This window comes from Oncorhynchus nerka, linkage group LG6, assembly GCF_034236695.1.
Source record: "Oncorhynchus nerka isolate Pitt River linkage group LG6, Oner_Uvic_2.0, whole genome shotgun sequence".
NCBI lineage: Eukaryota > Metazoa > Chordata > Actinopteri > Salmoniformes > Salmonidae > Oncorhynchus > Oncorhynchus nerka.
Window position 1 is genome coordinate 1,548,459 of NC_088401.1, and position 144,179 is coordinate 1,692,637.

At 42.2% G+C, this 144,179-nt stretch overlaps 2 protein-coding genes across 4 annotated transcripts; one reads left to right on the top strand and one right to left on the bottom strand.

Moving 5' to 3' along the window:
* Positions 1-37,787: 37,787 nt before the first annotated feature.
* myd88 (MYD88 innate immune signal transduction adaptor) lies at positions 37,788-50,972 on the top strand. The gene is made up of 5 exons (XM_029655986.2): positions 37,788-38,268; positions 38,962-39,084; positions 41,892-42,072; positions 42,449-42,540; positions 50,727-50,972. The coding sequence occupies exons 1-5, from the start codon at positions 37,968-37,970 to the stop codon at positions 50,879-50,881; spliced, it is 852 nt and encodes a 283-aa protein (XP_029511846.1). The 5' UTR covers positions 37,788-37,967; the 3' UTR covers positions 50,882-50,972.
* An 11,652-nt stretch (positions 50,973-62,624) lies between these two features.
* On the bottom strand, positions 62,625-105,124 carry LOC115131009 (LIM domain and actin-binding protein 1-like). Of its 3 annotated transcripts, none has more exons than XM_065019209.1 (10): positions 105,016-105,124; positions 103,839-104,021; positions 103,136-103,271; positions 102,463-103,032; positions 93,111-93,192; positions 76,885-77,027; positions 74,516-74,563; positions 67,213-67,343; positions 66,848-67,032; positions 62,625-62,791 (listed from the first exon to the last, which is right to left on the bottom strand). In XM_065019209.1, exons 2-9 carry the CDS (start codon positions 103,973-103,975, stop codon positions 66,861-66,863), a joined length of 1,419 nt encoding a protein of 472 aa, XP_064875281.1. In that variant the 5' UTR covers positions 103,976-104,021; positions 105,016-105,124; the 3' UTR covers positions 62,625-62,791; positions 66,848-66,860. The 3 variants fall into 3 exon arrangements, with proteins under 3 accessions (XP_064875281.1, XP_064875279.1, XP_064875280.1); XM_065019207.1 differs by having other exon boundaries at positions 102,463-103,035; positions 103,839-104,019; positions 105,016-105,116; XM_065019208.1 differs by having other exon boundaries at positions 102,463-103,035; positions 103,839-104,051; positions 105,016-105,116.
* Between the last annotated feature and the right edge of the window lie 39,055 nt (positions 105,125-144,179).

A 144,179-nucleotide genomic window follows, 5' to 3' on the forward strand; every position in this document is an offset into this window, starting at 1 on the left:
CCATAACAGGCTATATCAGGCAGAATCACCATAACAGGCTATATCAGGCAGCATCTCCACAACAGGCTATATCAGGCAGCATCTCCATAACAGGCTATATCAGGCAGCATCTCCATAACAGGCTATATCAGGCAGCATCACCATAACAGGCTATATCAGGCAGCATCTCCATAACAGGCTATATCAGGCAGCATCTCCATAACAGGCTATATCAGGCAGCATCTCCATAACAGGCTATATCAGGCAGCATCTCCATAACAGGCTATATCAGGCAGCATCACAACAGGCTATATCAGGCAGCATCTCCATAACAGGCTATATCAGGCAGCATCACAACAGGCTATATCAGGCAGCATCACCATAACAGGCTATATCAGGCAGCATCTCCACAACAGGCTATATCAGGCAGCATCACCATAACAGGCTATATCAGGCAGCATCACCATAACAGGCTATATCAGGCAGCATCACCATAACAGGCTATATCAGGCAGAATCACCATAACAGGCTATATCAGGCAGAATCACCATAACAGGCTATATCAGGCAGCATCTCCACAACAGGCTATATCAGGCAGCAACTCCATAACAGGCTATATCAGGCAGCATCACCATAACAGGCTATATCAGGCAGCATCACCATAACAGGCTATATCAGGCAGCATCTCCATAACAGGCTATATCAGGCAGCATCACCATAACAGGCTATATCAGGCAGAATCACCATAACAGGCTATATCAGGCAGCATCACCATAACAGGCTATATCAGGCAGCATCACCATAACAGGCTATATCAGGCAGAATCACCATAACAGGCTATATCAGGCAGAATCACCATAACAGGCTATATCAGGCAGCATCTCCACAACAGGCTATATCAGGCAGCATCTCCATAACAGGCTATATCAGGCAGCATCTCCATAACAGGCTATATCAGGCAGCATCACCATAACAGGCTATATCAGGCAGCATCTCCATAACAGGCTATATCAGGCAGCATCTCCATAACAGGCTATATCAGGCAGCATCTCCATAACAGGCTATATCAGGCAGCATCTCCATAACAGGCTATATCAGGCAGCATCACAACAGGCTATATCAGGCAGCATCTCCATAACAGGCTATATCAGGCAGCATCACAACAGGCTATATCAGGCAGCATCACCATAACAGGCTATATCAGGCAGCATCTCCACAACAGGCTATATCAGGCAGCATCACCATAACAGGCTATATCAGGCAGCATCACCATAACAGGCTATATCAGGCAGCATCACCATAACAGGCTATATCAGGCAGAATCACCATAACAGGCTATATCAGGCAGAATCACCATAACAGGCTATATCAGGCAGCATCTCCACAACAGGCTATATCAGGCAGCAACTCCATAACAGGCTATATCAGGCAGCATCACCATAACAGGCTATATCAGGCAGCATCACCATAACAGGCTATATCAGGCAGCATCTCCATAACAGGCTATATCAGGCAGCATCACCATAACAGGCATCAGAACCATAACAGGCTATATCAGGCAGAATCACCATAACAGGCTATATCAGGCAGAATCACCATAACAGGCTAATCATCTCCATAACAGGCTATATCAGGCAGAATCACCACAACAGGCTATATCAGGCAGCATCACCACAACAGGCTATATCAGGCAGCATCTCCACAACAGGCTATATCAGGCAGCAGAATCAGGCAGAATCTAACAGGCTATATCAGGCAGCATCTCCACAACAGGCTATATCAGGCAGGCAATCACCATAACAGGCTATATCAGGCAGCATCACCATAACAGGCTATATCAGGCAGCATCACCATAACAGGCTATATCAGGCAGCATCACCATAACAGGCTATATCAGGCAGAATCTCCATAACAGGCTATATCAGGCAGCATCACCATAACAGGCTATATCAGCATCTCCATAACAGGAATCAGGCAGCATAACAGGCTATATCAGGCAGAATCACCATAACAGGCTATATCAGGCAGAATCACCATAACAGGCTATATCAGGCAGCATCTCCATAACAGGCTATATCAGGCAGCATCACCACAACAGGCTATATCAGGCAGAATCACCACAACAGGCTATATCAGGCAGCATCTCCACAACAGGCTATATCAGGCAGAATCACCATAACAGGCTATATCAGGCAGAATCACCATAACAGGCTATATCAGGCAGCATCTCCACAACAGGCTATATCAGGCAGCATCTCCATAACAGGCTATATCAGGCAGAATCACCACAACAGGCTATGCAGCATCTCCACAACAGTTTAATATCGACCAGCATCTCCATAACAGGTTTATATCAGGCAGAATCACCATGTCACTGACTGGCAAACTGATTTAACACGACCTGACTGGTCTCACACTGTTTAATATACGACCTGACTGGAACACGTTTAATATACGACCTGACTGGAACACGTTTAATATAACGACCTGACTGGAACACGTTTAATATAACGACCTGACTGGAACACGTTTAATATAACGACCTGACTGGAACACGTTTAATATAACGACCTGACTGGAACACGTTTAATATAACGACCTGACTGGAACACGTTTAATATAACGACCTGACTGGAACACGTTTAATATAACGACCTGACTGGAACACGTTTAATATAACGACCTGACTGGAACACGTTTAATATAACGACCTGACTGGAACACGTTTAATATACGACCTGACTGGAACACGTTTAATATACGACCTGACTGTGGAACACGTTTAATATAACGACCTGACTGGGATACGACCTGACTGGTTTAATATAACGACCTGACTGGAACACGTTTAATATAACGACCTGACTGGAACACGTTTTTACGACCTGATGGAAACACGTTTAATATACGACCTGACTGTGGAACCTATACGACCTGACTGGGAACCACTGGAACACGTTTAATATACGACCTTGGAACACGTTTAATATACGACCTGACTGGAACCTGACTGGAACACGTTTAATATAACGACCTGACTGGAACACGTTTAATATAACGACCTGACTGGAACTGGAACACGTTTAATATAACGACCTGGCTTATACGACCTGACTGGAACACGTTTAATATAACGACCTGACTGGAACACGTTTAATATACGACCTGACTGGAACACGTTTAATATACGACCTGACTGGAACACGTTTAATATACGACCTGACTGGAACACGTTTAATATACGACCTGACTGGAACACGTTTAATATACGACCTGACTGGAACACGACCTGACTGGAACACGTTTAATAACCTGACTGGAACACGTTTAATATAACGACCTGACTGGAACACGTTTAATATAACGACCTGACTGGAACACGTTTAATATAACGACCTGACTGGAACACGTTTAATATACGACCTGACTGGACCTGACTGGAACACGTTTAATATAACGACCTGACTGGAACACGTTTAATATACGACCTGACTGGAACGTTTAATACGACCTGACTTTAACCTGATGGAACACGACCTGACTGGAACACGTTTAATATAACGACCTGACTGGAACACGTTTAATATACGACCTGACTGGAACACGTTTAATATAACGACCTGACTGGAACACGTTTAATAATACCTACGTTTAATATACGACCTGACTGGAACACGTTTAATATACGACCTGACTGGAACACGTTTAATATACGACTGACTGGAACCTGACTGGAACACGTTTAATATAATGACCTGACTGGAACACGTTTAATATAACGACCTGACTGGAACGTTTAATACGTTTAATATACGACCTGACTGGAACACGTTTAATATACGACCTGACTGGAACACGTTTAATATAACGACCTGACTGGAACACGTTTAATATACGACCTGACTGGAACACGTTTAATATACGACCTGACTGGACGACCTGACTGGAACACGTTTAATATAATATAACGACCTGACTGGAACACGTTTAATATAACGACCTGACTGGAACACGTTTAATATACGACCTGACTGGAACACGTTTAATATACGACCTGACTGGAACACACGACCTGACTGGAACACGTTTAATATACGACCTGACTGGAAACGATAACGACCTGACTGGAACACGTTTAATATACGACCTGACTGGAACACGTTTAATATAACGACCTGACTGGAACACGTTTAATATAACGACCTGACTGGAACACGTTTAATATACGACCTGACTGGAACACGTTTAATATACGACCTGACTGGAACACGTTTAATATACGACCTGACTGGAACACGTTTAATATACGACCTGACTGGAACACGTTTAATATACGACCTGACTGGAACACGTTTAATATACGACCTGACTGGAACACGTTTAATATACGACCTGACAGCTGTGCTGTGTTGTAGAGAGACAGACGACACAATACTAGATGCTGTGTTGTAGAGAGAGACAGACGGCCCAATGCCAGAGTCTAGATGCTGTGTTGTAGAGAGACAGACGGCCCAATGCCAGAGTCTAGATGCTGTGTTGTAGAGAGACAGACGACACAATGCCAGAGTCTAGATGCTGTGTTGTAGAGCGAGACAGACGGCCCAATGCCAGAGTCTAGATGCTGTGTTGTAGAGAGACAGACGACACAATGCCAGAGTCTAGATGCTGTGTTGTAGAGAGACAGACGGCCCAATACCAGATGCTGTGTTGTACACAGAGCACATTATTGGCTTTGCTGGCGTTCTCCTGTAATAAAGATATTATTGTACTGTAAATACATATTTTATAGCACTTTTTTATCAAATGACATTTACAGATTCCCTGTAGAGATTGTCTGACCCAGACAGTGGCTCATGACAAGCAGCAGGATGTATGGACTGTACTATGTTTCTGTACTATATACACTGCTCAAAACAATAAAGGGAACACTAAAATAACACATCCTAGATCTGAATGAATGAAATATTCTTATTAAATAATTTGTTTCTTTACATAGTTGAATGTGCTGACAACAAAATCACACAAAAATGATCAATGGAAATCAAATGTATCAACCCATGGAGGTCTGGATTTGGAGTCACACTCACAATTAAAGTGGAAAACCACACTACAGGCTGATCCAACTTTGATGTAATGTCCTTAAAACAAGTCAAAATGAGGTTCAGTAGTGTGTGTGGCCTCCACGTGCCTGTATGACCTCCCTACAACGCCTGGGCATGCTCCTGATGAGGTGGCGGATGGTCTCCTGAGGGATCTCCTCCCAGACCTGGACTAAAGCATCCGCCAACTCCTAGACAGTCTGTGGATGGAGCAAGACATGATGTCCCAGATGTGCTCAATTGGATTCAGGTCTGGGGAACGGGCGGGCCAGTCCATAGCATCAATGCCTTCCTCTTGCAGGAACTGCTGACACACTCCAGCCACATGAGGTCTAGCATTGTCTTGCATTAGGAGGAACCCAGGGCCAACCGCACCAGCATATGGTCTCACAAGGGGTCTGAGGATCTCATCTCGGTACCTAATGGCAGTCAGGCTACCTCTGGCGAGCACATGGAGGGCTGTGCGGACCCCCCAAAGAAATGCCACCCCACACCATGACTGACACACCGCCAAACCGGTCATGCGGGAGGATGTTGCAGGCAGCAGAACGTTCTCCACGGCGTCTCCAGACTCTGTCATGTCTGTCACGTGCTCAGTGTGAACCTGCTTTCATCTGTGAAGAGCACAGGGCGCCAGTGGCGAATTTGCCAATCTTGGTGTTCTCTGGCAAATGCCAAACGTCCTGCACGGTGTTGGGCTGTAAGCACAACCCCCCACCTGTGGACGTCGGACCCTCATACCACCCTCATGGAGTCTGTTTCTGACCGTTTGAGCAAACACATGCACATTTGTGGACTGCTGGAGGTCATTTTGCAGGGCTCTGGCAGTGCTCCTCCTGCTCCTCCTTGCACAAAGGCGGAGGTAGCGGTCCTGCTGCTGGGTTGTTGCCCTCCTACGGCCTCCACGTCTCCTGATGTACTGGCCTGTCTCCTGGTAGCGCCTCCATGCTCTGGACACTACGCTGACAGACACAGCAAACCTTCTTGCCACATCTCGCATTGATGTTCCATCCTGGATGAGCTGCACTACCTGAGCCACTTGTGTGGGTTGTAGACTCCGTCTCATGCTACCACTAGAGTGAAAGCACCGCCAGGATTCAAAAGTGACCAAAACATCAGCCAGGAAGCATAGGAACTGAGAAGTGGTCTGTGGTCCCCACCTGCAGAACCACTCCTTTATTGGGGGTGTCTTGCTAATTGCCTATAATTTCCACCTGTTGTCTATTCCATTTGCACAACAGCATGTGACATGTATTGTCAATCAGTGTTGCTTCCTAAGTGGACAGTTTGATTTCACAGAAGTTTGATTGACTTGGAGTTACATTGTGTTGTTTGAGCAGTATATATATATATATATATATGTACTGTATATGTGGACTGTACTGTATGTCTGTACTATATATGGACTGTACTGTATGTCTGTACTATATATGTGGACTGTACTATATATGTGGACTGTACTGTATGTCTGTACTATATATGTGGACTGTACTATATATGTGGACTGTACTGTATGTCTGTACTATATATATGGACTTTACTGTATGTCTGTACTGTATATATGGACTGTACTGTATGTCTGTACTATATATGTGGACTGTACTATATATGTGGACTGTACTGTATGTGTGGACTGTACTGTATGTCTGTACTATATATATGGACTGTACTGTATGTCTGTACTATATATGTGGACTGTACTGTATGTCTGTACTATATATATGGACTGTACTGTATATGTGGACTGTACTATATGTCTGTACTATATATGTGGACTGTACTGTATATGTGGACTGTACTGTATGTCTGTACTATATATATGGACTGTACTGTATGTCTGTACTATATATATGGACTGTACTATATATGTGGACTGTACTATATGTCTGTACTATATATGTGGACTGTACTGTATATATGGACTGTACTGTATGTCTGTACTATATATATGGACTGTACTATATATGTGGACTGTACTATATATGTGGACTGTACTGTATGTCTGTACTATATATATGGACTGTACTGTATATATGGACTGTACTGTATGTCTGTACTATATATGTGGACTGTACTGTATGTCTGTACTGTATATATGGACTGTACTATATATGTGGACTGTACTATATGTCTGTACTATATATGTGGACTGTACTGTATATGTGGACTGTACTGTATGTCTGTACTATATATATGGACTGTACTGTATATGTGGACTGTACTGTATGTCTGTACTATATATATGGACTGTACTGTATGTCTGTACTATATATATGGACTGTACTGTATATATGGACTGTACTATATGTGGACTGTACTGTATATATGGACTGTACTGTATGTCTGTACTATATATATGGACTGTACTGTATATATGGACTGTACTATATGTCTGAACTATATATATGGACTGTACTGTATATATGGACTGTACTGTATATGTGGACTGTACTGTATATATGGACTGTACTATATATGTGGACTGTACTATATGTCTGTACTATATATGTGGACTGTACTGTATATGTGGACTGTACTGTATGTCTGTACTGTATATATGGACTGTACTATATGTCTGTACTATATATATGGACTGTACTGTATGACTGTACTATATATATGGACTGTACTGTATATATGGACTGTACTGTATATGTGGACTGTACTGTATATATGGACTGTACTGTATGTCTGTACTATATATATGGACTGTACTGTATATATGGACTGTACTGTATATGTGGACTGTACTGTATATATGGACTGTACTGTATGTCTGTACTATATATATGGACTGTACTGTATATATGGACTGTACTATATGTCTGAACTATATATATGGACTGTACTGTATATATGGACTGTACTGTATATGTGGACTGTACTGTATATATGGACTGTACTATATATGTGGACTGTACTGTATGTCTGTACTATATATGTGGACTGTACTGTATGTCTGTACTATATATATGGACTGTACTGTATATGTGGACTGTACTGTATATATGGACTGTACTGTATATGTGGACTGTACTGTATATATGGACTGTACTGTATGTCTGTACTATATATATGGACTGTACTGTATATATGGACTGTACTGTATATATGTGGACTGTACTGTATGTCTGTACTATATATATGGATACTGTATATATGGACTGTACTGTATGTCTGTGGACTATATATGTGGACTGTACTGTATGTCTGTACTATATATGTGGACTGTACTGTATATATGGACTGTACTGTATGTCTGTACTATATATATGGACTGTACTGTATGTCTGTACTATATATATGGACTGTACTGTATGTCTGTACTATATATATGGACTGTACTGTATATGTGGACTGTACTGTATATGTGGACTGTACTGTATGTCTGTACTATATATATGGACTGTACTGTATGTCTGTACTATATATGGACTGTACTGTATATGTGGACTGTACTGTATATATGGACTGTACTGTATGTCTGTACTATATATGTGGACTGTACTGTATGTCTGTACTATATATGTGGACTGTACTGCATGTCTGTACTATATATATGGACTGTACTGTATGTCTGTACTATATATATGGACTGTACTGTATATGTGGACTGTACTGTATATATGGACTGTACTGTATGTCTGTACTATATATATGGACTGTACTGTATGTCTGTACTATATATGGACTGACTGTACTGTGTGGATGTACTGTACTATATATGTGGACTGTACTGTATGTCTGTACTATATATGACTGTACTGTATGTCTGTACTATATATGTGGACTGTACTGTATGTCTGTACTATATATGTGGACTGTATGTCTGTACTATATATGTGGACTGTACTATATATGTGACTGTACTGTACTATATGTGGACTCTACTGTATGTCTGTACTATATATGTGGACTGTACTGTATATGTCTGTACTGTATGTCTGTATATATGTGGACTGTACTGTATGTCTGTACTATATATATGTGGACTGTACTGTATGTCTGTACTGTATATGTGGACTGTACTGTATGGACTGTACTATATAGGTGGACTGTACTGTATGTCTGTACTATATATGTGGACTGTACTGTATATGTGGACTTTACTGTATGTCTTTACTGTATATGTGGACTGTACTGTATGACTGTACTATATATGTGGACTGTACTGTATGTCTGTACTGTATATATGGACTGTACTATATATATGGACTGTACTGTATATATGGACTGTACTGTATATATGGACTGTACTGTATATATGGACTGTACTATATATATGGACTGTACTGTATATATGGACTGTACTGTATATATGGACTGTAATGTATATATGGACTGTACTGTATATATGGACTGTACTGTATATATGGACTGTACTGTATGTCTGTACTATATATGGACTGTACTGTATATGTGGACTGTACTGTATATATGGACTGTACTGTATGTCTGTACTATATATGTGGACTGTACTGTATGTCTGTACTATATATGTGGACTGTACTGCATGTCTGTACTATATATATGGACTGTACTGTATGTCTGTACTATATATATGGACTGTACTGTATATGTGGACTGTACTGTATATATGGACTGTACTGTATGCCTGTACTATATATGTGGACTGTACTGTATGTCTGTACTATATATGTGGACTGTACTGTATGTCTGTACTATATATGTGGACTGTACTATATATGTGGACTGTACTGTATGTCTGTACTATATATGTGGACTGTACTGTATATGTGGACTGTACTGTATGTCTGTACTATATATGTGGACTGTACTATATATGTGGACTGTACTGTATGTCTGTACTATATATATGTGGACTGTACTGTATGTCTGTACTGTATATGTGGACTGTACTGTATGGACTGTACTATATAGGTGGACTGTACTGTATGTCTGTACTATATATGTGGACTGTACTGTATATGTGGACTTTACTGTATGTCTTTACTGTATATGTGGACTGTACTGTATGACTGTACTATATATGTGGACTGTACTGTATGTCTGTACTGTATATATGGACTGTACTATATATATGGATATATATGGACTGTACTGTATATATGGACTGTACTGTATATATGGACTGTACTATATATATGGACTGTACTGTATATATGGACTGTACTGTATATATGGACTGTAATGTATATATGGACTGTACTGTATATATGGACTGTACTGTATATATATATGGACTGTACTGTATATATGGACTGTACTGTATATATGGACTGTACTGTATGACTGTACTATATATGTGGACTGTACTGTATGTCTGTACTGTATATATGGACTGTACTGTATGTCTGTACTATATAATGTATGTCTGTACTATATATATGGACTGTACTATATGTCTGTACTATATATATGGACTGTACTGTGTCTGTACTGTATATGTGGACTGTACTGTATATATGTCTGTACTATATACTGTATGTCTGTACTATATATATGGACTGTACTATATGTCTGTACTATATATATGGACTGTACTGTATGTCTGTACTATATAATGTATGTCTGTACTATATATATGGACTGTACTGTATGTCTGTACTATATATGTGGACTGTACTGTACTGTATGTGGACTGTACTGTATATATGTCTGTACTGTATGTCTGTACTATATATATGGACTGTACTATATGTCTGTACTATATATATGGACTGTACTGTATGTCTGTACTGTATATATGGACTGTACTGTATGACTGTACTATATATGTGGACTGTACTGTATGTCTGTACTGTATATATGGACTGTACTGTATGTCTGTACTATATAATGTATGTAGGACTGTACTATATATATGGACTGTACTATATGTCTGTACTATATATATGGACTGTACTGTATGTCTGTACTATATATGTGGACTGTACTGTATGTCTGTACTGTATATGTGGACTGTACTGTATGACTGTACTATATATGTGGACTGTACTGTATGACTGTACTGTATATGTGGACTGTACTATATATATGGACTGTACTGTATATATGGACTGTACTGTATATATGGACTGTACTGTATGACTGTACTATATATGTGGACTGTACTGTATGACTGTACTATATATGTGGACTGTACTGTATGTCTGTACTGTATATATGGACTGTACTGTATGTCTGTACTATATACTATATGTCTGTACTATATATATGGACTGTACTGTATGTCTGTACTATATATATGGCTTATACTGTATGTCTGTACTGTATATGTGGACTGTACTGTATGTCTGTACTATATATATGTCTGTACTGTATATGTGGACTGTACTGTATGTCTGTACTATATATATGTCTGTACTATATATGTGGACTGTACTGTATATGTGGACTGTACTGTATATATGGACTGTACTGTATGTCTGTACTATATATGTGGACTGTACTGTATGTCTGTACTATATATGTGGACTGTACTGTATGTCTGTACTATATATATGGACTGTACTGTATGTCTGTACTATATATATGGACTGTACTGTATATGTGGACTGTACTGTATATATGGACTGTACTGTATGTCTGTACTATATATATGGACTGTACTGTATGTCTGTACTATATATGTGGACTGTACTGTATGTCTGTACTATATATATGTGGACTGTACTGTATGTCTGTACTATATATGTGGACTGTACTGTATATGTGGACTGTACTGTATGTCTGTACTATATATGGACTGTGGACTGTACTGTATATGTGGACTGTACTGTATGTCTGTACTATATATGTGGACTGTACTGTATGTCTGTACTATATATGTGGACTGTACTGTATGTCTGTACTATATATATGTGGACTGTACTGTATGTCTGTACTATATGTGGACTGTACTGTATGTCTGTACTGTATATGTGGACTGTACTGTATGTCTGTACTATATATGTGGACTGTACTGTATATGTGGACTTTACTGTATGTCTGTACTGTATATATGGACTGTACTGTATGACTGTACTATATATATGGACTGTACTGTATGTCTGTACTATATATATGGACTGTACTATATATATGGACTGTACTGTATATATGGACTGTACTGTATATGTGGACTGTACTGTATATATGGACTGTACTATATATGTGGACTGTACTGTATGTCTGTACTATATATATGGACTGTACTGTATGTCTGTACTATATATATGGACTGTACTGTACTATATATATGGACTGTACTGTATATATGGACTGTACTGTATATATGGACTGTACTATATATATGGACTGTACTGTATGTCTGTACTATATATGTGGACTGTACTGTATGTCTGTACTATATATGTGGACTGTACTGTATGTCTGTACTATATATGTGGACTGTACTGTATGTCTGTACTATATATGTGGACTGTACTGTATATATGGACTGTACTGTATGTCTGTACTATATATATGGACTGTACTGTATGTCTGTACTATATATATGGACTGTACTGTATGTCTGTACTATATATATGGACTGTACTGTATATGTGGACTGTACTGTATATGTGGACTGTACTGTATATGTGGACTGTACTGTATATATGGACTGTACTGTATGTCTGTACTATATATGGACTGTACTGTATATGTGGACTGTACTGTATATATGGACTGTACTGTATGTCTGTACTATATATGTGGACTGTACTGTATGTCTGTACTATATATGTGGACTGTACTGCATATGTGGACTGTACTGTATATATGGACTGTACTGTATGTCTGTACTATATATATGGACTGTACTGTATGCCTGTACTATATATGTGGACTGTACTGTATGTCTGTACTATATATGTGGACTGTACTATATATGTGGACTGTACTGTATGTCTGTACTATATATGTGGACTCTACTGTATGTCTGTACTATATATGTGGACTGTACTGTATATGTGGACTGTACTGTATGTCTGTACTATATATGTGGACTGTACTGTATGTCTGTACTATATATATGTGGACTGTACTGTATGTCTGTACTGTATATGTGGACTGTACTGTATGGACTGTACTATATAGGTGGACTGTACTGTATGTCTGTACTATATATGTGGACTGTACTGTATATGTGGACTTTACTGTATGTCTTTACTGTATATGTGGACTGTACTGTATGACTGTACTATATATGTGGACTGTACTGTATGTCTGTACTGTATATATGGACTGTACTATATATATGGACTGTACTGTATATATGGACTGTACTGTATATATGGACTGTACTGTATATATGGACTGTACTATATATATGGACTGTACTGTATATATGGACTGTACTGTATATATGGACTGTAATGTATATATGGACTGTACTGTATATATGGACTGTACTGTATATATGGACTGTACTGTATGGCTGTACTATATATGGACTGTACTGTATATGTGGACTGTACTGTATATATGGACTGTACTGTATGTCTGTACTATATATGTGGACTGTACTGTATGTCTGTACTATATATGTGGACTGTACTGCATGTCTGTACTATATATATGGACTGTACTGTATGTCTGTACTATATATATGGACTGTACTGTATATGTGGACTGTACTGTATGTCTGTACTATATATATGGACTGTACTGTATGCCTGTACTATATATGTGGACTGTACTGTATGTCTGTACTATATATGTGGACTGTACTGTATGTCTGTACTATATATGTGGACTGTACTATATATGTGGACTGTACTGTATGTCTGTACTATATATGTGGACTGTACTGTATATGTGGACTGTACTGTATGTCTGTACTATATATGTGGACTGTACTGTATATGTGGACTGTACTGTATGTCTGTACTATATATGTGGACTGTACTGTATGTCTGTACTGTATATGTGGACTGTACTGTATGGACTGTACTATATAGGTGGACTGTACTGTATGTCTGTACTATATATGTGGACTGTACTGTATATGTGGACTTTACTGTATGTCTTTACTGTATATGTGGACTGTACTGTATGACTGTACTATATATGTGGACTGTACTGTATGTCTGTACTGTATATATGGACTGTACTATATATATGGACTGTACTGTATATATGGACTGTACTGTATATATGGACTGTACTGTATATATGGACTGTACTGTATATATGGACTGTACTGTATATGTGGACTGTACTGTATGTCTGTACTATATATGTGGACTGTACTGTATGTCTGTACTGTATATGTGGACTGTACTGTATGGACTGTACTATATAGGTGGACTGTACTGTATGTCTGTACTATATATGTGGACTGTACTGTATATGTGGACTTTACTGTATGTCTTTACTGTATATGTGGACTGTACTGTATGACTGTACTATATATGTGGACTGTACTGTATGTCTGTACTGTATATATGGACTGTACTATATATATGGACTGTACTGTATATATGGACTGTACTGTATATATGGACTGTACTGTATATATGGACTGTACTGTATATATGGACTGTACTGTATATATGGACTGTAATGTATATATGGACTGTACTGTATATATGGACTGTACTGTATATATGGACTGTACTGTATATATGGACTGTACTGTATATATGGACTGTACTGTATGACTGTACTATATATGTGGACTGTACTGTATGTCTGTACTGTATATATGGACTGTACTGTATGTCTGTACTATATAATGTATGTCTGTACTATATATATGGACTGTACTATATGTCTGTACTATATATATGGACTGTACTGTGTCTGTACTGTATATGTGGACTGTACTGTATATATGTCTGTACTATATACTGTATGTCTGTACTATATATATGGACTGTACTATATGTCTGTACTATATATATGGACTGTACTGTATGTCTGTACTATATATGTGGACTGTACTGTATGTCTGTACTATATATGTGGACTGTACTGTATGTCTGTACTATATATATGTGTACTGTATGTCTGTACTATATATATGAGGACTGTACTGTATATGTGGACTGTACTGTATGTCTGTACTGTATATGTGGACTGTACTGTATGTCTGTACTATATATGTGGACTGTACTGTATGTCTGTACTGTATATGTGGACTGTACTGTATGACTGTACTATATATGTGGACTGTACTGTATGACTGTACTGTATATGTGGACTGTACTATATATATGGACTGTACTGTATATATGGACTGTACTGTATATATGGACTGTACTGTATGACTGTACTATATATGTGGACTGTACTGTATGACTGTACTATATATGTGGACTGTACTGTATGTCTGTACTGTATATATGGACTGTACTGTATGTCTGTACTATATACTATATGTCTGTACTATATATATGGACTGTACTATATATGTGGACTGTACTGTATGTCTGTACTATATATATGGCTTATACTGTATGTCTGTACTGTATATGTGGACTGTACTGTATGTCTGTACTATATATATGTCTGTACTGTATATGTGGACTGTACTGTATGTCTGTACTATATATATGTCTGTACTATATATGTGGACTGTACTGTATGTCTGTACTATATATGTGGACTGTACTGTATATGTGGACTGTACTGTATATATGGACTGTACTGTATGTCTGTACTATATATGTGGACTGTACTGTATGTCTGTACTATATATGTGGACTGTACTGTATGTCTGTACTATATATATGGACTGTACTGTATGTCTGTACTATATATATGGACTGTACTGTATATGTGGACTGTACTGTATATATGGACTGTACTGTATGTCTGTACTATATATATGGACTGTACTGTATGTCTGTACTATATATGTGGACTGTACTGTATGTCTGTACTATATATGTGGACTGTACTGTATGTCTGTACTATATATGTGGACTGTACTGTATATGTGGACTGTACTGTATGTCTGTACTATATATGTGGACTGTACTGTATATGTGGACTGTACTGTATGTCTGTACTATATATGTGGACTGTACTGTATGTCTGTACTATATATGTGGACTGTACTGTATGTCTGTACTATATATGTGGACTGTACTGTATGTCTGTACTATATATGTGGACTGTACTGTATGTCTGTACTGTATATGTGGACTGTACTGTATGTCTGTACTATATATGTGGACTGTACTGTATATGTGGACTTTACTGTATGTCTTTACTGTATATGTGGACTGTACTGTATGTCTGTACTGTATATGTGGACTGTACTGTATGTCTGTACTATATATGTGGACTGTACTGTATATGTGGACTTTACTGTATGTCTGTACTGTATATATGGACTGTACTGTATGACTGTACTATATATATGGACTGTACTGTATGTCTGTACTATATATATGGACTGTACTGTATATATGGACTGTACTATATGTCTGAACTATATATATGGACTGTACTGTATATGTGGACTGTACTGTATATATGGACTGTACTATATATGTGGACTGTACTGTATGTCTGTACTATATATGTGGACTGTACTGTATGTCTGTACTATATATATGGACTGTACTGTATGTCTGTACTATATATATGGACTGTACTGTATATGTGGACTGTACTGTATATATGGACTGTACTGTATGTCTGTACTATATATATGGACTGTACTGTATGTCTGTACTATATATGTGGACTGTACTGTATGTCTGTACTATATATGTGGACTGTACTGTATGTCTGTACTATATATGTGGACTGTACTGTATATATGGACTGTACTGTATGTCTGTACTATATATATGGACTGTACTGTATGTCTGTACTATATATATGGACTGTACTGTATGTCTGTACTATATATATGGACTGTACTGTATATGTGGACTGTACTGTATATGTGGACTGTACTGTATGTCTGTACTATATATATGGACTGTACTGTATGTCTGTACTATATATGGACTGTACTGTATATGTGGACTGTACTGTATATATGGACTGTACTGTATGTCTGTACTATATATGGACTGTACTGTATATGTGGACTGTACTGTATATATGGACTGTACTGTATGTCTGTACTATATATGTGGACTGTACTGTATGTCTGTACTATATATGTGGACTGTACTGCATATGTGGACTGTACTGTATATATGGACTGTACTGTATGTCTGTACTATATATATGGACTGTACTGTATGCCTGTACTATATATGTGGACTGTACTGTATGTCTGTACTATATATGTGGACTGTACTATATATGTGGACTGTACTGTATGTCTGTACTATATATGTGGACTCTACTGTATGTCTGTACTATATATGTGGACTGTACTGTATATGTGGACTGTACTGTATGTCTGTACTATATATGTGGACTGTACTGTATGTCTGTACTATATATATGTGGACTGTACTGTATGTCTGTACTGTATATGTGGACTGTACTGTATGGACTGTACTATATAGGTGGACTGTACTGTATGTCTGTACTATATATGTGGACTGTACTGTATATGTGGACTTTACTGTATGTCTTTACTGTATATGTGGACTGTACTGTATGACTGTACTATATATGTGGACTGTACTGTATGTCTGTACTATATATGTGGACTGTACTGTATATGTGGACTTTACTGTATGTCTTTACTGTATATGTGGACTGTACTGTATGTCTGTACTGTATATGTGGACTGTACTGTATGTCTGTACTATATATGTGGACTGTACTGTATATGTGGACTTTACTGTATGTCTGTACTATATATATGGACTGTACTGTATATGTGGACTGTACTGTATATATGGACTGTACTGTATGTCTGTACTATATATATGGACTGTACTGTATGTCTGTACTATATATGTGGACTGTACTGTATGTCTGTACTATATATGTGGACTGTACTGTATGTCTGTACTATATATGTGGACTGTACTGTATATGTGGACTGTACTGTATGTCTGTACTATATATGTGGACTGTACTGTATATGTGGACTGTACTGTATGTCTGTACTATATATGTGGACTGTACTGTATGTCTGTACTATATGTGGACTGGACTGTATGTCTGTACTATATATATGTGGACTGTACTGTATGTCTGTACTATATATGTGGACTGTACTGTATGTCTGTACTGTATATGTGGACTGTACTGTATGTCTGTACTATATATGTGGACTGTACTGTATATGTGGACTTTACTGTATGTCTTTACTGTATATGTGGACTGTACTGTATGTCTGTACTGTATATGTGGACTGTACTGTATGTCTGTACTATATATGTGGACTGTACTGTATATGTGGACTTTACTGTATGTCTGTACTGTATATATGGACTGTACTGTATGACTGTACTATATATGTGGACTGTACTGTATGTCTGTACTGTATATATGGACTGTACTATATATATGGACTGTACTGTATATATGGACTGTACTGTATATATGGACTGTACTGTATATATGGACTGTACTATATATATGGACTGTACTGTATATATGGACTGTACTGTATGACTGTACTATATATGTGGACTGTACTGTATGTCTGTACTGTATATATGGACTGTACTGTATGTCTGTACTATATAATGTATGTCTGTACTATATATATGGACTGTACTATATATATGGACTGTACTGTATGTCTGTACTATATATATGTCTGTACTATATATGTGGACTGTACTGTATGTCTGTACTATATATGTGGACTGTACTGTATGTCTGTACTATATATATGGACTGTACTATATATGTGGACTGTACTGTATGTCTGTACTGTATATGTGGACTGTACTGTATGGACTGTACTATATAGGTGGACTGTACTGTATGTCTGTACTATATATGTGGACTGTACTGTATATGTGGACTTTACTGTATGTCTTTACTGTATATGTGGACTGTACTGTATGACTGTACTATATATGTGGACTGTACTGTATGTCTGTACTGTATATATGGACTGTACTATATATATGGACTGTACTGTATATATGGACTGTACTGTATATATGGACTGTACTGTATATATGGACTGTACTATATATATGGACTGTACTGTATATATGGACTGTACTGTATATATGGACTGTAATGTATATATGGACTGTACTGTATATATGGACTGTACTGTATATATGGACTGTACTGTATGGCTGTACTATATATGGACTGTACTGTATATGTGGACTGTACTGTATATATGGACTGTACTGTATGTCTGTACTATATATGTGGACTGTACTGTATGTCTGTACTATATATGTGGACTGTACTGCATGTCTGTACTATATATATGGACTGTACTGTATGTCTGTACTATATATATGGACTGTACTGTATATGTGGACTGTACTGTATGTCTGTACTATATATATGGACTGTACTGTATGCCTGTACTATATATGTGGACTGTACTGTATGTCTGTACTATATATGTGGACTGTACTGTATGTCTGTACTATATATGTGGACTGTACTATATATGTGGACTGTACTGTATGTCTGTACTATATATGTGGACTGTACTGTATATGTGGACTGTACTGTATGTCTGTACTATATATGTGGACTGTACTGTATATGTGGACTGTACTGTATGTCTGTACTATATATGTGGACTGTACTGTATGTCTGTACTGTATATGTGGACTGTACTGTATGGACTGTACTATATAGGTGGACTGTACTGTATGTCTGTACTATATATGTGGACTGTACTGTATATGTGGACTTTACTGTATGTCTTTACTGTATATGTGGACTGTACTGTATGACTGTACTATATATGTGGACTGTACTGTATGTCTGTACTGTATATATGGACTGTACTATATATATGGACTGTACTGTATATATGGACTGTACTGTATATATGGACTGTACTGTATATATGGACTGTACTGTATATATGGACTGTACTGTATATATGGACTGTAATGTATATATGGACTGTACTGTATATATGGACTGTACTGTATATATGGACTGTACTGTATATATGGACTGTACTGTATATATGGACTGTACTGTATGACTGTACTATATATGTGGACTGTACTGTATGTCTGTACTGTATATATGGACTGTACTGTATGTCTGTACTATATAATGTATGTCTGTACTATATATATGGACTGTACTATATGTCTGTACTATATATATGGACTGTACTGTGTCTGTACTGTATATGTGGACTGTACTGTATATATGTCTGTACTATATACTGTATGTCTGTACTATATATATGGACTGTACTATATATATGTCTGTACTATATATATGGACTGTACTGTATGTCTGTACTATATATGTGGACTGTACTGTATGTCTGTACTATATATGTGGACTGTACTGTATGTCTGTACTATATATATGTGTACTGTATGTCTGTACTATATATATGTGGACTGTACTGTATATGTGGACTGTACTGTATGTCTGTACTGTATATGTGGACTGTACTGTATGTCTGTACTATATATGTGGACTGTACTGTATGTCTGTACTGTATATGTGGACTGTACTGTATGACTGTACTATATATGTGGACTGTACTGTATGACTGTACTGTATATGTGGACTGTACTATATATATGGACTGTACTGTATATATGGACTGTACTGTATATATGGACTGTACTGTATGACTGTACTATATATGTGGACTGTACTGTATGACTGTACTATATATGTGGACTGTACTGTATGTCTGTACTGTATATATGGACTGTACTGTATGTCTGTACTATATACTATATGTCTGTACTATATATATGGACTGTACTATATATGTGGACTGTACTGTATGTCTGTACTATATATATGGCTTATACTGTATGTCTGTACTGTATATGTGGACTGTACTGTATGTCTGTACTATATATATGTCTGTACTGTATATGTGGACTGTACTGTATGTCTGTACTATATATATGTCTGTACTATATATGTGGACTGTACTGTATATGTGGACTGTACTGTATATATGGACTGTACTGTATGTCTGTACTATATATGTGGACTGTACTGTATGTCTGTACTATATATGTGGACTGTACTGTATGTCTGTACTATATATATGGACTGTACTGTATGTCTGTACTATATATATGGACTGTACTGTATATGTGGACTGTACTGTATATATGGACTGTACTGTATGTCTGTACTATATATATGGACTGTACTGTATGTCTGTACTATATATGTGGACTGTACTGTATGTCTGTACTATATATGTGGACTGTACTGTATGTCTGTACTATATATGTGGACTGTACTGTATATGTGGACTGTACTGTATGTCTGTACTATATATGTGGACTGTACTGTATATGTGGACTGTACTGTATGTCTGTACTATATATGTGGACTGTACTGTATGTCTGTACTATATATGTGGACTGTACTGTATGTCTGTACTATATATATGTGGACTGTACTGTATGTCTGTACTATATATGTGGACTGTACTGTATGTCTGTACTGTATATGTGGACTGTACTGTATGTCTGTACTATATATGTGGACTGTACTGTATATGTGGACTTTACTGTATGTCTTTACTGTATATGTGGACTGTACTGTATGTCTGTACTGTATATGTGGACTGTACTGTATGTCTGTACTATATATGTGGACTGTACTGTATATGTGGACTTTACTGTATGTCTGTACTGTATATATGGACTGTACTGTATGACTGTACTATATATATGGACTGTACTGTATGTCTGTACTATATATATGGACTGTACTGTATATATGGACTGTACTATATGTCTGAACTATATATATGGACTGTACTGTATATGTGGACTGTACTGTATATATGGACTGTACTATATATGTGGACTGTACTGTATGTCTGTACTATATATGTGGACTGTACTGTATGTCTGTACTATATATATGGACTGTACTGTATGTCTGTACTATATATATGGACTGTACTGTATATGTGGACTGTACTGTATATATGGACTGTACTGTATGTCTGTACTATATATATGGACTGTACTGTATGTCTGTACTATATATGTGGACTGTACTGTATGTCTGTACTATATATGTGGACTGTACTGTATGTCTGTACTATATATGTGGACTGTACTGTATGTCTGTACTATATATGTGGACTGTACTGTATATATGGACTGTACTGTATGTCTGTACTATATATATGGACTGTACTGTATGTCTGTACTATATATATGGACTGTACTGTATGTCTGTACTATATATATGGACTGTACTGTATATGTGGACTGTACTGTATATGTGGACTGTACTGTATGTCTGTACTATATATATGGACTGTACTGTATGTCTGTACTATATATGGACTGTACTGTATATGTGGACTGTACTGTATATATGGACTGTACTGTATGTCTGTACTATATATGGACTGTACTGTATATGTGGACTGTACTGTATATATGGACTGTACTGTATGTCTGTACTATATATGTGGACTGTACTGTATGTCTGTACTATATATGTGGACTGTACTGCATATGTGGACTGTACTGTATATATGGACTGTACTGTATGTCTGTACTATATATATGGACTGTACTGTATGCCTGTACTATATATGTGGACTGTACTGTATGTCTGTACTATATATGTGGACTGTACTATATATGTGGACTGTACTGTATGTCTGTACTATATATGTGGACTCTACTGTATGTCTGTACTATATATGTGGACTGTACTGTATATGTGGACTGTACTGTATGTCTGTACTATATATGTGGACTGTACTGTATGTCTGTACTATATATATGTGGACTGTACTGTATGTCTGTACTGTATATGTGGACTGTACTGTATGGACTGTACTATATAGGTGGACTGTACTGTATGTCTGTACTATATATGTGGACTGTACTGTATATGTGGACTTTACTGTATGTCTTTACTGTATATGTGGACTGTACTGTATGACTGTACTATATATGTGGACTGTACTGTATGTCTGTACTATATATGTGGACTGTACTGTATATGTGGACTTTACTGTATGTCTTTACTGTATATGTGGACTGTACTGTATGTCTGTACTGTATATGTGGACTGTACTGTATGTCTGTACTATATATGTGGACTGTACTGTATATGTGGACTTTACTGTATGTCTGTACTATATATATGGACTGTACTGTATATGTGGACTGTACTGTATATATGGACTGTACTGTATGTCTGTACTATATATATGGACTGTACTGTATGTCTGTACTATATATGTGGACTGTACTGTATGTCTGTACTATATATGTGGACTGTACTGTATGTCTGTACTATATATGTGGACTGTACTGTATATGTGGACTGTACTGTATGTCTGTACTATATATGTGGACTGTACTGTATATGTGGACTGTACTGTATGTCTGTACTATATATGTGGACTGTACTGTATGTCTGTACTATATATGTGGACTGTACTGTATGTCTGTACTATATATGTGGACTGTACTGTATGTCTGTACTGTATATGTGGACTGTACTGTATGTCTGTACTATATATGTGGACTGTACTGTATATGTGGACTTTACTGTATGTCTTTACTGTATATGTGGACTGTACTGTATGTCTGTACTGTATATGTGGACTGTACTGTATGTCTGTACTATATATGTGGACTGTACTGTATATGTGGACTTTACTGTATGTCTGTACTGTATATATGGACTGTACTGTATGACTGTACTATATATGTGGACTGTACTGTATGTCTGTACTGTATATATGGACTGTACTATATATATGGACTGTACTGTATATATGGACTGTACTGTATATATGGACTGTACTGTATATATGGACTGTACTATATATATGGACTGTACTGTATATATGGACTGTACTGTATGACTGTACTATATATGTGGACTGTACTGTATGTCTGTACTGTATATATGGACTGTACTGTATGTCTGTACTATATAATGTATGTCTGTACTATATATATGGACTGTACTATATATATGGACTGTACTGTATGTCTGTACTATATATATGTCTGTACTATATATGTGGACTGTACTGTATGTCTGTACTATATATGTGGACTGTACTGTATGTCTGTACTATATATGTGGACTGTACTGTATGTCTGTACTATATATATGGCTGACGGTTACTTTTGATTTTGACCCCCCTTTGTTCAGGGACACATTATTCCATTTCTGTTAGTCACATGTCTGTGGAACTTGTTCAGTTTATGTCTCAGTGGTTGAATCTTGTTATGGTCATACAAATATTTACAAATGTTAAGTTTGCTGAAAATTAACACAGTTGACAGTGAGAGGACGTTTATTTTTTTTGCTGAGTTTATGTATACTGAACAAAAAATAAACACAACATGCAACCATTTCTGAGTTACAGTCAATTTAAATATTCATGAGGCCCTAATCTATGGATTTCACATGGGTGAGCCTGGGTGGGCATAGGCCCATACACTGGGGAGCCAGGCCCATCCACTGGGGAGCCTGGGCCCATCCACTGGGGAGCCAGGCCCATCCACTGGGGAGCCAGGCCCATCCACTGGGGAGCCTGGGCCCATCCACTGGGGAGCCAGGCCCATCCACTGGGGAGCCAGGCCCATCCACTGGGGACCAGGCCCATCCACTGGGGAGCCAGGTCCATCCACTGGGGAGCCAGGCCCATCCACTGGGGAGCCAGGCCCATACACTGGGGAGCCTGGGCCCATCCACTGGGGAGCCTGGGCCCATCCACTGGGGAGCCAGGCCCATCCACTGGGGAGCCAGGCCCATCCACTGGGGAGCCTGGGCCCATCCACTGGGGAGCCTGGGCCCATCCACTGGGGAGCCTGGGCCCATCCACTGGGGAGCCTGGGCCCATCCACTGGGGAGACAGGCCCATCCACTGGGGAGCCAGGCCCATCCACTGGGGAGCCAGGTCCATCCACTGGGGAGCCAGGCCCATCCACTGGGGAGCCAGGTCCATACACTGGGGAGCCAGGCCCATCCACTGGGGAGCCAGGTCCATCCACTGGGGAGCCAGGCCCATCCACTGGGGAGCCAGGCCCATCCACTGGGGAGCCAGGCCCATCCACTGGGGAGCCAGGCCCATCCACTGGGGAGCCTGGGCCCATCCACTGGGGAGCCTGGGCCCATCCACTGGGGAGCCTGGGCCCATCCACTGGGGAGCCTGGGCCCATCCACTGGGGAGCCAGGTCCATCCACTGGGGAGCCAGGTCCATCCACTGGGGAGCCAGGCCCATCCACTGGGGAGCCAGGCCCATCCACTGGGGAGCCTGGGCCCATCCACTGGGGAGCCAGGTCCATCCACTGGGGAGACAGGCCCATCCACTGGGGACCAGGCCCATCCACTGGGGAGCCAGGCCCATCCACTGGGGAGCCTGGGCCCATCCACTGGGGAGCCAGGCCCATCCACTGGGGAGCCAGGCCCATCCACTGGGGAGCCTGGGCCCATCCACTGGGGAGCCAGGCCCATCCACTGGGGAGCCAGGCCCATCCACTGGGGAGCCAGGACCCAGCCAGTCACAATATATTTTTCCCCACAAAAGGGCTTTATTATAGGCAGAAAGTGTTCTCTGTTTCAACAGCTGTCTGGGTGGCTGGTATCAGACGATCCCGCAGGAAGTGGCTGTTCCACTGGATGTCTTAAGGTGAACGCACCAATTTGTAAGTCGCTCTGGATAAGAGCGTCTACTAAATGACTTAAATGTAAATGTACTGTATATGTGGACTGTACTGTATGTCTGTACTATATGTGGACTGTACTGTATGTCTGTACTATATGTGGACTGTACTGTATGTCTGTACTATATATATGGACTGTACTATATATGTGGACTGTACTGTATGTCTGTACTATATATGTGGACTGTACTATATATGTGGACTGTACTGTATATGTGGACTGTACTATATATGTGGACTGTACTGTATATATGGACTGTACTGTATGTCTGTACTATATATATGGACTGTACTGTATGTCTGTACTATATGTGGACTGTACTATATATGTGGACTGTACTATATATGTGGACTGTACTGTATATTACATTTACATTTACATTTAAGTCATTTAGCAGACGCTCTTATCCAGAGTATATGTGGACTGTACTGTATATGTGGACTGTACTATATATATGGACTGTACTGTATATGTGGACTGTACTGTATATGTGGACTGTACTATATATGTGGACTGTACTGTATATGTGGACTGTACTGTATATGTGGACTGTACTATATATATGGACTGTACTGTATATGTGGACTGTACTGTATATGTGGACTGTACTATATATATGGACTGTACTATATATGTGGACTGTACTATATATGTGGACTGTACTGTATATGTGGACTGTACTGTTTATATGGACTGTACTGTATGTCTGTACTATATATATGGACTGTACTGTATGTCTGTACTATATATGTGGACTGTACTGTATATGTGGACTGTACTGTATATGTGGACTGTACTGTATATGTGGACTGTACTATATATGTGGACTGTACTGTATATATGGACTGTACTGTATGTCTGTACTATATATGTGGACTGTACTGTATGTCTGTACTATATATATGGACTGTACTATATGTCTGTACTATATATGGACTGTACTGTATGTCTGTACTATATATATGGACTGTACTATATGTCTGTACTATATATGTGGACTGTACTGTATGTCTGTACTATATATGTGGACTGTACTATATATGTGGACTGTACTGTATGTCTGTACTATATATGTGGACTGTACTGTATGTCTGTACTATATATATGGACTGTACTATATGTCTGTACTATATATATGGACTGTACTGTATGTCTGTACTGTATATATGGACTGTACTATATATGTGGACTGTACTGTATGTCTGTACTATATATGTGGACTGTACTGTATGTCTGTACTATATATGTGGACTGTACTGTATGTCTGTACTGTATATGTGGACTGTACTGTATGTCTGTACTATATATGTGGACTGTACTGTATGTCTGTACTATATATATGGACTGTACTGTATATGTGGACTGTACTGTATATGTGGACTGTACTGTATGTGGACTGTACTATATATATGGACTGTACTGTACTATATATGTGGACTGTACTGTATATGTGTACTGTATATACTGTATGTCTGTACTGTATATGTGGACTGTACTGTATGTCTGTACTATATATGTGGACTGTACTATATATGTGGACTGTACTGTATGTCTGTACTGTATATGTGGACTGTACTGTATATGTGGACTGTACTGTATATGTGGACTGTACTGTATATGTGGACTGTACTATATATGTCTGTACTGTATATGTGGACTGTACTGTATATGTGGACTGTACTGTATGTCTGTACTATATATATGGACTGTACTGTATGTCTGTACTGGACTGTATGTCTGTACTATATATATGGACTGTACTGTATGTCTGGATATATATGGACTGTACTGTATGTCTGTACTATATATATGGACTGTACTGTATATGTGGACTGTACTGTATGTCTGTACTATATATGTGGACTGTACTGTATATATGGACTGTACTGTATGTCTGTACTATATATATGGACTGTACTGTACTGTCTGTACTGTATATGTGGACTGTACTGTACTATATATGTGGACTGTACTGTATGTCTGTACTATATATATGGACTGTACTGTATATGTGGACTGTACTGTATGTCTGTACTATATATATGGACTGTACTGTATATGTGGACTGTACTGTATGTCTGTACTATATATGTGGTCTATATATGTGGACTGTACTGTATGTCTGTACTATATATGTGGACTGTACTGTATGTCTGTACTATATATGTGGACTGTACTGTATGTCTGTACTATATATGTGGACTGTACTGTATGTCTGTACTATATATATGGACTGTACTGTATATGTGGACTGTACTGTATGTCTGTACTGTATATGTGGACTGTACTGTATATGTGGACTGTACTGTATATGTGGACTGTACTGTATATGTGGACTGTACTGTATGTCTGTACTGTATATGTGGACTGTACTGTATGTCTGTACTATATATGTGGACTGTACTGTATGTTTGTACTGTATATGTGGACTGTACTGTATGTCTGTACTATATATATGGACTGTACTGTATGACTGTACTATATATATGAACTGTACTGTATGTCTGTACTGTATATGTGGACTGTACTGTATGTCTGTACTATATATGTGGACTGTACTGTATGTCTGTACTGTATATGTGGACTGTACTGTATGTCTGTACTATATATATGGACTGTACTGTATGACTGTACTATATATATGAACTGTACTGTATGTCTGTACTGTATATATGGACTGTACTATATATGTGGACTGTACTGTATGTCTGTACTATATATGTGGACTGTACTGTATGTCTGTACTATATATGTGGACTGTACTGTATGTCTGTACTATATATGTGGACTGTACTGTATGTCTGTACTATATATGTGGACTGTACTGTATGTCTGTACTGTATATGTGGACTGTACTGTATGTCTGTACTATATATGTGGACTGTACTGTATGTCTGTACTATATATATGGACTGTACTGTATATGTGGACTGTACTGTATATGTGGACTGTACTGTATGTCTGTACTGTATATGTGGACTGTACTGTATGTCTGTACTATATATGTGGACTGTACTGTATATGTGGACTGTACTGTATGTCTTTACTGTATATGTGGACTGTACTGTATATGTGGATGTGGACTGTACTGTATATGTGGACTGTACTGTATATGTGGACTGTACTGTATATGTGGACTGTACTGTATGTCTGTACTATATATATGGACTGTACTGTATGTCTGTACTATATATGTGGACTGTACTGTATGTCTGTACTATATATGTGGACTGTACTATATATATGGACTGTACTGTATGTCTGTACTATATATATGGACTGTACTGTATGTCTGTACTGTATATGTGGACTGTACTGTATGTCTGTACTATATATGTGGACTGTACTGTATATGTGGACTGTACTGTATGTCTTTACTGTATATGTGGACTGTACTGTATATGTGGACTGTACTGTATATGTGGACTGTACTGTATGTGTGGACTGTACTGTATATGTGGACTGTACTGTATGTCTGTACTATATATATGGACTGTACTGTATATGTGGACTGTACTGTATGTCTGTACTATATATATGGACTGTACTGTATGTCTGTACTATATATATGGACTGTACTGTATGTCTGTACTATATATATGGACTGTACTGTATGTCTGTACTGTATATATGGACTGTACTGTATATGTGGACTGTACTGTATGTCTGTACTATATATGTGGACTGTACTATATATATGGACTGTACTGTATGTCTGTACTATATATATGGACTGTACTGTATGTCTGTACTGTATATGTGGACTGTACTGTATGTCTGTACTATATATGTGGACTGTACTGTATGTCTGTACTATATATATGGACTGTACTGTATATGTGGACTGTACTGTATGTCTGTACTATATATATGGACTGTACTATATATGTGGACTGTACTGTATGTCTGTACTATATATGTGGTCTGTACTGTATATGTGGACTGTACTGTATGTCTGTACTATATATGTGGACTGTACTGTATGTCTGTACTATATATGTGGACTGTACTGTATGTCTGTACTATATATATGGACTGTACTATATATGTGGACTGTACTGTATGTCTGTACTATATATGTGGACTGTACTGTATGTCTGTACTATATATGTGGACTGTACTGTATGTCTGTACTATATATATGGACTGTACTGTATATGTGGACTGTACTGTATGTCTGTACTGTATATGTGGACTGTACTGTATATGTGGACTGTACTGTATATGTGGACTGTACTGTATATGTGGACTGTACTGTATGTCTGTACTGTATATGTGGACTGTACTGTATGTCTGTACTATATATGTGGACTGTACTGTATGTTTGTACTGTATATGTGGACTGTACTGTATGTCTGTACTATATATATGGACTGTACTGTATGACTGTACTATATATATGAACTGTACTGTATGTCTGTACTGTATATGTGGACTGTACTGTATGTCTGTACTATATATGTGGACTGTACTGTATGTCTGTACTGTATATGTGGACTGTACTGTATGTCTGTACTATATATATGGACTGTACTGTATGACTGTACTATATATATGAACTGTACTGTATGTCTGTACTGTATATATGGACTGTACTATATATGTGGACTGTACTGTATGTCTGTACTATATATGTGGACTGTATATATGTACTGTACTGTATGTCTGTACTATATATGTGGACTGTACTGTATGTCTGTACTATATATGTGGACTGTACTGTATGTCTGTACTATATATGTGGACTGTACTGTATGTCTGTACTGTATATGTGGACTGTAGTGTATGTCTGTACTATATATGTGGACTGTACTGTATGTCTGTACTATATATATGGACTGTACTGTATATGTGGACTGTACTGTATATGTGGACTGTACTGTATGTCTGTACTGTATATGTGGACTGTACTGTATGTCTGTACTATATATGTGGACTGTACTGTATATGTGGACTGTACTGTATGTCTTTACTGTATATGTGGACTGTACTGTATATGTGGATGTGGACTGTACTGTATATGTGGACTGTACTGTATATGTGGACTGTACTGTATATGTGGACTGTACTGTATGTCTGTACTATATATATGGACTGTACTGTATGTCTGTACTATATATATGGACTGTACTGTATGTCTGTACTATATATATGGACTGTACTGTATGTCTGTACTATATATGTGGACTGTACTGTATGTCTGTACTATATATGTGGACTGTACTATATATATGGACTGTACTGTATGTCTGTACTATATATATGGACTGTACTGTATGTCTGTACTGTATATGTGGACTGTACTGTATGTCTGTACTATATATGTGGACTGTACTGTATATGTGGACTGTACTGTATGTCTTTACTGTATATGTGGACTGTACTGTATATGTGGACTGTACTGTATATGTGGACTGTACTGTATGTGTGGACTGTACTGTATATGTGGACTGTACTGTATATGTGGACTGTATATGTGGACTGTACTGTATATGTGGACTGTACTGTATGTCTGTACTATATATATGGACTGTACTGTATATGTGGACTGTACTGTATGTCTGTACTATATATATGGACTGTACTGTATGTCTGTACTATATATATGGACTGTACTGTATGTCTGTACTATATATATGGACTGTACTGTATGTCTGTACTGTATATATGGACTGTACTGTATATGTGGACTGTACTGTATGTCTGTACTATATATGTGGACTGTACTATATATATGGACTGTACTGTATGTCTGTACTATATATATGGACTGTACTGTATGTCTGTACTGTATATGTGGACTGTACTGTATGTCTGTATATATATATGTGGATGGACTGTACTGTATGTCTGTACTATATATATGGACTGTACTGTATATGTGGACTGTACTGTATGTCTGTACTATATATATGGACTGTACTATATATGTGGACTGTACTGTATGTCTGTACTATATATGTGGACTGTACTGTATATGTGGACTGTACTGTATGTCTGTACTATATATGTGGACTGTACTGTATGTCTGTACTATATATGTGGACTGTACTGTATGTCTGTACTATATATATGGACTGTACTATATATGTGGACTGTACTGTATGTCTGTACTATATATGTGGACTGTACTGTATGTCTGTACTATATATATGGACTGTACTGTATATGTGGACTGTACTGTATGTCTGTACTGTATATGTGGACTGTACTGTATATGTGGACTGTACTGTATATGTGGACTGTACTGTATATGTGGACTGTACTGTATGTCTGTACTGTATATGTGGACTGTACTGTATGTCTGTACTATATATGTGGACTGTACTGTATGTCTGTACTGTATATGTGGACTGTACTGTATGTCTGTACTATATATGTGGACTGTACTGTATGTCTGTACTATATATGTGGACTGTACTGTATGTCTGTACTATATATGTGGACTGTACTGTATGTCTGTACTATATATGTGGACTGTACTGTATGACTGTACTATATATATGAACTGTACTGTATGTCTGTACTGTATATATGGACTGTACTATATATGTGGACTGTACTGTATGTCTGTACTGTATATGTGGACTGTACTGTATGTCTGTACTATATATGTGGACTGTACTGTATGTCTGTACTATATATGTGGACTGTACTGTATGTCTGTACTGTATATGTGGACTGTACTGTATGTCTGTACTATATATGTGGACTGTACTGTATGTCTGTACTATATATATGGACTGTACTGTATATGTATGTCTGTACTGTATATGTGGACTGTACTGTATGTCTGTACTGTATATGTGGACTGTACTGTATGTCTGTACTGTATGACTGCAGGCTTTTGATTGGGGCTTCTTTAGAATGAATTCCCTTGATGAAGAAGCCTGGAATTAAACGTGTCCTGTTATTGATCTTTTGTACATTTTACATATAAGTTAATAAATCAAATGTCTAAAACCAAATGTCTCTGTCTTACTTTGTTGCTTTTTTTTTTTTTTTTTTCACATTTACCATTTTGCTTTGTCACTTGACTCCAGTCTACATTTTTATAAAATAATTGGTGTTTTTCACTATTTTAAACCTCTAATAGCCTTTGTTTCTTGACTATGGTGGTGTTGTCGTGTCTTTACTATCATTAAATGAAGACTTTTATTTTTCATCAAAGATTCTCTGTAATTAGTATTACGTGATCAAACTGATTCATCACGTAACTGTAATTAACTAGGAAGTCGGGGCACCAAGGAAAATATAATTTCCTAATATAACTTTTCACATATTTTATATCTGATCAATTAGTCTTCGAATCAATTAATTATTTACTTTACCTGACGTTAGTCTCATTCCAAACGTCGTAAATGGTTGGTTTACTTTACCTCACATTAGTCTCATTCCAAACGTCGTAAATTGTTGGTTATCTGCACGAACCCAGTCTTCACTATGAGTCATCCATACATCAAATGTCTTAAATAATTTATTTACTAACTAAGTAATTCACAGAAATACATAAACAAACAGTAGATAGTTACAAGGAAATGATAACGGCGTTTCCCTAGTGGGATAAACCGGCATCGCGGCTTGGTGTACAGAAGGGAAGTGGGGGTCGACTGAGATGAGACAACACAATGCTAATTGTGTTGAAATAATAATCCTTTGCACATGAAAGCTCACTCATTCGGGAACAATTGCAATCAATATATATTTACGCTCATGTGTCATGGTAAAGATAATGTTATAATGGGAAAGATAATGTTATAATGGGAAAGATAACGTTATAATGGGAAAGATAACGTTATAATGGGAAAGATAATGTTATAATGGGAAAGATAATGTTATAATGGGAAAGATAACGTTATGATGGGAAAGATAATGGTATAATGGGAAAGATAATGTTATAATGGGAAAGATAATGTTATAATGGGAAAGATAATGTTATGATGGGAAAGATAATGTTATAATGGGAAAGATAACGTTATAATGGGAAAGATAATGTTATAATGGGAAAGATAACGTTATGATGGGAAAGATAATGTTATAATGGGAAAGATAATGTTATGGTGGGAAAGATAATGTTATGGTGGGAAAGATGTTATGATGGTAAAGATAATGTTATAATGGGAAAGATAACGTTATAATGGGAAAGATAATGTTATGGTGGGAAAGATAATGTTATAATGGGAAAGATAACGCTATGATGGGAAAGATAATGTTATAATGGGAACGATAATGGTATAATGGGAAAGATAATGCTATGGTGGGAAAGATAATGTTATGATGGTAAAGATAATGTTATAATGGGAAAGATAATGTTATGATGGTAAAGATCACGTTATGATGGTAAAGATAATGTTATAATGGGAAAGATAATGTTATAATGGGAAAGATAATATTATGATGGTAAAGATAATGTTATAATGGTAAAGATAATGTTATGATGGTAAAGATCACGTTATGATGGGAAAGATAATGTTATGATGGTAAAGATCACGTTATGATGGGAAAGATAATGTTATAATGGGAAAGATAACGTCCTGAAATGGCGCTGCCCTGGCCTTAGTTATCTTTGTTTTCTTTATTATTTTGGTTAGGCCAGGGTGTGACATGGGTGATGTAGGGTTTTTGTCTCTCTAGGGTGTTTTTTCACTGTCTAGTTTTTTTTGTTGTAGATTTATGGGGTTGTGTTCATTCTAGGTGTTTATGTAAGTCTATGGTTGCCTGGATTGGTTCTCAATCAGAGGCAGGTGTCTATCGTTGTCTCTGATTGGGAACCATATTTAGGTGGGTACTTTGGTGGGTGATTGTTTCCTTTGTCAGTGTTCGTGCCACACGGGACTGTTTCGTTGCCAGTTCACTTTATTATTTTTGTATTTCTTATTAAAAACCATGGACCACCTACCACGCTGCATATTGGTCCGATCCTTGTTTCACCTCTTCAGAGGAGGAAATCTGCCGTGACAATAATATAGATTTCTACATTTATTTTGCAATGTTTGCGTGTGGTGTGGTCAGCCTGTTAGAGAGTTGAGTTGATACTAGAAGGGGAAACTGGAAACACTAAGGCCTTTTCTGAGGGTCAACTTCCCAAAATGCATTGCCTTTTGGATAACTGGAAACACTAAGGCCTTGTCTGAGGGTCAACTTCCCAAAATGCATTGCCTTTTAGATAACTGGAAACACTAAGGCCTTGTCTGAAGGTCAACTTCCCAAAATGCATTGCCTTTTAGATAACTGGAAACACTAAGGCCTTGTCTGAAGGTCAACTTCCCAAAATGCATTGCCTTTTAGATAACTGGAAACACTAAGGCCTTTTCTGAGGGTCAACTTCCCAAAATGCATTGCCTTTTAGATAACTGGAAACACTAAGGCCTTGTCTGAAGGTCAACTTCCCAAAATGCATTGCCTTTTAGATAACTGGAAACACTAAGGCCTTGTCTGAGGGTCAACTTCCCAAAATGCATTGCCTTTTAGATAACTGGAAACACTAAGGCCTTGTCTGAAGGTCAACTTCCCAAAATGCATTGCCTTTTAGATAACTGGAAACACTAAGGCCTTGTCTGAGGGTCAACTTCCCAAAATGCATTGCCTTTTAGATAACTGGAAACACTAAGGCCTTGTCTGAAGGTCAACTTCCCAAAATGCATTGCCTTTTAGATAACTGGTTATTTATTGCCATGCTTTTTGTTTCTACATGTTCATTTTGGTTTTGAGAAGGTACCGATGAATGTGTTGACCATGTACCGATGAATGTGTTGACCATATACTGATGAATGTGTTGACCATATACTGATGAATGTGTTGACCATATACTGCTGAATGTGTTGACCATTTACTGATGAATGTGTTGACCATATACTGATGAATGTGTTGACCATATACTGATGAATGTGTTGACCATATACTGATATGTGACCATATACTGATGAATGTGTTGACCATATACTGCTGAATGTGTTGACCATATACTGATATGTGACCATATACTGATGAATGTGTTGACCATATACTGCTGAATGTGTTGACCATATACTGATATGTGACCATATACTGATGAATGTGTTGACCATATACTGATGAATGTGTTGACCATTTACTGATGAATGTGTTGACCATATACTGATGAATGTGTTGACCATATACTGATGAATGTGTTGACCATATACCGATGAATGTGTTGACCATATACTGATGAATGTGTTGACCATATACCGATGAATGTGTTGACCATATACCGATGAATGTGTTGACCATATACTGCTGAATGTGTTGACCATATACTGATGAATGTGTTGACCATATACCGATGAATGTGTTGACCATGTACTGATGAATGTGTTGACCATTTACTGATGAATGTGTTGACCATATACTGATATGTGACCATATACTGATATGTGACCATATACTGATTAATATGTTGACCATATACTGATGAATGTGTTGACCATATACTGCTGAATGTGTTGACCATATACTGATATGTGACCATATACTGATGAATGTGTTGACCATATACTGATATGTGACCATATACTGATGAATGTGTTGACCATATACTGATTAATGTGTTGACCATATACTGATGAATGTGTTGACCATATACTGATGAATGTGTTGACCATATACTGATGAATGTGTTGACCATATACTGATTAATGTGTTGACCATATACTGATGAATGTGTTGACCATATACTGATGAATGTGTTGACCATATACCGATGAATGTGTTGACCATATACCGATGAATGTGTTGACCATATACTGATGAATGTGTTGACCATATACTGATATGTGACCATATACTGCTGAATGTGTTGACCATATACTGATGAATGTGTTGACCATATACTGATATGTGACCATATACTGATGAATGTGTTGACCATATACTGCTGAATGTGTTGACCATATACTGATGAATGTGTTGACCATATACTGATGAATGTGTTGACCATATACTGATGAATGTGTTGACCATATACTGATGAATGTGTTGACCATATACTGATTAATGTGTTGACCATATACTGATGAATGTGTTGACCATATACTGATTAATGTGTTGACCATATACTGATGAATGTGTTGACCATATACTGATGAATGTGTTGACCATATACTGATATGTGACCATATACTGCTGAATGTATCATGTGGTAATATAGACATGTCTGAATGATCAGCCTTCACGCCAAGATACTCACAAGACTATTTTGTATTTGGTGTTTTGTTATGTCTGATACGTCAAGAAGAACTGCAAAACCAATCGAGGTAAGTAGCTGTATTTGGTGTTCTCTCTCTACAAAAGCAGCCATATCATTAACATGGTTCATAAGTAACATGTTCTAAGGTGTCTTGATGTTTCCTATCAGGCAGGAAGGAAGTGAAGGATAACAGCTGGCCCACTGCCAGCTCTGTATTACAGGGCTGTTTATCAGAATAGGGAAGCGAAACCTTTCTACTGAAATACAGTTTAAACTCCCCATGCTCAGACTAAATGCAACAGGGAAACACTTCTAATAAAGACCAGAGGGGATTATCCCACTGCTGTCACCAATGTAGCGACTGAGGGAACGGGGAATAGCTGTAACAAGGCCTGTGGTGTGAGCACATTACCTGTGCTGTAATGTCCAGACATTTATATATATCACCAGCCCCCATTAATTATATTGTATAACTTGTGTATAACTATATCATACGCAACAATAGTTCCATAATTCAGGGAAAAATATATTTTTTCTAATCTGGGTAAATAAACCATGTCTCTTCCGTGTGTGACGCAAGCAGGTCTTGATAAAGCGTTTCCTCATTCGCTGTCAATGGGAAGTTCGTTTTGCGTGGCCCGGTACCCCCGGAACAGATTTAGTTGATTTTAGAACATTCCATTGGTCCATAAGTGAAATCTCCACTCACCCCGGGGCACCGGGCCAGCCAGTCCCTCCCCTGGTTCATCCCCCTGGTCAGGCCTCTACAGAAGCCTCAGTCATTTCTAGTACATGCAATCAATAACTTTCACAACCACCGAAGCCCTCGGAAACGGAACAATTCTTCTAGTTTGGACACATCTGTTTCTTTCGGATTAAATGACAAATCAAATGTCTTAATTTGACTCGTATAAGGAGCGGTTTCGGTTTGTATAAATTTACGCCTTCATAAGAACCAGAAACGACAACTTCCTTGAATATGTCAGCTAGTTTAGACCTGTGGAATATTCCACTGAGAGCGCTGAATATCAACGTGAGAAAAAGATTGGGACTGTTTTTAAATCCGAGAAACACCGTGGCATCAGACTGGATGTCTGTCGCAGAAAACATGGGTTTCTCTTATTTAGAGATCAAGAATTACGAGGACTGCCAGGACCCAACACGGAAGATTCTAGAGGACTGGCAAGCACGTTGTCCCGGAGCCAAAGTTGGAAAGTTAGTTTCAATTCTGGATAACGTGGACAGAAAGGACGTTGTGGAGGACCTCCGAGTTCTCATTGGTAAACCAACTGCTTTTTATTCCTAAATAATATGACATGTAATCATCTATAAAGGATGACTGAAACCTGTTTGTCTGTCTGTGTGTCTGTCTGTTTGTCTGTCTGTGTGTGTTCTGAAATGTGTTATTACGGCCATGTTATACATTAATTACAAAATAACCTTTAGTTGAAGTGTCATGAATTATGATGACGTAATATTGAAATAATTGCTGAGTAACTTGACCTGTGTGTGTGTGCGTGTGCGTGTGTGTATTTCTGGGTGTATGCACGTCTCTGTGTGGGTATGTCTGGGTGTCTGCACGTCTCTGTCTGGGTATGTCTGGGTGTATGCATGTCTATGTCTGGGTGTATGCATGTCTATGTCTGGGTGTATGCACGTCTCTGTCTGGGTATGTCTGGGTGTATGCATGTCTCTGTCTGGGTATGTCTGGGTGTATGCACGTCTCTGTGTGTGTATTTCTGGGTATGTCTGGGTGTATGCACGTCTCTGTGTGTGTATTTCTCGGTATGTCTGGGTGTATGCATGTCTCTGTGTGTGTATTTCTGGGTATGTCTGGGTGTATGCACGTCTCTGTCTGGGTATGTCTGGGTGTATGCACGTCTCTGTGTGTGTATTTCTGGGTATGTCTGGGTGTATGCACGTCTCTGTGTGTGTATGTCTGGGTATGTCTGGGTGTGTCTCTGTGTGTGCAGAGGAGGACTGTAGGAGGTACATAGAGAGACAGAATGAGCCCCCAGTCCAGGTTCCTGAGGTGGACAGCTGTGTTCCCAGAACCCCGGAGAGACAAGGCATCACCCTTGAGGATGACCCAGAAGGTACTGGTGGTCTGTAGTACATTACCCAGAAGGTACTGGTGGTCTGTAGTACATTACCCAGAAGGTACTGGTGGTCTGTAGTACATTACCCAGAAGGTACTGGTGGTCTGTAGTACATTACCCAGAAGGTACTGGTGGTCTGTAGTACATTACCCAGAAGGTACTGGTGGTCTGTAGTACATTACCATCCAATCATAAACACTAGTGGTCTGTAGTACATTACTATTGGTCTGTAGTACATTACCATCCAATCATAAACACTATTGGTCTGTAGTACATTACCATCCAATCATAAACAATCATAAACACTAGTGGTACATTACCATCCAATCATAAACACTATTGGTCTGTAGTACATTACCATCCAATCATAAACACTAGTGGTCTGTAGTACATTACTATTGGTCTGTAGTACATTACTATCCAATCATAAACACTAGTGGTCTGTAGTACATTACTATTGGTCTGTAGTACATTACCATCCAATCATAAACACTATTGGTCTGTAGTACATTACTATTGGTCTGTAGTACATTACTATCCAATCATAAACACTAGTGGTCTGTAGTACATTACTATTGGTCTGTAGTACATTACCATCCAATCATAAACACTATTGGTCTGTAGTACATTACTATTGGTCTGTAGTACATTACCATCCAATCATAAACACTATTGGTCTGTAGTACATTACCATCCAATCATAAACACTAGTGGTCTGTAGTACATTACTATTGGTCTGTAGTACATTACCATCCAATCATAAACACTAGTGGTCTGTAGTACATTACTATCCAATCATAAACACTAGTGGTCTGTAGTACATTACTATTGGTCTGTAGTACATTACCATCCAGTCATAAACACTATTGGTCTGTAGTACATTACCATCCAATCATAAACACTAGTGGTCTGTAGTTGAGATTACTTTATTTGTCAAATGTACACAAGGTCTAATCAAAATCAACTTCCACTTTCTGCCAACCCCGTCTGAATGACAGATATACTGTACAGAGGTTGGAGACACACTGGGCGCCCGTAGAGCTGTAGTTGTGTGGAGATTTAGTGCCTTGCTCAATGGCAGGCGATGGCATTTAGGATTTGATACCATCAATCCTATGGTTGCTAGCTCACTGCCCGACAGATATTTCCTGTCAGACCCGGGATTTGAACTGGCAATCCTCTGGTTGCTGGCCTTCCTCTTTTACTTCTAGGCTACCTGCCACTCCACACAACTAAATGATAAAAACACTAGTATCACATTCACTGGTCAGTAGCATGGTGACTATATCAACTCTGCTTATCACAACATGACTAAGTAGATAGACTATAGTCATATGGAATATTCTTCACTGAACATGCAAACAGCCTTCTGTATACAATGGCGGCAGCTTGTCTCTGGCCATCATGCACCAACGTTAATATTTATGACAGTTTTTTACCTGTTGAGTCCCCTCTCTCCTCTGTCTCCTGATGTTGAGTCCCCTCTCTCCTCTGTCTCCTGATGTTGAGTCCCCTCTCTCCTCTGTCTCCTGATGTTGAGTCCTCTCTCTCCTCTGTCTCCTGATGTTGAGTCCTCTCTCTCCTCTGTCTCCTGATGTTGAGTCCCCTCTCTCCTCTGTCTCCTGATGTTGAGTCCCCTCTCTCCTCTGTCTCCTGATGTTGAGTCCTCTCTCTCCTCTGTCTCCTGATGTTGAGTCCTCCTCTCTCCTCTGTCTCCTGATGTTGAGTCCCCTCTCTCCTCTGTCTCCTGATGTTGAGTCCCTCTCTCCTCTGTCTCCTGATGTTGAGTCCTCTCTCTCCTCTGTCTCCTGATGTTGAGTCCCCTCTCTCCTCTGTCTCCTGATGTTGAGTCCCCTCTCTCCTCTGTCTCCTGATGTTGAGTCCTCTCTCTCCTCTGTCTCCTGATGTTGAGTCCCCTCTCTCCTCTGTCTCCTGATGTTGAGTCCTCTCTCTCCTCTGTCTCCTGATGTTGAGTCCTCTCTCTCCTCTGTCTCCTGATGTTGAGTCCCCTCTCTCCTCTGTCTCCTGATGTTGAGTCCCTCTCTCCTCTGTCTCCTGATGTTGAGTCCTCTCTCTCCTCTGTCTCCTGATGTTGAGTCCCTCTCTCCTCTGTCTCCTGATGTTGAGTCCTCTCTCTCCTCTGTCTCCTGATGTTGAGTCCCTCTCTCCTCTGTCTCCTGATGTTGAGTCCCCTCTCTCCTCTGTCTCCTGATGTTGAGTCCCCTCTCTCCTCTGTCTCCTGATGTTGAGTCCCCTCTCTCCTCTGTCTCCTGATGTTGAGCCCTCTCTCACCTCTCTCTCTCCTCTCTCTGCTCTTTCTCCTGATGTTGAGTCCTATCTCCTCTGTCTCCTGATGTTGAGCCCTCTCTCCTCTGTCTCCTGATGTTGAGTCCTCTCTCTCTCTCCCTCCCCTCTCTCCTCTCCTCTCTCTCCCTCCCCTCTCTCCTCTCCTCTCTCTCGCTCCTCTCTCTCCTCTCTTTCTCCTCTCTCTCCCCTCTTTCTCCTCTCTCTCCCCTCTCCTCTCTCTCCCCTCTCCTCTCTCTCACTGTCTCTCTCTCCTCTCCTCTCCTCTCCTCTCTCTCGCTCCTCTCTCTCCTCTCTTTCTCCTCTCTCTTCTCTCCTCTCCTCTCTCTCGCTCCTCTCTCTCCTCTCTTTCTCTCTCTCTCCTCTCCTCTCTCTCGCTCCTCTCTCTCCTCTCTTTCTCCTCTCTCTCCTCTCCTCTCCTCTCTCTCCCCTCTCCTCTCTCTCTCCTCTCCTCTCCTCTCTCTCTCCTCTCCTCTCTCTCTCCTGTCCTCTCTCTCCAGGGGGTATACCGGAGCTGTTTGATGCCTTCATCTGCTACTGTCAGAGTGACTTTGACTTTGTCCATGAGATGATCCAACAGTTGGAGCAGACGGACCACAAGCTGAAGCTGTGTGTGTTTGACCGGGATGTCCTGCCTGGATCGTGTGTCTGGACCATCACCAGCGAACTCATCGAGAAGAGGCAGGTTCAGGCCTCCTTTAGGCAACGCCAGAGTGGCGTCGTCCAGATCCACGGCCACTTATTGGCTGTGTTCTGTTTCTGTTTAATGGCTGATGCTCGTGTTTTCAGAAATTTTAATTCGCTCAAGAGACGGGTTTTTGCTATGCAAGAGCATGTTACAGCGAAGAGAGTGGTGGTTATGGCTGGGTAATACTGTTGATCTGTAGGTGGTCATGGCTGGGTAATACTGTTGATCTGTAGGTGGTCATGGCTGGGTAATACTGTTCATCTGTAGGTGGTCATGGCTGGGTAATACTGTTCATCTGTAGGTGGTCATGGCTGGGTAATACTGTTCATCTGTAGGTGGTTATGGCTGGGTAATACTGTTGATCTGTAGGTGTAAAAGGATGGTGGTGGTGATATCTGATGAGTACCTGGACAGTGATGCCTGTGACTTCCAGACAAAGTTTGCCCTCAGTCTCTGTCCTGGTAAGTCTATCACTCAGTACATATTAATGTCATGGTAGGTTGAAGTGTCATATTAATGTCATGGTAGGTTGTAGTGTCATATTAATGTCCTGGTAAGTCTATCACTCAGTAACATTTTTTAAAACCTTTATTTAACCAGGCAAGTCAGTTAAGAACACATTCTTATTTTCAATGACGGCCTACCAGGGAACAGTTAACTGCCTTTTCAGGGGCAGAATTTTACTTTGTCGGCTCAGTGATTTGAACTACCTTCTGGTTACTAGTCCAACGCTCTAACCGCTAGGCTACCTGCCGCCCCTACACTCTAACCACTAGGCTACGCTGCCACCTCTACACTCTAACCACTTGGCTACGCTGCCACCTCTACACTCTAACCACTAGGCTACGCTGCCTCCTCTACACTCTAACCACTAGGCTACCTGCCGCCCCTACACTCTAACCACTAGGCTACCTGCCGCCCCTACACTCTAACCACTAGGCTACGCTGCCTCCTTTACACTCTAACCACTAGGCTACGCTGCCTCCTCTACACTCTAACCACTAGGCTACGCTGCCACCTCTACACTCTAACCACTTGGCTACGCTGCCACCTCTACACTCTAACCACTTGGCTACGCTGCCACCTCTACACTCTAACCACTTGGCTACGCTGCCACCTCTACACTCTAACCACTTGGCTACGCTGCCACCTCTACACTCTAACCACTAGGCTACCTGCCGCCTCTACACTCTAACCACTAGGCTACCCTGCCTCCTCTACACTCTAACCACTAGGCTACCCTGCCTCCTCTACACTCTAACCACTAGGCTACCCTGCCCCCTCTACACTCTAACCACTTGGCTACGCTGCCACCTCTACACTCTAACCACTAGGCTACCTGCCGCCTCTACACTCTAACCACTAGGCTACCCTGCCTCCTCTACACTCTAACCACTAACCAACTCTAACCACTAGGCTACCCTGCCTCCTCTACACTCTAACCACTAGGCTACCCTGCCCTCTAGGCACTTTAACCACTTGGCTACGCTGCCACCTCTACACTCTAACCACTAGGCTACCTGCCGCCTCTACACTCTAACCACTAGTCTACCTGCCACCTCTACACTCTAACCACTAGGCTACCTGCCGCCTCTACACTCTAACCACTAGGCTACCTGCCTCCTCTACACTCTAACCACTAGTCTACCTGCCTCCTCTACACTCTAACCACCAACCACTGCCTGCCGCTGCCACCTACACTCTAACCACTAGGCTACCTGCCTCCTCTACACTCTAACCACTAGCTACCTGCCACCTCTACACTCTAACCACTAGGCTACCTGCCTCCTCTACACTCTAACCACTAGGCTACCTGCCTCCTCTACACTCTAACCACTAGGCTACCTGCCTCCTCTACACTCTAACCACTAGACTACCTGCCTCCTCTACACTCTAACCACTAGGCTACCTGCCTCCTCTACACTCTAACCACTAGGCTACCTGCCGCCCTCTACACTCTAACCACTAGGCTACGCTGCCGCCTCTACACTCTAACCACTAGGCTACCTGCCTCCTCTACACTCTAACCTGCCTCCTCTACACTCTAACCACTAGGGCCGCCTCTACACTCTAACCACTAGGCTACCTGCCTCCTCTACACTCTAACCACTAGGCTACGCTGCCACCTCTACACTCTAACCACTAGGCTACGCTGCTCTAACCACTCTACCTGCCTCCTCTACACTCTAACCTTGGCTACGCTGCCACCTCTACACTCTAACCACTTGGCTACGCTGCCACCTCTACACTCTAACCACTTAGCTACGCTGCCACCTCTACACTCTAACCACTTGGCTACGCTGCCACCTCTACACTCTAACCACTAGGCTACCTGCCGCCTCTACACTCTAACCACTAGGCTACCTGCCGCCTCTACACTCTAACCACTAGGCTACCTGCCGCCTCTACACTCTAACCACTAGTCTACCTGCCTCCTCTACACTCTAACCACTAGGCTACCTGCCTCCTCCACTCTAACCACTCTACTCCTCTACACTCTAACCACTAGTCTACCTGCCTCCTCTACACTCTAACCACTAGACTACCTGCCTCCTCACTCTAACCACTAGGCTAACCACTCTAACCACTAACCTACCTGCCTCCTCTACACTCTAACCACTAGGCTACCTGCCGCCTCTACACTCTAACCACTAGGCTACCTGCCACCTCTACACTCTAACCACTAGGCTACCTGCCGCCTCTACACTCTAACCACTAGTCTACCTGCCGCCTCTACACTCTAACCACTAGGCTAGGCTACCTGCCTCCTCTACACTCTAACCACTAGGCTACCTGCCTCCTCTACACTCTAACCACTAGGCTACCTGCCTCCTCTACACTCTAACCACTAGGCTACCTACCTCTACACTCTAACCACTAGGCTACCTGCCTCTACACTCTAACCACTAGGCTACCTGCCTCCTCTACACTCTAACCACTAGGCTACGCTACCTGCCTCCTCTACACTCTAACCACTAGGCTACCTGCCTGCCACCTCTACACTCTAACCACTAGGCTAACCACTAGGCTGCCACCTCTACACTCTAACCACTAGGCTACGCCGCCTCTACACTCTAACCACTAACCTACCTGCCCTCTACACTCTAACCACTAGGCTACCTGCCTCCTCTACACTCTAACCACTAGGCTACCTGCCTCCTCTACACTCTAACCACTAACCACTACACTCTCTACCTGCCGCCTCTACACTCTAACCACTAACCTACCTGCCTCCTCTACACTCTAACCACTAGGCTACCTGCCACCTCTACACTCTAACCACTAGACTACCTGCCGCCTCTACACTCTAACCACTAGTCTACCTGCCTCCTCTACACTCTAACCACTAGGCTACCTGCCTCCTCTACACTCTAACCACTAGGCTACCTGCCTCCTCTACACTCTAACCACTAGGCTACCTGCCTCCTCTACACTCTAACCACTAGGCTACCTGCCTCCTCTACACTCTAACCACTAGGCTACCTGCCTGCCTACCTCTAACCACTAGGCACTCTCTAACCACTAGGCTACCTGCCTCCTCTACACTCTAACCACTAGGCTACCTGCCGCTCTACACTCTAACCACTAGGCTACCTGCCTCCTCTACACTCTAACCACTAGGCTACCTGCCTCCTCTACACTCTAACCACTAGGCTACCTGCCTCCTCTACACTCTAACCACTAGGCTACGCTGCCTCCTCTACACTCTAACCACTAGGCTACTCCTCTACACTCTAACCACTAGACTACCTGCCTCCTCTACACTCTAACCACTAGGCTACTCCTCTACACTCTAACCACCTACCCTGCCTCCTCTACACTCTAACCACTAGGCTACCTGCCTCCTCTACACTCTAACCACTAGGCTACCTGCCTCCTCTACCTCTAACCACTAGTCTACCTGCCTCCTCTACACTCTAACCTAACTACCTGCCGCCTCTACACTCTAACCACTAGGCTACCTGCCGCCTCTACACTCTAACCACTAGGCTACCTGCCTCCTCTACACTCTAACCACTAGGCTACCTGCCTCCTCTACACTCTAACCACTAGACTACCTGCCTCCTCTACACTCTAACCACTAGACTACCTGCCGCCTCTACACTCTAACCACTAACCTACCTGCCTCCTCTACACTCTAACCACTAGGCTACCCTGCCTCCTCTACACTCTAACCACTAGACTACCTGCCTCCTCTACACTCTAACCACTAGGCTACCTACCTCTACACTCTAACCACTAGGCTACCTGCCTCCTCTACACTCTAACCACTAGACTACCTGCCTCCTCTACACTCTAACCACTAGGCTACCTACCTCTACACTCTAACCACTAACCTACCTGCCTCCTCTACACTCTAACCACTAGACTACCTGCCGCCTCTACACTCTAACCACTAGGCTACCTGCCACCTCTACACTCTAACCACTAGACTACCTGCCGCCTCTACACTCTAACCACTAGGCTACCTGCCGCCTCTACACTCTAACCACTAACCTACCTGCCTCCTCTACACTCTAACCACTAGGCTACCCTGCCTCCTCTACACTCTAACCACTAACCTACCTGCCTCCTCTACACTCTAACCACTAGGCTACCCTGCCACCTCTACACTCTAACCACTAGGCTACCCTGCCTCCTCTACACTCTAACCACTAACCTACCTGCCTCCTCTACACTCTAACCACTAGGCTACCCTGCCACCTCTACACTCTAACCACTAGACTACCTGCCGCCTCTACACTCTAACCACTAGACTACCTGCCTCCTCTACACTCTAACCACTAGGCTACCTGCCTCCTCTACACTCTAACCACTAGGCTAACCACTACTCTAACCACTGCTACCTGCCACCTCTACACTCTAACCACTAGTCTACCCTGCCGCCTCTACACTCTAACCACTAGTCTCCTGCTGACTCCTCTACACTCTAACCACTAGGCTACCCTGCCTCCTCTACCTCTAACCACTAGGCTAACCACTCTAACCACTAGGCTACCTGCCGCCTCTACACTCTAACCACTAGGCTACCTGCCTCCTCTACACTCTAACCACTAGACTACCTGCCGCCTCTACACTCTAACCACTAGGCTACCTGCCGCCTCTACACTCTAACCACTAACCTACCTGCCTCCTCTACCCTCTAACCACTAGGCTACCCTGCCTCCTCTACACTCTAACCACTAGGCTACCCTGCCTCCTCTACACTCTAACCACTAGGCTACCTACCTCTACACTCTAACCACTAGGCTACCTGCCTCCTCTACACTCTAACCACTAGACTACCTGCCTCCTCTACACTCTAACCACTAGGCTACCTACCTCTACACTCTAACCACTAACCTACCTGCCTCCTCTACACTCTAACCACTAGACTACCTGCCGCCTCTACACTCTAACCACTAGGCTACCTGCCACCTCTACACTCTAACCACTAGACTCTAACCACTAGGCTACCTACCTCTACACTCCGCCTCCTCTACCTCTCTAGACTACCTGCCTCCTCTACACTCTAACCACTGGGCTACCCTGCCTCTACACTCCGCCACCACTCTACACTTCTAACCACTAGACTACCTGCCACCTCTACACTCTAACCACTAGGCTACCTGCCGCCTCTACACTCTAACCACTAACCTACCTGCCTCCTCTACACTCTAACCACTAGGCTACCCTGCCTCCTCTACACTCTAACCACTAACCTACCTGCCTCCTCTACACTCTAACCACTAGGCTACCCTGCCACCTCTACACTCTAACCACTAGGCTACCCTGCCTCCTCTACACTCTAACCACTAACCTACCTGCCTCCTCTACACTCTAACCACTAGGCTACCCTGCCACCTCTACACTCTAACCACTAGACTACCTGCCGCCTCTACACTCTAACCACTAGACTACCTGCCTCCTCTACACTCTAACCACTAGGCTACCTGCCTCCTCTACACTCTAACCACTAGGCTACCTGCCTCCTCTACACTCTAACCACTAGGCTACCTGCCACCTCTACACTCTAACCACTAGGCTACCCTGCCGCCTCTACACTCTAACCACTAGGCTACCTACCTCTACTCCACTCTAACCACTAGGCTACCTGACTCCTCTACACTCTAACCACTAGGCTACCCTGCCTCCTCTACACTCTAACCACTAGGCTACCTGCCTCCTCTACACTCTAACCACTAGGCTACCTGCCGCCTCTACACTCTAACCACTAGGCTACCTGCCTCCTCTACACTCTAACCACTAGACTACCTGCCGCCTCTACACTCTAACCACTAGGCTACCTGCCGCCTCTACACTCTAACCACTAACCTACCTGCCTCCTCTACACTCTAACCACTAGGCTACCCTGCCTCCTCTACACTCTAACCACTAGACTACCTGCCGCCTCTACACTCTAACCACTAGGCTACGCTGCCGCCTCTACACTCTAACCACTAGGCTACCTGCCTCCTCTACACTCTAACCACTGCCTGCCTCTCTACACTCTAACCACTAGGCTACCTGCCTCCTCTACACTCTAACCACTGCTACCTGCCTCCTCTACACTCTAACCACTAGGCTACCCTGCCACCTCTACACTCTAACCACTAGGCTAACCTGCTACCTGCCTCCTCTACACTCTAACCACTAGGCTACCTGCCTCCTCTACACTCTAACCACTAGACTACCTGCCGCCTCTACACTCTAACCACTAGGCTACCTGCCGCCTCTACACTCTAACCACTAACCTACCTGCCTCCTCTACACTCTAACCACTAGGCTACCCTGCCTCCTCTACACTCTAACCACTAGACTACCTGCCGCCTCTACACTCTAACCACTAGGCTACGCTGCCTCCTCTACACTCTAACCACTAGGCTACCTGCCTCCTCTACACTCTAACCACTAGGCTACCTGCCTCCTCTACACTCTAACCACTAGACTACCTGCCTCCTCTACACTCTAACCACTAGGCTACCTGCCTCCTCTACACTCTAACCACTAGGCTACCCTGCCTCCTCTACACTCTAACCACTAGGCTACCTGCCTCCTCTACACTCTAACCACTAGTCTACCTGCCTCCTCTACACTCTAACCACTAGGCTACCTGCCACCTCTACACTCTAACCACTAGACTACCTGCCACCTCTACACTCTAACCACTAGTCTACCTGCCTCCTCTACACTCTAACCACTAGGCTACCTGCCTCCTCTACACTCTAACCACTAGGCTACCCTGCCGCCCTACACTCTAACCACTAGGCTACCTACCTCCACTCCACTCTAACCACTAGGCTACCTGCCTCCTCTACACTCTAACCACTAGGCTACCTGCCGCCTCTACACTCTAACCACTAGGCTACCTGCCACCCTACACTCTAACCACTAGGCTACCTACCTCCACTCCACTCTAACCACTAGGCTACCTGCCTCCTCTACACTCTAACCACTAGGCTACCTGCCTCCTCTACACTCTAACCACTAGGCTACCTGCCTCCTCTACACTCTAACCACTAGGCTACCTGCCTCCTCTACACTCTAACCACTAGGCTACCAGCCTCCTCTACACTCTAACCACTAGGCTACCTGCCGCCTCTACACTCTAACCACTAGGCTACCTCCCACCTCTACACTCTAACCACTAGGCTACCTGCCGCCTCTACACTCTAACCACTAGTCTACCTGCCTCCTCTACACTCTAACCACTAGTCTACCTGCCTCCTCTACACTCTAACCACTAGGCTACCCTGCCTCCTCTACACTCTACACTTGTAGGTTGTAGTGTCATATTAATGTCATGGTAGGTTGTAGTCATATTAATGTCATGGTAGGTTGTAGTCATATTAATGTCATGGTAGGTTGTAGTGTCATATTAATGTCATGGTAGGTTGTAGTCATATTAATGTCATGGTAGGTTGTAGTGTCATATTAATGTCATGGTAGGTTGTAGTCATATTAATGTCATGGTAGGTTGTAGTCATATTAATGTCATGGTAGGTTGTAGTGTTATATTAATGTCATGGTAGGTTGCAGTGTCATATTAATGTCATGTTAGGTTGTAGTGTCATATTAATGTCATGGTAGGTTGTAGTGATATTAATGTCATGGTAGGTTGTAGTCATATTAATGTCATGGTAGGTTGTAGTCATATTAATGTCATGGTAGGTTGCAGTGTCATATTAATGTCATGGTAGGTTGCAGTGTCATATTAATGTCATGGTAGGTTGCAGTGTCATATTAATGTCATGGTAGGTTGCAGTGTCATATTAATGGCATGGTAGGTTGTAGTCATATTAATGTCATGGTAGGTTGTAGTCATATTAATGTCATGGTAGGTTGTAGTGTTATATTAATGTCATGGTAGGTTGCAGTGTCATATTAATGTCATGTTAGGTTGTAGTGTCATATTAATGTCATGGTAGGTTGTAGTCATATTAATGTCATGGTAGGTTGTAGTCATATTAATGTCATGGTAGGTTGTAGTCATATTAATGTCATGGTAGGTTGTAGTCATATTAATGTCATGGTAGGTTGTAGTGTCATATTAATGTCATGGTAGGTTGTAGTCATATTAATGTCATGGTAGGTTGTAGTCATATTAATGTCATGGTAGGTTGTAGTCATATTAACTGCAGCTATCTCCTCCCTGAAACCTTCCCAGGTGCGCGGAGCAAGCGACTGATCCCTGTGAAGTATAGGTCTATGAAAAAACCTTTCCCCAGTATCCTGAGGTTCCTGACGGTGTGTGACTACACACGACCCTGTACACAGTCCTGGTTCTGGGTCCGGCTGGCCAAGGCCCTCTCCCTGCCCTGAATGGATCGTACAGACTTACAGCAACCAATCAGCACAAGGGGCCTGCCCCTCTCCAGCGGGAACAGGAAGAGTACATGTCAGCTCGGTGGTACTGTTACTTTACTGGGGACCGTTGATCGCCAGTTGACATATTTTATAGTGATTCATATTTTATAGTGATTCATTTCTTAGTTAGAACAGTTTGTGTATTGTACAGTTTGTGTATTGTAGCAGTTTTCTGAACCCACAGATGGAGTTGCTCTCCACCTTTTGTCCTCATCACTGAGAGCCTGATGGCTCCTTCACTCATTACTGATATATTGATTTGGGTTTAATATGAGATTTCGTTCCATCGAAAACGTTTTATATGTTTTTAATATGAGATTTTATTCTGAGCCCTATCGCTCATATGGACCAAATATCAACCTGAATGAATAAATGCTGTTTTTTTTATATTCCATTTTTTCACCTGTTAAGAATATTGTATAGATCAGATGTCTGCATGGTTGGCAACACATTTTACAATTATTTAGCTGTTTGTTTATCTGATGGGCCGGCTCTTTAGTTTCCACATCCTCCTTCCTCCTGTCATGGCGGCCATGTTGTCTCCTCAGATGAGAGATATCAGCATGTGACTTCCTCCTGTCATGGCGGCCATGTTGTCTCCTCAGATGAGAGATATCAGCATGTGACTTCCTCCAGATGAGAGATATCAGCATGTGACTTCCTCCTGTCATGGCGGCCATGTTGTCTCCTCAGATGAGAGATATCAGCATGTGACTTCCTCCTGTCATGGCGGCCATGTTGTCTCCTCAGATGAGAGATATCAGCCTGTGTCTTCCTCCTGTCTTGACACCCTGTTTCAGTACAGAGCGGAGAGACTGACACCTGGCACATTCACCACACTTTATAAAGCTGTATAAATCCACCAATACCAAAATCTACCAAAACTGTAAAAAGAAATGGGAGAAGGACAGAAAGTGATAAGGGACTTTGTCAGTGATGTAGCTGGCCATTTCCAAATGGACTCGTAGTGGGTTACTCATGCGCCCTTCTCTGGTAACTACTGGATGTATATTTTGTGTTTCTTCATTTCATCTGCACTGTTTTTCTATTAAAAAACATCTTTATTAAGCTTCCTAATGTCTACCAGCGTACTTCCTATATGGCATGACAATTACTTTCAGTAGTGCCTGGTCCGGCAGTACCACAGTAGGGCCTGGTCCGGCAGTACCACAGTAGGGCCTGATCCAGCAGTACCACAGGAGGGCCTGGTCCGGCAGTACCACAGTAGGGCCTGATCCAGCAGTACCACAGTAGGGCCTGATCCAGCAGTACCACAGTAGGGCCTGATCCAGCAGTACCACAGTAGGGCCTGATCCAGCAGTACCACAGTAGGGCCTGATCCAGCAGTACCACAGTAGGGCCTGATCCAGCAGTACCACAGTAGGGCCTGATCCAGCAGTACCACAGGAGGGCCTGGTCCAGCAGTACCACAGGAGGGCCTGATCCAGCAGTACCACAGTAGGGCCTGATCCGGCAGTACCACAGTAGGGCCTGGTCCGGCAGTACCACAGTAGGGCCTGGTCCGGCAGTACCACAGGAGGGCCTGATCCAGCAGTACCACAGTAGGGCCTGATCCAGCAGTACCACAGTAGGGCCTGATCCAGCAGTACCACAGGAGGGCCTGGTCCAGCAGTACCACAGGAGGGCCTGGTCCAGCAGTACCACAGGAGGGCCTGATCCAGCAGTACCACAGTAGGGCCTGATCCGGCAGTACCACAGTAGGGCCTGGTCCGGCAGTACCACAGTAGGGCCTGGTCCGGCAGTACCACAGGAGGGTCTGATCCGGCAGTACCACAGTAGGGCCTGGTCCGGCAGTACCACAGGAGGGCCTGATCCAGCAGTACCACAGTAGGGCCTGATCCAGCAGTACCACAGGAGGACCTGGTCCAGCAGTACCACAGGAGGGCCTGGTCCAGCAGTACCACAGGAGGGCCTGATCCAGCAGTACCACAGTAGGGCCTGATCCGGCAGTACCACAGTAGGGCCTGGTCCGGCAGTACCACAGTAGGGCCTGGTCCGGCAGTACCACAGGAGGGTCTGATCCGGCAGTACCACAGTAGGGCCTGGTCCGGCAGTACCACAGGAGGGCCTGATCCAGCAGTACCACAGTAGGGCCTGATCCAGCAGTACCACAGTAGGGCCTGGTCCGGCAGTACCACAGGAGGGCCTGATCCGGCAGTACCACAGTAGGACCTGGTCCGGCAGTACCACAGTAGGGCCTGGTCCGGCAGTACCACAGTAGGGTTGAGGGGTACACCACCTCAGACATCAGCTTCATCAATAAGTGTATCGACGACGTCATGCCCACAGTGATTGTACGTACATATCCCAACCAGAAGCCATGGATTACAGGCAAAAACTGCAGTGAGCTAAAGGCTAGAGTTGCCGCTTTCAAGGAGCAGGAGACTAATTCGGACGCTTATAAGAAATACCGCTACGCCCTCAGATGAACCATCAAACAAGCAAAGCGTCAATACAGGATTAAGATTGAAGCCTACTACACCGGCTCTGACGCTCGTCAGATGTGGCAGGGCTTGAAATCTATTACAGACTACAAAGGGAAACCCAGACGTGATCTGCCCAGTGACATGAGCCTACCAGACGAGTTAAATGCCTTTTATGCTCACTTCGAGGCAAGCAACACTGAAGCATGCAGAAGAGCACCAGCTGTTCTGGATGACTGTGTGATAATGTTCTCGGTAGCTGATGTGAACAAAACCTTTAAACAGGTCAACATTCACAAAGCCGCTGGGCCAGACGGATTACCAGGACATGTACTCAAAGCATGCGCGGACCAACTGTCAATTGTCTTCACTGACATTTTCAACCTCTCCCTGACCGAGTCTGGAATACCTACATGTTTCAAGCAGACCACCATAGTCCCTGTGCCCAGGGAAGCGAAGGTAACCTGCCTAAATCATTACCGCCCAGTGGCGCTCACGTCAGTAGCCATTAAATGCTTTGAAAGGCTGGTCATGGCTCACATCAACAGCATCCTTCCGGACACCCTAGACCCACTCCAATTCACATACCGCCCCAACAGATCCACAGATGACGCAATCTCAATCGCACTCCACACTGCCCTTTCTCACCTGGACAAAAGGAACACCTATGTGAGAATGCTGTTCATTGACTACAGCTCAGCTTTCAACACTATAGTGCCCATGAAGCTCATCACAAAGCTAATGACTCTGGGACTAAAGACCTCCCTCTGCAACTGCATCCTGGACATCCTGACGGGCCGCCCCCCAGGTAGTAAGAGTAGGCAACAACACATCTGCCACACTGATCCTTAACACTGGGGCCCCTCAGGGGTGTACTTAGTCCCCTCCTGTATTCCCTGTTCACCCACGACTGCGTGGCCAAACACAACTGCAACACCGTCATTAGGTTTGCTGACGACACAACAGTGGCAGGCCTGATCACCGACAACGATGAGACGGCCTATAGGGAGGAGGTCAGAGATCTGGCAATGTGGTGCCAGGACAACAAACTCTCCCTCAATGTGAGCAAGACATAGGAGCTGATCGGCGGGGCTGTAGTGGAGCAGGTTGAGAGTTTCAAGTTCCTTGTTGTCCACATCACCAACAAACTATCATGGTCCAAATACACCAATATAGTCATGAAGAAGGCACAACAAAACCCTTTCCCCCTCAGGAGACTGAAAAGATTTGGCATTGTTCCCCAGATCCTCAAATGGTTCTACAGCTGCACCATATGCTGAGCACTTGTTGGCTGCTTTTCCTTCATTCTGCGGTTCAACTCATCCCAAACCATCTCAATTCGGTTGAGATCGGGTGATTGTGGAGACCAGGTCATCTGATGCAGCACTCCATCACTGTCATTCTTGGTCAAGTAGCCCTTACACAGCCTGGAGGTGTGTTGGGTCACTGTCCTGTTGAAAAAACAAATGATACTCCCACTAAGTGTGAACCAGATGTGATGGTGTATTGTTGCAGAATGCTGTGGTAGCCATGCTGGTTAAGTGCCTTGAATTCTAAATAAATCACTGACAGTGTCACCAGCAAAGCACCATCACACCTCCTCCATGTGTCATGGTAGGAACTACGTGCGGAGATCATCCGTTCACCTACCTACATTATTTCTCACAAAGACATGGCGGTTGGAACCAAAAATCTCAAATTTAGACTCCTCAAACCAGATGGGATGGCGTATCATTGCAGAATGCTGTGGTAGCCTTGCTGGTTAAATGTGCCTTGAACTCTAAATAAATCACTGACAGTGTCACCGGGAAAGAACCCCCACACCATCACACCTCCTCCATGCTTCACGGTGGGAACAACACAGGCGGATATCATCCGTTCACCTACTCTGCGTCTCAAAAAGACACAGCAGTTGGAACCAAAAATCTCAAATTTCGACCCATCAGACCAAAGGACAAATTTCAACTGGTCTAAAGTCCATTGCTCGTGTTTCTTGGCCCAAGTCTCTTCTTTTTATTGGTGTCCGTTAGTAGTGGTTTCTTTGCAGCAATTCAACAATGAGGGCCTGATTCACTCAGTTTCCTCTGAACAGTTGATGTTGAGATGTGCCTGTTACTTGAACTCTGTGAAGCATTTATTTGGGCTGGTAACTCTAATGAACTTATCCTCTGCAGCAGAGGTAACTCTGAGTCTTCCTTTCCTGTGGCGGTCCTCATGAGAGTCAGTTTCATCATAGCGCTTGATGGTTTTTGCGACCGCACTTGAAAAAACTTTAAAAGTTCTCGAAATTTTCCACATTGACTGACCTTCATGTCTTAATGTAACGATTGACTGTTGTTTCACTTTGCTTATTTTAGCTGTTCTTGCCATAATATGGACTTGGTATTTTACCAAATAGGGATATCTTCTGTATACCACTCCTACCTTGTCACAACAAAACTGATTGGCTCAAACGCAGTAAGAAGCAAATAAATTCCACAAATGAACTTTTAACAAGGCACACCTGTTTTGATGTACAGTTGAAGTCGGAAATGTACATACACTTAGGTTGGAGTCATTAAAACTCATTTTTCAACCACTCCACAAATGTCTTGTTAACAAACTATAGTTTTGGCAAGTTGGTTAGGACATCTACTTTGTGCATGACACAAGTCATTTTTCCAACAATTGTTTACAGACTTAATATTTCACTGTATCACAATTCCAGTGGGTCAGACGTTTATATACACTAAACTGACTGTGCCTTTAAACACCTTGGAAAATTCCAGAAAATGATGTCATGGCTTTAGAAGCTTCTGATAGGCTATTGACATCATTTGAGTCAATTGGAGGTGTACCTGTGGATGTATTTCAAGGCCTACCTTCAAACTCTGTGCCTCCTTTGCTTTAACATCATGGGAAAATCAAAAGAAATCATCCAAAACCTCAGAAAGAACATTGTAGACCTCCGCAAGTCTGGTTCATCCTTGGGAGCAATTTCAAAACGCCTGAAGGTACCACATTCATCTGTACAAACAATAGTACGCAAGTATAAACATCATGGGACCACGCAGCCGTCATACCGCTCAGGAAGGAGACGGGTTCTGTCTCCTAGAAATTAACGTACTTTGGTGCGAAAAATGCAAATCAATCCCAGAACAACCGCAAAGGACCTTGTGAAGATGCTGGAGGAAACATGTGCAAAACTATCTATATCCACAGTAAAATGAGTCCTATATCAACATAACCTGAAAGGCCGCTCAGCAAGGAAGAAGCCACTGCTCCAAAACCGTCATAAAAAAAACTGACTACGGTTTGCAACTGCACATGGGGACAAAGATCATACTTTTTGGAGAAATGTCCTCTGGTCTGATGAAACAAAAATAGAACTGTTTGGCCATAATGACCATCGTTCTGTCTGTAGGAAAAAGGGGGAGGCTTGCAAGCCGGAGAACACCATCCCAACCGTGAGGTACGGGGGTGGCAGCATCATGTTGTTGGGGTGCTTTGCTGCAGGAGGGACTGATGCACTTCACAAAATAGATGGCATCGTGAGACAGGAAAACTATGCGGATATATTGAAGCAACATCTCAAGACATCAATCAGGAAGTTAAAGCTTGGTCGCAAATGGGTCTTCCAAATGGACAATGACCCCAAGCATACTTCCAAAGTTGTGTCAAAATGGCATAAGGACAACAAAGTCAAGGTATTGGAGTGGCCATCACAAAGCCCCGACCTCAATCTTATAGAAAATTTGTGGGCAGAACTGAAAAATCATTTGCGAGCAAGGAGGCCTACAAACCTGACTCAGTTACACCAGCTCTTTCAGTAGGAATGGGCCAATATTCACCCAACTTATTGTGGGAAGTTTGTGGAAGGCTACCCAAAACTTTTGACCCAACTTAAACAATTTAAAGGCAATGTTACCAAATACTAATTGAGTGTATGTAAACTTCTGACCCACTGGGAATGTAATGAAATAATTAAAAGCTGAAATAAATAATTCTCTCTACTATTATTTTGACATTTCACATTCTTAAAATAAAGTGGTGATCCTAACTGACCTAAGACAGGGAATTTTTACTAGAATTAAATGTCAGGAATTGTGAAAACCTGAGTTTAAATGTGTTTGGCTAAGGTGTATGTAAACTTCAGACTTCAACTGTATATTTAGGTTGCTCAAGTTTCATACAGTTTTTCACCACATAGAGGAGAGGGTTTGAATTACACCTTGAAATATGATGAACAGTTGTCTTGATTATCTTCTTAGTGTCTGTATGTCAACATCTAGGGTGGGGTCAGACTAAGGAGAATGTGGACATCGGAAGATGCATGTTTCATGTCCGTAGTTGTGGGAAGCTTTATCTCTGGTAAAAGCATTAAAAACCAACGTTAATTTCCACAGGTTATGATTATTCGTATTTAGCTAAGGTGTACATCCGACTTCAACTGTATTTTAATGTGTTTAACAATGTTTTGGTTACTACATGATTCCATGTTCAATACTATTGGGCCATTATCATGTCAATCAAGGCTTGAATAGAAATGTAGTTCACACCCTGGATTTTGATGCTAACACAGTCACTACAGTCCCATTAGTTTTCATTGCAGTCTTATTTGAGTGCTGCGGTTGTGCAAATTTGTACAGAATGGGGTTAGTCAACAGTACACGTTTCTAATTTTGACAGAAAGTGGTTTCATTTCAAGCTAAAGTGTACTGTTAGCTAGCTAGCTAACGATACGTGTATGATGTTATTATTCATATCCCAGAACCGTTTGCTTTGCTAGTTAGAGCCTAATGTTAGCTAGCTACCATTGAAGCTAGTTGGTTAGCTCCCAGCAGATTCAAGCAGGGTAACTCACCCCATTCCGTACAAATGTGCGCAACCGCGACATTCAAACGAGGCTACAAAGAAAACTAATAGGACTGTAGCGACTGTGTTGACTTCAAAATCGGGGGTGTGAACAACGTTTCTATTCAAGCGTTGATCGAGATGGTAATGGCTCTATACTATTGGAGAAAAGTTGAAAAAACTGACCCTCCGTTACATCGTGTCATGTCGTAACGTACAGCACGCATAAAGCTACTATTTCTGTCTTACAATCTCTCTCCACCAGGTGTAGCACTTCTCTCATCGTTTAAAAACAAGAAATGGACAGTGACGGGGGTAAGGGGGGATACCTAGTCATTTTTTGCATCGTCACTGTAAGTGATCGTCACTCTCAAAGCAGCTGTTTTACTTCTAAGATCACTTTAGCACCGCACTAAAAACACGATTCAAATTCGACACAAACCTTCAAATAGGTATATAATAACACGTTATATAAACTCTTTATAGTGTTTTATTTACATTTTAGAGGCGATAAGGTGATAAGTTGGACAGATCGAGTGGAAAAAAAGCAATTTTCCCACACGACATCTGTCCTTCTCACTATCACGTATTAGTTTCGCTTCCCCACCCTACATTTTTTAAAAGACCCGACGGGGCTCATTGCTTTGTTGAATTATGCAGAAACGGGCAGCGTTTAGGTCATGTCATTTATTTTGTTAGAAAGGGGAGAAATTGGCTATTACAATGATGTTGACATTACAGTTGATCTGGCAGTAGAAATTTGGCAGAAATTTTACAAACTGACTTGTTTGAAAGGTGGCATCCTATGACGGTGCCAAGTTGAACGTCACTGAGCTCTTCAGTAAGGCCATCCTACTGCCACTGTTTGTCTATGGAGATTGCATGGGTGTGTGCTCGGTTTTATTCAGCAATGGGTGTGGCTGAAATAACTGAATACACTAATTTGAAGGGGTGTACTATGTTGTAGATATACTACAGGAACAATAAAGATAATAGATTGTTATTCAGATCTCAAACTTCATCGTTTGAGAGACATTTTTGAAGAAAAATAATATGAATTAAATTATGAAATTATGCATTATTTACATCACAAAAAAAAAAAAATTGATATCGGTGAACATTTCTAAATAAAAAGAGAAATAAAAGTTACAACATCAGCATGATTGTTTACATAAATATAAACAACAAACATTTCACACGCTTCCAAATCCAAAATCAATAAAGAATGAAAAAAACTGTCACTGAAATTATGGGCAGAAAGACAAATTCAACTTTCATCCAATCAGACGGCTGATTCATCACAAAACCATTTGATGTTGCCAATTATTTTAATGATTACTTCATTGGCAAAGTGGTCAAACTTACCCAGGAAATTCCAACAATGAACAGTGAGCCATCATATTCATGCATAAAAACAACAAGTAATAAAAGAAAACCAGTGCAAGTTTGTATTTTGTAAAGTTTGTGTGGGAGAGGTGGAAAAATGATTGTTAACGATCAATAACGGAAAACCTCCTGGCATTGACAACTTAGATGGAAAGCTACTGGGGATGGTAGCTAACTCTATAGCCACTCCTGTCTGTCATATTTTTAATCTGAGATGAGAGGAACGTCTTTGTCCTCAGGCCTGGAGGGAAGCCAAAGTGATTGGTTACTGGTTCTAACAGCAGGCCTATAAGCTCTTAGCAAACTATTGGAACAAATGGTCTTACAGCAAATACAATGCTATTTCTCTGTAAAGAAATGAACAGCAGACATTCAGCATGCTTATAGAGAAGGGAACTCAACGTGTACTACACTGACACTAATGACTGATGATTGGTTTAAATAAGTTGATAAGAAGATTGTGGGAGCTGTACTGTTAGATTTCAGTACAGCCATTTGACATTATTGACTAAAACCTGTTGTTGAGAAAATGTATGTGTTATAGCTTTTCAACCTCTGCCATATTGTGGTCTCAGAGCTATCTATTTAATAGAACTCAGGTGGTTTTCTTTAATGGAAGCTTCTCTAATGTCAAACATAAAAAGTGTGGTGTACCGCAGGGCAGCTTTCTAGGACCTCTACTCTTTTAAATGTTTACCAATGACCTGCCACTGGCATTAAACAAAGCATGTGTGTCCACGTATGCTAATGATTCAACCATATACACATCAGCAACCACAGCTAATGAAGTCACTGAAACCCTTAACAAAGAGTTGCAGTCTGTTTTGGAATGGGTGGCCAGTAATAAACTGGTCCTGAACATCTCTAAAACTAAGAGCCTTGTATTTGGTACAAATCATTCCTTAAGTTCTAGAACTCAGCTGAATCTGGTAATGAATGGTGTGGCTGTTGAACAAGTTGAGGAGACTAAATTACTTGGTGTTACCTTAGATTGTAAACTGTCATGGTCAAAACATATAGATTCAATGGTTGTAAAGATGAGGAGAGGTCTGTCTGTAGTAAAGAGATGGGGAGAGGTCTGTCTGTAATATAGAGATGGGGAGAGGTCTGTCTGTAATAAAGAGATGGGGAGAGGTCTGTCTGTAGTAAAGAGATGGGGAGAGGTCTGTCCGTAATAAAGAGATGGGGAGAGGTCTGTCTGTAATATAGAGATGGGGAGAGGTCTGTCTGTAATAAAGAGATGGGGAGAGGTCTGTCTGTAATATAGAGATGGGGAGAGGTCTGTCTGTAATAAAGAGATGGGGAGAGGTCTGTCTGTAATATAGAGATGGGGAGAGGTCTGTCTGTAATAAAGAGATGGGGAGAGGTCTGTCTGTAATAAAGAGATGGGGAGAGGTCTGTCTGTAATAAAGAGATGGGGAGAGGTCTGTCTGTAATAAAGAGATGGGGAGAGGTCTGTCTGTAATAAAGAGATGGGAAGAGGTCTGTCTGTAATAAAGAGATGGGGAGAGGTCTGTCTGTAATAAAGAGATGGGGAGAGGTCTGTCTGTAGTAAAGAGATGGGGAGAGGTCTGTCTGTAATAAAGAGATGGGGAGAGGTCTGTCTGTAATAAAGAGATGGGGAGAGGTCTGTCTGTAATAAAGAGATGGGGAGAGGTCTGTCTGTAAATAGAGATGGGGAGAGGTCTGTCTGTAATAAAGAGATGGGGAGAGGTCTGTCTGTAATAAAGAGATGGGGAGAGGTCTGTCTGTAATAAAGAGATGGGGAGAGGTCTGTCTGTAATAAAGAGATGGGGAGAGGTCTGTCTGTAATAAAGAGATGGGGAGAGGTCTGTCTGTAATAAAGAGATGGGGAGAGGTCTGTCTGTAATAAAGAGATGGGGAGAGGTCTGTCTGTAATAAAGAGATGGGGAGAGGTCTGTCTGTAATAAAGAGATGGGGAGAGGTCTGTCCGTAAGAGATGGGGAGAGGTAAAGAGAGTCTGCTCTGTCTTTTTGTAATAAAGACATGCTCTGCGCTCCACAAAGCAAGTCCTGCCAGTCTCTCTGGCTCAGAGTGAGGAGAGACTGACTGATGGCAGGCTCTAGTTTTGTCTAATCTTGATTATTGTCCAGTCGTGTGGTCCAGTGTTGCTAAGAAAGACCTCAGAGTTACTGCTGCCAGCTGCAGCTGGCCCAGAACAGAGCGGCACGTTTTGCTCTTCATTGTAATCAGAGGGCTGATGTACATACTATGCTGCCAGTCTCTCTTGGCTAACAGTTGAGGAGAGACTGACTGTAATCAGAGGGCTGATATTAACACTGCTGCCAGTCTCTCTTGGCTCAGAGTTGAGGAGAGACTGACTGTAATCAGAGGGCTGATATTAACACTGCTGCCAGTCTCTCTTGGCTAAGAGTTGAGGATAGTTTGGTACAACGCCTCTCCTCTAATGGACCCAGATAGTTTGGTACAACTCCTCTCCTCTAATGGACCCAGATAGTTTGGTACAACTCCTCTCCTCTAATGGACCCAGATAGTTTGGTACAACTCCTCTCCTCTAATGGACCCAGATAGTTTGGTACAACGCCTCTCCTCTAATGGACCCAGATAGTTTGGTACAACTCCTCTCCTCTAATGGACCCAGATAGTTTGGTACAACTCCTCTCCTCTAATGGACCCAGATAGTTTGGTACAACTCCTCTCCTCTAATGGACCCAGATAGTTTGGTACAACGCCTCTCCTCTAATGGACCCAGATAGTTTGGTACAACTCCTCTCCTCTAATGGACCCAGATAGTTGTGTATGTATTGATATGGAGGCCACGTGTGATGTTTTAATGTATGTAGTTCTGTCCTTGAACTGTTCTTGTCTATTGATGTTCTGTATTATGTAATGTTTTGTGTGGACTCCAGGAAGAGTAGCTGCTGCTTTTGCAACAGTTAATGGGGGATCCTACTAAGATACCAACATTTCCAATATTTTGCTGATATGGAAAAGATGAAATCAGAATCATTTTTGCTAAAATAGAAAAAATGAAATCAGAATCAGGAGAGACCTTGTCTCAGAAATAAAACATATAATTTCTCTGTAATTGCGGCCATAAAGTGGACTCTGGTGCTGATTACTGTCAAGCGACTCAGTGTATACAGTGTGTACATGGAGTACATAACCCAGGTGACTCCAACGATGCTGTGATTCAGTGTTGTCATGGTCACCGCGTCAGCTGAGAACACACAAAACATCACACTTTTACCACTTATCCTCTACAGTTACTACCTTACATTCATTAAATGATAAACACCTTGTACTGTGTCTGTGTGGACACTAAACTGTCTGTGTGGACACTAAACTGTCTGTGTGGACACTAAACTGTCTGTGTGGACACTAAACTGTCTGTGTGGACACTAAACTGTCTGTGTGGACACTAAACTGTCTGTGTGGTCACTAAACTGTCTGTGTGGACACTAAACTGTCTGTGTGGACACTAAACTGTCTGTGTGGACACTAAACTGTCTGTGTGGTCACTAAACTGTCTGTGTGGTCACTAAACTGTCTGTGTGGACACTAAACTGTCTGTGTGGTCACTAAACTGTCTGTGTGGTCACTAAACTGTCTGTGTGGACACTAAACTGTCTGTGTGGACACTAAACTGTCTGTGTGGACACTAAACTGTCTGTGTGGACACTAAACTGTCTGTGTGGACACTAAACTGTCTGTGTGGTCACTAAACTGTCTGTGTGGACACTAAACTGTCTAAACTGTCTGTGGTCACTAAACTGTCTGTGTGGTCACTAAACTGTCTGTGTGGACACTAAACTGTCTGTGTGGACACTAAACTGTCTGTGTGGACACTAAACTGTCTGTGTGGACACTAAACTGTCTGTGTGGACACTAAACTGTCTGTGTGGTCACTAAACTGTCTGTGTGGTCACTAAACTGTCTGTGTGGACACTAAACTGTCTGTGTGGTCACTAAACTGTCTGTGTGGTCACTAAACTGTCTGTGTGGACACTAAACTGTCTGTGTGGACACTAAACTGTCTGTGTGGACACTAAACTGTCTGTGTGGACACTAAACTGTCTGTGTGGACACTAAACTGTCTGTGTGGTCACTAAACTGTCTGTGTGGTCACTAAACTGTCTGTGTGGACACTAAACTGTCTGTGTGGACACTAAACTGTCTGTGTGGACACTAAACTGTCTGTGTGGTCACTAAACTGTCTGTGTGGACACTAAACTGTCTGTGTGGACACTAAACTGTCTGTGTGGTCACTAAACTGTCTGTGTGGACACTAAACTGTCTGTGTGGTCACTAAACTGTCTGTGTGGACACTAAACTGTCTGTGTGGTCACTAAACTGTCTGTGTGGTCACTAAACTGTCTGTGTGGACACTAAACTGTCTGTGTGGACACTAAACTGTCTGTGTGGTCACTAAACTGTCTGTGTGGACACTAAACTGTCTGTGTGGTCACTAAACTGTCTGTGTGGACACTAAACTGTCTGTGTGGTCACTAAACTGTCTGTGTGGTCACTAAACTGTCTGTGTGGACACTAAACTGTCTGTGTGGACACTAAACTGTCTGTGTGGTCACTAAACTGTCTGTGTGGACACTAAACTGTCTGTGTGGTCACTAAACTGTCTGTGGACACTAAACTGGTCACTAAACTGTCTCACTAAACTGTCTGTGTGGTCACTAAACTGTCTGTGTGGACACTAAACTGTCTGTGTGGTCACTAAACTGTCTGTGTGGACACTAAACTGTCTGTGTGGTCACTAAACTGTCTGTGTGGTCACTAAACTGTCTGTGTGGTCACTAAACTGTCTGTGTGGACACTAAACTGTCTGTGTGGTCACTAAACTGTCTGTGTGGACACTAAACTGTCTGTGTGGTCACTAAACTGTCTGTGTGGTCACTAAACTGTCTGTGTGGTCACTAAACTGTCTGTGTGGTCACTAAACTGTCTGTGTGGTCACTAAACTGTCTGTGTGGTCACTAAACTGTCTGTGTGGTCACTAAACTGTCTGTGTGGACACTAAACTGTCTGTGTGGTCACTAAACTGTCTGTGTGGACACTAAACTGTCTGTGTGGACACTAAACTGTCTGTGTGGTCACTAAACTGTCTGTGTGGTCACTAAACTGTCTGTGTGGACACTAAACTGTCTGTGTGGTCACTAAACTGTCTGTGTGGTCACTAAACTGTCTGTGTGGACACTAAACTGTCTGTGTGGTCACTAAACTGTCTGTGTGGACACTAAAAACTGTCTGTGTGGACACTAAACTGTCTGTGTGGTCACTAAACTGTCTGTGTGGACACTAAACTGTCTGTGTGGTCACTAAACTGTCTGTGTGGACACTAAACTGTCTGCGTGGTCACTAAACTGTCTGTGTGGACACTAAACTGTCTGTGTGGTCACTAAACTGTCTGTGTGGACACTAAACTGTCTGCGTGGTCACTAAACTGGTCACTAAACTGTCTGTGTGGTCACTAAACTGTCTGTGTGGTCACTAAACTGTCTGTGTGGACACTACACTGTCTGTGTGGTCACTAAACTGTCTGTGTGGTCACTAAACTGTCTGTGTGGACACTAAACTGTCTGTGTGGACACTAAACTGTCTGCGTGGTCACTAAACTGTCTGTGTGGTCACTAAACTGTCTGTGTGGTCACTAAACTGTCTGTGTGGACACTAAACTGTCTGTGTGGTCACTAAACTGTCTGTGTGGTCACTAAACTGTCTGTGTGGACACTAAACTGTCTGTGTGGTCACTAAACTGTCTGTGTGGACACTAAACTGTCTGTGTGGACACTAAACTGTCTGTGTGGTCACTAAACTGTCTAAACTGTCTGTGTGGTCACTAAACTGTCTGTGTGGTCACTACACTGTCTGTGTGGTCACTAAACTGTCTGTGTGGACACTAAACTGTCTGTGTGGTCACTAAACTGTCTGTGTGGTCACTAAACTGTCTGTGTGGTCACTAAACTGTCTGCGTGGTCACTAAACTGTCTGCGTGGTCACTAAACTGTCTGCGTGGTCACTAAACTGTCTGCGTGGACACTAAACTGTCTGTGTGGTCACTAAACTGTCTGTGTGGACACTAAACTGTCTGTGTGGACACTAAACTGTCTGTGTGGACACTAAACTGTCTGTGTGGACACTAAACTGTCTGTGTGGTCACTAAACTGTCTGTGTGGTCACTAAACTGTCTGTGTGGACACTAAACTGTCTGTGTGGTCACTAAACTGTCTGTGTGGACACTAAACTGTCTGCGTGGACACTAAACTGTCTGTGTGGTCACTAAACTGTCTGTGTGGTCACTAAACTGTCTGTGTGGACACTAAACTGTCTGTGTGGACACTAAACTGTCTGTGTGGTCACTAAACTGTCTGTGTGGACACTAAACTGTCTGTGTGGTCACTAAACTGTCTCTGTGGTCACAACTCTCTGTGTGGTCACTAAACTGTCTGTGTGGTCACTAAACTGTCTGTGTGGTCACTAAACTGCCTCTGTGGTCACTAAACTGTCTGCGTGGACACTAAACTGTCTGTGTGGACACTAAACTGTCTGTGTGGTCACTAAACTGTCTGTGTCATCACTAAACTGTCTGTGTGGTCACTAAACTGTCTCTGTGGTCACAACTCTCTGTGTGGTCACTAAACTGTCTGTGTGGTCACTAAACTGTCTCTGTGGTCACAACTCTCTGTGTGGTCACTACACTGTCTGTGTGGTCACTAAACTGTCTGTGTGGTCACTACACTGTCTGTGTGGTCACTAAACTGTCTGTGTGGTCACTAAACTGTCTGTGTGGTCACTAAACTGTCTGCGTCGTCACTAAACTGTCTGTGTGGTCACTAAACTGTCTCTGTGGTCACAACTCTCTGTGTGGTCACTACACTGTCTGTGTGGACACTAAACTGTCTGTGTGGTCACTAAACTGTCTGTGTGGACACTAAACTGTCTGTGTGGACACTACACTGTCTGTGTGGACACTAAACTGTCTGTGTGGTCACTAAACTGTCTGTGTGGACACTAAACTGTCTGTGTGGTCACTACACTGTCTGTGTGGACACTAAACTGTCTGTGTGGACACTAAACTGTCTCTGTGGACACTAAACTGTCTGTGTGGTCACTAAACTGGCTGTGTGGACACTAAACTGGCTGTGTGGACACTAAACTGTCTGTGTGGTCACTACACTGTCTGTGTGGACACTAAACTGTCTGTGTGGTCACTAAACTGTCTGTGTGGACACTAAACTGTCTGTGTGGACACTAAACTCACCAATCAGGGAGCTCTATATGACATCAGCGCTGTTAGACCCCGGCGTCTCATTGGTTCTCTGCAGCCAGCGGTCTTTGTGTTGGGTGTGGCCAAAGCCCTCGTCATAGTTCCCTTTCCTCCTGAACAGCTGCTGGTAGTGGAATACACAGTAGAACTCTCCGTACAGAGGAGCATAGCTGTGCATGCTACACACACACACACACACACAAACACACACACACACACACACACACACACACACACACACACACACACACACACTGTGGGTGATGAATTCATATTCACTGAGGGTTGGGTGAATAATCAAGGTGTGTATGATATATGTTTGATTAGTTTCCACTGTTGATCTGATCTCATTGTCTCACCTGAGCTTCTTCTGACAGTGTTTACAGCAGAAACAGTTCTTGTGAAATATGAATTTATCAGCGGCCATTTTCTCCATAGGGTAGACTGGCTTCAGACAGGATGAGCACACGTCCTGTTTACATGGCAGGAACTGGAAGGACAGGTATGGGTGTTATAACACTAATATGAGTAGGGGAGCAAAATTCCGGTAACCTTACTAAAATTCCCAGGTTTTTGTGAAATACTGGTTGGAAGATTCCCGGAATCGTAAGGGAATAAGCAGAGAAATCTGTAATCCTCCAAGCAGGATTTCTGGAAACCAATATAATTTGGGGAAAGTTAGTGTCATTTTACAACTCTAGATATGAGCTATTACATGGCAAACAGCTGTCATGCCAAGTTGAACTAGAGAGACGCTAATTGTTTAATGATGAAGTCAAAGACTGAAAACAATATTTTCTTAGACTAGAGATCTGACTCCAACATGATAGAGATCTGACTCCAACATGATAGAGATCTGACTCCAACATGATAGAGATCTGACTCCAACATTATAGAGATCTGACTCCAACATGATAGAGATCTGACTCCAACATTATAGAGATCTGACTCCAACATGATAGAGATCTGACTCCAACATGATAGAGATCTGACTCCAACATGATAGAGATCTGACTCCAACATTATAGAGATCTGACTCCAACATGATAGAGATCTGACTCCAACATTATAGAGATCTGACTCCAACATGATAGAGATCTGACTCCTGTTGCAACATGATAGAGATCTGACTCCAACATGATAGAGATCTGACTCCAACATGATAGAGATCTGACTCCAACATTATAGGGATCTGACTCCAACATGATAGAGATCTGACTCCTGTTCCAACATGATAGAGATCTGACTCCAACATTATAGAGATCTGACTCCAACATGATAGAGATCTGACTCCAACATGATAGAGATCTGACTCCAACATCATAGAGATCTGACTCCAACATGATAGAGATCTGACTCCAACATCATAGAGATCTGACTCCAACATGATAGAGATCTGACTCCTGTTCCAACATGATAGAGATCTGACTCCAACATGATAGAGATCTGACTCCAACATGATAGAGATCTGACTCCAACATGATAGAGATCTGACTCCAACATGATAGAGATCTGACTCCAACATGATAGAGATCTGACTCCAACATGATAGAGATCTGACTCCAACATGATAGAGATCTGACTCCAACATGATAGAGATCTGACTCCAACATGATAGAGATCTGACTCCAACATGATAGAGATCTGACTCCAACATGATAGAGATCTGACTCCAACATGATAGAGATCTGACTCCAACATGATAGAGATCTGACTCCAACATGATAGAGATCTGACTCCTGTTCCAACATGATAGAGATCTGACTCCAACATCATAGAGATCTGACTCCAACATTATAGAGATCTGACTCCAACATGATAGAGATCTGACTCCTGTTGCAACATGATAGAGATCTGACTCCAACATGATAGAGATCTGACTCCAACATGATAGAGATCTGACTCCAACATTATAGAGATCTGACTCCAACATGATAGAGATCTGACTCCAACATGATAGAGATCTGACTCCAACATCATAGAGATCTGACTCCAACATGATAGAGATCTGACTCCAACATTATAGAGATCTGACTCCAACATTATAGAGATCTGACTCCAACATGATAGAGATCTGACTCCAACATGATAGAGATCTGACTCCAACATGATAGAGATCTGACTCCAACATGATAGAGATCTGACTCCAACATTATAGAGATCTGACTCCAACATTATAGAGATCTGACTCCAACATGATAGAGATCTGACTCCAACATTATAGAGATCTGACTCCAACATGATAGAGATCTGACTCCAACATGATAGAGATCTGACTCCAACATTATAGAGATCTGACTCCAACATGATAGAGATCTGACTCCAACATTATAGAGATCTGACTCCAACATTATAGAGATCTGACTCCAACATGATAGAGATCTGACTCCAACATGATAGAGATCTGACTCCTGTTGCAACATTATAGAGATCTGACTCCAACATGATAGAGATCTGACTCCAACATGATAGAGATCTGACTCCAACATCATAGAGATCTGACTCCAACATGATAGAGATCTGACTCCAACATCATAGAGATCTGACTCCAACATGATAGAGATCTGACTCCAACATCATAGAGATCTGACTCCAACATGATAGAGATCTGACTCCTGTTCCAACATGATAGAGATCTGACTCCAACATCATAGAGATCTGACTCCAACATGATAGAGATCTGACTCCAACATGATAGAGATCTGACTCCAACATCATAGAGATCTGACTCCAACATGATAGAGATCTGACTCCAACATCATAGAGATCTGACTCCAACATCATAGAGATCTGACTCCAACATGATAGAGATCTGACTCCAACATGATAGAGATCTGACTCCAACATGATAGAGATCTGACTCCAACATGATAGAGATCTGACTCCAACATTATAGAGATCTGACTCCAACATTATAGAGATCTGACTCCAACATGATAGAGATCTGACTCCAACATGATAGAGATCTGACTCCAACATGATAGAGATCTGACTCCAACATCATAGAGATCTGACTCCAACATGATAGAGATCTGACTCCAACATTATAGAGATCTGACTCCAACATCATAGAGATCTGACTCCAACATGATAGAGATCTGACTCCAACATGATAGAGATCTGACTCCAACATTATAGAGATCTGACTCCAACATGATAGAGATCTGACTCCAACATGATAGAGATCTGACTCCAACATGATAGAGATCTGACTCCAACATGATAGAGATCTGACTCCAACATGATAGAGATCTGACTCCAACATCATAGAGATCTGACTCCAACATGATAGAGATCTGACTCCAACATCATAGAGATCTGACTCCAACATGATAGAGATCTGACTCCAACATGATAGAGATCTGACTCCAACATGATAGAGATCTGACTCCAACATGATAGAGATCTGACTCCAACATGATAGAGATCTGACTCCAACATTATAGAGATCTGACTCCAACATTATAGAGATCTGACTCCAACATGATAGAGATCTGACTCCAACATGATAGAGATCTGACTCCAACATGATAGAGATCTGACTCCAACATGATAGAGATCTGACTCCAACATCATAGAGATCTGACTCCAACATGATAGAGATCTGACTCCAACATTATAGAGATCTGACTCCAACATCATAGAGATCTGACTCCAACATGATAGAGATCTCTCCAACATGATAGAGATCTGACTCCAACATTATAGAGATCTGACTCCAACATGATAGAGATCTGACTCCAACATGATAGAGATCTGACTCCAACATGATAGAGATCTGACTCCAACATGATAGAGATCTGACTCCAACATGATAGAGATCTGACTCCAACATCATAGAGATCTGACTCCAACATGATAGAGATCTGACTCCAACATCATAGAGATCTGACTCCAACATCATAGAGATCTGACTCCAACATGATAGAGATCTGACTCCAACATGATAGAGATCTGACTCCAACATGATAGAGATCTGACTCCAACATGATAGAGATCTGACTCCAACATGATAGAGATCTGACTCCAACATTATAGAGATCTGACTCCAACATGATAGAGATCTGACTCCAACATGATAGAGATCTGACTCCAACATGATAGAGAGATCCAACATGATAGAGATCTGACTCCAACATGATAGAGATCTGACTCCAACATCATAGAGATCTGACTCCAACATGATAGAGATCTGACTCCAACATTATAGAGATCTGACTCCAACATCATAGAGATCTGACTCCAACATGATAGAGATCTGACTCCAACATGATAGAGATCTGACTCCTGTTTCTCTAGTACTGCCTGTTGAACAGCTTTGACCTGTTTCTCTAGTACTGCCTGTTGAACAGCTTTGACCTGTTTCTCTAGTACTGCCTGTTGAACAGCTTTGACCTGTTTCTCTAGTACTGCCTGTTGAACAGCTTTGACCTGTTTCTCTGGTACTGCCTGTTGAACAGCTTTGACCTGTTTCTCTAACTACTGCGTGTTGAAGGGCCCTGGCCTTCATGCTGGCTTGTTGGTGGGTGTAGATGGCAGCCTGGAGGTTTGAGATTCTGTCTTCCTCATCCAGCATTTCCACTATGATCTCTTCCTTCTGTTTCTCGAGGTGGACAGGTGTCTTCTGGGACGCTACATTTAAGGTCATGTGTTTAATCCTGAGGCTTCAGCATCCCGCCTTAGCATCTCCCTCAAAGAGGTCTAATGGGTTTGCACTCAAAAATATGTCGCATAAATCTTACTTCATTATTTAATGTTTTAAATGTTTTAGTGCATCTGGGATAGGGTACACAGATGTTTCGGCATTACTGCCTTCTTCAGTGTGTAGGTACAATTTTCTTTGAATTCAAAACAGCACTGATTCTTCACCAGCTCAGGAGAGTGTCTCAAGCTTTGATTCTTCACCGGCCCAGGTGAGTGTCTAGGTGCGTTGATGTCGCGTTCTGGAAAACCATTCCTCTCTGCAGGTATGGTACTTTGGCCTGCTGGTCCTTGGCAAAGTGGATTCTCCTTTTGTTGGACAGAGCTCTGGTTGGCTGAGAACATGCTCTTCAGTTTCTTCACATCAACTGGGACTCCGGATCATTCTGCTCCATAGGGTCCTCTGGTTGTTGTTGAAGATAATGTGTCTTTGGCTCTGTGTAGACACCCGTTACAATGTCAGTCTGGTTCTGGAGTTCCTCCTCCTCCTCTCTGGCTGGACTTGCAGGTTCTTGAAATACTCCAGATCACCCTTCTCAATGCAGCTTCTAAATAACTGTGACATTCCCCTTGACCTCTTGTCTGTAATAGGCTGGGGGGTTCTGACTGGTGGTCAAGACAAGGCTGACGGTTGTCTTCACATCGCCTCTCCTTACATGACTAGTCTCTGTTTTATTCTTGTCACCTCCTGCAGCTACGTCTAGGACGTTTTGTCTCCATCCTCTGTTCCTGCGGGTGGGAGGTACCTCTCCACCTCTCCTCTACAAGGAGTTAACGGTGACCTCAGCCCGTTCCTGACCATCCTCCTGTATAACTACTCCTTTCCTCAGAGAGCTGTCCTGACTGAGGATGTCCTCAGTGAGTTGGAGAATATTAGTTGTTCTGTGCTCTTTATCTTTAAAACCAGATGTACCCGATAGACAGGTATTGTCCCCATGGTGACCTCCACATTCCCCTGCTACCTGAGGCTTAAGGGTTGCCCGGGGCAACAGCTGGAGGATACAGTTCTTAACCCTGCCCTCAGCCACCTCATCCTGTTCTATCTCTGGCGTTGGGACGGAGGTCAGCCCATACCTAGCCTTCTGACCCCTTCTTGTCTCACTAGCCTCGATGATGGATCCGTGGGAGTGGAGGACGTTGAAGTGATGGAGAGAGTTCATTGTGTTGTTGATGCTCTCTGCCACTGTCTCTATCTCCACTCTGTTCTGGTGCTTGATCAGGTTGAACAGCATGGAGTTAAACAGCTGAGCTCTGTTCCTAACAGTAGCCTCTAACACCAACGTCTCCTCCTGGACCCATCTGTCTGGAGCTAAGTCTCCTTGAGGTGAAGGGTTATTCTGGGGCTTTGGTTCATACAGATGTGATAGACATCCTGTTATGTTCATTTCTCTGAAAGGACTGCTTTCAAATAGAGTGCACTGACACTTTTGACTTGTTAGACTAGTTTCAATGTCAACGTCTGCTGTTGAAGCGCACTGTGACTCTCTCAAAGACCCCATCATGGACCTCACTAAGTGTGTGCATTGTTACATCATGGACCTCACTAAGTGTGTGCATTGTTACATCATGGACCTCACTAAGTGTGTGCATTGTTACATCATGGACCTCACTAAGTGTGTGCATTGTTACATCATGGACCTCACTAAGTGTGTGCATTGTTACATCATGGACCTCACTAAGTGTGTGCATTGTTACATCATGGACCTCACTAAGTGTGTGCATTGTTACATCATGGACCTCACTAAGTGTGTGCATTGTTACATCATGGACCTCACTAAGTGTGTGCATTGTTACATCATGGACCTCACTAAGTGTGTGCATTGTTACATCCGGCATCCAGAGCTTCTCCTCCGGATTGAGAACTCACATCAAGATTTGTAAAACAAAAAGTGCTTTTAATCACTCTCTGACTCTCTGTCTTACTGCTTCTCTTCTCAAACACTTGTTTTCTCTTAGGAATTGCTCCTCACTTGTCCTCCGACACGATGGCCTTGTTCAGCTGCTGGCTCTCAAACACCCTCTTAGCAGATTGGACGTCCAATGTGACCAACTCCTCCTCCTCACACTCAGTAAGTTCCTCATGAGCAGCATCAGTCCTCTCCACCTTGTCCGTGGCCCCGTTAACCCTCTCCTCTTGAATGTTCTGGCTATCCAATGGCTGCTGAAACAAAGCTGATGTTCTCTTCACATTTCCCCAAACCCCAGCCCCAACTCCAACCCCAGCTCCAACCAAGTCACTAAGATACTTCTTTGCAAACAGCTTCTACAAACCAAGTCATATTATGTTAGCTAAACTCCAGACATTCTGTTAGTTGAACTCCAAACATTCTGTTAGCTGAACTCCAAACATTCTGTTAGTTGAACTCCAAACATTCTGTTAGCTGAACTCCAAACATTCTGTTAGTTGAAGTCCAAACATTCTGTTAGTTGAAGTCCAAACATTCTGTTAGTTGAATTCCAAACATTCTGTTAGGTGAACTCCAAACATTCTGTTAGTTGAACTCCAAACATTCTGTTAGCTGAACTCCAAACATTCTGTTAGCTGAACTCCAAACATTCTGTTAGGTGAACTCCAAACATTCTGTTAGGTGAACTCCAAACATTCTGTTAGGTGAACTCCAAACATTCTGTTCGCTGAACTCCAAACATTCTGTTAGGTGAACTCCAAACATTCTGTTAGGTGAACTCCAAACATTCTGTTAGGTGAACTCCAAACATTCTGTTCGCTGAACTCCAAAACAATCGGTGCCGTAAGTCACATTCCTCAGTGAAAGCAGGCTTATTCATATTTTTCAGTGTTTGTATGGTTATGGTTTGACAAAATTCCATTATATTACAACAAAATCAACAGCAAAACAACATTACCTTCAAGCCAAACAAACAATCCTTCTAAAATACACCTTGCACCTTGTCATGCCAACTCTGAGACGTTTAAGAAGACAACAGGACTCCTCTGCCTACCTTGGAGGGTTTCACTCCTCTCTTGGTTGGAGAGGATGGATCTTGAGCCTGCAGGGAAACATCATAATATTAGTTCAATATGACAAACTAATATAATTATTATTATTTGTAGGGATAATCACTATAATTACATTACAGTTATAGTACTGTATATTTTTCGACTGGCTTCTCAGTGATCTGACTTCATGTTTCCTGTGTGTTGTGGAGACCAGAGGCCTTGATGTCTTCTGTGTGTTGTGGAGACCAGAGGCCTTCATGTTGTCTGTGTGTTGTGGACACCAGAGGCCTTCATGTTTTCTGTGTGTTGTGGACACCAGAGGCCTTCATGTTTCCTGTGTGTTGTGGACACCAGAGGCCTTCATGTTGTCTGTGTGTTGTGGAGACCAGAGGCCTTGATGTCTTCTGTGTGTTGTGGACACCAGAGGCATTGATGTCTTCTGTGTGTTGTGGACACCAGAGGCCTTGATGTTTTCTGTGTGTTGTGGACACCAGAGGCCTTGATGTCTTCTGTGTGTTGTGGACACCAGAGGCCTTGATGTCTTCTGTGTGTTGTGGATACAAGAGGCCTTCATGTTTTCTGTGTGTTGTGGACACCAGAGGCCTTCATGTTTTCTGTGTGTTGTGGACACCAGAGGCCTTCATGTTTTCTGTGTGTTGTGGACACCAGAGGCCTTCATGTCTTCTGTGTGTTGTGGAGACCAGAGGCCTTCATGTCTTCTGTGTGTTGTGGACACCAGAGGCCTTCATGTCTTCTGTGTGTTGTGGAGACCAGAGGCATTGATGTTTTCTGTGTGTTGTGGAGACCAGAGGCCTTGATGTCTTCTGTGTGTTGTGGAGACCAGATGCCTTGATGTCTTCTGTGTGTTGTGGACACCAGAGGCCTTGATGTCTTCTGACACCAAAGTACATCACTGTCTAAGACAGATGTATATACTGTATATAGATCCTACAGAAGACAGATGTATATACTGTATATAGATCCTACAGAAGACAGATGTATATACTGTATATAGATCCTACAGAAGACAGACATGGAGCTATAGCAGGACTCTCCAACCATGTTCCTGGAGATTCACCCTCCTGTAGGTTTTAACTCCAACCCTGTTCCTGGAGAGTTATACTCCTGTAGGTTTTAACTCCAACCCTGTTCCTGGAGATCTATCCTCCTGTAGGTTTTAACTCCAACCATGTTCCTGGAGATTCACCCTCCTGTAGGTTTTAACTCCAACTATGTTCCTGGAGATCTATCCTCCTGTAGGTTTTAACTCCAACCATGTTCCTGGAGATTCACCCTCCTGTAGGTTTTAACTCCAACCATGTTCCTGGAGATTCACCCTCCTGTAGGTTTTAACTCCAACTATGTTCCTGGAGATCTATCCTCCTGTAGGTTTTAACTCCAACCATGTTCCTGGAGATTCACCCTCCTGTAGGTTTTAACTCCAACTATGTTCCTGGAGATCTATCCTCCTGTAGGTTTTAACTCCAACCATGTTCCTGGAGATTCACCCTCCTGTAGGTTTTAACTCCAACCATGTTCCTGGAGATCTATCCTCCTGTAGGTTTTAACTCCAACCATGTTCCTGGAGATCTATCCTCCTGTAGGTTTTAACTCCAAACATGTTCCTGGAGATTCACCCTCCTGTAGGTTTAAACTCCAACCATGTTCCTGGAGATCTATCCTCCTGTAGGTTTTAACTCCAACCATGTTCCTGGAGATTCACCCTCCTGTAGGTTTTAACTCCAACTATGTTCCTGGATATCTATCCTCCTGTAGGTTTTAACTCCAACTATGTTCCTGGAGATTCACCCTCCTGTAGGTTTTAACTCCAACCATGTTCCTGGACAGTTATACTCCTGTAGGTTTTAACTCCAACCCTGTTCCTGGACAGTTATACTCCTGTAGGTTTTAACTCCAACCCTGTTCCTGGACAGTTACCCTCCTGTAGGTTTTAACTCCAACTATGTTCCTGGAGATCCCACTCCACCTCACCTACAGGACGATAGATCTCCAGGAACATGGTTGGAGTTAAAACCTACAGGATGATAGATCTCCAGGAACATGGTTGGAGTTAAAACCTACAGGACGATAGATCTCCAGGAACATGGTTGGAGTTAAAACCTACAGGACGATAGATCTCCAGGAACATGGTTGGAGTTAAAACTTACAGGAAGGTAGATCTCCAGGAACATGGTTGGAGTTAAAACCTACAGGACGATAGATCTCCAGGAACATGGTTGGAGAGTCCTGACGTATAGATCCTTGAGATAAGATGGACATAGTTCTATAGCTCATAGATAAAATACTGTAACACCTCTAACCCCAGGGCCAATGAGACACATCTCAGAGGAGCGAGGGAAGGAGTACTGACCGTTGACTCTGCAGCTGCTACCTTGGACAGATAGAGAGCAGATATGGCTCTGACAGAGACAGAAGCGGACGGTTTCTCCCTCTCTGGGCTGAAGGAGGAGGAACCGGCGTCACTGAGGTCTGAGATCGACTTCCTCTTGTCATCTACGGAAATATCAGAGGGACAAACAGTTTTCTTTTTGCACACACTTTCCCATTGATATCTTACAAGACATTCTTAGCTGTGATGCACAGCAAATTTATACCATTTCACAGTTTTACCCCACTTCATTGTGATGATAGCGTATCTTAATGTACTGTGTGTAACCCTAAGCTATTACGTCTCCGTCCACTCACAGCGTTTCTAAACCCAGAGGAGCAACATGGTGAGACTTCCGGGAACGCTTGTGAAGCAGACCAAGCAGATCAGGCAGCGGTTTGTGGTTTGTGAAGTCAATGAGAGAAGTGAAGAATTCTTCCTTTGGCTGTTTATTTTCTCCAAATCTAAAGGCCATGATTGGATGTCTTCAGTAGTTGAACGTGTTATTACATTAGCTTTATATCGACGGACTGCCTTTGATTTGATGGCCTTCACGACCGTTAGACACGATGACCTGTTTCTACGCACGAGGTTAGCTAGCCAACGCGGCAATGACATCACCTACAAGTGTGATCGGGGATTTCTATTGGACAAGCAGTTTCTGCCTATCTTCATACTGTGGTGTCTTTACTTCTGCCAAACGTGTCTCATGTGGTTGAGAGGATCAAGTCTGTATCAGTTATTCAAACAATCGTCTTTATTCAACATCGATGAATTATTGCAATGATAAAACCGTCGACCGCACACTCTAAGTTGTGTTGCTGAGAGCTTAGCTGATAATGAAAAAACAGAGATCTTATATTGGCCCTAAATGCTCAGTCGGTCATTTATACCCTTCCCATAAGCCACCTTGGTCCATCTCCTGCTTATCTGCACGGGATGTTGATTTACCACCAACCCGGCTTAGTTTCCCAGATGCCAGGAAGATGAGACAATGAGGCATTGTTGACTGAACTCTTCCAGGCTCTCTCTGTCTCGGGTCACACACATCACATCTTGTCTATAGAATGCCAGCTTTTAGATATTTATCACCAAGTCCATTGTCAGCTCAAGCTATCCTTAGCAAAACTCATTCCTTAACCAGACGCCCAGACTAACTGCAGGGTGCTAAAGTGTACACCATAAAACTCAGCCTTAGCAGGCCAGTCTTACTCTTAGTTAAATATATAACAGTTTACTATTAATATCAAACAAATCAGGTAATTATGTAATAATCCCCTGACACAGCGCAGGCCCTTTATAGAGCCAACAACCTGCTCCACCTACTCATTCACTGCTGCAGGTCCTTTATAGAGCCAACAGCCTGCTCCACCTACTCATTCACTGCTGCAGGTCCTTTATAGAGCCAACAGCCTGCTCCACCTACTCATTCACTGCTGCAGGTCCTTTATAGAGCCAACAGCCTGCTCCACCTACTCATTCACTGCTGCAGGTCCTTTATAGAGCCAACAGCCTGCTCCACCTACTCATTCACTGCTGCAGGTCCTTTATAGAGCCAACAGCCTGCTCCACCTACTCATTCACTGCTGCAGGTCCTTTATAGAGCCAACAGCCTGCTCCACCTACTCATTCACTGCTGCAGGCCCTTTATAGAGCCAACAACCTGCTCCACCTACTCATTCACTGCTGCAGGTCCTTTATAGAGCCAACAGCCTGCTCCACCTACTCATTCACTGCTGCAGGCCCTTTATAGAGCCAACAGCCTGCTCCACCTACTCATTCACTGCTGCAGGTCCTTTATAGAGCCAACAGCCTGCTCTACCTACTCATTCACTGCTACAGGCCCTTTATAGAGCCAACAGCCTGCTCCACCTACTCATTCACTGCTGCAGGCCCTTTATAGAGCCAACAGCCTGCTCCACCTACTCATTCACTGCTGCAGGTCCTTTATAGAGCCAACAGCCTGCTCCACCTACTCATTCACTGCTGCAGGCCCTTTATAGAGCCAACAACCTGCTCCACCTACTCATTCACTGCTGCAGGTCCTTTATAGAGCCAACAGCCTGCTCCACCTACTCATTCACTGCTGCAGGCCCTTTATAGAGCCAACAACCTGCTCCACCTACTCATTCACTGCTGCAGGCCCTTTATAGAGCCAACAGCCTGCTCCACCTACTCATTCACTGCTGCAGGTCCTTTATAGAGCCAACAGCCTGCTCCACCTACTCATTCACTGCTGCAGGTCCTTTATAGAGCCAACAGCCTGCTCCACCTACTCATTCACTGCTGCAGGCCCTTTATAGAGCCAACAACCTGCTCCACCTACTCATTCACTGCTGCAGGCCCTTTATAGAGCCAACAGCCTGCTCCACCTACTCATTCACTGCTGCAGGTCCTTTATAGAGCCAACAGCCTGCTCCACCTACTCATTCACTGCTGCAGGTCCTTTATAGAGCCAACAGCCTGCTCCACCTACTCATTCACTGCTGCAGGCCCTTTATAGAGCCAACAACCTGCTCCACCTACTCATTCACTGCTGCAGGTCCTTTATAGAGCCAACAGCCTGCTCCACCTACTCATTCACTGCTGCAGGCCCTTTATAGAGCCAACAACCTGCTCCACCTACTCATTCACTGCTGCAGGTCCTTTATAGAGCCAACAGCCTGCTCCACCTACTCATTCACTGCTGCAGGCCCTTTATAGAGCCAACAACCTGCTCCACCTACTCATTCACTGCTGCAGGTCCTTTATAGAGCCAACAGCCTGCTCCACCTACTCATTCACTGCTGCAGGCCCTTTATAGAGCCAACAGCCTGCTCCACCTACTCATTCACTGCTACAGCCCCTTTATAGAACCAACAGCCTGCTCCACCTACTCAGTCACTGCTACAGGCCCTTTATAGAGCCAACAGCCTGCTCCACCTACTCATTCACTGCTGCAGCCCCTTTATAGAACCAACAGCCTGCTCCACCTACTCATTCACTGCTACAGGCCCTTTATAGAACCAACAGCCTGCTCCACCTACTCATTCACTGGTACAGGCCCTTTATAGAGCCAACAGCCTGCTCCACCTACTCATTCACTGCTGCAGGCCCTTTATAGAGCCAACAACCTGCTCCACCTACTCAGTCACTGCTGCAGCTGTCTGGCCTGCCTTAGCTCCCCAGTCCCCAATCATGTGGTACACAAGTTAACAAACTTGAATAATGCCACATAGCATGTAGAACTGTTAATTACTGTTCACAAAACAATGTTCCTACAGGCTAGAACACTTTCCAATGCAAGACAAAACCGGTAGCTTCCAGCTTTAATTGTAGTCTAACTTTCTGTGTTAGCTTACAGCTGACTTCAGTACTGTAGTACTTTATTTGTGATAACCAAACCATAGCACAAAATATGCTGATTTCAAAGCTGACTGTCACTAAAAACTTTATTAATTCACTCTGTCTCACTCGTCACCAAAAAGGTCATTCACTTCTTCATCATTCTTTGCCTCCCGTCTGGTTTCCACTAGGTACTACAGCCACAAAGTCAGATTCCACAGCCACAGAGTCAGATTCCACAGCCACAAAGTCAGATTCCACAGCCACAGAGTCAGATCCACAGCCACAAAGTCAGATTCCACAGCCACAGAGTCAGATTCCACAGCCACAGAGTCAGATTCCACAGCCACAGAGTCAGATTCCACAGCCACAAAGTCAGATTCTACAGCCACAGAGTCAGATCCCACAGCCACAGAGTCAGATTCCACAGCCACAGAGTCAGATTCCACAGCCACAGAGTCAGATTCCACAGCCACAGAGTCAGATTCCACAGCCACAAAGTCAGATTCCACAGCCACAGAGTCAGATTCCACAGCCACAGAGTCAGATTCCACAGCCACAGAGTCAGATTCCATAGCCACAGAGTCAGATCCCATAGCCACAGAGTCAGATTCCATAGCCACAGAGTCAGATCCCATAGCCACAGACAGATTCAACAGCCACAGAGTCAGATCCCATAGCCACAGAGTCAGATCCCATAGCCACAGAGTCAGATCCCATAGCCACAGCCACAGAGTCAGATTCTACAGCCACAGAGTCAGATTCCATAGCCACAGAGTCAGATCCCATAGCCACAGAGTCAGATCCCATAGCCACAGAGTCAGATCCCATAGCCACAGAGTCAGATTCCACAGCCACAGAGTCAGATTCCATAGCCACAGAGTCAGATCCCATAGCCACAGAGTCAGATCCCATAGCCACAGAGTCAGATCCCATAGCCACAGAGTCAGATCCCATAGCCACAGAGTCAGATCCCATAGCCACAGAGTCAGATCCCATAGACACAGAGTCAGATTCCATAGCCACAGAGTCAGATCCCATAGCCACAGAGTCAGATCCCATAGCCACAGAGTCAGATCCCATAGCCACAGCCACAGACAGATTCAACAGCCACATTCTGCCTCAAGAATGAAGTCATTCATTTCTTAAAGACACAGCACACACTTTTCGAAAGAAGAGGTTGCTTCTTCTATGTTGTAGAGTCTATAGAAGAATCAGGGCCTTCTGATTCACACAGTAGAGTCTATAGAAGAATCAGGGCCTTCTGATTCACACAGTAGAGCCTATAGAAGAATCAGGGCCTTCTGATTCACACAGTAGAGTCTATAGAAGAATCAGGGCCTTCTGATTCACACAGTAGAGTCTATAGAAGAATCAGGGCCTTCTGATTCACACAGTAGAGCCTATAGAAGAATCAGGGCCTTGTGATTCACACAGTAGAGCCTATAGAAGAATCAGGGCCTTGTGATTCACACAGTAGAGTCTATAGAAGAATCAGGGCCTTGTGATTCACACAGTAGAGTCTATAGAAGAATCAGGGCCTTGTGATTCACACAGTAGAGTCTATAGAAGAATCAGGGCCTTGTGATTCACACAGTAGAGTCTATAGAAGAATCAGGGCCTTCTGATTCACACAGTAGAGCCTATAGAAGAATCAGGGCCTTGTGATTCACACAGTAGAGTCTATAGAAGAATCAGGGCCTTCTGATTCACACAGTAGAGCCAGAAGAATCAGGGCCTTCTGATTCACAGTAGAGCCTATAGAAGAATCAGGGCCTTCAGATTCACACAGTAGAGTCTATAGAAGAATCAGGGCCTTCTGATTCACACAGTAGAGCCTATAGAAGAATCAGGGCCTTCTGATTCACACAGTCAGAGTCTATAGAAGAATCAGATTCACACAGTAGAGTCTATAGAAGAATCAGGGCCTTCTGATTCACACAGTAGAGTCTATAGAAGAATCAGGGCCTTCTGATTCACACAGTAGAGTCTATAGAAGAATCAGGGCCTTCTGATTCCACAGTAGAGCCTATAGAAGAATCAGCCTTCTGATTCAGACAGAGAGTCAGGGCCTTCTGATTCAGCCAGTAGAGTCTATAGAAGAATCAGGGCCTTCTGATTCCACAGTAGAGTCTATAGAAGAATCAGGGCCTTCTGATTCCACAGTAGAGTCTATAGAAGAATCAGGGCCTTCTGATTCACACAGTAGAGTCTATAGAAGAATCAGGGCCTTCTGATTCACACAGTAGAGTCTATAGAAGAATCAGGGCCTTCTGATTCACACAGTAGAGTCTATAGAAGAATCAGGGCCTTCTGATTCACACAGTAGAGCCTATAGAAGAATCAGGGCCTTCTGATTCACACAGTAGAGTCTATAGAAGAATCAGGGCCTTCTGATTCACACAGTAGAGTCTATAGAAGAATCAGGGCCTTCTGATTCACACAGTCAGATCTATAGAAGAATCAGGGCCTTCTGATTCCACAGTAGAGTCTATAGAAGAATCAGGCCCTGATTCACACAGTAGAGTCTATAGAAGAATCAGGGCCTTCTGATTCACACAGAGTCTATAGAAGAATCAGGGCCTTCTGATTCACAGTAGAGCCTATAGAAGAATCAGGGCCTTCTGATTCACACAGTAGAGTCTATAGAAGAATCAGGGCCTTCTGATTCACACACAGTCTATAGAAGAATCAGGGCCTTCTGATTCACCAGTAGAGTCTATAGAAGAATCAGGGCCTTCTGAGCCACAGAGTCTATAGAAGAATCAGGGCCTTCTGATTCACAGTCAGATCCCAGAGTCTATAGAAGAATCAGGGCCTTCTGATTCACACAGTCAGAGTCTATAGAAGAATCAGGGCCTTCTGATTCACACAGTAGAGTCTATAGAAGAATCAGGGCCTTCTGATTCACACAGTAGAGCCTATAGAAGAATCAGGGCCTTCTGATTCACACAGTCAGAGTCTATAGAAGAATCAGGGCCTTCTGATTCACACAGTAGAGTCTATAGAAGAATCAGGGCCTTCTGATTCACACAGTCAGAGTCTATAGAAGAATCAGGGCCTTCTGATTCACACAGTAGAGTCTACAGAAGAATCAGGGCCTTCTGATTCACACAGTAGAGCCTATAGAAGAATCAGGGCCTTCTGATTCCACAGTAGAGTCTATAGAAGAATCAGGGCCTTCTGATTCCACAGCCTATAGAAGAATCAGATTCACACAGTAGAGTCTATAGAAGAATCAGGGCCTTCTGATTCACACAGTAGAGTCTATAGAAGAATCAGGGCCTTCTGATTCACACAAGAGTCTATAGAAGAATCAGGGCCTTCTGATTCACACAGTAGAGTCTATAGAAGAATCAGGGCCTTCTGATTCACACAGTAGAGTCTATAGAAGAATCAGGGCCTTCTGATTCACACAGTAGAGTCTATAGAAGAATCAGGGCCTTCTGATTCACACAGTAGAGTCTATAGAAGAATCAGGGCCTTCTGATTCACACAGTAGAGTCTATAGAAGAATCAGGGCCTTCTGATTCACACAGTAGAGTCTATAGAAGAATCAGGGCCTTCTGATTCACACAGTAGAGTCTATAGAAGAATCAGGGCCTTCTGATTCACACAGTAGAGTCTATAGAAGAATCAGGGCCTTCTGATTCACACAGTAGAGTCTATAGAAGAATCAGGGCCTTCTGATTCACACAGTAGAGTCTATAGAAGAATCAGGGCCTTCTGATTCACACAGTAGAGTCTATAGAAGAATCAGGGCCTTCTGATTCACACAGTAGAGTCTATAGAAGAATCAGGGCCTTCTGATTCACACAGTAGAGTCTATAGAAGAATCAGGGCCTTCTGATTCACACAGTAGAGCCTATAGAAGAATCAGGGCCTTCTGATTCACACAGTAGAGTCTATAGAAGAATCAGGGCCTTCTGATTCACACAGTAGAGCCTATAGAAGAATCAGGGCCTTCTGATTCACACAGTAGAGTCTATAGAAGAATCAGGGCCTTCTGATTCACACAGTAGAGTCTATAGAAGAATCAGGGCCTTCTGATTCACACAGTAGAGTCTATAGAAGAATCAGGGCCTTCTGATTCACACAGTAGAAACCTATAGAAGAATCAGGGCCTTCTGATTCACACAGTAGAGCCTATAGAAGAATCAGGGCCTTCTGATTCACACAGTAGAGCCTATAGAAGAATCAGGGCCTTCTGATTCACACAGTAGAGCCTATAGAAGAATCAGGGCCTTGTGATTCACACAGTAGAGTCTATAGAAGAATCAGGGCCTTCTGATTCACACAGTAGAGCCTATAGAAGAATCAGGGCCTTCTGATTCACACAGTAGAGTCTATAGAAGAATCAGGGCCTTCTGATTCACACAGTAGAGTCTATAGAAGAATCAGGGCCTTCTGATTCACACAGTAGAGCCTATAGAAGAATCAGGGCCTTCTGATTCACACAGTAGAGTCTATAGAAGAATCAGGGCCTTCTGATTCACACAGTAGAGTCTATAGAAGAATCAGGGCCTTCTGATTCACACAGTCAGGGCCTTCTGATTCACACAGAGCCTATAGAAGAATCAGGGCCTTCTGATTCACACAGTAGAGTCTATAGAAGAATCAGGGCCTTCTGATTCACACAGTAGAGCCTATAGAAGAATCAGGGCCTTCTGATTCACACAGTAGAGTCTATAGAAGAATCAGGGCCTTCTGATTCACACAGTCTATAGAAGAATCAGGGCCTTCTGATTCACACAGTAGAGTCTATAGAAGAATCAGGGCCTTCTGATTCACACAGTATAGTCTATAGAAGAATCAGGGCCTTCTGATTCACACAGTAGAGTCTATAGAAGAATCAGGGCCTTCTGATTCACACAGTAGAGTCTATAGAAGAATCAGGGCCTTCTGATTCACACAGTAGAGTCTATAGAAGAATCAGGGCCTTGTGATTCACACAGTATAGCCTATAGAAGAATCCGGGCCTTGTGATTCACACAGTAGAGTCTATAGAAGAATCAGGGCCTTCTGATTCACACAGTAGAGTCTATAGAAGAATCCGGGCCTTGTGATTCACACAGTATAATTTATAGAAGAATCCGGGCCTTGTGATTCACACAGTATAGCCTATAGAAGAATCAGGGCCTTCTGATTCACACAGTAGAGTCTATAGAAGAATCAGGGCCTTCTGATTCACACAGTAGAGTCTATAGAAGAATCAGGGCCTTCTGATTCACACAGTAGAGTCTATAGAAGAATCCGGGCCTTGTGATTCACACAGTATAATTTATAGAAGAATCAGGGCCTTGTGATTCACACAGTAGAGTCTATAGAAGAATCAGGGCCTTGTGATTCACACAGTATAGTCTATAGAAGAATCAGGGCCTTGTGATTCACACAGTAGAGTATATAGAAGAAACAGGGCCTTGTGATTCAAACAGTATAATTTATAGAAGAATCAGGGCCTTGTGATTCACACAATAGAGTATATAGAAGAATCAGGGCCTTGTGATTCACACAGTAGAGTCTATAGAAGAATCAGGGCCTTGTGATTCACACAGTATAGTCTATAGAAGAATCAGGGCCTTATGATTCACACAGTAGAGGCTATAGAAGAACCTCACCTCACTTCAGCCCTAGATCTATTGGCTTATAAAAACCCAAAGACAACATAGACAACTACTGTAATACACTTCCTAGCATATTACTCGCCAATGTTCAATCTCTAGACAACAAGGTACACGAAATTAGGGCACGAGTTGCCTTCCAGAGAGACATCAGAGATGATAATGTTCTCTATTTCACGGAAACATGGCTCACTCTGGATATGTTGTCAGAGTCGGTACAGCCACCTGGTTTATTTATGCATCGTGCCGACAGAAACAAACATCTCTCCGGTAAGAAGAAGGGTGGGGTTGCATGCCTTATGATTAACGGCTCATGGTGTAATCACAACAACATACAGGAACTCAAGTTCTTTTGTTCACTTGACCTATAATTCCTTACGATCAAATGCCGACCGCATTATCTTCCAAGAGATATCTCTTCGATTGTAGTCACAGCCGTGTATATCCCCACCTCCAGCAGATACCTCGTTGGCCCTGAAAGAACTTCACTGGACTCTATGTACACTGGAAACCACACATTCTGAGGCTGCATGTATTGTAGCTGGGGATTTTAACTTCTTATGCCTGGGGGCAGTATTGAGTAGCTTGGATGACTAAGGTGCCCAAAGTAAACGGCCTGCTCCTCAGTCTCAGTTGCTAATATATGCATATTATTATTAGGATTGGATAGAAAACAATCTGAAGTTTCTAAAACTGTTTGAATGATGTCTGTGAGTATAACAGAACTCATATGGCAGGCAAAAACCTGAGGAGAAATCAAAAAAGGAAGTGAGAAATCTGAGGCTGGTATGTATTCAACACAGTTCTCATTGAACTCCACTTGAGATATTAATGAAGTTTCACTTCCTAGGGCTTCCACTAGATGTCAACCATCTATAAATATTTGAATGAGGCTTCTACTGTGTTGTGGGACTGAATAACAGCAGAATGAATCAGGTGTCTGGCAGTCAGCCATTTTCTGGTCACGCGCATTCCTCATGATTTCCACTTGCGTTCCGTTGCTCCTCAAGACACAAAAGAATACTCCGGTTGGAACTTTATTAAAGATATATGTTAAAAACATCCTAATGATTGATTCTGTACTTAGTCTGAAATGTTTCTTCGACCTGTAATATAACCTTTTGAAGGTTTTGTCCGACGCTGACCAGAACGAGCGTTTATCAAACAAAACATACATGTATTGTGTAACATGAAGTCCTATGAGTGTCATCTGATGAAGATCATCAAAGGTTAGTGATTCATTTGATCTATATTTGTGCTTTTTGTGATCGCTATCTTTGGCTTGAAAATGGCTGTGTTTTTCTGTGGCTTGGTGGTGACCTAACATAGTCGTTTATGGTGCTTTTGCTGTAAAGCATATTTGAAATCAGACACTGTGGATTAATGGCAGCATTCGCGCAAAACTGAAAGCACGAACCACCGCTTTTAATTATGGCCAGGCGAACGGAAACATGACAGAATACAAACAGTGCAGCTATTCCCTCCACAAGGCAATCAAACAAACAAAGCATCAGTATAGAGACAAAGTAGAGTCGCAATTCAACGTCTCAAACATGAGACGTACTTGGCAGGGACTACAGTTAATCACAGATTACAAAAAGAAATCCAGCCAAGTCGCGGACATCGACGTCTTGCTCCCAGACAAATTAAACAACTTCTTTGCTCGCTTTGACGACAATATAGTGCCACTGACACAGCTGAACAAGAGGAATACCTACAGTTGAAGTTGGAAGTTTACATACACTTAGGTTGGAGTCCATAAAACTAGTTTTTCAACCACTCCACAAATTTCTTGTTTTAACAAACTATAGTTTTGGTAAGTCGGTTAGGACAACTACTTTGTGCATGATACAAACAATTGTTTACAGACAGCTTATTTCACTTCTAATTCACTGTATCACAATTCCAGAGGGTCAGAAGTTTACATGCACTAAGTTGACTGTGTCTTTAAACAGCTTGTAAAATTCCAGAAAATGATGTCATGGCTTTAGAAGATTCTGATAGGCTAATTGACATCATTTGAGTCAATTGGAGGTGTACCTGTGGATGTATTTCAAGGACTACCTTCAAACGCAGTGTCTCTTTGCTTGACATCATGGGAAAATCAAAAAAAATCAACCAAGTAGTTATTTTCCACCATAATTTGCAAATAAATTCATTAAAAATCCTACAATGTGATTTTCTGATTTTTTTTTCTCATTTTGTCTGTCATAGTTGAAGTGTACCTGTGATGAAAATTACAGGCCTCTCTCATCTTTTTAAGTGGGAGAACTTGCACAATTGGTGGCTGACTAAATACTTTTTTGCCCCACTGTATATACTCTACTCTATACCATCTACTGCATCTTGCCTAATGCCGCACAGCCATCGCTCATCCATATATTTATATGTACATATTCTATTCATTCCTTTACACTTGTAGGTATTTGTGTGTATTAGGTAGTTGTTCTGAAATTGTTAGAATACTTGTTAGATATTACTGCATGGTCGGAACTAGAAGCACAAGCATTTCTCAACAGTCTCATTGACATCTGCTAACCATGTGTATGTGACCAATAACATCTGCTAACCATGTGTATGTAACCAATAACATCTGCTAACCATGTGACCAATAACATCTGCTAACCATGTGTATGTGACCAATAACATCTGCTAACCATGTGTATGTGACCAATAACATCTACTAACCATGTGTATGTGACCAATAATATCTGCTAACCATGTGTATGTGACCAATAACATCTGCTAACCATGTGTATGTAACCAATAACATCTACTAACCATGTGTATGTGACCAATAACATCTGCTAACCATGTGTATGTGACCAATAACATCTGCTAACCATGTGTATGTGACCAATAACATCTGCTAACCATGTGTATGTGACCAATAACATCTGCTAACCATGTGTATGTGACCAATAACATCTGCTAACCATGTGTATGTGACCAATAACATCTGCTAACCATGTGTATGTGACCAATGACATCTGCTAACCATGTGTATGTGACCAATAACATCTGCTAACCATGTGTATGTGACCAATAACATCTGCTAACCATGTGTATGTGACCAATAACATCTGCTAACCATGTGTATGTGACCAATAACATCTGCTAACCATGTGTATGTGACCAATAACATCTGCTAACCATGTGTATGTGACCAATAACATCTGCTAACCATGTATATGTGACCAATAACATCTGCTAACCATGTGTATGTGACCAATAACATCTGCTAACCATGTGTATGTGACCAATAACATCTGCTAACCATGTGTATGTGACCAATAACATCTGCTAACCATGTGTATGTGACCAATAACATCTGCTAACCATGTGTATGTGACCAATAACATCTGCTAACCATGTGTATGTGACCAATAACATCTGCTAACCATGTGTATGTGACCAATAACATCTGCTAACCATGTGTATGTGACCAATAACATCTGCTAACCATGTGTATGTGACCAATAACATCTGCTAACCATGTGTATGTGACCAATAACATCTGCTAACCATGTGTATGTGACCAATAACATCTGCTAACCATGTGTATGTGACCAATAACATCTGCTAACCATGTGTATGTGACCAATGACATCTGCTAACCATGTGTATGTGACCAATAACATCTGCTAACCATGTGTATGTGACCAATAACATCTGCTAACCATGTGTATGTGACCAATAACATCTGCTAACCATGTGTATGTGACCAATAACATCTGCTAACCATGTGTATGTGACCAATAACATCTGCTAACCATGTGTATGTGACCAATAACATCTGCTAACCATGTGTATGTGACCAATAACATCTGCTAACCATGTGTATTTAACCAATAACATCTGCTAACCATGTGTATGTGACCAATAACATCTGCTAACCATGTGTATGTGACCAATAACATCTGCTAACCATGTGTATGTGACCAATAACATCTGCTAACCATGTGTATGTGACCAATAACATCTGCTAACCATGTGACTATTAACATCTGCTAACCATGTGTATGTGACCAATAACATCTGCTAACCATGTGTATGTGACCAATAACATCTACTAACCATGTGTATGTGACCATTAACATCTGCTGACCATGTGTATGTGACCAATAACATCTGCTGACCATGTGTATGTGACCAATAACATCTGCTAACCATGTGTATGTGACCAATAACATCTGCTAACCATGTGTATGTGACCAATAACATCTGCTAACCATGTGTATGTGACCAATAACATCTGCTAACCATGTGTATGTGACCAATAACATCTACTAACCATGTGTATGTGACCATTAACATCTGCTGACCATGTGTATGTGACCAATAACATCTGCTAACCATGTGACCATTAACATCTGCTAACCATGTGTATGTGACCAATAACATCTGCTAACCATGTGACCATTAACATCTGCTAACCATGTGTATGTGACCAATAACATCTGCTAACCATGTGTACATTTACATTTAAGTCATTTAGCAGACGCTCTTATCCAGAGCGACTTACAAATTGGTATGTGACCATTAACATCTGCTGACCATGTGTATGTGACAAATAACATCTGGTAACCATGTGTATGTGACCAATAACATCTACTAACCATGTGTATGTGACCAATAACATCTGCTATCCATGTGACCAATAACATCTGCTGACCATGTGTATGTGACCAATAACATCTGCTAACCATGTGTATGTGACCAATAACATCTGCTGACCATGTGTATGTGACCAATAACATCTGCTAACCATGTGACCAATAACATCTGCTGACCATGTGTATGTGACCAATAACATCTGCTGACCATGTGTATGTGACCAATAACATCTGCTAACCATGTGACCAATAACATCTGCTGACCATGTGTATGTGACCATTAACATCTACTAACCATGTGTATGTGACCATTAACATCTGCTAACCATGTGTATGGGACCAATAACATGAGATTTGATGCTAGAGTGTCTTGAAGAGTTACAGCCCGCGTCATTAACATGGAATAAAGACCAATAGGAGAAGAGAGAGAGAGAGAGGGAGGGAGGGAGGGAGAGGAGAGAGGGAGAGAGGGAGGGAGGGAGGGGAGAGGGAGGGAGAGAGGGAGGGAGGGAGGGAGGGAGGGAGGGAGGGAGGGAGGGAGGGAGGGAGGGAGGGAGGGAGGGAGGGAGAGAGGGAGAGGGAGAGAGGGAGGGAGAGAGGGAGGGAGGGAGGGAGGGAGGGAGGGAGGAGGGGAGGGAGGGGACCGTGACCCTTTGGGCCAGTATCACATAGGAGGCCGTGTTTTATCCTTTGGTTCAGACAGTATCACAGAGAGGTTTCTAGGGAGTGTTTTATCCTTTGGTTCAGGGAGGGGAGGGAGGGAGGGAGAGAGGGGAGTGTTTTATCCTGGTTCAGACAGTATCCATAGGTTTCTAGACCGTGTTTTACCCTTTGGTTCAGCCAGTATCACATAGGTTTCTAGGCCGTGTTTTATCCTTTGGTTCAGACAGTATCACATAGGTTTCTAGGCAGTGTTTTATCCTTTGGTTCAGACAGTATCATAGGTTTCTAGGCAGTGTTTTATCCTTTGGTTCAGACAGTATCACATAGGTTTCTAGGCAGTGTTTTATCCTTTGGTTCAGACAGTATCACATAGGTTTCTAGGCAGTGTTTATCCTTTGGTTCAGACAGTATCACATAGGTTTCTAGGCAGTGTTTTATCCTTTGGTTCAGACAGTATCAGGTTTCTAGGTTTTCTAGCCAGTATCAGTGTTTTATACCCTTTGGTTCAGACAGTATCACATAGGTTTCTAGGCAGTGTTTATCCTTTGGTTCAGCCAGTATCACATAGGTTTCTAGGCCGTGTTTATCCTTTGGTTCAGACAGTATCACATAGGTTTCTAGGCAGTGTTTTATCCTTTGGTTCAGACAGTATCAGGTTTCTAGGCCGTGTTTATCCTTTGGTTCAGCCAGTATCACATAGGTTTCTAGACAGTGTTTACCCTTTGGTTCAGACAGTATCACATAGGTTTCTAGGCAGTGTTTTATCCTTTGGTTCAGACAGTATCACATAGGTTTCTAGGCAGTGTTTATCCTTTGGTTCAGACAGTATCACATAGGTTTCTAGGCAGTGTTTACCCTTTGGTTCAGCCATTATCACATAGGTTTCTAGGCACAAAGGTGTTCGATGGGGTTGAGGTCAGGGCTCTGTGCAAGCCAGTCAAGTTCCTCCACACCGATCTCAACAAAACATTTCTGTATGGACATCGCTTTGTGCACGGGGGCATTGTCATGCTGAAACAGGACAGGGCCTTCTCCAGAATGTTACCACAACACACAGAATCGTCTAGAATGTCATTGTATGCTGTAGCATTGATTTTCCTTCACTGGAACTAAGGGGTCCAAACCATGAAAAACAGCTCCAGACCATTATTCCTCCTCCACCAAACTTTACAGTTGGCACTATGCATTTGGGCAGGTAGCGTTCTCCTGGCATCCACCAAACCCAGATTTGTCCGTTGGACTGCCACATGGTGAAGCGTGATTCATCACTCCAGAGAACGTGTTTCCACTGCTCCAGAGTCCAATGGCGGTGAGCTTTACACCACTCCAGCTGACACTTGGCATTGTGTATGGTGATCTTAGGCTTGTGTGAGCCTGCTCGGCCATGGAAACTCATTTCATGAAGCTCCCGACGAAGAGTTCTTGTGTTGAAGTTGCATCCAGAAGCAGTTTGGAACTCTGTAGTGAGTGTTGCAACCGAGGACATGATTTTTATGCTCGATGTGCTTCAGTACTCGGCGGTCCCACTCTGTGTGCTTGTGTGGCCTACCACTTCGCGGCTGAGCCGTTGTTGCTCAAAGACTTTTCCACTTCACAATAGCAGCACATACAGTTGACTGGGGCAGCTCTAGCAGGGCAGAAATTTGACGAACTGACTTGTTGGAAAGGTGGCATCCTATGACGGTGCCACGTTGAAAGTCTGAGCTCTTCAGTAAGTCCATTCTCCTGCCAGTGTTTGTCTATGGAGATTGCATGGCTGTGTGCTCGATGTTATACACCTGTCAGCAACGGGTGTGGCTGATAAAGACGAATCCAGTCATTTGAAGGGGTGTCCACATACTTTTGTGTATATATAGTGTAGATACAGTAGGTTGACTGTTGTGGGGGGTCTGTATGACATGAGTGAGATATATACATTGCTGTACATTGCTGATGAAATGTAATCACGTGATATGATGACTAGGACAGTTCTGTAGTTACTCACCATCCTGAGATGCTGTAGATATCTTTTCCAGGTTGATACCACTGATGGTCTTTCTCCTCTCTGAGCGCGTCGTTCTCCCAACCTCGGGGGACAGACACGACAAAGTTTGTATGATGTCACTGCTAACCACCAGACATGATACGGTATATTAGCAGTAGAACAGTATCATGGTTACTGGAATAATACCATGGTTACTGGAATAATACCATGGTAACTGGAATAATACCATGATTACTAGAATAATACCATGGTAACTGGAATAATACCATGATTACTAGAATAATACCATGGTTACTGGAATAATACCATGATAACTGGAATAATACCATGGTAACTGGAATAATACCATGGACACTGTCCTCTGCTAGCCAAATTAACCCAGTAAAGTGATTAATCAATACACACGCACCTTTAGATTGGCTAACCTCCACTCACCTGTAGACCAGTGGCGGCCCGTGCCATTTAAGATCAGGGAGGACGAGAATTTTTTTTAATGAGCATGGCCTTATTTCTATTACAGTATATTGGATGACTGTCATTCATATTCTATTCACCCAGCTCAATGTAACATCGATAGGTTTAGGCTACTACATGATACTCACATTTTCTGTATAACCATCAAGAGGTTGCTACAACCTAGCCTATGTGCACAGGTCGAGAGAAAAATGTTAGTAATCAAGGTGACACATTCAATACCGCCTTGCATCTAGTTGATCTAGGGTGTTATCATTCATCCAAGTCGCAAACGAGAGTTTCTATTGGACAAATGCAGGTATGTTTATCCCCGTTAGGTTCCGTTTGTTTCCATTTGAGAAATGTTTTTCAACAGAATCCGCGGAATGAATACACCCCTGATCACACGCAAACACAGCTCCGTTTCTTAGCAGCCACATACATGATCCCTTTGCTCATTGTATAATTCCTTCTGGCATCTACGCATCTATCTCTCATCTTTTCCCTATACTTGTGAACATCATTGCACAACACAAGAGCTGCCAGGCGAAAAACACCTTTTCAGGCCAAACCTTCATACCATAACCACTAACTGCTACACACACAGCCTACATCGTTGTCACCATATTAGTTAGCTACCGTCATAGTCAACATAGCTTTGAGAACTAACGCGATAATAAACACGCTACAATCATGCAGTACAGTGTAGAGTCAGAAAGCATTTCAGCAGTTATACTGGTGGTCCCCATTGGTCCCCATCTCTCCCCATTGGTCCCCATCTCTCCCCATTGGTCCCCATCTCTCCCCATTGGTCCCCATCTCTCCCCATTGGTCCCCATCTCTCCCCATTGGTCCCCATCTCTCCCCATTGGTCCCCATCTTTCCCCATTGGTCCCCATCTCTCCCCATTGGTCCCCATCTCTCCCCATTGGTCCCCATCTCTCCTCATTTGATAGTAAAGAAATGAACCACCACACATTATAAACCGTGTGGTTCCAGCCCTGAATGCTGATTGGTATATCAGACCGTAGACCACGGGTATGATTAAACTTTTATTTTTACTGCTCTAATTACATTGGTAACCAGTTTATAACGGCAATAAGGCACCTCTGGGGTTTGTGGTAGATGGCCAATATTACCACGGTAAGGGCTGTATCCAGGCACTCCGTGTTGTGTCGTGCATTAGAAGCCGCGGTATATAGGCCATACACCACACCCCCTCGTGTCTTATTGCTTAATTATATGTGGGAGAATGTCAGATATATGCCAGCCTAATCTCTGGCATGTTGTAATTGTAATCATTTACAGTATTTATAGTCGAGGGGTGTTGCCTTTGTTTCGCTCTAGTGGTTCACTCACTCTCACTCTCACACTAACCTGCCTAGTCAGTGAGTCAGTCGAACGAGAGCCAACTGAATTTTAAACGTCATCATCACGGCGAGCGAGTTATAAAGCAGAGGATAGGAGACACCAAGTTAAGTGGAGTGTAATGATATATATATATATATATATATATATATATTTTTTTTTTTTGACGTTTTAATGTAAAAGTCTGTTAGCATAGAAGCTAACATCAGCTAGAGTTAGCTCCAGTCAAGCTAGCCTGTTGTAGTCATGGCGACAGGACCAAGGAACGTCCACACGGTGTAAACATTATAACTAACTGTTTTAGGGATGTTGAGAATTTACATGATGAAAATGTATCTATGTGATAAGATGATAATGAATACCTTTTTACTCATTGTGTTTTGGTACGTTGGTTATTTACAATTGTAAATGAGTAGCCAAGTCAGTTGATTTAGAGAGAGACAACTGAAAACTGCATTGAAGAGAGAAGCACCTGATAAACGTTTTTTAAATCTTCAAGATTTCAGACTCCCTTCATTCTTCTCACCATACCCTATCCAGGTCCCAAGGTTTAATAGGGTACACTACTAGACCATGTCTGTGTCTCACCGTTAACTATGAGTTAATAGGGTACACTACACTACTAGACCATGTCTGTGTCTCACCGTTAACTATGAGTTAATAGGGTACACTACACTACTAGACCATGTCTGTGTCTCACCGTTAACTATGAGTTAATAGGGTACACTACACTACTAGACCATGTCTGTGTCTCACCGTTAACTATGAGTTAATAGGGTACACTACACTACTAGACCATGTCTGTGTCTCACCGTTAACTATGAGTTAATAGGGTACACTACACTACTAGACCATGTCTGTGTCTCACCGTTAACTATGAGTTAATAGGGTACACTACACTACTAGACCATGTCTGTGTCTCACCGTTAACTATGAGTTAATAGGGTACACTACACTACTAGACCATGTCTGTGTCCCATCGTTAACTATGAGTTAATAGGGTACACTACACTACTAGACCATGTCTGTGTCTCACCGTTAACTATGAGTTAATAGGGTACACTACTAGACCATGTCTGTGTCTCACCGTTAACTATGAGTTAATAGGGTACACTACACTACTAGACCATGTCTGTGTCTCACCGTTAACTATGAGTTAATAGGGTACACTACACTACTAGACCATGTCTGTGTCCCACCGTTAACTATGAGTTAATAGGGTACACTACACTACTAGACCATGTCTGTGTCTCACCGTTAACTATGAGTTAATAGTACACTACACTACTAGACCATGTCTGTGTCTCACCGTTAACTATGAGTTAATAGGGTACACTACTAGACCATGTCTGTGTCTCACCGTTAACTATGAGTTAATAGGGTACACTACACTACTAGACCATGTCTGTGTCTCACCGTTAACTATGAGTTAATAGGGTACACTACACTACTAGACCATGTCTGTGTCTCACCGTTAACTATGAGTTAATAGGGTACACTACACTACTAGACCATGTCTGTGTCTCACCGTTAACTATGAGTTAATAGGGTACACTACACTACTAGACCATGTCTGTGTCTCACCGTTAACTATGAGTTAATAGGGTACACTACACTACTAGACCATGTCTGTGTCTCACCGTTAACTATGAGTTAATAGGGTACACTACACTACTAGACCATGTCTGTGTCTCACCGTTAACTATGAGTTAATAGGGTACACTACACTACTAGACCATGTCTGTGTCTCACCGTTAACTATGAGTTAATAGGGTACACTACACTACTAGACCATGTCTGTGTCCCATCGTTAACTATGAGTTAATAGGGTACACTACACTACTAGACCATGTCTGTGTCTCACCGTTAACTATGAGTTAATAGGGTACACTACTAGACCATGTCTGTGTCTCACCGTTAACTATGAGTTAATAGGGTACACTACACTACTAGACCATGTCTGTGTCTCACCGTTAACTATGAGTTAATAGGGTACACTACACTACTAGACCATGTCTGTGTCCCACCGTTAACTATGAGTTAATAGGGTACACTACTAGACCATGTCTGTGTCCCACCGTTAACTATGAGTTAATAGGGTACACTACACTACTAGACCATGTCTGTGTCTCACCGTTAACTATGAGTTAATAGGGTACACTACACTACTAGACCATGTCTGTGTCCCACCGTTAACTATGAGTTAATAGGGTACACTACACTACTAGACCATGTCTGTGTCCCACCGTTAACTATGAGTTAATAGGGTACACTACACTACTAGACCATGTCTGTGTCTCACCGTTAACTATGAGTTAATAGGGTACACTACACTACTAGACCATGTCTGTGTCTCACCGTTAACTATGAGTTAATAAACTACACTACTAGACCATGTCTGTGTCTCACCGTTAACTATGAGTTAATAGGGTACACTACACTACTAGACCATGTCTGTGTCTCACCGTTAACTATGAGTTAATAGGGTACACTACTAGACCATGTCTGTGTCCCACCGTTAACTATGAGTTAATAGGGTACACTACTAGACCATGTCTGTGTCTCACCGTTAACTATGAGTTAATAGGATACACTACACTACTAGACCATGTCTGTGTCCCACCGTTAACTATGAGTTAATAGGGTACACTACACTACTAGACCATGTCTGTGTCTCACCGTTAACTATGAGTTAATAGGGTACACTACACTACTAGACCATGTCTGTGTCTCACCGTTAACTATGAGTTAATAGGGTACACTACTAGACCATGTCTGTGTCTCACCGTTAACTATGAGTTAATAGGGTACACTACACTTCTAGACCATGTCTGTGTCCCACCGTTAACTATGAGTTAATAGGGTACACTACACTACTAGACCATGTCTGTGTCCCATCGTTAACTATGAGTTAATAGGGTACACTACACTACTAGACCATGTCTGTGTCCCACCGTTAACTATGAGTTAATAGGGTACACTACACTACTAGACCATGTCTGTGTCTCACCGTTAACTATGAGTTAATAGGGTACACTACACTACTAGACCATGTCTGTGTCTCACCGTTAACTATGAGTTAATAGGGTACACTACACTACTAGACCATGTCTGTGTCCCATCGTTAACTATGAGTTAATAGGGTACACTACACTACTAGACCATGTCTGTGTCTCACCGTTAACTATGAGTTAATAGGGTACACTACACTACTAGACCATGTCTGTGTCTCACCGTTAACTATGAGTTAATAGGGTACACTACTAGACCATGTCTGTGTCCCATCGTTAACTATGAGTTAATAGGGTACTACACTACTAGACCATGTCTGTGTTCACCGTTAACTATGAGTTAATAGGGTGGGTACACTACTAGACCATGTCTGTGTCTCACCGTTAACTATGAGTTAATAGGGTACAGTACACTACTAGACCATGTCTGTGTTTAACTATGAGTTAATAGGGTACACTACACTACTAGACCATGTCTGTGTCTCACCGTTAACTATGAGTTAATAGGGTACACTACACTACTAGACCATGTCTGTGTCTCACCGTTAACTATGAGTTAATAGGGTACACTACACTACTAGACCATGTCTGTGTCCCACCGTTAACTATGAGTTAATAGGGTACACTACACTACTAGACCATGTCTGTGTCTCACCGTTAACTATGAGTTAATAGGGTACACTACACTACTAGACCATGTCTGTGTCTCACCGTTAACTATGAGTTAATAGGGTACACTACACTACTAGACCATGTCTGTGTCCCACCGTTAACTATGAGTTAATAGGGTACACTACACTACTAGACCATGTCTGTGTCCCACCGTTAACTATGAGTTAATAGGTACAACTACTAGACCATGTCTGTGTCCCACCGTTAACTATGAGTTAATAGGGTACACTACACTACTAGACCATGTCTGTGTCTCACCGTTAACTATGAGTTAATAGGGTACACTACACTACTAGACCATGTCTGTGTCTCACCGTTAACTATGAGTTAATAGGGTACACTACACTACTAGACCATGTCTGTTGTGGTTTTTCTCTAAGAGTTAAAGGTGTTTGAGAGGGTACGAGGCCTACGCCATTGCAGAGCTAGTAGTCCATGTTGCATGGATAAATACCATAAATTACTATGTTTTTGGTCACTTTACCTGACAAACGGTGGGACACAGTCTCACCGTTAACACCCCCCCTCCCCCTGAAAAGATTTAGATGCACTACTGTTCCACTGGAGGTCATAAGGTGAATGCACCAATTTGTAAGTCGCTCTGGATAAGAGCGTCTGCTAAATGACTTAAATGTAATGTAATCACGGTTGACAACTCCATTGTGTCCTCCTCCCAGAGCGCTAAGAACCTTGGCGTGATCCTGGACAACACCCTGTCGTTCTCAACTAACATCAAGGCGGTGGCCCGTTCCTGTAGGTTCATGCTCTACAACATCCACAGAGTACGACCCTGCCTCACACAGGAAGCGGCGCAGGTCCTAATCCAGGCACTTGTCATCTCCCGTCTGGATTACTGCAACTCGCTGTTGGCTGGGCTCCCTGCCTGTGCCATTAAACCCCTACAACTCATCCAGAACGCCGCAGCCCGTCTGGTGTTCAACCTTCCCAAGTTCTCTCACGTCACCCCGCTCCTCCGCTCCCTCCACTGGCTTTCAGTTGAAGCTCGCATCCGCTACAAGACCATGGTGCTTGCCTCACGGAGCTGTGAGGGGAACGGCACCTCAGTACCTCCAGGCTCTGATCAGGCCCTACACCCAAACAAGGGCACTGCGTTCATCCACCTCTGGCCTGCTCGCCTCCCTACCACTGAGGAAGTACAGTTCCCGCTCAGCCCAGTCAAAACTGTTCGCTGCTCTGGCCCCCCAATGGTGGAACAAACTCCCTCACGACGCCAGGACAGCGGAGTCAATCACCACCTTCCGGAGACACCTGAAACCCCACCTCTTTAAGGAATACCTAGGATAGGATAAAGTAATCCTTCTCACCCCCCTTAAAAGATTTAGATGCACTATTGTAAAGTGGCTGTTCCACTGGATGTCATAAGGTGAACGCACCAATTTGTAAGTCGCTCTGGATAAGAGCGTCTGCTAAATGACTTAAATGTAAATGTAAATGTAGTGTACCCTATTAACTCATAGTTAACGGTGGGACACAGACATGGTCTAGTAGTGTAGTGTACCCTATTAACTCATAGTTAACGATGGGACACAGACATGGTCTAGTAGTGTAGTGTACCCTATTAACTCATAGTTAACGGTGAGACACAGACATGGTCTAGTAGTGTAGTGTACCCTATTAACTCATAGTTAACGGTGAGACACAGACATGGTCTAGTAGTGTAGTGTACCCTATTAACTCATAGTTAACGGTGAGACACAGACATGGTCTAGTAGTGTAGTGTACCCTATTAACTCATAGTTAACGGTGGGACACAGACATGGTCTAGTAGTACATGATGCTAGTACCAAATCATGTTGTTTTTAATGGACCACCATGGTTCATTTTTGCACCACGGTTAGCTAGTACAATTTTTTTTAATCATGTTTTTGGGTCACTACCATGGCAGAAAATATGCTAGTGCCATGGCATTTTTTTTCATTGTACACCCAGTGCTTGCTAGCTAGCTGTAACGTATGCTTTCAGTACTAGATTCCTTCTCTGATCCTTTGATTGAGTGGACAACTTGTATATAGCCTCATTTTTGCTATTTTATTGTTACTATTTTTCCTTTAGTTTACAGTGCCTTGCGAAAGTATTCGGCCCCCTTGAACTTTGCGACCTTTTGCCACATTTCAGGCTTCAAACATAAAGATATAAAACTGTATTTTTTTGTGAAGAATCAACAAGAAGTGGGACACAATCATGAAGTGGAACGACATTTATTGGATATTTCAAACTTTTTTAACAAATCAAAAACTGAAAAATTGGGCGTGCAAAATGATTCAGCCCCCTTAAGTTAATACTTTGTAGCGCCACCTTTTGCTGCGATTACAGCTGTAAGTCGCTTGGGGTATGTCTCTATCAGTTTTGCACATCGAGAGACTGAAATGTTTTCCCATTCCTCCTTGCAAAACAGCTCGAGCTCAGTGAGGTTGGATGGAGAGTATTTGTGAACAGCAGTTTTCAGTTCTTTCCACAGATTCTCGATTGGATTCAGGCCTCTGTTTATTATCTATCCTGATTGTCTAGTTACTTTACCCCTACCTACATTATATTACCTACCCTACTACCAACACTGCTGCTACTGTCTATATCTATCCTGATTGTCTAGTCACTTTACCTCTACCTACATTATATTACCTACCCTACTACCAACACTGCTGTTACTGTCTATTATCTATCCTTTACCCCTACCTACATTATATTACCTACCCTACTACCAACACTGCTGTTACTGTCTATTATCTATCCTTTACCCCTACCTACATTATATTACCTACCCTACTACCTACCCTACTATAGCCATGTTATTACCTCCCTGTATATAACCATGTTATTACCTGGTACTCCCTGTATATAACCATGTTATTACCTGGTACTCCCTGTATATAGCCATGTTATTACCTGGTACTTCCTGTATATAACCATGTTATTACCTGGTACTTCCTGTATATAACCATGTTATTACCTCCCTGTATATAACCATGTTATTACCTCCCTGTATATAGCCATGTTATTACCTGGTACTCCCTGTATATAGCCATGTTATTACCTGATACTCCCTGTATATAGCCATGTTATTACCTCCCTGTATATAACCATGTTATTACCTGGTTGTCCCTGTATATAGCCATGTTATTACCTGGTACTCCCTGTATATAGCCATGTTATTACCTGGTACTCCCTGTATATAGCCATGTTATTACCTGGTACTCCCTGTATATAGCCATGTTATTACCTGGTACTCCCTGTATATAGCCATGTTATTACCTGGTACTTCCTGTATATAGCCATGTTATTACCTGGTACTTCCTGTATATAGCCATGTTATTACCTGGTACTTCCTGTATGTAGCCATGTTATTACCTGGTACTTCCTGTATATAGCCATGTTATTACCTGGTACTTCCTGTATATAGCCATGTTATTACCTGGTACTTCCTGTATATAGCCATGTTATTACCTGGTACTTCCTGTATATAGCCATGTTATTACCTGGTACTTCCTGTATGTAGCCATGTTATTACCTGGTACTTCCTGTATATAGCCATGTTATTACCTGGTACTTCCTGTATATAGCCATGTTATTACCTGGTACTTCCTGTATATAGCCATGTTATTACCTGGTACTTCCTGTATGTAGCCATGTTATTACCTGGTACTTCCTGTATGTAGCCATGTTATTGTTATTTTGTTACTATTTCCTTTATTTTCTTGTCTTACTTTCTAACTCTGCATTGTTTGGAAAGGGCTCGTAAGTAAGCATTTCATGTAACTGTCTACACCTGTTGTATTTGGGGCATGTGACAAATCAAATGTGATTTGATTGTTTTGATTTGTTTGGCTCACCTGTGTAATGACCTCCTCTCTAGCCGGGGATGCAGGTGCAGGTGAAGGTACAGCTTTCTCCTCTATAGGGCCCTTTCTCTCCTCCACCAACCCGTTGATGGCTGGGGCCGCAGCTGCCATCTTGGGACGTGATGGTGTTTGGCCTACAGCTCCCATGATGCTCTTCACCTTCTCCTTGGTGACCTTTGACTCGAAGAGAGCCTTCAGGGCTCCGATACTGCCGGCCGGGTCGACTCTGGGAGAGGGGCCAGGGAGACTGGACATGGACTTACTGCGGGAGAGACTGGTCGACCTCTGGGACTTCTCCCCTGACAGGCTGGCCGACCCACGGGTCTTCTCTCTCACTTCTGACACACTGGGCTGGATCCTGGTTGTCTCTCTCACTTCTGACACACTGGGCTGGATCCTGGTCGTCTCTCTCACTTCTGACACACTGGGCTTGATCCTGGTCGTCTCTCTCACTCCATTGTTTGTCATCAGGGACTCCAGCTTGCGCTCCTGTGCTCTCTCTGCCAGTTGTCTCTTTGTTTTATCACGGACGGTTGAGAAGGAGGTCTGATGCTTGGTTCTCTGCTGGAGAAAGAATCAGAAGAAGACAGGTGCTGCTTAGTGTCCATCCTGAGACAGTCGACAATCAGAAGTTGATGACATGAAATGTGGTGTTATGTTTTACCTCAGTCTTGTGCTCCACATGGTTCAGGGTAGGGACCTCTGCTGAAGGGCTGGCTTGGTATCTGTTATCTTTTACCTCAGTCTTGTGCTCCACATGGTTCAGGGTAGGGACCTCTGCTGAAGGGCTGGCTTGGTATCTGTTATGTGAACAAGACAAATCCTTCATCAATACTCTGTAAGCTTATTCACCAAAACAGACTCAAGCAATTCGGTGTGGGATGAAGTTTACCCCAGACATTGCAATGCTCACGCAATTCGGTGTGGGATGAAGTTTACCCCAGACATTGCAATGCTCACGCAATTCGGTGTGGGATGAAGTTTACCCCAGACATTGCAATGCTCAAGCAATTCGTTGTGGGATGAAGTTTACCCCAGACATTGATACATCAGTATTGCATTTCCCTCACCTAATGGTTAAGGTTAGGATTTGAGAAAAGCCAGCTGGTCCCCTGTACCTATGGAGCTGGTCATGTGCTAAAAGCTGGGTCAGAGACCATTTACGTTTCAGTCAGTCAATTCAGAAAGTGATAAAAGGAATAGTTTCTCCTCCTTCGGTTTATTGTGAAGTCATTGAAAATAAAAGGATGTTTTCATTGAATTGTAAGTTTACTTCCTGAATTGACTGACTTAAAACCTGGTGCCTATGGAGCTTGTAATTGAGTTAGTGGTTAAATGGTAAAGGTTCTGGTCCTGGTTCCTCTCACCTGGTCAACATCTGAGACACGGAGATGGACTTCATCCTGTCTCTAAACCCCGCCTCCGCCCAGGCAGGCTTGTCTCCGTCACCCATAGAGACGCTCCGTAGAGATTGGGCACGCCTCAGAACACTCCTCCCCTCCATGGCCGATGATGATGTCACAGCACCCCTTAACGATGTCACAGCACCTCTCAAAACACAGGACACCAAACCTCAACACCTGATCGACATGGAAGAGTCAGCTGTCATAGATACCACTCATTGTTGAGGACAGAGTCTCACAGGAGAAGAATCAGTCTCCATTCACCAGAGCAGTGTGAAGGAATCAGTCTCCATTCACCAGAGCAGTGTGGAGGCATCAGTCTCCATTCACCAGAGCAGTGTGAAGGAATCAGTCTCCATTCACCAGAGCAGTGTGAAGGAATCAGTCTCCATTCACCAGAGCAGTGTGAAGGAATCAGTGTCCATTCACCAGAGCAGTGTGAAGGAATCAGTCTCCATTCACCAGAGCAGTGTGAAGGAATCAGTGTCCATTCACCAGAGCAGTGTGAAGGAATCAGTCTCCATTCACCAGAGCAGTGTGAAGGAATCAGTCTCCATTCACCAGAGCAGTGTGGAGGAATCAGTCTCCATTCACCAGAGCAGTGTGAAGGAATCAGTCTCCATACACCAGAGCAGTGTGAAGGAATCAGTCTCCATTCACCAGAGCAGTGTGAAGGAATCAGTCTCCATTCACCAGAGCAGTGTGAAGGAATCAGTCTCCATTCACCAGAGCAGTGTGAAGGAATCAGTCTCCATTCACCAGAGCAGTGTGAAGGAATCAGTCTCCATTCACCAGAGCAGTGAATATAATACATTACAGTATTTTGTCACTCTACTATGATATTGTTACTACTACAATGTTACAATGTAACTCTCAAAGACCAAACAATGCCTCTCCACTTTACTTGATTTGGAATGATTAAGAGACCGGCGCATTCAGACACACAGTTCGCAGAGTTCAGCAGTGGAGTGAAACCATTCAGACACACAGTTCGCAGAGTTCAGCAGTGGAGTGAAACACTTCGTCATCAAAACAGATCAAAAATGCAGATAGTTGTTTGTCCGTTGATTCAAATGAGGATTTGTTATTGTATATCATATATTACTCAACATCACACCATTATTATCAATCTAGCCTTTACCTTTAGTGAAGTCCGCTGGTCGTCTCTCCTTGTCGCAGTCAGAGGAGCGTCGAGCTCATCACAAGACACACGTTACGTACTGCTTCAAACCAGCGTCTCAGACCAAAGTCCTCTGTCCTTCCTCATTACAGCTGACTAGAGAATGTTTATAGCTATACGTTTACAACACAGATGGAATCTCTGCAGTCCAATAGCAGATGTACTATGATGGTGACCAATAAAAAAATACCCCGGAGCTTCCTCTTTTAAGATCCTCTCACCTTGATACAGGTACTATCATCAACTATAGTATGTTGTATCAAAAGTAGTAGTTGTGGAGACCCCGGTCCTCAAACAAGAGTTGTTTTAAGCACCCATTGGGACACTGGGACATTGGGACACTGGGACACTGGGACACTGTACTGTACAGTTACAGAGAGTTACTGAGGTAGGGTGACCAGGACGGCTGTCAGTCTCCATTCACAGAGCAGTTGGGCAGTGAATATAATACATTACAGTATTTTGTCACTCTACTATGATATTGTCTCTCTACTACAATGTTACAATGTCTCTCTCAAAGACCAAACAATGCCTCTCCACTCTCTCTCTGATTTGGAATGATTCTGAGACCTCTCATTCAGACTCTCTGTCTCGCTCTCTTCAGCTCTCTCTCTCACTCTCGTCATCAAAACAGATCAAAAATGCAGATAGTTGTTTGTCGTTGATTCAAATGAGGATTTGTTATTGTATATCATATATTACTCAACATCACACCTCTCTATTCTCTCTCTCTGCTCTCTCTCTCTGTCTCTCTCTCTGTCTCTCTCTGTCTCTCTCTGTCAGAGGAGCTCGAGCTCATCTGTCTCTCTCTCTCTCTCTCTTCAAACCAGCTGCTCTGAACAGGAACCAAAGAATGAGGTTAGGTTTCTGTCCTTCCCTCATTTACAGCTGACTAGAGAATGTTTATAGACATGTTTCTAGTTTTACAACACAGATGGAATGTAGTTCTGCAGTTATTACCAGTTATTAGCAGTTATTATCTAGTGATGTAGTTATTACCAGTTATTAAAAAATACCTAGTTATTATCTAGTTATGAGTTATTATCTAGTTTTTAAGATTATCTCAGTTTGAGTTATTAGGTACTATCATGTAGTTATTATCTAGTTAGTATGTTGTTATCTATATGTAGTTGTTGTGTAGTTATTATCTAGTTATCTGGTTATTATGTAGTTATTACATGGAATACACCTACAGTGCAGAACAGTGACCCTACAGAGAAATGGTTCATCTGGTGTCACAAACACATCTAACTGCACATTATTACTGCTGGGTTATTTCCTGCTGGGGGAGAGTTGTGTAGTTATTATGTAGTTATTATCTAGTTGTTGTGTAGTTATTATGTAGTTATTATGTAGTTATTGTGTAGTTATTACCTAGTTATTATCTAGTTATTATGTAGTTATTATGTAGTTATTATCTAGTTATTATGTAGTTATTATGTAGTTATTATCTAGTTATTGTGTAGTTATTATCTAGTTGTTGTGTAGTTATTATGTCTTATTATGTAGTTCTAGTTATTATGTAGTTATTATGTAGTTATTATCTAGTTGTTCTGTAGTTATTATCTCTGTTGTCTCTAGTTATTACCTAGTTGTCTCTGTAGTTATTATGTAGTTCTTGCTGTAGTTATTATCTAGTTATTCTGTCTTATTATCTCTGTAGTTATTACCTAGTTATTATCTAGTTATTATGTAGTTATTATCTAGTTGTTGTGTAGTTATTATCTAGTTATTATCTAGTTATTATGTAGTTATTATGTAGTTATTCTGTAGTTATTCTCTAGTTATTATGTAGTTATTATCTAGTTATCTGTCTAGTTATTCTCTAGTTATTATCTAGTTATTCTGTAGTTATTATGTCTTATGTAGTTATTATCTAGTTGTTCTCTAGTTATTATGTAGTTATTATGTAGTTATTATCTAGTTGTTGTCTAGTTATTCTCTAGTTCTGTAGTTATTATCTAGTTATTATCTAGTTCTTATGTAGTTATTATGTAGTTATTATCTGTAGTTATTATGTAGTTATTATGTAGTTATTATGTAGTTATTATGTAGTTATTATCTAGTTGTTGTGTAGTTATTATGTAGTTATTATGTAGTTATTATCTAGTTGTTGTGTAGTTATTATCTAGTTGTTGTGTAGTTATTATCTAGTTGTTGTGTAGTTATTGTGTAGTTATTATCTAGTTATTATGTAGTTATTGTGTAGTTATTGTGTAGTTATTATGTAGTTATTATGTAGTTATTATCTAGTTGTTGTGTAGTTATTATCTAGTTGTTGTGTAGTTATTACCTAGTTATTATGTAGTTATTATGTAGTTATTATCTAGTTATTATGTAGTTATTGTGTAGTTATTACCTAGTTATTATGTAGTTATTGTGTAGTTATTATCTAGTTATGTAGTTATTATCTAGTTGTTGTGTAGTTATTATCTAGTTATGTAGTTATTATCTAGTTATCTAGTTATTATCTAGTTATGTAGTTATTGTGTAGTTATTATCTAGTTATGTAGTTATTATCTAGTTATTGTGTAGTTATTATCTAGTTGTTATGTAGTTATTATCTAGTTATGTAGTTATTATCTAGTTATGTAGTTATTACCTAGTTATGTAGTTATTATCTAGTTATGTAGTTATTATCTAGTTATGTAGTTATTATCTAGTTATGTAGTTATTATCTAGTTATTATGTAGTTATTATCTAGTTGTTATGTAGTTATTATGTAGTTATTATGTAGTTATTATGTAGTTATTATGTAGTTATTATCTAGTTGTTGTGTAGTTATTATCTAGTTATTATGTAGTTATTATCTAGTTGTTGTGTAGTTATTATCTAGTTATTGTGTAGTTATTATCTAGTTGTTGTGTAGTTATTATCTAGTTATTATCTAGTTATTATGTAGTTATTGTGTAGTTATTGTGTAGTTATTATGTAGTTATTATGTAGTTATTATCTAGTTGTTGTGTAGTTATTATCTAGTTGTTGTGTAGTTATTACCTAGTTATTATGTAGTTATTATGTAGTTATTATCTAGTTATTGTGTAGTTATTGTGTAGTTATTGTGTAGTTATTATGTAGTTATTGTGTAGTTATTATCTAGTTATTGTAGTTATTATCTAGTTGTTGTGTAGAGTTGTTGTGTAGTTATTATGTAGTTATTATCTAGTTATTATGTAGTTATTATGTAGTTATTATGTAGTTATTATGTAGTTATTGTGTAGTTATTATCTAGTTGTTGTGTAGTTATTATCTAGTTATTATGTAGTTATTATGTAGTTATTATGTAGTTATTATCTAGTTATTGTGTAGTTATTATGTAGTTATTGTCTAGTTATTGTGTAGTTATTAGTTATTGTGTAGTTATTATCTAGTTATTGTGTAGTTATTATCTAGTTGTTGTGTAGTTATTATCTAGTTGTTGTGTAGTTATTATCTAGTTATTGTGTAGTTATTATCTAGTTATTGTGTAGTTATTGTGTAGTTATTATGTAGTTATTGTGTAGTTATTATCTAGTTATTGTGTAGTTATTATCTAGTTGTTGTGTAGTTATTATCTAGTTGTTGTGTAGTTATTATCTAGTTGTTGTGTAGTTATTATCTAGTTGTTGTGTAGTTATTATCCAGTTGTTGTGTAGTTATTATCTAGTTGTTGTGTAGTTATTATCCAGTTGTTGTGTAGTTATTATCCAGTTGTTGTGTAGTTATTATCCAGTTGTTGTGTAGTTATTATCTAGTTATTATGTAGTTATTATCTAGTTATTATGTAGTTATTATGTAGTTATTATCTAGTTGTTGTGTAGTTATTATGTAGTTATTATCTAGTTATTGTGTCGTTATTATGTAGTTATTATGTAGTTGGTTTGTAGTTAGTCTCTGTAACTACCACTCCTATGGTGCAGACTCTCTAGTCTCTGCAGCCCGACTCTATTGTAGTCTCTAGTCTCTGTAGCCCCCACTCTATTGTAGACTCTCTAGTCTCTGCAGCCCCCACTCTATTGTAGAGTCTCTAGTCTCTGTAGCCCCCATTCTATTGTAGACTCTCTGCTCTCTGTAGCCCCCACTCTATTGTAGACTCTCTAGTCTCTGCAGCCCCCATTTTATTGTAGACTCTCTAGTCTCTGTAGCCCCCACTCTATTGTAGAGTCTCTAGTCTCTGTAGCCCCCAGTCTCTAGAGTCTCTAGTCTCTGTAGCCCCCATTTTGTTGTAGAGTCTCTATTGTAGAGTCTCTGCAGCCCCCACTCTATTTTGAGTCTCTAGTCTCTGTAGCCCCACAATCTATTGTAGAGTCTCTAGTCTCTGCAGCCCCCACTCTATTGTAGACTCTCTAGTCTCTGTAGCCCCCACTCTATTGTAGAGTCTCTAGTCTCTGTAGCCCCCACTCTATTGTAGACTCTCTAGTCTCTGTAGCCCCCACTCTATTGTAGAGTCTCTAGTCTCTGTAGCCCCCACTCTATTGTAGAGTCTCTAGTCTCTGTAGCCCCCACTCTATTGTAGAGTCTCTAGTCTCTGTAGCCCCCACTCTATTGTAGACTCTCTAGTCTCTGTAGCCCCCACTCTATTGTAGACTCTCTAGTCTCTGTAGCCCCCACTCTATTGTAGAGTCTCTAGTCTCTGTAGCCCCCACTCTATTGTAGAGTCTCTAGTCTCTGTAGCCCCCACTCTATTGTAGAGTCTCTAGTCTCTGTAGCCCCCACTCTATTGTAGAGTCTCTAGTCTCTGTAGCCCCACTCTATTGTAGACTCTCTAGTCTCTGTAGCCCCCACTCTATTGTAGACTCTCTAGTCTCTGTAGCCCCACTCTATTGTAGACTCTCTAGTCTCTATAGCCCCCACTCTATTGTAGAGTCTCTAGTCTCTGTAGCCCCCACTCTATTGTAGACTGTCTAGTCTCTGTAGCCCCCACTCTATTGTAGAGTCTCTAGTCTCTGTAGCCCCCACTCTATTGTAGACTCTCTAGTCTCTGTAGCCCCCACTCTATTGTAGACTCTCTAGTCTCTGTAGCCCCCACTCTATTGTAGACTCTCTAGTCTCTGTAGCCCCCACTCTATTGTAGACTCTCTAGTCTCTGTAGCCCCCACTCTATTGTAGAGTCTCTAGTCTCTGTAGCCCCCACTCTATTGTAGACTCTCTAGTCTCTGTAGCCCCCACTCTATTGTAGAGTCTCTAGTCTCTGTAGCCCCACTCTATTGTAGAGTCTCTAGTCTCTGTAGCCCCCACTCTATAGTAGAGTCTCTAGTCTCTGTAGCCCCCACTCTATTGTAGAGTCTCTAGTCTCTGTAGCCCCCACTCTATAGTAGAGTCTCTAGTCTCTGTAGCCCCGACTCTATTGTAGACTCTCTAGTCTCTGTAGCCCCCACTCTATTGTAGAGTCTCTAGTCTCTGTAGCCCCCACTCTATTGTAGAGTCTCTAGTCTCTGTAGCCCCCACTCTATTGTAGAGTCTCTAGTCTCTGTAGCCCCCACTCTATTGTAGACTCTCTAGTCTCTGTAGCCCCCACTCTATTGTAGACTCTCTAGTCTCTGTAGCCCCCACTCTATTGTAGACTCTCTAGTCTCTGTAGCCCCCACTCTATTGTAGACTCTCTAGTCTCTGTAGCCCCCACTCTATTGTAGACTCTCTAGTCTCTGTAGCCCCCACTCTATTGTAGACTCTCTAGTCTCTGTAGCCCCCACTCTATTGTAGACTCTCTAGTCTCTGTAGCCCCCACTCTATTGTAGACTCTCTAGTCTCTGTAGCCCCCACTCTATTGTAGACTCTCTAGTCTCTGTAGCCCCCACTCTATTGTAGACTCTCTAGTCTCTGTAGCCCCCACTCTATTGTAGACTCTCTAGTCTCTGTAGCCCCCACTCTATTGTAGAGTCTCTAGTCTCTGTAGCCCCCACTCTATTGTAGAGTCTCTAGTCTCTGTAGCCCCCACTCTATTGTAGAGTCTCTAGTCTCTGTAGCCCCCACTCTATTGTAGAGTCTCTAGTCTCTGTAGCCCCCACTCTATTGTAGAGTCTCTAGTCTCTGTAGCCCCCACTCTATTGTAGAGTCTCTAGTCTCTGTAGCCCCCACTCTATTGTAGAGTCTCTAGTCTCTGTAGCCCCCACTCTATTGTAGAGTCTCTAGTCTCTGTAGCCCCCACTCTATTGTAGAGTCTCTAGTCTCTGTAGCCCCCACTCTATTGTAGAGTCTCTTGTCTCTGTAGCTTCCACTCTATTGTAGAGTCTCTAGTCTCTGTAGCCCCCACTCTATTGTAGAGTCTCTTGTCTCTGTAGCTTCCACTCTATTGTAGAGTCTCTAGTCTCTGTAGCCCCCACTCTATTGTAGAGTCTCTAGTCTCTGTAGCCCCCACTCTATTGTAGAGTCTCTAGTCTCTGTAGCCCCCACTCTATAGTAGAGTCTCTAGTCTCTGTAGCCCCCACTCTATTGTAGAGTCTCTAGTCTCTGTAGCCCCCACTCTATTGTAGAGTCTCTAGTCTCTGTAGCCCCCACTCTATTGTAGAGTCTCTAGTCTCTGTAGCCCCCACTCTATTGTAGAGTCTCTAGTCTCTGTAGCCCCCACTCTATTGTAGAGTCTCTAGTCTCTGTAGCCCCCACTCTATTGTAGACTCTCTAGTCTCTGTAGCCCCCACTCTATTGTAGAGTCTCTAGTCTCTGTAGCCCCCACTCTATTGTAGAGTCTCTAGTCTCTGTAGCCCCCACTCTATTGTAGAGTCTCTAGTCTCTGTAGCCCCCACTCTATTGTAGAGTCTCTAGTCTCTGTAGCCCCCACTCTATTGTAGACTCTCTAGTCTCTGTAGCCCCCACTCTATTGTAGACTCTCTAGTCTCTGTAGCCCCCAATCTATTGTAGACTCTCTAGTCTCTGCAGCCCCCATTTTATTGTAGAGTCTCTAGTCTCTGTAGCCCCCACTCTATTGTAGACTCTCTAGTCTCTGCAGCCCCCATTTTATTGTAGAGTCTCTAGTCTCTGCAGCCCCCTATTTTGAGTCTCTAGTCTCCGTAGAGCCCCACTCTCTAGTCTCTGCAGCCCCCACTCTATTGTAGAGTCTCTAGTCTCTGTAGCCCCCACTCTATTGTAGACTCTCTAGAGTCTCTGTCTCAGCCCCCACTCTATTGTAGAGTCTCTAGTCTCTGTAGCCCCCACTCTATTGTAGACTCTCTAGTCTCTGTAGCCCCCACTCTATTGTAGAGTCTCTAGTCTCTGTAGCCCCCACTCTATTGTAGAGTCTCTCTAGTCTCTGTAGACCCTAGTCTCCACTCTATTGTAGAGTCTCTAGTCTCTGTAGCCCCCACTCTATTGTAGAGTCTCTAGTCTCTGCAGCCCCCACTCTATTGTAGAGTCTCTAGTCTCTGTAGCCCACTCTATTGTAGAGTCTCTGTCTCTGTAGCCCCCACTCTATTGTAGAGTCTCTAGTCTCTGTAGCCCCCACTCTATTGTAGACTCTCTAGTCTCTGTAGCCCCCACTCTAAGAGTCTCTGTCTCTAGTTCAATTTAGAGTCTCTAGTCTCTGTTCATTGTAGAGTCTCTGTCTCTGTAGCCCCCACTCTATTGTAGCTGATTGGGTAGCCCCACTCAAGACTCTCATCTAGCCCCCACTCTATTGTAGAGTCTCTTGTCTCTGTAGTCTCAACACTCGGGGCTGGTTCTCAGAGTCTCTGTAGTCCACTCTATTGTAGAGTCTCTGGTCCTCACTCTATTGTAGGCTGGTAGTCTCTCAGCCCCACTCTATTGTAGAGGCTGGCTTCCTCAGAAAATTGTGGGCAATTTGGTTCAAAATTGGATTTAAGCTGATTGGGTAGACAACAACACATCTGCCACGCTGGTCCTCAACACGTGGGCTGGTCCTCAACACGTTGGCTGGTCCTCAACACGGGGGCTGGTTCTCAACACGTGGGCTGGTCCTCAACACGTGGGCTGGTCCTCAACACGGGGCTGGTCCTCAACACGTGGGCTGGTCCTCAACACGTTGGCTGGTCCTCAACACGGGGGCTGGTTCTCAACACGTGGGCTGGTCCTCAACACGGGGGCTGGTCCTCAACATGGGGGCTGGTCCTCAACACGTGGGCTGGTCCTCAACACGGGGCTGGTCCTCAACACGGGGCTGGTCCTCAACACGGGGCTGGTCCTCAACACGGGGCTGGTCCTCAACATGGGGCTGGTCCTCAACACGGGGGCTGGTCCTCAACATGGGGGCTGGTCCTCAACACGGGGGCTGGTCCTCAACATGGGGGCTGGTCCTCAACACGTGGGCTGGTCCTCAACACGTGGGCTGGTCCTCAACACATGGGCTGGTCTTCAACATGGGGCTGGCTCCCGTCCTGAACTCCCTGTTCACCCATGACCGTGTGGCCACGCACGACTCCAACACCATCATTTAGTTTGCCGATGACACAACGGTGGCGTTGAGACAGCCTACAGGGAGTAGGTCAGAGGCCTGGCAGTGTGGTGCCAGGACAACAACCTCTTCTTAAAACTGCATTGTTGGTTATAGACTTTAAGTAAGCAACACCTGTTGTATTTGGTGCATGTGGCAAATAAAATGAGATTTGATTGACCCCTCTTTAAAGGTTGCAAAATGAGTAGTGATGCTCTTCTGGGTGTAAACTCTGTAGATCTGGAAATGAGAAGTGGTCCTGAGTAGAATTATGTACAGAAAATATTGTACTGCCTAATATGAGAAAACATTGGATTGAAAGGGATAATCCACCCCAAACCACTAATTCCTATTATAAAAAGTGTTAAATAGCATTAATATGTGAAACACATTTTTCATTTTATCCTTATAACAAGGTTGGTAGCAAGCCTGGGGTCAATTTCACGGCATATGTATTGTGACGACCCTGGGTTTACAAGTTTTAGGGGTTTTGATTTTGATATCTTATTTTTGTTAACAATTCTATACATTTTGGTTTCAATTGTTTGGTTTTTGATTTCAACATCCATTATTTCACCCGTCCTTCGAGAATATAATGTTTACATTCTCAACTCTATTTTTCATGTTCGCGATGTTTTTTATTTTTTGAATTCAATACATATGGTGTGAAATTGACCTATAGACTTGCCTAGTTAAATAAAGGTCACATAAAAAATATATAAAACGTGAAATTCGTTGTGGGAATCTGGTTGCAGCTCAAGTCGACTAACGTTACACAATGCAATACTTTCTCTCTGGGCTGGCTAACTTGTTAGCTAGGAAAAGTATATACACACAATAATATCAAAGCCAGTGTCAGCATGTGAAGTAGTTAGCTTGCTGTAAAATTGCCTAAAAGTTCTATGGCAACAGCGGCCCCTTCCCATCTTTATAGCATTACTATAAACGGACGGATGTGTTCTAGACAGGTATGTCCATACCATCTATTGGCCGATTTAAATGTGACCTTTATTTAACTAGGCAAGTCTATAGGTCAATTTCACACCATATGTATTGAATTTAAAAAAAAAAAAAACATCGCGAACATGAAAAATAGAGTTGAGAATGTAAACATTATATTCTCGAAGGACGGGTGAAATAATGGATGTTGAAATCAAAAACCAAACAATTGAAAGCAAAATGTATAGAATTGTTAACAAAAATAAGATATCAAAATCAAAAACCCTAAAACTTGTAAGCAAATCATTTTAAAGCGAGAGCAAAACTCTACGACAAATAATAAAATACAGAAAACAAATGCAAAAATCTTTTTCAGTTAAACTTTCCCAGAAACTAAATCCTATTGAATACTGTAATGACCTGACTAGATCATAAATGAACAATTGTCCAGACAGAGGCTTGAGTTTGCGAATTGACGGTTTATTGAACCAACTTTACACAGGCTACTGTTTGGGCCGTAGCACACGCCAAATAGATGACAGATAACCCACAAGCCAACCGTGACCTTCTCTTGTGAAGCCCAGACATAAGAGAGAGAGAACAAAGGCTTGAACCTGGTCTTAACTTCCAATGCCCCGCCCCCTCCACGCCACTCCGCCAACCACCAGGATGCCCGGCATCAGAACATTCCAGGCATTCCCGTGATTGGCAGATAGCAGGTTGATTGACATGTCGGACCCCGCGAACACCGGGTACTGGTCAGTACAACACAACCACCTCCTAGCCTAGCACATAACACACAGCTGTCTGTGCGGGTCGCTACAATACATTGTGCCTTTTGCCTCCCTTTTGGTTACGCTACTCGTATCTCAGCTTTCACTGCCAGTCTTTTCCATTGGGAGTGGGAGTTTTGGCATTATTTTTCCGTGAAGGGCGGAGCTTAGAGGGAGGCGAAGACAATGAGTCCCCATTGGTCCACTGGTTTTGGAGTGACAGTTCATCTTAACCCAATCAATGAAGATGATAAACGGGGCTATTTTTCTATTGGCTACTGAACCAGACGGTCTGACGTCATCACTACCACTGTGTCTGAACGTTTTAAACATGGCGAACCAGTTATCACCTGCAACGAACTTTGGGAAAGTTGCTAGATTTTTCGTCATTGAATGTATTACATTACAGACCGTCTAATATCCTTACTTTCTCCCTGACTAACAATTGTGAATTACGTTAGCGTAGTTGGCTGGCTTTGGTGTCGGACTAGCTAGCCAAATGGACATGGAATTAATGGCAAGACCTCATTGTATACTTGTAACGTTACAGCTAAACGTTAGCCACTGTCGGGCGTATTTGTGTATGTGAGATATATATCAAACCCTAAATAGCTTTACCCATAACGATACCTGACGCCTAGACCCAATCTAGCCTAAAAATGTATTTTAAAGATACGCTTAATATATGGGGAACTGATACATAACTAGTTTAGTCGGCTGGCTTAAGTTGTCTGACTAGCTAGACAAATGGAATGAATCACAAGATCACAAGACACTACATGTCTGTAGTTTAACCACTGCCACACGTAGGGGTTTCAATATGTTTTTATTAAACCAAGTCACGTCGATAAAATACATTGTGATTTTTAGACCCATCACTAATGTATCCAGGTAGCTAGCTAGGTAACGTTAAATGTATTCACCATGACGACACTCTTACATCACGAGATTAAAATCACATTTCGTCCTTTATGTACAGCTACTTTATTTTATTTTCTGAAAGCATACTATCAAACTAGTCATCTGATTATATCTGAATTACCCTTATGTTCTGGACTGTTAGCAATTTAAACTAGAGGCATTCAAATTTGGTCAAGTATGTTAATACAGTTCCCCAAATATCCAGCTGATGTTTTGTGTTCAGCAGAGAGAATTCAGAGGTGGGTTTTGGCTGCACCTAGCCTCATCTCTGTGCTGACCCAGACTATGAATCAGGGTCAAAGCCTAGCCTCATCTCTGTGCTGACCCAGACTATGAATCAGGGTCAAAGCCTAGCCTCATCTCTGTGCTGACCCAGACTATGAATCAAGGTCAAAGTCTAGCCTCATCTCTGTGCTGACCCAGACTATGAATCAGGGTCAAAGTCTAGCCTCATCTCTGTGCTGACCCAGACTATGAATCAGGGTCAAAGTCTAGCCTCATCTCTGTGCTGACCCAGACTATGAATCAGGGTCAAAGTCTAGCCTCATCTCTGTGCTGACCCAGACTATGAATCAGGGTCAAAGTCTAGCCTCATCTCTGTGCTGACCCAGACTATGAATCAGGGTCAAAGTCTAGCCTCATCTCTGTGCTGACCCAGACTATGAATCAGGGTCAAAGTCTAGCCTCATCTCTGTGCTGACCCAGACTATGAATCAGGGTCAAAGTCTAGCCTCATCTCTGTGCTGACCCAGACTATGAATCAGGGTCAAAGCCTAGCCTCATCTCTGTGCTGACCCAGACTATGAATCAGGGTCAAAGCCTAGCCTCATCTCTGTGCTGACCCAGACTATGAATCAGGGTCAAAGTATAGTGCCACTGCATCAGCAAGCTCCGGTGCATCAATTGAGAACAGACCCAGGAACAGACCATTCCTCTGATATCCAGGAGATGGTCAGGGGCATCGTCAGCTGACAGGGGTGCAGGAACAGACCATTCCTCTATTATCCAGGAGATGGTCAGGGGCATCGTCAGCTGACAGGGGTGCAAGAACAGACCATTCCTCTAATATCCAGGAGATGGTCAGGGGCATCGTCAGCTGACAGGGGTGCAGGAACAGACCATTCCTCTGATATCCAGGAGATGGTCAGGGGCATCGTCAGCTGACAGGGGTGCAAGAACAGACCATTCCTCTATTATCCAGGAGATGGTCAGGGGCATCGTCAGCTGACAGGGGTGCAGGAACAGACCATTCCTCTATTATCCAGGAGATGGTCAGAGGCATCGTCAGCTGACAGGGGTGCAGGAACAGACCCAGGAATAGACCATTCCTCTAATATCCAGGAGATGGTCAGGGGCATCGTCAGCTGACAGGGGTGCAGGAACAGACCATTCCTCTGATATCCAGGAGATGGTCAGGGGCATCGTCAGCTGACAGGGGTGCAGGAACAGACCCAGGAACAGACCATTCCTCTGATATCCAGGAGATGGTCAGGGGCATCGTCAGCTGACATGGGTGCAGGAACAGACCATTCCTCTGATATCCAGGAGATGGTCAGATGTCAGCTGACAGGGTGCAGGAACAGACCATTCCTCTATTATCCAGGAGATGGTCAGAGGGGTGCTGACAGGGGTGCAGGAACAGACCCAGGAATAGACCATTCCTCTAATATCCAGGAGATGGTCAGGGGCATCGTCAGCTGACAGGGGTGCAGGAACAGACCCAGGAACAGACCATTCCTCTGATATCCAGGAGATGGTCAGGGGCATCGTCAGCTGACATGGGTGCAGGAACAGACCATTCCTCTGATATCCAGGAGATGGTCAGGGGCATCGTCAGCTGACAGGGGTGCAGGAACAGACCATTCCTCTATTATCCAGGAGATGGTCAGGGGCATCGTCAGCTGACAGGGGTGCAAGAACAGACCATTCCTCTAATATCCAGGAGATGGTCAGAGGCATCGTCAGCTGACAGGGGTGCAGGAACAGACCCAGGAACAGACCATTCCTCTAATATCCAGGAGATGGTCAGGGGCATCGTCAGCTGACAGGGGTGCAAGAACAGACCATTCCTCTAATATCCAGGAGATGGTCAGAGGCATCGTCAGCTGACAGGGGTGCAGGAACAGACCCAGGAACAGACCATTCCTCTAATATCCAGGAGATGGTCAGGGGCATCGTCAGCTGACAGGGGTGCAAGAACAGACCATTCCTCTAATATCCAGGAGATGGTCAGAGGCATCGTCAGCTGACAGGGGTGCAGGAACAGACCCAGGAACAGACCATTCCTCTAATATCCAGGAGATGGTCAGGGGCATCGTCAGCTGACAGGGGTGCAGGAACAGACCATTCCTCTACTATCCAGGAGATGGTCAGGGGCATATTAATGGTCCCAGAATACAGGAAATGTGTCATTTTGCTGTCTGTACCCAACCCATTATAGGATATACCCTGTTTTGACGATTAATCAATTCAGCCAATCTGTAAATGATGCATAACTTTAATCATTATCATACAGCTCTCACACTTTGAAACTGTTATACATCTGAAGTTGTTAGTTTGGTACTTTACTTTACTAAGATTAATATACATAATATACATACTCTCTCTCTCTCTGATACATAGTGACACACATAACTCTCTCTCTGATACATAGTGACACACATAACTCTCTCTCTGATACATAGTGACACACATAACTCTCTCTCTGATACATAGTGACACACATAACTCTCTCTCTGATACATAGTGACACACATAACTCTCTTTCTGATACATAGTGACACACACAACTCTCTCTCTCTCTGATACATAGTGACACACAACTCTCTCTCTCTGATACATAGTGACACACACAACTCTCTCTCTCTCTGATACATAGTGACACACAACTCTCTCTCTCTGATACATAGTGACACACCTAACTCTCTCTAATAGTGACACACCTAACTCTCTAATAGTGGCACACCTAACTCTCTAATAGTGACACACCTAACTCTCTCTAATAATGACACACACTTAACTCTCTCTCTGAATCAGACAAATCTCTGAGTCTCTGCCCCTGGGGAAGATTGCAGTTAGTGAATTTGTTGTATTATTAGTTATGTTGTATGAGACAGTCAGATTTATCTTATCTGTCCTTTTTCAGCCGGATGCTGACTATGTAGTCGACCTCGTCGCTCCTGAAATGAGCAGGAGAGGAACCTTCAGGGCCGCCAGTCAGAAACTTTAAGGACTTTGTTCAAGATGTGGAACCTGCAGCTGAGCCTCAGCCTTGGTATTTGTTATCGTCAAAATTGGTCATAAACCAACAGGGAACATAACCGACTGTGTTCAGTTGCTGATTACCAGTTTATAATGGTAACATCTCTTTGGATTACTCACCGAGTAAACAGTCCAATTACTGTGCCTTCAAAAGACCTGGAACATGAACACAGCATTGTTTTCACATTTACATGGTCAACTATCAAACACACACCGGTAACTGTTTCAGGAGGAAGCTCAGTGCACGGTGAACTAGCAGGAGAGAAAGAAGATGGACAAGAAGTGGAGCCATCCAGTCCAACAGTTCCAACACTGTCCCTCACGGTGAACTAGCAGGAGAGAAAGAAGATGGACAATAAGTGGAGACATCCAGTCCAACACTGTCCCTCACGGTGAACTAGCAGGAGAGAAAGAAGATGGACAATAAGTGGAGACATCCAGTCCAACACTGTCCCTCACGGTGAACTAGCAGGAGAGAAAGAAGATGGACAAAAGATCCAGACTGTCCCTCACGGTGAACTAGCAGGAGAGAAAGAGATGGACAATAAGGAGACATCCAGTCCAACACTGTCACGGTGAACTAGCAGGAGAGAAAGAGATGGACAAGAAGTGGAGACATCCAGTCCAACACTGTCCCTCACGGTGAACTAGCAGGAGAGAAAGAAGATGGACAAGAAGTGGAGACATCCAGTCCAACACTGTCCTTCACGGTGAACTAGCAGGAGAGAAAGAAGATGGACAAGAAGTGGAGACATCCAGTCCAACACTGTCCCTCACGGTGAACTAGCAGGAGAGAAAGAAGATGGACAAGAAGTGGAGACATCCAGTCCAACACTGTCCCTCACGGTGAACTAGCAGGAGAGAAAGAAGATGGACAAGAAGTGGAGCCATCCAGTCCAACACTGTCCCTCACGGTGAACTAGCAGGAGAGAAAGAAGATGGACAAGAAGTGGAGCCATCCAGTCCAACGGTTCCAACACTGTCTCTAACGTTATGCCATGGCTGATGGGTCAGGGGCACATAAGAAATTAGTTGAAGTATTTTATACAAATATTTTATAAATGTAGGCCTTAGACACTCACTATAAAATAAGAGCCAGTATTTTACCTCCTTTTTTTTGACCTCATACAGCAGAGGCACATCCCAAATTAAGCCGCAGGTCACCGATCTATGTCCCGTGAAGTGTCAACAAAGCAGCGGATCGTCCACACAAACATGCAAATCTTTCCCATAAAATGTCCGGATTTTTAAACTAGTTTTTATTGGGATGGCAGATAAAGTGTTCGCTTCCATCTGAACACAGAATCCTACTCATTACTCCACCTGCTTACATTCTGTTGATTGTTTCTATGTGAAGGTTTATTTTCTGTCAAAAGGATTACTTTTTCTTTTTTACTATATGGGAAAAGTGAACATTTTCACATTTAATGACTGCAGCTATTTGTATTCAAACACTTCCATTTGAGTATTTATTTTTATTTTTTTGTCCATAGTGTTGTGGTAGAATTGTGGTAAAACAGGTGAGCTGTTCTGTGTTGGACTGTGGCTTTCATAGACTCCTGGTACAGTGGGGCAAAAAGTATTTAGTCAGCCACCAATTGTGCAAGTTCTCCCACTTAAAAAGATGAGAGAGGCCTGTAATGTTCATCATAGGTACACTTCAACTATGACAAACAAAATGAGAAGAAAAAAATCCAGAAAATCACATTGTAGGATTTTTAATGAATTTATTTGCAAATTATGGTGGAAAATAAGCATTTGGTCAATAACAAAAGTTTATCTCAATACTTTGTTATATACCCTTTGTTGGCAATGACAGAGGTCAAACGTTTTCTGTAAGTCTTCACAAGGTTTTCACACACTGTTGCTGGTATTTTGGCCCATTCCTCCACCCCGTGAAGTTCATCACTTATTAAATCTGTAGTCTAATAAACAGCACGGTTTCCAGAGACGTAGTGGGACACAACACTGAAACGTGACTCCAAGTTTACTTCCAAATGATGATTATTAAATCAATATTTACGCATAAACTCATTTCCACGGGCCATTTCTCGCACAAAACATTTTACCGGCAAGAAGATCGCACCATGTCCAACAAACGATCTGTCGGCATTTATCAAATTGTACCGAAACTTCCATCACAGCCGTCATACATTTTGATACCGTACTTGGCTAAAGACTGAATGGAAACATTGTCTAAGCACTTAAATATCAGTCATGAAACAGCTTGTCTTCTCTACTCAGAGTATAACTTAGGTGAAAGAGTAGTAACGGTGACATTTCAATAATATGTTTCATTTTATTAATAATATATTAATAACCTGTGGAAATTAACGTTGGTTTTGAATGCTTTTACCAGAGATAAAGCTTCCCACAACTACGGACATGAAACATGCATCTTCCGATGTCCACATTCTCCTTAGTCTGCCCCCACCCTAGATGTTGACATACAGACTACGGACATGAAACATGCATCTTCCGATGTCCACATTCTCCTTAGTCTGACCCCACCCTAGATGTTGACATACAGACACTAAGAAGATAATCAAGAGAACTGTTCATCATATTTTAAGGTGTAATTCAACCCCTCTCCTCTATGTGGTGAAAAACTGTATGAAACTTGGGCAACCTAAATATACAGTTGAAGTCTGAAGTTTATATACACCTTGACCAAACACATTTAAACTCAGGTTTTCACAATTCCTGACATTTAATTCTAGTAAAAATTCCCTGTCTTAGGTCAGTTAGGATCACCACTTTATTTTAAGAATGTGAAATGTCAGAATAATAGAAGAGAGAATTATTTATTTCAGCTTTTATTTATTTATTCACATTCCCAGTGGGTCAGAAGTTTACATACAGTCAATTAGTATTTGGTAGCATTGCCTTTGAATTGTTTAACTTGGGTCAAATGTTTCGTGTAGCCTTCCACAAGCTTCCCACAATAAGTTGGGTGAATATTGGCCCATTCCTACTGAAAGAGCTGGTGTAACTGAGTCAGGTTTGTAGGCCTCCTTGCTGGCAAATGCTTTTTCAGTTCTGCTCACAAATGTTCTATGGGATTGAGGTCAGGACTTTGTGATGGCCACTCCAATACCTTGACTTTGTTGTCCTTAAGACATTTTACCACAGCTTTGGAAGTATGATTGGGGTCATTGTCCATTTGGAAGACCCATTTGCAACCAAGCTTTAACTTTCTGACTGATGTCTTGAGATGTTGCTTCAATATATCCACATAATTTTCCTACTTCATGATACCATCTATTTTGTGAAGTGCACCAGTCCCTCCTGCAGCAAAGCACCCCCACAACATGATGCTGCCACCCATATGCTTCATGGTTGGGATGGTGTTCTTCGGCTTGCAAACCTCCTCCTTTTTCCTCCAAACATAACGATGATCATTATGGCCAAACAGTTATATTTTTGCTTCATCAGACCAGAGGACATTTCTCCAAAAAGTACAATCTTTGTCCCCATGTGCAGTTGCAAACCGTAGTCTGGCTTTTTTTATGTTGGTTTTGGAGCAGTGGCTTCTTCCTTGCTGAGCGGCCTTTCAGGTTATGTTGATATAGGACTCGTTTTACTGTGGATATAGATACTTTTGTACCTGTTTCCTCCAGCATCTTCACAAGGTCCTTTGCTGTTGTTCTCGGATTGATGTGAACTTTTCACACCAAAGTACATGTCTCTAGGAGACAGAACGCGTCTCCATCCTGAGTGGTATGACGGCTGCGTGGTCCCATGATGTTTATACTTGCGTACTATTGTTTGTACAGATGAACGTGGTACCTGCAGGTATTTGGAAATTGCTCCCAAGGATGAACCAGACTTGTGGACGTCTGAATTTCTTTAGATTTTCCCATGATGTCAAGCAAAAGGCGCTGAGTTTGAAGGTAGGCCTTGAAATACATCCACAGGTACACCTCCAATTGACTCAAATTATTTTTATTAGCCTATCAGAAGCTTCTAAAGCCATGACATCATTTTCTGGAATTTTCCAAGCCGTTTGAAGGCACAGTCAACTTAGTGTATGTAAACTTCCGACTTCAACTGTATACAAAAGTATTCATCCCCCTTGGTGTTTTTCCTATTTTGTTGCATTACAACCTGTAATTAAAAATATATATATATTTGGATTTCCTATAATGAACAAAATAGTCCAAATTTGTGTAGTGAAATTTAAAATTCTAAAAAATTAAAAACTGAAAAGTGGTGTGTGCATATGTATTCACCCCCTTTGCTAGGAAGCCCCTAAATAAGATCTGGTGCAACCAATTACCTTCAGAAGTGACATAATTAGTTAAATAAAGTCCACCTGTGTGCAATCTAAGTGTCACTTGATCTCAGTATATATACACCTGTTCTGAAAGGCCCCAGAGTTAACACCACTAAGCACCATGAAGACCAAGAAGACCTCTCATCACCCTCTATCACAAACATACCCTCGTAAAACTGACTATCCTACCGATCCTCGACTTTGGCGATGTCATTTACAAAATAGCCTCCAACACTCTACTCAGCAAACTGGATGCAGTCTATCACAGTGCCATCCGTTTTGTCACCAAAGCCCCTTATACCACCCATCATTGCGACCTGTATGCTCTAATCGACTGGCCCTCACTACATATTCGTCGCCAAACCCACTGGTTCCAGGTCATTGACAAGTCTTTGCTAGGTAAAGTCACGATAACAACACCCACCCGTAGCACGCGCTCCAGCAGGTGTATCTCACTGGTCATCCCCAAAGCCAACACCTCCTTTGGCCGCCTTTCCTTCCAGTTCTCTGCTGCCAGTAACTGAAACAAATGGCAAAAATCGCTGAAGCTGGAGACTTTTATTTCCCTCACCAACTTTAAACATCAGCTATCTGAGCAGCTAACCGATCGCTGCAGCTGTACATAGCCCATCTGTAAATAGCCCACCCAATCTACCTACCTCATCCCCATACTGTTTTTATTTACTTTTCTGTTCTTTTGCACACCAATATTTCTACTCCAGTGTTAATTTGCTGAATTGTAATTACTCGCTATTATGACCATCTGATCATTTATAACACCAGTGTTAATCTGCAAAATTGTAATTATTTCGCTACTATGGCCTACTTATTGCCTTACCTCCTCACGCCTTTTGCACACACTGTATATAGACTTTAATTTTTTCTACTGTATTATTGACTATACGTTTGTTTATGTGTAACTCTGTGTTGTTGTATGTGTCGCACTGCTTTGCTTTATTTTGGCCAGGTCACAGTTGTAAATGAGAACTTGTCCTCAACTAGCTTACCTGGTTAAATAAAGGTGAAATAAATTCAATAAAAAATAATGTTTACATTCTCAACTTTATTTTTCATGTTCACAATGTATTTGATTTTGAATCCATACTCATGTCGTGAAATTGACCCCATAATATAGCTATGACCACTTAGAAGTGGACCACTTAGAAGGCCCACTTAGAAGTGGACCACTTAGAAGGACCACTTAGAAGGACCACTTAGAAGGACCACTTAGAAGTGGACCACTTAGAAGGACCACTTAGAAGGACCACTTAGAAGTGGACCACTTAGAAGGACCACTTAGAAGTGGACCACTTAGAAGGACCACTTAGAAGGACCACTTAGAAGGACCACTTAGAAGTGGACCACTTAGAAGGACCACTTAGAAGGACCACTTAGAAGGACCACTTAGAAGGACCACTTAGAAGTGGACCACTTAGAAGGACCACTTAGAAGGACCACTTAGAAGTGGACCACTTAGAAGGACCACTTAGAAGTGGACCACTTAGAAGTGGACCACTTAGAAGGACCACTTAGAAGGACCACTTAGAAGGACCACTTAGAAGTGGACCACTTAGAAGGACCACTTAGAAGGACCACTTAGAAGTTAAATCATGGAAACATTTGATTTACATCACGGGGAAAATGTTTATTTTAAACACCGATTGAACATAGGCTTTCACCAACTTGACTGGAGTTTCATGATGCTTATTTTGGGTTTATTCTGGGTGTGAACTAGCTCCTGAGTAGAATGGACCCCCCCCTTTTTGTTTTGTTACTGTGACACAACAAAGACAATTATGTACGGCACAATAAATTATAAGAGTACACACATTTAGACCATTTAGGCTTGAACAATTAAAGCATATTTTATAGAAATACTTGAATTATTTGAATTATTGTTTGCATGATAACTAGTATAAATGAAAAGGAATAATTCTGCACTTTTGCCCTAATTATTCATTTACAAAGCTTAGGGGATGGGACTCTTATTCTGAAAAGACTCCAAAAATCCATGACCCATAAGTACTGAGTTATTCTTGCTTGCTTCACAGCGGGCCCCTTGCCTAATCCTCCTCTCACCACAATTACCCCTCCCCTTTTCTTCTCCTCCCCTGTCTCTAGGCAGTGGTAGAGAACAGACGAATGCGTTTTCCCCCAGTAACACACAGGGTTCCCAGTCAGTCTCCTCTGCATGCCTGATGTCACGTTTGCCTTTAATAAAATATATTGGCTCATTATAACCAACAGAGGGCAATAAAGTCCATGTAAAGCTACAGCTGGGTTCGGTTTCTCTCTCTCAGTCCTTTACTGAAGTTAGCTGAGAACAAGGAAACAATAGCATGAACAAAGGGATTTATTTTCCTGCAGTGATAATATGTTCTGTATCAAACAAATACTGTTGATTCTCTATCAAAAAGACAAGCCTCTCCATTGAAAACAAAATGATAAATGATATTTAACTAGGCAAGCCAGTTAAGAACAAATTCTTATTAACTATGACAGCCTAATGACACTGGGCCAAACCCTAATGACACTGGGCCAAACCCTAATGACACTGGGCCAAACCCTAATGACACTGGGCCAAACCCTAATGACACTGGGCCAATTGTGCACCGCCCTATGGGACTGGAATTGTGATACAGCCTGGAATTGAACCAGGGACTGTAGTGACACCTCTGGCACTGAGTACCTTAAACCACTCCGCCACTCTGGAGCCCAATAACATTGTCTACAGTAGACACATACTCTCTCTTGGTCCCTGGTAGTGCCAGCTAGGGGGACCCTCAGACAATCCCTGCCTTACACACACACACACAGACAGACAGACAGACAGACAGACAGACAGACAGACAGACAGACATGCTGTCTGTCTGTGTGTCTGTCTGTCTGACACACACTTCTCCTGAGGAGGCTGGGAAGCTTCTTTGTATTGTTGTCACAATTGGAGACAAGAGTGTAACAGTGCAAGGAAGACTGAAGAGGAGAAGAAGGGTGAAGAGGAGAAAGAAGAAGAGAGGAAAGGAAAAGAGAGAAGAGATTAAGTGATTAGACGAGGATAAGAAGAAGAGAGGAGAGAGAAGAGATTTGGAGATTAGAAGAGAGGAGATTAGAAGAGAGGAGATTAGAAGAGAGGAGATTAGAAGGGAGGAGAAGGGAGGAGATTAGAAGAGAGGAGATTAGAAGAGAGGAGATTAGAAGAGAGGAGATTAGAAGGGAGGAGATTAGAAGAGAGGAGATTAGAAGAGAGGAGATTAGAAGAGAGGAGATTAGAAGAGAGGAGAATAGAAGAGAGGAGATTAGAAGAGAGGAGAAGGGAGGAGATTAGAAGAGAGGAGAAGGGAGGAGTATAGAAGGGAGGAGAAGAGAAGATATTAGAAGAGAGGAGATTAGAAGAGAGGAGATTAGAAGAGAGGAAAATAGAAGAGAGGAGAAGGGAGGAGATTAGAAGAGAGGAGATTAGAAGAGAGGAGATTAGAAGAGAGGAGATTAGGCTAGAGGAGAGGAGAAGAGATTAGAAGAGAGAGATTAGAAGAGAGGAGAAGGAGGAGATTAGAAGAGAGGAGATTAGAAGAGAGGAGAATAGAAGAGATGAGATTAGGCTAGAGGAGAGAGAAGAGATTAGAAGAGAGGAGATTAGAAGAGAGGAGAAGGGAGGAGTATAGAAGGGAGGAGAAGAGAAGATATTAGAAGAGATGAGATTAGAAGAGAGGAGATTAGGAGAGGTGATTAGAAGGGATGAGAATAGAAGAGAGGATATTAGAAGAGAGGAGATTAGAAGAGAGGAGATTAGAAGAGAGGAGATTAGAAGAGAGGAAAATAGAAGAGAGGAGATTAGGCTAGAGGAGAGGAGAAGAGATTAGAAGAGAGGAGATTAGAAGAGAGGAGAAGGGAGGAGATTAGAAGAGAGGAGATTAGAAGAGAGGAGAATAGAAGAGAGGAGATTAGGCTAGAGGAGAGGAGAAGAGATTAGAAGAGAGGAGATTAGAAGAGAGGAGAAGGGAGGAGTATAGAAGGGAGGAGAAGAGAAGATATTAGAAGAGAGGAGATTAGAAGAGAGGAGATTAGAAGAGAGGAGAATAGAAGAGAGGAGAAGGGAGGAGATTAGAAGAGAGTAGATTAGAAGAGAGGAGATTAGAAGAGAGGAGAATAGAAGAGAGGAGATTAGGCTAGAGGAGAAGGGAGGAGTATAGAAGGGAGGAGAAGAGAAGATATTAGAAGAGAAGATATTAGAAGAGAGGAGATTAGAAGAGAGGAGATTAGAAGGGAGGAGATTAGAAGGGAGGAGATTAGAAGAGAGGAGAAGGGAGGAGATTAGAAGAGAGGAGATTAGAAGGGAGGATATTAGAAGAGAGGAGATTAGAAGAGAGGAGATTAGAAGAGAGGAGATTAGAAGGGAGGAGAAGAGAGGAGATTAGAAGAGAGGAGATTAGAAGGGAGGAGAATAGAAGAGAGGAGAAGGGAGGAGATTAGAAGAGAGGAGAATAGAAGAGAGGAGATTAGAAGAGAGGAGATTAGAAGAGAGGAGAATAGAAGAGAGGAGAAGGGAGGAGATTAGAAGAGAGGAGATTAGAAGAGAGGAGATTAGAAGAGAGGAGATTAGAAGAGAGGAGAAGGAGGAGATTAGAAGAGAGGAGATTAGAAGAGAGGAGAATAGAAGAGAGGAGATTAGGCTAGAGGAGAGGAGAAGAGATTAGAAGAGAGGAGATTAGAAGAGAGGAGAAGGGAGGAGTATAGAAGGGAGGAGAAGAGAAGATATTAGAAGAGATGAGATTAGAAGAGAGGAGATTAGGAGAGGTGATTAGAAGGGAGGAGAATAGAAGAGATTAGAAGAGAGGAGATTAGAAGAGAGGAGATTAGAAGGGAGGAGATTAGAAGGGAGGAGATTAGAAGAGAGGAGAAGGGAGGAGATTAGAAGAGAGGAGATTAGAAGGGAGGAGATTAGAAGGAAGGAGATTAGAAGAGAGGAGATTAGAAGAGAGGAGAATAGAAGAGAGGAGAAGGGAGGAGATTAGAAGAGAGGAGATTAGAAGGGAGGAGAATAGAAGAGAGGAGAAGGGAGGAGATTAGAAGAGAGGAGAATAGAAGAGAGGAGAAGGGAGGAGATTAGAAGAGAGGAGATTAGAAGAGAGGAGATTAGAAGAGAGGAGAATAGAAGAGAGGAGATTAGAAGAGAGAAGATTAGAAGAGAGGAGAAGGGAGGAGATTAGAAGAGAGGAGATTAGAAGAGAGGAGATTAGAAGAGAGGAGATTAGAAGAGAGGAGAAGAGATTAGAAGAGAGGAGATTAGAAGAGAGGAGATTAGAAGAGAGGAGATTAGAAGAGAGGAGATTAGAAGAAGGAGATTAGAAGAGAGGAGATTAGAAGAGAGAGAAGGAGAGATTAGAAGAGAGAGAGATTAGAAGAGAGGAGATTAGAAGAGAGGAGATTAGAAGAGAGGAGAATAGAAGAGAGGAGATTAGAAGGAGGAGATTAGAAGAGAGGAGATTAGAAGAGAGGAGAAGGGAGGAGATTAGAAGAGAGGAGAATAGAAGAGAGGAGATTAGGCTAGAGGAGAGGAGAAGAGATTAGAAGAGATGAGATTAGAAGAGAGGAGATTAGGAGAGGTGATTAGAAGGGAGGAGAATAGAAGAGAGGAGATTAGAAGAGAGGAGATTAGAAGAGAGGAGATTAGAAGAGAGGAGACGGGAGGATATTAGAAGAGAGGAGATTAGAAGAGAGGAGAAGGGAGGAGATTAGAAGAGAGGAGATTAGAAGAGAGGAGATTAGAAGAGAGGAGATTAGAAGAGAGGAGAATAGAAGAGAGGAGATTAGAAGAGAGGAGATTAGAAGAGAGGAGAAGGGAGGAGATTAGAAGAGAGGAGATTAGAAGAGAGGAGAAGGGAGGAGATTAGAAGAGAGGAGATTAGAAGAGAGGAGATTAGAAGAGAGGAGATTAGAAGGGAGGAGAATAGAAGAGATTAGAAGAGAGGAGATTAGAAGAGAGGAGATTAGAAGGGAGGAGATTAGAAGAGAGGAGATTAGAAGAGAGGAGATTAGAAGAGAGGAGATTAGAAGGGAGGAGAATAGAAGAGAGGAGAAGGGAGGAGATTAGAAGAGAGGAGATTAGAAGAGAGGAGAAGGGATGAGATTAGAAGAGAGGAGATTAGAAGAGAGGAGAAGGGAGGAGATTAGGCTAGAGGAGAGGAGAAGAGATTAGAAGAGATGAGATTAGAAGAGAGGAGAAGGGAGGAGATTAGAAGAGAGGAGAATAGAAGAGAGGAGAATAGAAGAGAGGAGAAGGGAGGAGATTAGAAGAGAGGAGAAGGGAGGAGATTAGAAGAGAGGAGAAGGGAGGAGATTAGAAGAGAGGAGAAGGGAGGAGATTAGAAGAGAGGAGAAGGGAGGAGATTAGAAGAGAGGAGATTAGAAGAGAGGAGAAGAGAGGAGATTAGAAGGGAGGAGATTAGAAGAGAGGAGAAGAGAGGAGAGGTTAGAAGACAGGAGATTAGAAGAGAGGAGAAGGGAGGAGATTAGAAGAGAGGAGAATAGAAGAGAGGAGAAGGGAGGATATTTGAAGAGAAGTGAAGGGAGCAGTTTAGAATAGAGGAGATTAGAAGGGAGGAGATTAGAAGAGAGGAGAAGAGAGGAGATTAGAAGGGAGGAGATTAGAAGGGAGGAGATTAGAAGAGAGGAGAAGGGAGGAGATTAGAAGGGAGGAGATTAGAAGGGAGGAGATTAGAAGAGAGGAGATTAGAAGGGAGGAGCTTAGAGGAGAGGAGATTAGAAGGGAGGAGATTAGAAGGGAGGAGATTAGAAGAGAGGAGAAGGGATGAGATTAGGCTAGAGGAGAGGAGAAGAGATTAGAAGAGATGAGATTAGAAGAGAGGAGAAGGGAGGAGTATAGAAGGGAGGAGAAGAGAAGAGAGGATATTAGAAGAGAGGAGATTAGAAGAGAGGAGATTAGAAGAGAGGAGAAGGGAGGAGATTAGAAGAGAGGAGAAGGGAGGAGATTAGAAGAGAGGAGATTAGAAGAGAGGAAAAGGGAGGAGATTAGAAGGGATGAGAAGAGAAGATATTAGAAGAGATGAGATTAGAAGAGAAGAGATTAGAAGAGAGGAGAAGGGAGGAGATTAGACAAGAGGAGGAGAGGAGAAGAGAGGAGATTAGAAGGGAGGAGAAGAGAAGATATTAGAAGAGAGGAGATTAGAAGAGAGGAGAAGGGAGGAGAATAGACGAGAGGAGGAGAGGAGAGGAGAAGAGAGGAGATTGGAGGAGATTAAAAGAGAGGAGATTAGAAGGGAGGAGATTAGAGTGAGGAGTTTGGAGGAGATTAGAAGATAGTAGAATAGAAGAGAGGAGATGGTAGGAGATTAGAAGAGAGGAGATTAGAAGAGAGGAGATTAGAAGAGAGGGGATAAGAAGAGATGAGATTAGAAGAGAGGAGATTAGAAGAGAGGAGTTTAGAAGAGAGGATATTAGAAGAGAGGGGATTAGAAGAGATTAGAAGAGAGGATATTAGAAGAGAGGAGATTAGAAGGGAGAAGATTAGAAGAGAGGTGAAGAGAGGATATTTGAAGAGAAGTGAAGGGAGGATATTAGAAGAGAGGACATTAGAAGAGAGGAGAAGGGAAGAGATTAGAAGGGAGGATATTAGAAGGGAAGAGATTAGAAGGGAGGAGATTAGAAGGGAGGAGATTAGAAGGGATGAGATTAGAAGAGAAGAGATTAGAAGAGAGGAGAAGGGAGGAGATTAGAAGGGAGGAGATTAGAAGAGAAGAGATTAGAAGAGAAGAGATTAGAAGAGAGGAGAAGGGAGGAGATTAGAAGGGAGGAGATTAGAAGAGAGGAGATTAGAAGAGAGGAGATTAGAAGAGAGGAGATTAGAAGAGAGGACAAGAGAGGATATTAGAAGAGAGGAGATTAGAGGAGAGGAGATTAGAAGAGAGGAGATTAGAGGAGAGGAGATAAGAAGAGAGGAGATTAGAGGAGAGGAGATTAGAAGAGAGGAGATTAGAGGAGAGAGATTAGAAGAGAGGAGATTAGAAGAGAGGCAAAGAGAGGAGATTTGAAAAGAGGAGATGAAGAGAGAGGAGAAGAGAGGAGATTAGGAGAGGTGATTAGAAGGGAGGAGAATAGAAGAGAGGATATTAGAAGAGAGGAGATTAGAAGAGAGGAGATTAGAAGAGAGGAGAATAGAAGAGAGGAGAAGGGAGGATATTAGAAGAGAGGAGATTAGAAGAGAGGAGATTAGAAGAGAGGAGATTAGAAGGGAGGAGAAGAGAGGAGATTAGAAGAGAGGAGATTAGAAGGGAGGAGAATAGAAGAGAGGAGAAGGGAGGAGATTAGAAGAGAGGAGAATAGAAGAGAGGAGAAGGGAGGATATTTGAAGAGAAGTGAAGGGAGCAGTTTAGAATAGAGGAGATTAGAAGGGAGGAGATTAGAAGAGAGGAGAAGAGAGGAGATTAGAAGGGAGGAGATTAGAAGGGAGGAGATTAGAAGAGAGGAGAAGGGAGGAGATTAGAAGGGAGGAGATTAGAAGGGAGGAGATTAGAAGAGAGGAGATTAGAAGAGAGGACAAGATAGGATATTAGAAGAGAGGAGATTAGAGGAGAGGAGATTAGAAGAGAGGAGATTAGAGGAGAGGAGATTAGAAGAGAGGAGAATAGAAGAGAGGAGATTAGAAGAGAGGAGAAGGGAGGAGATTAGAAGAGAGGAGATTAGAAGAGAGGAGATTAGAGGAGAGGAGATTAGAAGAGATGATATTAGAAGAGAGGAGATTAGAGGAGAGGAGATTAGAAGAGAGGAGATTAGAAGAGAGGAGATTAGAGGAGAGGAGATAAGAAGAGAGGAGATTAGAGGAGAGGAGATTAGAAGGGAGGAGATTAGAAGGGAGGAGATTAGAAGAGAGGAGAAGGGATGAGATTAGAAGAGAGGAGAAGAGAGGAGATTAGAAGAGAGGAGATTAGGAGAGGAGATTAGAAGGGAGGAGATTATAAGAGAGAGAGAGAGAGGTTAGAAGGAGGAGATTAGAAGAGAGGAGATTAGAGGAGATGAGATTAGAAGAGAGGAGATTAGAAGGGAGGAGATTAGAAGGGAGGAGATTAGAAGAGAGGAGATTAGAAGAGAGGAGAAGGGAGGAGATTAGAAGAGAGGAGATTAGAAGGGAGGAGATTAGAAGAGAGGAGAAGGGATGAGATTAGAAGAGAGGAGAAGAGAGGAGATTAGAAGAGAGGAGATTAGAAGAGAGGAGATTAGAAGAGAGGAGATTAGAAGGGAGGAGATTAGAAGAGAGGAGATTAGAAGAGAGGAGATTAGAAGAGAGGAGATTAGAAGAGAGGAGATTAGAAGAGAGGAGATTAGAGGAGAGGAGATTAGAAGAGAGGAGAAGAGAGGAGAAGGGAGGAGAAGAGAGGAGATTAGAGGAGAGGAGATTAGAAGAGAGGAGATTAGAAGAGAGGAGATTAGAAGGAGAAGATTAGAAGAGAGATTAGAAGGAGGAGAATAGAAGAGAGGAGAAGGGAGGAGATTAGAAGGGAGGAGATTAGAAGGGAGAAGATTAGAAGAGAGGAGATTAGAAGGGAGGAGAATAGAAGAGAGGAGAAGGGAGGAGATTAGAAGAGAGGAGATTAGAAGGGAGGAGATTAGAAGAGAGGAGATTAGAAGAGAGGAGATTAGAAGAGAGGAGATTAGAAGAGAGAAGAGATTAGAAGAGAGGAGATTAGAAGAGAGAGATTAGAAGGAGGAGATTAGAAGGAGGAGATTAGAAGAGAGGAGATTAGAAGGGAGGAGATTAGAAGGAGGAGATTAGAAGGGAGGAGATTAGAAGGAGGAGATTAGAAGAGAGGAGATTAGAAAGAGAGGAGATTAGAAGAGAGGAGATTAGAAGAGAGAGATTAGAAGAGAGGAGATTAGAAGAGAGGAGATTAGAAGAGAGGAGATTAGAAGGAGGAGATTAGAAGAGAGGAGAAGAAGAGAGAGATTAGAAGAGAGGAGATTAGAAGAGAGGAGAATAGAAGAGAGGAGATTAGAAGAGAGGAGAAGGGAGGAGATTAGAAGAGAGGAGATTAGAAGGGAGGAGATTAGAAGGGAGGAGATTAGAAGAGAGGAGATTAGAAGAGAGGAGAATAGAAGAAAGGAGATTAGAAGAGAGGAGATTAGAGGAGAGGAGATTAGAAGGGAGGAGATTAGAAGGGAGGAGATTAGAAGAGAGGAGAAGGGATGAGATTAGAAGAGAGGAGAAGAGAGGAGATTAGAAGAGAGGAGAAGGGAGGAGATTAGAAGGGAGGAGATTATAAGAGAGGAGAAGAGAGGAGGTTAGAAGGGAGGAGATTAGAAGAGAGGAGATTAGAGGAGATGAGATTAGAAGAGAGGAGATTAGAAGAGAGGAGATTAGAAGAGAGGAGATTAGAAGAGAGGAGAAGGAGAGATTAGAAGAGAGGAGATTAGAAGAGAGGAGATTAGAAGGAGGAGAATAGAAGAGATTAGAAGGAGAGATTAGAAGAGAGGAGATTAGAAGAGAGGAGATTAGAAGGGAGGAGATTAGAAGAGAGGAGATTAGAAGGGAGGAGAATAGAAGAGAGGAGAAGGGAGGAGATTAGAAGAGAGGAGATTAGAAGGGAGGAGATTAGAAGGGAGGAGATTAGAAGAGAGGAGATTAGAAGAGAGGAGAATAGAAGAGAGGAGAAGGGAGGAGATTAGAAGAGAGGAGATTAGAAGAGAGGAGATTAGAAGAGAGGAGAATAGAAGAGAGGAGATTAGAAGAGAAGGGAGAGTATAGAAGGGAGAGAGAGAAGATATTAGAAGAGATGAGATTAGAAGAGGAGATTAGAGAGGTGATTAGAAGGAGGAGAATAGAAGAGATTAGAAGAGAGGAGATTAGAAGAGAGAGAAGAAGGAGGAGATTAGAAGGAGGAGATTAGAAGAGAGGAGAAGGAGGAGATTAGAAGAGAGGAGATTAGAAGGAGGAGATTAGAAGGGAGGAGATTAGAATAGAGAGGAGAGAGGATTAGAAGAGAGAGAAGGAGATTAGAAGAGAGGAGATTAGAAGAGAGGAGATTAGAAGGAGGAGAATAGAAGAGAGGAGAAGGAGGAGATTAGAAGAGAGGAGAATAGAAGAGAGGAGATTAGAAGAGAGGAGAATAGAAGAGAGGAGATTAGAAGGAGAGAGGAGATTAGAAGAGAGGAGATTAGAAGAGAGGGAGATTAGAAGGGAGGAGATTAGAAGAGAGGAGATTAGAAGAGAGGAGAAGGAGGAGATTAGAAGAGAGGAGATTAGAAGAGAGGAGAATAGAAGAGAGGAGATTAGGAGAGGAGGAGAAGAGATTAGAAGAGAGGAGATTAGAAGAGAGGAGAAGGAGAGTTAGAAGGGAGGAGAAGAGAAGATATTAGAAGAGATGAGATTAGAAGAGAGGAGATTAGAAGAGAGGTGATTAGAAGGGAGGAGAATAGAAGAGATTAGAAGAGAGGAGATTAGAAGAGAGGAGATTAGAAGGGAGGAGATTAGAAGGGAGGAGATTAGAAGAGAGGAGAAGGGAGGAGATTAGAAGAGAGGAGATTAGAAGGGAGGAGATTAGAAGGGAGGAGATTAGAAGGAGGAGATTAGAAGAGAGAAGAGAAGAAGGAGGAGATTAGAAGAGAGGAGATTAGAAGAGAGGAGATTAGAAGGGAGGAGATTAGAAGAGAGGAGATTAGAAGAGAGAGAAGGGAGAGATTAGAAGAGAGGAGATTAGAAGAGAGGAGAATAGAAGAGAGGAGATTAGGCTAGAGGAGAGGAGAAGAGATTAGAAGAGAGGAGATTAGAAGAGAGGAGAAGGGAGGAGATTAGAGGAGAAGAGAAGATTAGAAGAGATGAGATTAGAAGAGAGGAGATTAGAGAGGTGATTAGAAGGAGGAGAATAGAAGAGATTAGAAGAGAGGAGATTAGAAGAGAGGAGATTAGAAGGGAGGAGATTAGAAGAGAGGAGATTAGAAGAGAGGAGAAGGAGGAGATTAGAAGAGGAGATTAGAAGGGAGGAGATTAGAAGGAGGAGATTAGAAGAGAGGAGATTAGAAGAGAGGAGATTAGAAGAGAGGAGAAGGAGGAGATTAGAAGAGAGGAGATTAGAAGGAGGAGAATAGAAGAGAGGAGAAGGGAGGAGATTAGAAGAGAGGAGAATAGAAGAGAGGAGAAGGGAGGAGATTAGAAGAGAGGAGATTAGAAGAGAGGAGATTAGAAGAGAGGAGAATAGAAGAGAGGAGATTAGAAGAGAGAAGATTAGAAGAGAGGAGAAGGGAGGAGATTAGAAGAGAGGAGATTAGAAGAGAGGAGATTAGAAGAGAGGAGATTAGAAGAGAGGAGATTAGAAGGGAGGAGAATAGAAGAGATTAGAAGAGAGGAGATTAGAAGAGAGGAGATTAGAAGGGAGGAGATTAGAAGGGAGGATATTAGAAGAGAGGAGAAGGGAGGAGATTAGAAGAGAGGAGATTAGAAGAGAGGAGAAGGGAGGAGTATAGAAGGGAGGAGAAGAGAAGATATTAGAAGAGAGGAGATTAGAAGAGAGGAGATTAGAAGAGAGGAGAATAGAAGAAGAAGGGAGGAGATTAGAAGAGGAGATTAGAAGAGAGGAGATTAGAAGAGAGGAGATTAGAAAGAGGAGAATAGAAGAGAGGAGATTAGAAGAGGAGATTAGAAGAGAGGAGATTAGAAGAGAGGAGATTAGAAGGGAGGAGATTAGAAGGGAGGAGATTAGAAGAGAGGAGATTAGAAGAGAGGAGATTAGAAGAGAGGAGATTAGAAGAGAGGAGATTAGAGGAGAGGAGATTAGAAGAGAGGAGAAGAGAGGAGAAGGGAGGAGAAGAGAGGAGATTAGAGGAGAGGAGATTAGAAGAGAGGAGATTAGAAGAGAGGAGATTAGAAGGGAGAAGATTAGAAGAGAGGAGATTAGAAGGGAGGAGAATAGAAGAGAGGAGAAGGGAGGAGATTAGAAGGGAGGAGATTAGAAGGGAGAAGATTAGAAGAGAAGATTAGAAGAGAGGAGAAGGGAGGAGATTAGATTAGAAGAGGAGATTAGAAGAGAGAGATTAGAAGAGAGGAGAGATTAGAAGAGAGGAGATTAGAAGGAGATTAGAAGAGAGGAGATTAGAAGGAGAGAAGGGAGGAGAGATTAGAAGAGAGGAGATTAGAAGGGAGGAGATTAGAAGAGGAGATTAGAAGAGAGGAGATTAGAAGGGAGGAGATTAGAAGAGAGGAGATTAGAAGGGAGGAGATTAGAAGGGAGGAGATTAGAAGAGAGGAGATTAGAAGAGAGGAGATTAGAAGGAGGGAGAAGAGATTAGAAGAGAGGAGATTAGAAGAGAGGAGATTAGAAGGGAGGAGATTAGAAGAGAGGAGATTAGAAGAGAGGAGATTAGAAGAGAGGAGATTAGAAGAGAGGAGATTAGAAGAGAGGAGATTAGAAGAGAGGAGATTAGAAGAGAGGAGAAGGGAGGAGATTAGAAGAGAGGAGATTAGAAGGGAGGAGATTAGAAGGGAGGAGATTAGAAGAGAGGAGATTAGAAGAGAGGAGAATAGAAGAAAGGAGAAGAAGAGAGGAGATTAGAGGAGAGGAGATTAGAAGGGAGGAGATTAGAAGGGAGGAGATTAGAAGAGAGGAGAAGGGATGAGATTAGAAGAGAGGAGAAGAGAGGAGATTAGAAGAGAGGAGAAGGGAGGAGATTAGAAGAGAGGAGATTATAAGAGAGGAGAAGAGAGGAGATTAGAAGGAGAGATTAGAAGAGAGGAGATTAGAGAGGAGATGAGAGATTAGAAGAGAGGAGATTAGAAGAGAGGAGAATAGAAGAGAGGAGATTAGAAGAGAAGAAGGAGGAGATTAGAAGAGAGGAGATTAGAAGAGAGGAGATTAGAAGGAGGAGAATAGAAGAGATTAGAAGAGAGTGAGATTAGAAGAGAGGAGATTAGAAGGGAGGAGATTAGAAGGAGAGATTAGAAGAGAGGAGATTAGAAGGAGAGGAGAATAGAAGAGAGGAGAAGGGAGGAGATTAGAAGAGAGGAGATTAGAAGGAGGAGATTAGAAGGAGGAGATTAGAAGAGAGAGATTAGAAGAGAGGAGAATAGAAGAGAGGAGAAGGGAGGAGATTAGAAGAGAGAGATTAGAAGAGAGGAGATTAGAAGAGAGGAGAATAGAAGAGAGGAGATTAGCTAGAGGAGAGGAGATTAGAAGGAGGAGAAGAGAAGATATTAGAAGAGATGAGATTAGAAGAGAGGAGATTAGGAGAGGAGATTAGAAGGGAGGAGAATAGAAGAGATTAGAAGAGAGGAGATTAGAAGAGAGGAGATTAGAAGGAGGAGATTAGAAGAGAGGAGATTAGAAGAGAGGAGAAGGGAGGAGATTAGAAGAGAGGAGAATAGAAGAGAGGAGATTAGAAGAGAGGAGATTAGAAGAGAGGAGATTAGGCTAGAGGAGAGGAGAAGAGATTAGAAGAGAGGAGAAGGGAGGAGATTAGAAGAGAGGAGATTAGAAGAGAGGAGATTAGAAGAGAGGAGAAGGGAGGAGATTAGAAGAGAGGAGATTAGAAGAGAGGAGATTAGAAGAGAGGAGAGATTAGAGGAGAGATTAGAAGAGATTAGAAGAGAGGAGATTAGAAGAGAGGAGAAGGGAGGAGTATAGAAGGGAGGAGAAGAGAAGATATTAGAAGAGATGAGATTAGAAGAGAGGAGATTAGGAGAGGTGATTAGAAGGGAGGAGAATAGAAGAGATTAGAAGAGAGGAGATTAGAAGAGAGGAGATTAGAAGGGAGGAGATTAGAAGGGAGGAGATTAGAAGAGAGGAGAAGGGAGGAGATTAGAAGAGAGGAGATTAGAAGGGAGGAGATTAGAAGGAAGGAGATTAGAAGAGAGGAGATTAGAAGAGAGGAGAATTAGAAGAGAGATTAGAAGAGAGGAGATTAGAAGAGAGGAGATTAGAAGGGAGGAGATTAGAAGAGAGGAGAAGGGAGGAGATTAGAAGAGAGGAGATTAGAAGAGAGGAGAAGGGAGAGATTAGAAGAGAGGAGATTAGAAGAGAGGAGATTAGAAGAGAGGAGATTAGAAGAGAGGAGATTAGAAGAGAAGATTAGAAGAGAGGAGAAGGGAGGAGATTAGAAGAGAGGAGATTAGAAGAGAGGAGATTAGAAGAGAGGAGATTAGAAGAGAGAGAGATTAGAAGGAGGAGAATAGAAGAGAGGAGAAGAGAGGAGATTAGAAGAGAGGAGATTAGAAGGGAGAGATTAGAAGGAGGATATTAGAAGAGAGGAGAAGGGAGATGAGATTAGAAGAGAGAGATTAGAAGAGAGGAGAAGGGAGGAGATTAGAAGGAGAGGAGAAGAGAGATTAGAAGAGAGAGATTAGAAAGAGGAGATTAGAAGAGAGGAGAATAGAAGAGAGGAGAAGGGAGAGATTAGAAGAGAGAGATTAGAAGAGAGGAGATTAGAAGAGAGGAGATTAGAAGAGAGGAGATTAGAAGAGAGGAGATTAGAAGAGAGGAGAGGAGGAGATTAGAAGAGAGGAGAATAGAAGAGAGGAGATTAGAAGAGAGGAGATTAGAAGAGAGGAGATTAGAAGAGAGGAGAAGGGAGGATTAGAAGATATTAGAAGAGATGAGATTAGAAGAGAGGAGATTAGGAGAGGAGATTAGAAGGGAGGAGAATAGAAGAGAGAGATTAGAAGAGAGGAGATTAGAAGAGAGGGAGAAAGGAGGAGATTAGAAGAGAGGAGATTAGAAGGAGGAGATTAGAAGAGAGGAGATTAGAAGAGAGGAGATTAGAATAGAGGAGAAGGGAGGAGTATAGAAGGGAGGAGAAGAGAAGATATTAGAAGAGATGAGATTAGAAGAGAGGAGATTAGGAGAGGTGATTAGAAGGGAGGAGAATAGAAGAGAGGATATTAGAAGAGAGGAGATTAGAAGAGAGGAGATTAGAAGAGAGGAGATTAGAAGAGAGGAGAATAGAAGAGAGGAGAAGAGAGGAGATTAGAAGAGAGGAGATTAGAAGGGAGGAGATTAGGAGGAGATTAGAAGAGAGGAGATTAGAAGAGAGAGAATAGAAGAGAGGAGATTAGAAGAGAGAGAGAAGAGAGGAGAAGGGAGGAGATTAGAAGAGAGGAGATTAGAAGAGAGGAGAAGGGAGGAGATTAGAAGAGAGGAGATTAGAAGAGAGGAGATTAGAAGAGAGGAGATTAGAAGAGGAGGAATAGAAGAGAAGGGAGGATTAGAAGGAGGAGATTAGAAGAGAGGAGATTAGAAGGGAGGAGGAGAAGAGAGGAGATTAGAAGAGGAGATTAGAAGAGAGGAGATTAGAAGAGAGGAGATTAGAAGAGGAGATTAGAAGAGAGGAGATTAGAAGAAGAGAAGGAGATTAGAAGAGAGATTAGAAGAGAGGAGAAGAAGGAGGAGATTAGGAAGGAGAGGAGAAGAGATTAGAAGAGAGGAGATTAGAAGAGAGGAGAAGGGAGGAGATTAGAAGAGAGGAGATTAGAAGAGAAGATTAGAAGAGGAGATTAGAAGAGAGGAGAAGGGAGGAGATTAGAAGAGAGGAGATTAGAAGAGAGGAGATTAGAAGAGAGGAGAATTAGAAGAGAGGAGAAGGGAGGAGATTAGAAGAGAGGAGAAGGAGGAGATTAGAAGAGAGGAGATTAGAAGAGAGGAGATTAGAAGGAGAAGAGAGAGATTAGAAGAGAGAGATTAGAAGGGAGGGAGAAGAGAGTGAGATTAGAAGGGAGGAGATTAGAAGAGAGAAGAGAGGAGATTAGAAGAGAGGGAGGAGATTAGAAGAGAGGAGAAGGGAGGAGATTAGAAGAGGAGATTAGAAGAAGAGAGAGATTAGAAGAGAGGAGAATAGAAGAGAGAGAGGGAGATATTAAGAGAGTGGAGATTTAGAAGAGAAGGGAGAGATTAGAAGAGGAGATTAGAAGAGAGGAGAAGAGAGGAGATTAGAAGAGAGGAGATTAGAAGAGAGATTAGAAGAGAGGAGAAGAGAGATTAGAAGGATATTAGAAGAGAGGAGATTAGAAGAGAGGAGATTAGAAGAGAGGAGATTAGAAGAGAGAGGAGATTAGAAGGAGGAGATTAGAAGGGAGGAGATTAGAAGAGAGGAGAAGGGAGGAGATTAGAAGGAGGAGATTAGAAGAGAGGAGATTAGAAGAGAGGAGATTAGAAGAGGAGATTAGAAGGGAGGAGTATAGAAGAGAGAGATTAGAAGAGAGGATTAGAAGAGAGGAGATTAGAAGAGAGGAGAAGAAGAGAGGAGGAGGAGATTAGAAGAGAGGAGAAGGGAGATTAGAAGGAGGAGATTAGAAGAGAGGGAAGGATGAGATTAGAAGAGAGGAGAAGAGAGGAGATTTAGGAGGAGATTAGAAGAGGAGAGAGAAAGAGAGAGATTAGAAGGGAGGAGAAGAGAGATTAGAAGAGAGGAGATTAGAAGAGAGGAGATTAGAAGAGAGGAGATTAGAAGAGAGGAGATATAGAGAAGAGAGGAGATTAGGAGGAGAAGAAGGAGGAGATTAGAAGAGAGGAGATTAGAAGAGAGGAGATTAGAAGGAGGAGAAGAGAGAGAGGAGATTAGAAGAGAGGAGATTAGAAGAGAGGAGATTAGAAGAGAGGAGAAGGAGAGATAGAAGAGAGGAGATTAGAAGAGAGGAGATTAGAAGAGAGGAGATTAGAAAGAAGGGAGAAGAGATTAGAAGAGAGGAGATTAGAAGAGAGGAGATTAGAAGGGAGAAGATTAGAAGAGGAGATGAAGAGAGAGATTAGAAGAGAAGAGGAGATTAGAAGAGAGGAGATTAGAAGAGAGGAGAATTAGAGATTAGAAGGAGGAGATTAGAAGAGAGGAGATTAGAAAGAGGAGATTAGAAGAGGTGAAGAGAGGAGAAGAGAGGAGATTAGAAGAGAGGAGATTAGAAGAGGAGAATAGAAGAGAGGAGAAGGAGGAGATTAGAAGAGAGGAGATTAGAAGGGAGAGATTAGAAGAGAGGAGATTAGAAGAGAGGAGATTTAGAAGAGAGGAGAAGATTGAGATTAGAAGGAGGAGATTAGAAGAGAGAGATTAGAAGAGAGGAGATTAGAAGAGAGGAGAAGGGAGGAGATTAGAAGGAGGAGAAGAGGAGATTAGAAGAGAGAGATTAGAAGAGAGGAGATTAGAAGAGAGGAGAAGAGAGGAGATTAGAAGAGAGGAGATTAGGAGAGGAGATTAGAAGAGAGGAGATTAGAGGAGAGGAGATTAGAAGAGAGAGAGATTAGAAGAGAGGAGATTAGAAGAGAGAGGAGATTAGAAGAGAGAGATTAGAAGAGAGGAGATTAGAAGAGAGGAGATTAGAAGGAGAGGAGATTAGAAGAGAGGAGATTAGGAGAGGAGATTAGAAGAGAGGAGATTAGAGGAGAGAAGGAGATTAGAAGAGAGGAGATTAGAAGAGAAGAGATTAGAAGAGAGGAGATTAGAAGAGAGGAGAAGGGAGGAGATTAGAAGAAGAGAGGAGATTGAAAAGAGAGATGAAGAGAGAGGAGAAGAGAGGAGATTAGAGAGGTGATTAGAAGGGAGGAGAATAGAAGAGAGGATATTAGAAGAGAGGAGATTAGAAGAGAGGAGATTAGAAGAGAGGAGATTAGAAGAGAGGAGAAGGGGATATTAGAAGAGAGAGATTAGAAGAGAGGAGATTAGAAAGAGAGATTAGAAGGGAGGAGAAGAGAGGAGATTAGAAGAGAGGAGATTAGAAGAGAGGAGAATAGAAGAGAGGAGAAGGGAGGAGATTAGAAGAGAGGAGATTAGAAGAGAGGAGAAGGAGATTAGAAGAGAGAGATTAGGAGAAGGGAGAGATTAGATTAGAAGAGAGGAGATTAGAAGAGAGGAAGGGAGAGATTAGAGGAGATTAGAAGAGAGAGATTAGAAGAGAGAGATTAGAAGAGAGGAGAAGAAGAGAGGAGATTAGAAGGAGGAGATTAGAAGAGAGGAGATTAGAAGAGAGGAGAAGAGAGGAGATTAGAAGAGAGGAGATTAGAAGAGAGTGAGATTAGAAGAGAGGAGATTAGAAGAGAGAGGAGATTAGAAGAGAGAGATTAGAAGAGAGGAGATTAGAAGAGGAGATTAGAAGAGAGAGATTGAAGAGAGGAGATTAGAAGAGAGGAGATTAGAAGGAGGAGATTAGAAGAGGAGGAGAAGGAGGAGATTAGAAGAGAGGAGATTAGAAGAGAGGAGATTAGAAGGAGGAGATTAGAAGAGAGGAGAAGGGAGAGATTAGAAGAAGAGAAGAGAGAGATTAGAAGAGGGAGAGATTAGAAGAGAGAGATTAGAAGAGAGGAGAGAAGAGATTAGAAAGAGGAGATTAGAAGAAGGAGGAGATTAGAAGAGAGGAGATTAGAAGAGAGGAGATTAGAAGGGAGGAGATTAGAAGAGAGGAGATTAGAAGAGAGAATTAGAAGAGAGGAGAAGGGAGGAGATTAGAAGAGAGGAGATTAGAAGAGAGAGATTAGAAGGAGGAGATTAGAAGAGAGGAGATTAGAAGAGAGATTAGAAGAGAGGAGATTAGAAGAGAGGAGATTAGAAGAGAGGAGATTAGAAGGAGGAGATTAGAAGAGAGGAGATTAGAAGAGAGGAGATTAGAAGGGAGGAGATTAGAAGAGAGGAGATTAGGGAGGAGAAGGAGGAGATTAGAAGAGGAGATTAGAAGAGAGGAGAAGGGAGGAGATTAGAAGAGAGGAGATTAGAAGAGAGGAGATTAGAAGAGAGGAGATTAGAAGAGAGAGATTAGAAGGGAGGAGATTAGAAGAGAGGAGATTAGAAGAGAGAGATTAGAAGAGAGGAGATTAGAAGAGAGGAGATTAGAAGAGAGGAGATTTGAAGAGAGAGAGAAGAGAGGAGAGGAGAGAAGAGAGGAGATTAGAAGAGAGGAGATTAGAAGAGAGGAGATTAGAAGAGAGGAGATTAGAAGGAGAGAGATTAGAAGGAGGAGATTAGAAGAGAGAAGATTAGAAGGAGGAGATTAGAAGAGAGGAGATTAGAAGAGAGGAGATTAGAAGGAGGAGATTAGGAGGAGAAGAAGATTAGAAGAGAGGAGATTAGAAGGGAGGAGAATAGAAGAGAGGAGATTAGAAGGAGGAGATTAGAAGAGAGGAGATTAGAAGAGAGGAGAAGGGAGGAGATTGAAGAGAGGAGATTAGAAGAAGAGAGGAGATTAGAAGAGAGGAGATAGAAGAGAGGAGATTAGAAGAGGAGATTAGAAGAGATTAGAAGGGAGGAGAGATTAGAAGAGAGGAGATTAGAAGGGAGGAGATTAGAAGAGAGAGAAGGAGAGAGATTAGAAGAGAGGAGATTAGAAGGAGGAGATTAGAAGGAGGAGATTAGAAGGAGGAGAAGAGAGGAGATTAGAAGAGAGGAGATTAGAAGGGAGGAGAATAGAAGAGAGGAGAAGGGAGGAGATTAGAAGAGAGGAGATTAGAAGGGATTAGAAGAGAGGAGATTAGAAGAGAGGAGATTAGAAGGAGGAGATTAGAAGGAGGAGATTAGAAGAGAGAGATTAGAAGAGAGGAGATTAGAAGGAGGAGATTAGAAGAGAGGAGATTAGATATTAGAAGAGAGGAGATTAGAAGAGAGGAGAAGGAGGAGATTAGAG

Excerpts from the sequence above, each read along its gene's own strand:
- LOC115131009 (XM_065019207.1), bottom strand. The coding sequence starts at position 103,975 with ATGGAGGGGAGGAGTGTTCTGAGGCGTGCCCAATCTCTACGGAGCGTC. Across the intron at positions 77,028-93,110 it reads ATCTACAGCATCTCAGGATG|ATGACAAGAGGAAGTCGATC; the intron begins GTGAGTAACTAC and ends ATATTTCCGTAG. Across the intron at positions 67,344-74,515 it reads GAGGAGTGAAACCCTCCAAG|TTCCTGCCATGTAAACAGGA; the intron begins GTAGGCAGAGGA and ends CTGTCCTTCCAG.
- myd88 (XM_029655986.2), top strand. The coding sequence starts at position 37,968 with ATGTCAGCTAGTTTAGACCTGTGGAATATTCCACTGAGAGCGCTGAAT. Across the intron at positions 38,269-38,961 it reads GGACCTCCGAGTTCTCATTG|AGGAGGACTGTAGGAGGTAC; the intron begins GTAAACCAACTG and ends CTGTGTGTGCAG. Across the intron at positions 42,073-42,448 it reads AGCGAACTCATCGAGAAGAG|GTGTAAAAGGATGGTGGTGG; the intron begins GCAGGTTCAGGC and ends GTTGATCTGTAG.